The sequence below is a fragment of the Nuphar pumila genome, chromosome 7 (assembly GCF_984573655.1).
Source record: "Nuphar pumila chromosome 7, dmNupPumi1.hap1.1, whole genome shotgun sequence".
Lineage (NCBI taxonomy): Eukaryota > Viridiplantae > Streptophyta > Magnoliopsida > Nymphaeales > Nymphaeaceae > Nuphar > Nuphar pumila.
The window spans coordinates 76,892,083-77,036,261 of NC_143255.1; the positions used below are offsets into that span (position 1 = coordinate 76,892,083).

Consider the following 144,179-nt stretch of genomic DNA (forward strand, 5'->3'; position numbering starts at 1 on the left):
ACTTGTATTTACAAAAGAATTCTCGTAGGTAACTTTATTGCTCCTACGAGGGGTCTTAGGATTTTCCCTTATCCTGAATGGGAAAAAGAATTTAAATAAAGAGAAATTGATATATATTTAGAAAATCAATGAAGGTTTACGAAATTTATATTTACAAAAGAATCCTCATAGGTAGCGTTATTGCTCCTACGAGGTGTTTCAGGATTTTCCCTTATCCTGAATGGGAAAAAGAATAGAATTTAAGAAGGTGAAGAGAAATTGATATAAATTTAGAAAATCAATAAAGGTTGACAAAACTTGTATTTACAAAAAGAATTCTCGTAGGTAGCATTATTGCTCCTACGAGGGGTTTCAGGATTATCCCTTATCCTGAATGGGAAAAAGAATAGAATTTAAAGAGATTTAATGAAGGGAGATTGATATAAATATAGAAAAATCAATAAAGATTGGCAAAACTTATATTTACAAAAGAATCCTCATAGGTAGCGTTATTGCTCCTACGAGGGGTTTCAGGATTATCCCTTATCTTGAATGTGAAAAAGAAATAGAATTTAAGGAAAACAAATGAAGAGAAATAAATTTAGAACATCAATAAAGGTTGACGAAACTTGTATTTACAACAGAGTCCTCATAGGTAGCGTTATTGCTCCTACAAGGGGTCTCCGGATTTTCCCTTATCCTGAATGGGAACACCTCGGACAACGAGGGTCAGATTTATCCCTTAACCTGAGGGGGAACACCTCGGACAACGAGGGTCAGGTTTATCCCTTAACCTGAAAGGGCACACCTCGGACAACGAGGGTCAGGTTTTTTCCTTAACCTGAAAGGGTACAAAGAATATTTAGAAAATACCTCATGGGAAAGAGGCATCAGGTTTATCCCTTAACCTGAAAGGGAAATAGAATTGATAAAATTTAATGGAATTGAGGAAATATTGATAAACTTGATAAAAACTTGATAAAATTGATATAAACTTGAATAAAATGAATGAAACTGATAAAAATATCAAATTTAACTGAAAATTTATAAGATTTAAGAGAAAAAGGAGTTTTTCTGATCCTGCCTACATATGGGATCCTGCCTAAGATTTAGAAATCAGATCTATTGTTGATCTTCTTCTTCAAAATTAGGTATTCAAAACCATTGCCTTCGAAAATTAACCCTCATGATGATCTCTCATGTTTGGTTTAAAGGATCAGATCTCACGTTGATCATTCTTCTTGTGGTGGATTTTCTTCCCCCAAAAAGATTTCTCATTTATCTTTTGAATAAACATTTTCCTTTCAAGATCCCATATGTAGGCAGGATCAGAAAAACTCTTTTTTCTCTTAAATCTTATAAATTTTCAGTTAAATTTGATATTTTTATCAGTTTCATTCATTTTATTCAAGTTTATATCAATTTTATCAAGTTTATCAATACTTCCTCAATTCCATTAAATTTTATCAATTCTATTTCCCTTTCAGGTTAAGGGATAAACCTGATGCCTCTTTCCCATGAAGTATTTTCTAAATATTCTTTGTACCCTTTCAGGTTAAGGGAAAAACATGACCCTCGTTGTCCGAGGTGTGCCCTTTCAGGTTAAGGGATAAACCTAACCCTCGTTGTCCGAGGTGTTCCCCCTCAAGTTAAGGGATAAACCTGACCCTCGTTGTCCGAGGTGTTCCCATTCAGGATAAGGTAAAATCCTGAGACCCCTTATAGGAGCAATAACGCTACCTATGAGGACTCTGTTGTAAATACAAGTTTCGTCAACCTTTATTGATTTTTTAAATTTATTTCTCTTCATTTGTTTTCCTTAAATTCTATTTTTTTTCCATTCAGGATAAGGGATAATCCTGAAACCCCTCGTAGGAGCAATAACGCTACCTATGAGGATTCTTTTGTAAATATAAGTTTTGCCAATCTTTATTGATTTTTCTATATTTATATCAATCTCCCTTCATTAAATCTTTTTAAATTCTATTCTTTTTCCCATTCAGGATAAGGGATAATCCTGAAACCCCTCGTAGGAGCAATAATGCTACCTACGAGAATTCCTTTTGTAAATACAAGTTTTATCAACCTTTATTGATTTTCTAAATTTATATCAATTTTTCTTCACCTTCTTAAATTCTATTCTTTTTCCCATTCAGGATAAGTGAAAATCCTGAAACCCCTCGTAGGAGCAATAACGCTACCTATGAGGATTCTTTTGTAAATAGAAATTTCGTAAACCTTCATTGATTTTCTAAATATATATCAATTTCTCTTTATTTAAATTCCTTAAATTCTTTTTCCCATTCAGGATAAGGGAAAATCCTGAGACCCCTCGTAGGAGCAATAAAGTTACCTACGAGAATTCTTTTGTAAATACAAGTTTTCGTCAACCTTTATTGATTTTCTAAAATTTATATCAATTTCTCTTCACTTTCTTAAATTCTATCCTGTTCCCATTCAGGATAAAGGATAATCCTGAAACCTCTCGTGGGGGGCAACTATGCTACCTATGAGAATTCTTTTTGCTAATACAAGTTTTATCGATCTTTATTGATTTCTAAATTTTTCTTTAAATTCTATTCCTTTTCTCATTTAGGATAAGGGATAATCCTAAGATCACTCATAGGTGCAACCATGCTACCTGTGAGAATTCTTTTTACAAAAATAAATCAATTTCCTCAAATGTTCTACATTTTTTTCAAAGTTCTATATCCTTTTGTCTTCTCAAAGTTTATTCTTTTTATATTCCCCGTCACATATCTGGTCCATCTAAATCATAGATCATAAATTCTAAATCTTGTCATATCCCTTCTAAATTCAAGTTTCAAGTTATCTCGTCACAAAATCTTCCATTTCCCCTTCAGGATAAGGGATAATCTTGAAACCCCTACCATTCCTCTTGCTTCGATCTCTAAATATCTTAAATAGGCCGATCTCCTTCCCGACTCTCAGTTGGAAAACCTAGTGTTCGCGCTAGCTATTTTTCTAAATCTTCAAAAATCTAAAGATCAAGTTCAGTCTCCGTACTGGTTGTCTTTCAAAAGTTAAATCAGGTCATCAAATGAAATGTCCCAACTACTTCGCTGGTCATTAAATAATTAAATGAAATGTCCCAGCTACTTCGCTGGTCGTTAAATAATTAAATGAAATGTCCCAGCTACTTCGCTCGTCGTTGAATGACTAAATGAAATGTCCCAGCTACTTCGTTGGTCGTTAAATGATTAAATGAAATGCCCCAGCAACTTCGCTGGTCGTTAGATGATTAAATGAAATGTCCCAGCTACTTCGCTGGTCGTTAAATGATTAAATGAAATGTCCCAGCTACTTCGCTGGTCGTTAAATGATTAAATGAAATGTCCCAGCTACTTTGTTGGTCGTTAAATGATTAAATGAAATGTCCCAGCTACTTCGCTGGTCGTTAAATGATTAAATGAAATGTTCCAGCTACTTCGCTGGTCGCTAAATGAAATGTTCCAGCTACTTCGCTGGTCATTAAATGAAATGTCCCAGCTACTTCGCTGGTCGCTAAATGAAATGTCCCAGCTACTTCGCTGGTCGCTAAATGAAATGTCCCAGCTACTTCGCTGGTCGCTAAATGATATGTCCCACTACTTCACTGGTCGCTAAATGAAATGTCCCAGCTACTTTGCTGGTCGCTAAATGAAATGTCCCAGCTACTTCGCTGGTCACTAAATGAAATGTCCCAGCTACTTCGCTGGTCGTTAAATGAAATGTTCCAACTCCTTCGTTGGTCGTTAAATGAAATGTCTCAGTTTTTACTAGTCATTAAATAAAAGGTTCCAGCTCCTTCGCTGGTCGTTAAATGAAAGATTCCAGTTTTACTGATCAGAATGTCCAAAATCATAAATTGCAACTAAAGGTCGCATCAAAATCTATATTGAGTAAATATTTCACATAGAAGTCATGAAAACTTTGCCAATTTGCTAAAAATATTTGTTGATTCCAAATAAATCTTACTGCACAAAAGAATTACCTCGGATTACTTCTAGTTTTTTTCTCCATAAAAGGTGAAACTCTTTGCGAAAAGAGGTAAAATTCAAATCTTTTTCCTGTTGATCAACCAAAAGGATGAAAGAAATATCCTCAGTATGATTAGCGAAATAAATATTCGATGACATTGAAAAGCCGGAAGCGAATTGATATTGATCATAGCTATGATGCATGTTTAAAGAAGAGTTCCTGGCAATTAGACAGTGAAAATATCCTGAGCCATAAAAGAATCCACTTAATCCATATCACCTTATCCAGTTTAAAGCTGCAATCAAATATCTGCAAAAGGGATCTCTCAATTGTTGTCAAGATGAAGGCGAATTAAGCGAGTAGTCCCCCGGGGCCAAAGAAGATTTGGATCATCTACCAAGATGAAGGAGTTTGTAAAAGATCCTTCCAGGGAAAGTTCAGATCACCGTCGAGATGAAGGCGAGTGTGATGAACCTACCGACAAACCCTAAATGATATTTGATTTCTGCTATCACCTAAAGACCTTTTGAGCCACCATCATATATAATCTCTGAGATAAAAGAAGGATCGAAACATCTCCAAGATGAAGGAGTTTGTGACGTACCCTTCCCTGAAAAAGAGAGAAAAGTCAGGACATCTCCAAAATGAAGGATGATGTAAAGAGCCCGAAAAAAACCCAATGACTCAAAAAGAGTGCAAGAAGATCGTCATGAGAAAACACTCAGATATCAAGCTACCTAAATTGCCAGAAATCATCTTTTCTTAGGCAAAATATCTTTTATCAATGTCTTTTCACTACTTGCTTTTATGAAATTGAGAATATTTCTTCTCTTCTTATATCAGAGAAATGGGTAGCTTCCTTGAAAAAAATCATCAGCGCTAAAATTTTGAATTTGACTCTTAAAACCGAGGAGTTAATCTCGTTGGAGGAAATACTCTAGGTAAAAGAGGGGATATCTTTGCACACATGTACACATTTTTAAAGCGTTGAAGTCAACTATAAATTTATCCTATTGGCAAAATTTTCTAGATATTCTAAAGAATGAAATAAATATTCGATATACATTTTTGGTGCAACCTAGCGTTGTTTATATCTTCCAGAAGAGTTACCCCATTCAGTTGAAGTATCTCTCCTGTCCCATCACAGTTTTGAGAAATCCGTATGGTTGTTCCCACTCAAGTTAAGGGTCAAAACCTGTACTTCCTGCGAGGGGTCATTAAGTTCAAAAGTTGGTTTCAGTCTCAGCAATGAGACGCCCAAGTTCATCCCTTTTCTAAGCTTTAGGGAACTCCATTTCCTTCCTCCTTTCGCAAACCCCTGTCAGATTTTTTCGTCCAAACTCCGAAGGTCCCATCATGGTCTCTTCACTCGAGATACCATATGGTCGTCCCCTTCAGGTTGTGGTTAAACCTGAATCTCGTTCCAACGAGTTTCCCTCGTTTCGACGAGGTGTTTTCCTTCAGTCCCATCATGGTTCTTCCCATCGAGGAATCCATGCTTTGTATATCCATTCGGAATAAAGTCCTACTTGAACTTCATCTCACAAGACATTCTCTCATAAATGTCCCATCAAAGGCCTCATATATTCCTTTTCCCAAATTATCTCGATATATCTTTGTCCCATCCAGGTTAAGGGCTAAACCCGAGTCATTCAGAGGCTGATCTCGCCTCATTCATGAGACTTGATCAAACTTCTTATCTTTCATCATTTTCGGGATCTTCGCCCAAAATCCCACCCCGATTTCTTCATCTCTATCATTCAGTCATATCATTTTCGAGGATTTCGTCTTCCCAAAGTCATTCAAGGATAAAGTTTTAAATCTGAGAAACATGTCTTTTAAATCAAATTCTTCCACACCCAGTTCAGATCTGCTGACTGGGGCATTTTTTTCAAAATTTGGAGTGTTTTCTTTGCCACTAAGCTCGGCTTTCAACCGGCTTAGTAGCAAAGAGGGGCATCTGTGAACACCCCAAATTTTTCAAATTCTTTTAAATATTCCTTTCTTGCCCCGAAATCCATCTTTGAGCAAATGAGTCATTTCAAATCTAAATTCCAGTTCATTTATCAAATTTTACTAAATCTAAATTCATTTCGTATGTTTAAATTGATTTTGGATCTGGATCCATTGTCCAGATCCAAATCTAAGTCTCCTTGTTCAAATTTTAAATTAAAAATTATAAAAAATACCAAAAATAGCCTTTCAATAGCTCGGATAGTCCATTCAACATCCGTTTGGATCCATCATGTTGTATTTCTCAATTCAAGTTCCAAAACTCGAACATTTTCTCAAAAACTTGGATCCAAACCCACTTTCGGAAGAAATTTCTCCAAAATGGTCTCAAAATTCTCAGAGAAACACTCTTTTTGTAAATATTTCTCAGGAAAAAAAAAATTTAGTGTTTGAAACTTAATCTTAGTTTTCTATTACAAAACTACGAAAAATGGAAAATGATGCAAAAATCGAAAAAATTGGAAAAAGCAAAAGGTTTTAAAAATTGAATTTTTGCCAAAAACCTCTCTTAAAACCTCTTTTTGAAAATCATAAACCACTTTTTTAGAAAAATCTTAAAAGGGACCCCCTCTTTGGAAATTGAGGAAACTCACAACGATCGCTGCTTCACCTCCCCATTTCTTCTTCACGACCTGTGATCACCCCTCCACCTTCTTCTCCTTCACGGATCCGTCTCCTGCCTCTCCATTTTCGTCTGTCTCCTACCTCTCCTGGCTGAGGCATCCACCATTCGCCCCTCCTTTTCCAATATCCGTCTTCCTCTCGATCTCTTCCTTTTCAGAAGCGTTAAAGAATCTCCCGAGCAGAACAAAGAGAAGGCTCTTCTATTCTTCAGAACTTCAATAACATCCGGCTGAAGCCCTATTCTATCGTCTTCCAGATCTAGAGTTACAGCCAAATCACAGAAGAAGCCTTTTTCCTCTGTCTTCAGGATCTCTGCGAACCGGTAGATAAATTCAATGACAAAGCAAGGGAGGATTCTCTCAATCCACGGTAAGCCGTCCTTTGAATCCTTGGATCATGCCTCTGTATTATTATTTTTGTTCTCTGCAATTTTACATTTCCCATTTACATTGTAATCCCCCAATTATATTTTCTTAACGCTCTTTAAATTTTCCTGCATTTCCATTAAAAAGCATCCCTGTAACGTCAGTTTGTTCATGATAAAACTGATCTACAGATGTGCAATATCCAACGGAACAAGAAGTTCCAACATTCGATTCCTTGCTTTAATTGCATTTGATGTCTCTTTTGATTTCGTTTTGTATATTATGTTTGCTGTATTTCATGCATCTTAACTGCATTTTGTATCATCATTTGCTCATGACAGGCATTTCTTCATATTCACGATACATTCTCATTACATTTTTTTTTTCTTTTCTTCCTATCTTAAATTTCATTCCACTGATCTTTCCTTCTCACGTCAAATACCCTAAAGCAAGATCATATTGGAAATTCATCGTATGATTTGAATCTACCATAAAAGGGAATCCCATATCAATCTGGCTTCCCCTTGGATTCCCCCAATCCACGATCTGATCCGCTATATACCAGGGAAGAGACATTCTCTATGCAGCTGAATGATGGAAGTCGATTTACATTGCTGTGTATCACTGAATTGGATGCCTATGGCATCGTGCGCCTATTCCACTGTGTAAACCAATAGAGAGAGAGAGGAATCAACAGGGAGCTTTTTTGTTCTGTGAAAATTCTGAAAAGAATTATTGCATATGCTTGGTTTTAGTAAGGTATATCAGGCTGTCAAAAGTAACCCAAATCAGAACCCTTTGGCATGGGAATAATTTATTTGATGAAAAGTAACGGTACAATCCCTTGGTTGAGCTCACGGAAATTGTCAGGGAAAGTTTCCATCCCTTTGATGTTGAAATCAATAGAAAAATTTTATACTTCTACAAGAACAATATAAGGAACTGTTGTATTTCACAACACAAAGGTCAGTTCGAGTGGAATTCACCAAGCTCTTAAAAGCTAACTCAAACCAGTCTCATGTTTATTTTTCTCTGTTAAACAATCTTAGGCTTTGTTTTTTTTTCTAAAATGGACGAAAACTGTGGTAGAATGGGATTTGAGATTATCCAACATTTTCTTAACTTCTACAGAACAACCCATTATATCCAACCTTTTGGGGAAAATTATATCCATAATAAAAACTTTCATCCCTTGGGCATGACTAGTTCACGATGGCAAATGTCTCTTTATGAGATAAATTTAAAAAAAACAAAAAAAAAAAGAATCTGCAACCTACCCATTTTTGAGATAAATTCCTCTTGAGAAAAATTATCCTCCAGAAACTAAATAGCCCCAATAGGAGTATTTCGTACAGAAATGGCTTCAGCGTGGAAATTTTTGTACAAAAATGGTTTGGTAGGGATATAGTATGCTTCTTGCTTTTTATATTGAATCAGCTCTTGGTGCTCTGGCACCGAAAAACTTCTCAATCCTTCTTTATCTCCAGTTAGATGCTGATATCTGTCTGAAGCTAGTGTTTTGTTATTTCCTACACTGAAGCAACATACTGTTGGTGGCCATTTAAGCTATTTTTAATACAGCTTAAGTCTAAGATGTTGGGCGGATTGCTTCCTCAAGGAGGGTTACAACAATAAGGATTTGAAATTGTGTGGAATGACATGTTTGAGTTTCTAGCAGAGTAAAAACAGTTGGTCATCCTTATGGAGAGTTGTATGAAAATTTATTGTTGGACTTGTTCAAAGTCTCTGAAAATCCATCAGAAGACAGTGGCGGACGGCCATAATCCACAGTGGGAGACGTTATTCCTGTGTCAGGTGAGAGGATAGTCAATCATTTCTTTGAAACAGCCATGGAAAAACTTTCAAAGGTAATTCAAAAAGCTGGTAAGACTCCCCATGTCATTACCATTCTCCAGCATATACTTCTGGATGTCACATGCCTGCGGTATTTACAACAGCCTCTTCATTTCTCATAGTACCACTCCACTCACGTTCTTCATTATTACAAATTTCATCTCACTTACACAACAGCGCACCATACTGCTCCTCATTTCATGGTCACACTTTTTGCACTTTTCCTACACATATTCACCTTCTTATTATGTCCTCACAGCTATCTATCTACACATCTGCTGTCATCACTATCATAACACTGTAGATTTGTTGTAACATGCATGAACACTACACCTGCGTTGCACATTGATATTTCTCACCATCACCCCAACAACACATTTGTTGTCTATATCTCATCTTGTACAGACTTTCTGCAACACATGTTATTCACCATACATAGTCTTCAGCTTCACCCCATTCCAGCAGTCACAAATTTCCATTTCCAGTTGCCCATCTTATGCCATCATATGCCCAGCCAGCAAAAACCTTAAAATTGTCTCAACTTCAGCAAACCAGGCTAACTTTGATGCAGACATTACAATTACCTGTTTTTGAAATTCAGCAAATGAGTCATTTACTAATTGAGACGGATCAAGCAGGTCCTGATTCTTTCTTTTTCTTTTCTTTTAGGTTCAGAAAGTAAATGTTGGTTCATCTCAGCTGCAATAAACGAGTTCTATTGTGTCACTGAACTTGTTCATTAAGCACCGCCCTCTTCACTGTGTTATCTTTTGCACTATGCACGAAAATTTTTGCAGTTTCATGCATTCATTAAGCACAGCATACCCTCATTTCCATGGGAATTTAGATCTAGATTCGGTTAAGTTCTTTGGTTGAGTTCCATACCAGCTCCAGCAACTTCCCACCTTACCTACTGTATTTCTCCCTACCTTCAGCCTGTTATATATCCACGTTCATTCTCATTGTCCAGCCTACCCTTTTAGCATCTTATGTACCTGCTGTCAACACATTCCAGCTCCCCAACTCTTGTTTTCACTAACCTCCACTATCATTCTAGCATCACTTACGCACACTGCTGCATCAACATTTTGTGCAAACACTTCTTTCCACACTCATCAATACCCCTACCCGGCTGCATTCTCACATAGGAACAACATCTGGCATGTCTTCTGTCACCACTTTCACAGCACATACACAGCTCCCCGCAGCTGTGTGCTACCACTAATATCCACCAGCATCAATCACCCTTCTCCATCATTCTGCTGTATTTTTCATCATACCCCTTTAGCATAGCCTTCACATAGTTGCTGCATGTCCCATTCACTTACCCCAATTCATATACTCTACATTCATACCACGTATATATATATATATATGTAAACATAATAATGGCTATCTTTCCCTAGCTTAGGTTGTCAATATTGTTTTCATCTAGTATTAAGCATAAAGTAGGTAATATGAATATCTCATTACTTACATTTCTGAAATCCATGTGATATGTGCAAATTCTCTTACTATTTTTCTTACTAACCAAGTGTTTTTGCAGGAAATGGATGGAAAATATCATTATTTAGAATTGTATATTTGATTTCATGTATTGTAATAGCTAGATATAATGAGAATTTACATTTTCGGCTTTAGATAGAATAAATGAGCATTGTAAAATACTATGAATTACTTGTTTTCATGCTTTTGCCTTTATTTCTCAAAATCTCACATGGGTGAAACACGAATGGCACGTGCACCATTTCGTAAGAGGTAAAATTAATCCTAAGTTGATGATCCACACCAATGGCCATAGTCAGGGTGTGGACAAAATTTAGTATTTTTATCTTTTACGAAATAACACTGGATCCACATTTGGATCCGTTTTCAAAATTCATCATATTTACTCAAATATTTTCTTCTTTTATCAGAATTCAACTTAAAATTAATTCAAAATATATACCAATGGCCATAGTCAGGGTATATTGAGAATTAATTTCATTTTAAATTCTATAAAAGCACCAAATGTGTTTCATTCCTTACCTGAATTTAAATATAGATTATTATATAATACATTCAATGACCATAGTCAAGAATGTATTATATCTTCAATCTTATTTTGATTCATTTAAAGAATAGAATAGCTTTTCAAAACCCAATTTCAAAAATTATTCAAATTCATTCATCATTTAGGATAGAACTGCATCATATTTTCCAAAATTCCTTCTATAAAACACCAAGTAATGTAAATATCTTCCTCAATCTATCTTCAATCCTTCTCAAATCCAATTCATCCTTTCATTTTTCGAAATTCTATTTTAATCTCAAAGTTCAATCCAACTTTGAGATTTCAAGTTCATTTTTATATATTCAAATTCAAATCAGATTTCAAAGTTCAAATTGACTTTAAAATTTCAAATTCATTTTCAAAAGCTCTAATCAAACTCAAAGTTCAAATTAACTTTGAGATTCTTGATTCATTTTTCTAAATTTCAAATTCAAAACTTCAAATTCAAGGTCCAAATTGACTTTGGGATTCATCTGTATATTCAAAATTCATTTTCCAAGTTCAAATCTAACTTGGAAGTTTTTGACTCATCTTCTGAATATAAACTCCAAATCCATTTTAGGATCCAATATTCAACACAGTATTCAACCTTCACATTGGATTTTAGACTTCAGATCCAATTTCGTTATAGGATCCAGAATCCAACTCTACATTGGATCTCAGACTTCAGATCCAAATCCATCTTAGGATCCAGAGTCCAACTCTACATTTGGATCTCAGACTTCAGATCCATTCCATTTCAGGATCCAGAATCCAAAGTCCATCTCGGATTCCAAATCTCGGATCCCATTCTGTTTAGGATCCGGAATCCAATTCCGATTCTAGATTGCAAATTCTATTGTCGGATCTAATCTAAATCCATTTTCTATACCATTTGATTTTCTCAAATCCATTCTAAAGATTCGGATTCAATATTACTTCAAAACTTCATCTTCTTCTCCTAAATCCATTTCAAAGTCCATTTCTGACTTTGAAACTTCATCTCCTTTCATTTCAAAACTTTAGATCATTCTTTCTCCAAGTCAAATATTTATTTCTTCCAACCCTAATTTTCTTCAAAAAGCTTAGAATTTCTCTGATCTATCTCAAGTTCTAAGTTAAATTCAATCATTTCTTCCTTCCTTTACCAAGTTCATCTCAGAATACTTGGAGATTTTTGAAACATCTTTCAAAAGGAGCATACATTCTTGCATTGCACAAGCATGATTCATTGTGCATTTAGAGTTAGAATAAATTCTTAGATTATATTTAGGCAAAGCAAAAGGCATATATTCGATCCTTGGTTCGATTACCCCTGGTAAAGGCGTCAGGAACGGTCGAACCTCGTACCGACGAGCAAATCCCGTCTCTCCATTTTTCCCGCAAGTTTTCAAAATGAAGGCGAGTAATTTTCTAAATATTTTTCAAATAAAGGTCAAGTGAGACCGCGCAAGATAGTTCCTCTTCTCTCTTTCTTCCTTTCTTTTCTCTTCTCTTTCTCTTTTCTTTCTTTTATTTCTTCTTCCTTCAAAAAGGAGGAAAATAGAGGTTAGAAAAGGGAAAGAGAATGAAGAGAGAGAAACCAACGAGAGAGGAAAATTTTTGCGATGATCACACCAACCCATGGCCGACACCTCAAACCGAAGTGGAGTATTACCTCCATGCCACCGCCCAGACCTGGTCAGCCCTTGACCAGCTGGTCCTCATGGCCACAACCGTCCCTAAAAGAAATCCCAAGTGGTCGACCATGGGCTTGGTCGACCCTTGACCAACAAAAAAAAAACACATCTTATAGATCTCTTTTATTAAATGAATTTTTTAATTGTTCTACATTATGTATACTGTTTTTATTTTATATTTTTAATGTAATTAGCTTTTCAAATCCTAATCAAGAGAAAGATCTCCTCTTTATACAAAATGGCTATCGTTTGGGCCCTCGCTAAATCACTAAGTGATCTCTTATAAATCACATGCACTGACAAGGTTTTTCCGTCGTTTGGGCATCAAATTTGGGAACAACCTAAATATACGTATTATAAACTTGCCCTAAAAATTTTAGAGGTTAATTCTTCACAGATCTCCCTCAATTGCTATTTATTATAAACTTACCCGATTTTCGATTCGTATCATCACAAAGGTATAAATATGAAAGATTGTAAATTAAACAAGAATTTTCCAATCACAACACAATTCGCGTAATATTACCTCAAAATTTATCGTGGACCTTACATGGCATGTGCACCATTCTAATAATAAGTAATTAATCCTAAGTAAATGATTCACATTTATGGCCATAGTCAAAATGTGAACAATACTTAGGATTTTTATCTTTTATGGAATAACAACCTCCACTTTAGGTCACTTTTGAAAATCATCATATTTCTTTTTTTAAATATTTCTTTCCTCCTTTATCAGAATTTAAAATATAAATTAATTTAAGATATATTTGTGACCATAGTCATGAATATATCAAAAGTTAATTTTATTTTAAATCTTATAAAGGCACAAAAATTTGTTTCATTCTCTATTAGAATTCAAATGAAGATTAGATTATAATATGTTTGTGACCATAGTCATGAATGTATTATGATTTAATCTTATTTCAATTCTATTAAAGAATGATTTTTTTTTTTTTAAATTCCAATCTTCAAACAATTTCTCTTAAAAGCATTCATCATTTAAGATGGAATTGCAACATGATTTATCATCCTTTTCAAATTATTTTCAAGTTATTTTCAAAATTCCAAGTGATATTTGAAATAAACTTTCAAAAATACAGTTTTCATTTCTAAATTCAAAACCATTTTCAACTTCCATTTATAAATTCAGATTTATCATTTTATTTTCAATTTCATTCAATCTTAAATTTTATTTCTAATTCCAAATTTCAAATTCTTAACTTTATATTCTTGGATTTCCCATTTTAACTTTAAATTTTTTATTTCCATTTCAAAATTTTGAATTCTATTATAAATTCAATTTTTGAGTTTTAATTTTCAATTCAATTCTAAGTCAAAGTTTTGAAAGTTCACTTTGAAATTCTAAATCAAAATTTTGAGATTTACTTTGAATTTCTAATCCAATTTTCAAATTCAATTCTGATTTCAAATACCAAGTCAAATTTCAAAATCAATTCAAGATTCCATTCAATTTTTAAATTCAACCCAAATTTTCCACCTTCGCTCACAAACCCTTCTTCTTGCCACTGAAACCCGCTCTCTAAATCCTTCAGGGAACCAGTTCGTCGACATCTGAGCCAGGGCTATTCAGAGCCTGAATTTTGCCCCAAATTCAAATATTTCAAAATTCAATCTCCATTTTGGCTCAATTTCAGTTATCAATTTTCATCCTTGAACAGGAATGTTCAGTTCTTTGTCTCTGCCAATGTCCATGACTTCAAATCCCTCATCCAGGGTTTGCATTTTATATCTCATTTCGTGTCATTTCATGACACTGCATGTCATTGCGTATCATTTTGAGATCTAGCACCTCTGTTTTTCAAAATCTTTAATTCAGATTCGAGTTTTAAAATTTGTCTTTCGAAATCAATTTCAAATACGTAGGTTTTAGATCAATATTTTGCCATTTGTCAACCCTTGGGATCTTATATTTCCTCATTTCAAATTATTTTCTTCAAAAAAATAATCTGGATTCATTTTAAACTTAATTTTAACTAATTGCATTTCTCGAATGAGACCCATCTAGGTGGTGTCACGTCTGGATCCCTTCTTTCATCCAAAATTTTCAAATTTCAGAGTTTTAGTTGATGTAGGACTCTGTCTTTTAAACTTTTTGAACATTTTCAAAATTTTATCTTGATTTTAAATCAGAGGTAGCCTTATCCCTTGTCCATTTCCTTCATTTTGGCAAAAATCACAGAGTTTCAGTTGGACTAGAACTCTACCACAAAGTTTCAATCAGATTAGGACTGCTTTTCACCTCTATTTTTACCTGTTTTTATGAAAACGTGTCAAAATCTGTCAAAAGAAACCAAAATCTTAGAGTTTCAGCCAGACTAGGACTCTATCAAAGAGTTTCAGTCAGATTAGGACTCTATCTTTCATCTCTATTTTTACCCATTTTAAAGAAAATCTTTCAAAATTTTTTGAAAGAAGTCAAAATTTTAGAGTTTTAGTTGAATCAGGACTCTATTCTAGAGTTTCAGTTGGATTAGGACTCTAACCCTAACTTCATTTCTGAGAAAATCTTTCAAAAATTCTTCTTTTATCCTTCAAAAAATTGAATTTCAAAACTTCAGGACTTTATTGTAGAGTTTCAAAATTTTAGGTTTTCTGCCCCAGAGTTTAAGTCGGTCCAGAACTCTACTCTGATTTCCTCTTTTTACTTTTATTTTACTTTTTCTTTTTTAAATAGATTAAATTCTAAGAGTTTCAAAATTTTAGGACTCTATTCTAGAGTCCCAGTTGATTAGGACTCTAACCCTGGTTTCATCTTTTTGTTCATTTTTACTAATCTTTGAGAAGATCTTTCAAAATCTCTTTGTTTGTCTTTCAAAAACCAAAATTTAAGAGTTTCAAAATTTTAGGACTCTAGTCAGGAATTTCAGTTGGTTTAGGACTCTAAATTTCTCAATTTTATCCTTTGCCTTTATTTTCATCTGTCTTAAAAACTCTTTTTAACCTTTATTTTAATCATTTTCAAAACCCTAATGTGGGGGCAATTCAAAACTTTCTATTTCAAACTCATCTTTCATTTTAAAACTTCTATTGAAAACCTTTATTTCTAAAATCATTTTTTGAAAAAACAAAGGGGGCCCACAGTAAGACATTTGAAAATGTTTTTAGGTTAGTTCAAGTTTGATTAGTGTCCTAATTGAATTAGAATTTCAAAAAGATCCAAATTGATTTTAAAACATAACCTTTATTTTCACTCTTTAAAACCTTGTTTTTAAAACTTGTAATTAGGACTTTTAAAAACCAAATGTGGGCTGACAGTAGGTGGTGCCACATTTGGATTTGTTTTATGCTGATTAGGACTTAATTAGGGTTGACTAATTAGAATTTTAGTTAGGTTGGAACTCTACCAAAATCATCCTCCCTTAATTAAGCTAATTAGGAAGAGTTTTGAGAAAGCAAAATTCTCAAAACTCTGCCCTAATTAATGCTTATAAAAGGGGATCAAGGGGTTCGACCCCCATATGTTTTCTCACCCTCTCTCTCTCTCAAAACCATGACCCTCTCTCTCCTCCATTGTTGCAGCCCTCAAGGGACATTTGAGACTGTATATTTTTTATTTTTCTTTTCTTTATTTCAATTTATTATTGATATAAATTGTAAGATATTGGAATAAGAATTTAATTTTCGGTTTAGAATAAGGTTGCATTGCATATAGTATATTTTTCAATAATGATAATGTATGATCGATGATGATTCATGCATATTCAAACCCACCGTGGTCTACACGAACGGCACATGCACTAGATTCTAAGGAGTTAATAAACTCGATTGAGTTCGTATTTGTGGTCATAGTCAGAATATGAACAATATTCAGATTTATCATCTTCTTTTAAGCCACAAATGGCATACACTCTTAGGCATTTTCAGAAATTATTGCATATTTTCAAAACTTTTCTAAATATTTTCTCCTTTTAGAATCAAATGAGATATATATACTTAATGCACATTCGTGGCCATAGTCAAGGATATGTGCTGAGTTTATTTCATCTAAATTTTATAAGTCACAAAAATCTTTTTTTCAAATGATTTTCTTCAAAATTCTTCAGAAAATATTTTTTCAAATTGCATTCATGCATCACTTAGGTTCAAATGACATCATAAAAGGATTTCACAGGGCCACACACCCACTCTTCTGAACAATTCAAAGATCCTATCTCAGAAAAATTAATTCTTCTTAAAGTCATTTGAGTTTTTCTTAAAATCGATTTTCTTAAAACATTTAGCTTTTCTTCAAAAATCGATTTTCCTTTTCTTCAAAAGTATTTTCTAAATTCTTATTCATGATTTTCAAAGTGTCATTTTTCCAAGTATTTTTCAATATTCGAAGCATATATCATGTTTTCAGTCAAAAAATTATAAGTCATAGCACATGCCTGATTCTTTGTGCATTTAGGAATAGAACATCGATTTAGACAGTTGAGCAAAGCAAAGCATAAGATTGATCATTGGTTCGATTACCTCTGGTTATGGCGCCAGAAACGATTGAACCTCATACCGACAGGCGAGTCCCATTCCTCGAAATTTTCTTGTATTTTAAAACGGAGGCGAGTTATTTTCAAAATCTTTTTCAAAGGTTAGTTTGACTTGTAAAAGTAAAATTTTGCAATGATAACAGGGTGTCACCCCTTATGGGGCTTATTTTAAGAAATAGAAAGTTGACTTTTTCCAACCTCTATTTTGTAATTTGGAAACTTTGAGTTTAAACTTAATTTCAAGTTTGTTTTTGGTTTTTAACATTTTAAAACTTTAAATTTACGTTGCCACATAGGATGAGGGTCCCACATTTGGACTTATACCATTTTATAAATTGTAATTAATTTTTGAAATCCATTTCATGAAATTCAAGCTAAATTTATTCCAAATTAGACTAAAATATTTTATAAATTCATTTAAATTTCAAATAAAATTCTAATGAATATAATTTTAAACATTCATGCCTAATTAAATTCTATTAATATATTTTCTATATTTCGAGCATATTAACTATCTATTTTAATTCATTCCTCTAGAGTTAGAATCCAAATTTTATCGAATTATGCCTTAAATTTTTTAGAATTCAAGGCATGTAGGGTTAAATACATTGTTAATTATTATTTTTCATTCTTAAAATTTCTTAACTACTTCACAAACACCTTTAGTACATTTTTATCTAAAATCTTTGAATTTAAAACTTTATCGCAAATATAAAAAATCAAAAATTCCATTTTTTTTTTTGAAAAATCACTGATGTTACATCTATCATCTCCATGGTCAATACAATATCAACATTTTCATTATACATGGATGATATATGTATATTAGCATGCATTTATGGATCAAATGCATCTCAGAACTATGCACACACACCAAGTTATAATGCACCTACCTTGAAAGTTGAAAGTTGAAACCGTAGAGACTAATGAACATTATTCTTTGATGACCACCTTGATACCGCCACACCACCTAATAGAGGTACACTGCTACACCATCTCCTTCAAACACCTCCAAGGGAGCCATGTGATAGGGAGGAAGAAGAGAGAAGGGAGAGAGAATTATAGAGAGAGAGAGAGCTTGAAAGTTTTGTGGGGGTGTGGGGGGTCCTTTATGTAAGCCTTTGACTAAGCCATAGGAAAATAGATAATTTAAGGAGTTATCTATTTCAACTAACATTTGTTCAGACACCTTCTAAGAGTGTCTCTCCAAAAATGTGTGGGAGGAGAGAAAGTCTTAAGTCTTCCACACTTTCCAAATGGGACTCTTGTTTCTTTTAGAAAAGTCCATACCAAGTTGGTTTACTACACAATAAGGAAACTAGATTTATTAGTTTGACTTTAAACTAATTAATTAAAATTTAGAAGGTAGATGGGGACGTCCCACTCCCTTAGGTCTTTTCTTTAGGTAGAGTCCATCCCATGATGAACTCCCACAAGCTAAGAGGGCCCCACATAGGAGGGTGTCCCACCCTATGGAATCTCATTTCCTTAATTAATTTAAATTAATTGCAATTTTCATAATTTAATCCAATTGAATTCTAAATCAATTTTCATTCAAATTAAATTTCCTAATTAAATTCAAATTGAATTCTAAATTGAATTCCAATCTAAATTCAACTTTAAATTAAATTTAATAAAATTCCAAATAAAATTTAAATCAAATTAAGATCCAAATTAACTTGAAATTTACATTCAAATTTAAATTCCAATTCAAATAGAAGTTTAAATTAAATTCAACCCATAATTGAGACATAAAATTTATTTTTATTCATTAAATAATTATGAAAAAATTCGCAAACATTATAATTTAGTTAAAGGAGGTTTGTAGGTTTTCTTCATGAATGTCATACTGTATTTGTGAAGGTCATACTGTATTTGTGAAGGTCGTATAAGAGTGCGAAAGATGAAGACATTCACAACAGGTATTTGTGAATGTCAACAGACATTTGCAAACCTTCTCAAGCAGTATTTAGTTAAAGGAGGTTTGCAGGTTTTCTTCGTGAAGGTTGTACTATATTTGTGAAGGTCGTATTGTATTTTCGAAAGTTGAATTAGAGTTCGAAGACATTCGCAATAGGTATTTATGAATGACACACATTTGTGAAGCGCTTTGAGGAGATTTGCAAGTTATATTCATGAATGTCATATTGTACTTAAAATCTTCTTTTTTATTGAAAGGTTGTGAACTTTCTGCAATGTAGCTATATATCATGCTAACCTCATCACCGATCATTTTCCAAAATTAATTTATGTTTACTCCCAAGTCGGCTATCTTGAGGATGTGAATGGGGTTATGTATGAGACTTCTAGTCTCTTTAATGCTCCCATATGAGTAAGTAATAATAGTTACTATAAGACCCTTGGCGCATGTGGCCTAGGAAACTGAGGGCTATCTTGAAAGGCTAAGGGACATCTAGAAAATTGAACAGGTGTCATGAAATGAGTGAGATCTCCTCAAAATCTTTCAATCCTATAATTCAAGTCTATAAATACATGTGTATCTTGTACTTGTCAAAACATTGTGATGGAATGAAAATATCTAGTGAAAGAACTTACATAGGGTGCCTACTTTGAGTGTCTTCAAATTTTCATTTAGGTCTTTATAACCACAAATTTTCTTTATAAGTTCGTTCTTCTTATATCTTAGTAAAAATTCTATTACTTAACCAACGGGGGGCTCCGTGTGGTTGGTAGGAGCTGTCAGTGCACGTCTCTTTGTGGTGGGACGTTGCAGGTTCAAACCCCAGTGGTACCTTGACTAATAACTGGTGAGGGTCTGCCTAACCCCAAATAACGCATCTTATCAAAATAGTTTAACGAATAAAAATTAGCCAACTCGATTTCACCGTTTCAGATCAACTCTATCTTTTGAATGTGGATATTGACTCAAGGTCCAAATGGTCCACTTAGAAATTCAATAAACAGGGAATTCCTTCCCAATGATGGAAGGAGAATCAACATACGAGGGAGAGAGATATCTACTGACCTACCTTGCTGACTTATCCATTTCGTTCTGGATCCCTCCAAGTTGTAAAGCTGAAGTCAATCCTATATCAGTCCCGGATCAACCAAAGATTCTACCAGATTTGAAGGAGAATTTGAGTTTTGAAGGATGAAATTGCCGCAAAAATTCCATTATAATATACAAGTTGTATTCATTTATTCCAATTGGTTTTCATTCTTTCTAAGTGAATACTCACAATAGTGCATTGTTTTCTTTTGGGTTTTATGTCGGCCACTATTACACGCAATGCTAGGGAATAAGATTATGGATCCAAAATTCAACACTTGGTAGACCCCAAATCAGTTACAAGGATTTATGCATTTGAGCTCTATGTCATCCTTGCAGGGAGATGACCCAAATCTAAAGTATCAAGTCCCATGATCTTTTTGTGAAAAAAGATGTGCATTTTCTATTTAAATAGGCTTTTTGCAAAGAACCAATTGTATCAAAAGGTGATTATTAAAATTTTATCTCATTTATTGCTGATTGTTATAGAAAAGATGAGGTATAATGGCGGTAAATTTTTATTATCCTGAGTTTAAAATGTTTTACTAGAGCAATGGAATCAAACATCAGTTTACAACACAAAAAGTGTGCAATCACATTTCCCCAGATCCTCCCTCAAAGGTGTTAGGATGCATCCCAAAGATGGTGGGTGGCAATCCCATTGCACCTGATCCTCCCTCTGTAAGAGCCCCAAATGTCGTCTGGAGTACTCCTGCTTGTTGGACCCTATGGAAAAGTAAATTGGATCTCTCTCTCATGCACACGTTTCACTCTCTATGTTTTGTTGAGCGATGGAATCTCACACCAATCTTGCTTTCACTGTCTGGGATGGAACAAGGTGCACTGAATCTTTTCTGTTAGCATCATCGACGCCCACTCTGAACATGACACAGGGTAGGTATTTCTTGTACCAGAAAAACGGTGGTCCGTCATCCTTTAAAGATGATAGCCGATCGAGGCGGGCGGAAGGCGTTATATAACCAACAAAGCCACATTGTCGTCATCAAGTAACAAACAAGAAAAGAACCACCATGAGATCATTTGCAAGCTGTTTTGTGGTTGTCATGCTGTTGGCGACGACCCTGTACACTACAGCAACAACTCGTATCGATTTGACGAGCAAAGATCCTTTGACCGGTGAAATTCATGCATGTTCTCTGAGGGGAACATAGCTTTGCACTCAAGCGGGACGGTCTATGGTTTTCTGGGAACTTAAGGGCCAGAAAATGGTGAAAGCAACGGGAAGAAGCTCATGTGCCCTAAGGAATGGTGAAAAGTTGAGGTGCAATACGATTGCACAGATATTTGTGCATTAAGCACCTGATCACCCTCCATCTTGGGGACAGGGCCTGTCAGGTGTGGGACCCAAGACATGATAGAGGGTGATGGGAATGCACAATTTTTTGTGCAATCATATTACACCCGATTCGGACTCCAAGGAACATGGCAAGCACTCCCATGGGATTGGCATAAATCACATGAAGGCTAGGGGCGTCTTCAATTGCAAGAAGTGTGAAGCTCATTGTTAACTTAGCGGTTTTTCGTGCCCCACGTGGTTAAGCGGGTTTTCTCGCTCTTATCATTTTTTTTTCTCTTGACATGTTAGAAAGAATGCGGGAGGGTGGTGTATGTTCTCCCCCGATGATTCACTGAATCCCACGTCTGTGTTCGGGGTTTTGAATGAGCACCACGTATACAAGCACATGGGGCTCGTATTCCCGTGTATGTTGACATCACTAAGCATTGGAGTCTGGTGTGGTTGCAAAGACTTCAATACCCTTTCTTACTATTCTTCTCATAAAGTGATGGTTTGAGAAAATGACAAAAATGCCCTTCATTCAAAAAAGAAAAAACAAACAATTTAAAAAAAGGACAAAGAACAAACATATGTCTTTCTCACCACGACACCCTGTGCATTTTAACTAAAAACCAGACCCTTATTATTTTGTGTTATTTGAGTTGCACAACACCATTCTCGCTTGGCATCCACATCTTGATTCTGACATGCTCCTTGTTGGATTTTCCATTGATTTCTTCCAACCTTGCTTGGAACAAACATTTGTCTTTCTCACCACGACACCCTGTGCATTTTTTGACCACGACACCCGGGACCCGTGCCGGAATGGAGCCCCCGGACCCCCCTCTTGTAAGGGCAAAGACTCTAAATCAGGCTCCACAACGAATCAAGTTGAACGATGCTACCCACGTTGGGAGGAGCCCCTAAACCCTTCTCCTGTAAGGGCAAAAACTTTGAATCAGGCTCCACAACAAATCAAGTTGAACGATGCTACCCACGCTGGGAGGAACCCCTAAACCCTTCTCCTGTAAGGGCAAAAACTCTGAATCAGGCTCCACAACGAATCAAGTTGAACGATGTTATCCACGTTGGGAGGAGCCCTCAGACTTCCCTTTCTGTAAGGGTAAAAACTCTGAATCAGACTCCTCAACTCTTCAAGTTGAATGATGCTACCCACGCTGGGAGGAGCCCCCAGACCCCTCTCCTGTAAGGGTAAAAACTCTGAATCAGGATCTACAACTCATTTAGTTGAATGATGCTACCCACGCTGGGATGAGCCCCCAAACCCTCATCCTGTAAGGGTAAAAACTCTAAATCAGGCTCCACAACAGTCAATGTGCAGGTCAGTCGGTGTTTGATGGAGCAATGTAGGATCTTCTGCTGGATGTGCATTAAAGCAGAAATAGTAGGGAGAGAGAGAGTGAGAGGGTTGATGTTCATGGCCTCCTCCAGGGGATATTTCTTTCTCGGATAATCCTGCAGTGCAGAGACTGGGTCTTAAATAATCATCTTCGGGGCACTTAAGTCTTTACAACCACTCCTTTTCAAGAATCGTCATTTTTTTTTGCACCAATGGAGGAGAGGGTACTTAAGTCTTTGCAATCGCATCAAACTCCAATGCTAATTAATGCTAACAAACCTGGGGATACGAGACGCACATGCTTACATACGTGGTGCTCTTTGGGACCCCCGAACATGAGATGTAGCTAACTCCCCTGTTCGGGGGGGGGGGGGGGGGAACATATAACCTGCTTCGGAAGAATGCCCTCTTTGGAATTCCTTTTCTTTTTGTCCCAATGATGTTATTAGCAATAGGAAAATATAATTGGTTTCTCTCTGTAGGCCCTACCAGGACCTAGCACATGGCAATTCTAAAGGTGTAACTGTGGTTGTCATGCCAACACATGTTAATTAGTCTTAAAGCTAGTCATCCTTCCATGTAGGACAGAGAAACCAACTTCGAGATCAAAGATCTAGTCGCGTTGGCTAAACCTGTCATACTTATGATCACTTTTTTTATGGTTTAACACACCCTTTGCCCCAAGAGATCAATAGCTTGGCTTCAGTTGAGCACTTGCCTTCGTTAATATAAAGGGTTTGATACTCATGAGAATGAAACCCTGGTCGCCCATCTAGTGGCCCAGACCCCCTTGCACTGCACCAAACCCATTGGAGCAGCTTATTTAGGATTTGCAACTTAAAAGTCAAAGGAAAGGTAAAAGGATCCCTCAAGAATTATGATCAACAACTTAGCAAATGCCTACCAAGAGGGGCTCCACGTGGTTGGAAGGAGCTGTCAATGCATGTCTCCTTGTGGTGGGACATTGCAAGTTCAAAACCCAGTGGTACAGTTGAATAACTTGTGAGAGTATGTCTAATCCCAGCTTGCTTTTCAAAAAAAAACTTACCAAATGTTTGTTGCGTAACATTGTTAACAGTTATTAACACCTCTAAAAAGTAAGGATGTAATTATAAGCGAATCTAAAAGTTAATCAAGCATATAAGACGGGGCTGCCATGTGTATAAAGTATGGTATTTGTAGAATTGATTAATTTCCAAATATCACTGGTAAGTTTCTCACTCATTTTCCTTTTTATGAAGTACACTGACTGTCCCAGATTGAGCCTTCGGAATGGGGCATGTGCATTGTGGAGCTCTACTGAGTGAAAAATGCATCGAGTGTAGAAACATACGGTATGTGTTGGCTTAATCGATGAAGTGTAGTGATAGCTCGACACGTGATAGGCAACAATGTCATCGTTAGTGCATGGTTGTGTAGTGGCATAGACGTGGAACATTGTTTGGTTAAGCAGTGCCAACAGATTAGAGGATGTTGCCTTTAGAGATTTGGTTAAGGGCCTCTCGACTTGGAAGAGTTTTCCATGAGTAGCGTTTGGATGCACGGGAGTGCGTGTGGGTTAGGGCTAATTTTCCCAAGGATCACCTTAGGTGATTTTAATAGAGTATGGTGACTCGAGGCTAGGCGGGTGAATGTCTAGGCACCAACAAATGAGTCTGGATAGTGCTCTTCGCTATGTTGTTCAATGATCAACTGGTTTTCAAAATAGGAGCCACAAGGTCATGTTCATTTAATGGCGAGGTTTTATTATAGTGTGCGCATGGAGTCATAATAAGTTATATGGCATATAAGGCTAAGGCAAGTTTGTTCCATTTTCGAAAGTTATAGCTAGTATAAAACAACTATGCACAAAGTGATAGACTAGATAGAATACGCATTTTGAGATGCGATTGAACAGCTTCCATGCAGGGCTAATAAAATGATTCAACACATAAAAAAATATCGGTGTGCGGCCTTTGGTCGTTAGGCTGGCCAGACTTTGCAGTCAGGCGCATTGCGAGTTTGCAAAAAATTCTATATTCATAACAAATTGGGATCAGAGCAGAAAGATTCATGGAGACCTTGTTGTTCATTGAATGCGACACTGAAGAGGACAGTGATGGTTTATCTTGGTTACACAAATTTGCATAGCTGAAGTGTTGTTGACTAAGCACAGAAGCAAGACGTTGGCAGAGTGGTATGAGTCATCTTGTTGATGGTAAGCAAAAGTATAAGGTTGTTATTCAGTTGGCTAAGGAAACATGGATAAGCCAAAGATTCCTACTAGTTGTGTGTTAAGCTCACAGGTAGAGCATGGCGTTTGCCTTGTGTATGCAGATAATGCACGTTGGATTTGATTGGATTTATTTGTACCTTTGGGTATGAGAGACTCAATTGAACTTTTATATTCTCTCTCAAAATTGTGGGTTAGCAGAGTGTCTATCTTGAGCAAAATGCTCATTATTTTGGTCTATTGAGTTGGCAGTTCCTCTATAGATTGTGTGTGTAGAAAAAGTTGTTATTCGTGACTCATCGATTTGGTTCTTGAAAGAACGTTTTGCTGGCTTATAACGGCCCAACATATTTCAACCCAAAAATACCAAGATTTTTTTTTTCAAGTTTATAAAATGTTAATTATATATATATATATATATATATATATATATATATATATATATATATATATATATATATAATGCAATGGTCTCATCAACAGACTCGTTTCCACCGTATCAATTACTAGACAGCCTGTCTTAAGTGTGAGCGTGTCTTAGCCTCCTAGTACGAGATCCAACATGGAACCACCCTCAACGAATCTTATTGAACTATTTCATAAAAGAAATTATTAAACCAAGTCTTTCATAATTGGCATTGCCTTAATTGAAATAAGCTCTAGGGAGTCAGCTTGTGCATACATTGATGTTTAATAGCTCTGTAGAACAAAATTCGAGAGTAAAGCATCCAAATGACAAAATTCTTAAGTTATTTCTTATGTGAGCAAACACAATAGAAAAGTATTGATTTTAGAAATCAATTGTATAATCTGATTTCTTGGTTAAATCTCTCAGACTCATTATATTTTAATTTTTTTTAATTCATATCAATAAGAGAAATCAAATGAACATGAAATAGTCTCATTTAAGTATTGAACCATTAAAGCAGTTGTTTAATTAAATAGTCATTCAAATAATTATTAATTATTAAATTTAAAAGAAATTAGGAGCCCTTAGGATCATAAAAAACATCAGCATGCATAACCCCCTCCAGCATCCTGCACTCGCTCCAACCAACATATACCACCTGAAAATTATTTTATTTTGAAAGCATGAGACCTTGAAAAGTCCTAGTAAAATTCACAAAGCTAATACAAAATACAATACATAAAGCCTGCATGATATAAATAATTAAGAACTACATCAACTATCAGAAAGCAGATATAAGATTTTCACAAGGTATTCATGCATCCATAATTCATATACAAGTAAGAAATAATGATCTCAAGCATTTATATCATCAATTCCAAATGAGATCAAGATATGTATCAATGAGCATGAATCCACAAAATTTAAGGAATAAGAATAAAATACAGTAAAGTAAAGTGAGCAAGTAATTTATGTTCCACTTGATTACCATGGCCTACCTAGGTATGATGTAGGAACAACCTGAAATAGACTAGACTACTCGAGTGTTTATTATGCTATTGTAAACACCCTAATTTTTTAAGGTCCATTACGGACACCCCTCTTTCATAGATGCCAATCTTGTAGTATAGTGTAGGAGTCCAACCTCTAGGTCCGTTCCAGTTTAGGCATCATTTCACCCCTTTTGTCAATAAAATTATCATTTTACCCCTAGGTCATCCTAAACCCTTATCAGTTAGACCCAACCAAACTTATTTTAACCTCAGAAGAGTTAGAATGTTAGTCAGTTCTACCTCCCTTGAGCTCATGATGAGTAATGTTAGTTCATTTTAGCTGAATTGCTTCATTTCTGGCTTGAATTCCAAGCCAATTGTCTTAGAGTCAGTCAATTTCAGTTAGTCTTGTACTCTGAGTCTAACTTGAGCTCACCAAGAGTTCAAGTAGTCTGATTCCAGTTCAAATTTGTTTTCCACAATTTTGGAGTCTGTTTCAGCTCATTTCAGCTAAAATTGAGCTAACCCAAGTTTGTCTAGCTAGTGTATAAGCTCCATATTTAGTTCATCTCAGTATGACGGACCTTCATTTCAGCTCACACTCAGTACACCCTCGTCATTCACTTCACTCTACAGAGCATTTCTCATCATTTCACTGAGAATTGCATCATTTTTCAATCATCTAATTTAAGACTTTAGTTGAATTAGTGTCCTTTTAGTTCATCTGAGTTTAGAAACCCTAGAACCTAGTTCAATTCAGTTTAAACCAGTTCAAACCTTATTTTTTAGTGTCACTCTTCACCTTGCAGGGCCAAAATCATTTCTCGGTCATTTTTATCAAGAACACCAATTCTGCCAATCTCCAAGCTGGGATAACTCTCAATCTGGACTCAAATCAATTCCTTTATCTCATATTTTGTTTATATTTGAGATCCAATTCATATTTCAATTCAGAGATTGAATCCAATACCGGATCTGATATCCATTCTCTATCTTGAACCTGGATCCTTTTATTCAATCTACTCCATCATCTATATCCAGAGTTTAATTTATTTTCTGAAACTGGATTATCTCATCAGATATCCAGAATCCAATCATTTTCCATCTCGGATCCGTTCTTTGATCCAAGATCCATTTTTTACCTTATTTCTGATCCAGGATCCACATTTTAAATCTAGCTCTGATTCGAGAGACATTTTATCTATTTTGTCAAGATCCAGGTTTCATTTTCCAATCTTATCTTTGATCCAGGATTCTTTCATCATTGGATCAGACTCATGGTCCAAGACCAAGATCCATTGATCATTTTAAAGCTTCAAATCCATATCTGAATTCAAACTTTCTTCTGATTTCAAACTTGGGTCCAAAACGGATCTTTTAAAATCCAAAACCCAGTGCTTTACATTTGATGTTTTGAAATGCATTTCAGAAAAATATCTTTTTCAATGTGTCAGATTTGGATCCAGTTCGGATTTTATTAAACCCAAATTTCAAAAATGGATCTTAGAGGGACCCACCTAAGTGGAATCACCTATGGATTCATTTTTTCATTTTGTCTTTCTTTATTATTTCAGAATCTTAGTTGGTTTAGGACTCTATTTTGTTTTTATCCTTTACTTTTATTTTCATTTGTTTTTAAAACTTTTTTTTTAAATCTTTTATTCGCTTTAAAAACCAAATGTGGGGCCCACTTAGGTGGCACCACATTTGAAGTGTTTGATTAGAGTCAATTAGGAAAATTCAAAAAATCAGAATTAAAATTTAATTAAAACTCTAAAGAGGAGGTCACCCCCCCCCCCTCTCCCTTATCTTCTTTAATTAAGAAGAGTTCAAACTAGTTCCAACTAGGTTGGAACTCTTCACCTTAAGCCTAAAAAAAACTTTATAAATAGGGCTATGGGCTGGACGTTCATCCCATGCTTTTCAGATCCTCTCCAGCCCTCTGAACTCTCTCTCTCCCTTGCAGCCTCTTAGCCTCTCCTCCAACCTAAGGTAAATCCCACTCCTTCTCTTTTTTTTATTGGTTATTTAATTTTTTTATGGTGTCGCTCTGTGTTATTTCCTATCTTCTTCTTTAAATCCATTTTTTATGTGGTAGCATCAATGGCTGATCCAGCCACAGATAAACCCTCATCTTTTTGCTCTTTTTTCTCTTTGATGTTCTTTTTATTGATTATATCTCAGCCAACAAGAAAGAAGGTGATTCGATCTTCTATAGATCGAATCCCTCTTTTAAACTGCTACATCAAAGCAAATCTCATGCTATTTTTGTTTTTTGTATTTTTATTTATTTTATAAATATATTAGATGTAGATTTACATTATTTCATTTAGAAAAAAGCAAAAAATATTGCATCTATGCTCTTTTTACGTTTTATGCATGTTAGATTAAGTTCTTGAATTTTCTTTAATAGCCTTGCAAAAATCTTGATTCTGGCCATGCATTAACAACGTTATTTTATGTATGCTTTTTCGATATTTCAATCTGAAATTTTTTTTAGAGTTAAATACATATATTGGCATGAATCTGGTAGAATTACACGATTTTTAAAGATATGATGAGCCATACATAAATTCAAGATCGGGAACCTATTTTTTGTACAGTCAAAACACTGTATATAATCAAGAGCAACTTGCTGGAGTCATATTTTCCTAACCGAAGGTCATATTTCATATCCGTAAAAAATGTCATCTTAGTCTCTGTTTTAATGATTTTTTTGTATGATTTTTATGATTTTTGATGATTGTTTACTATTTTATTTTCACCCGACAACAGAGACTATTTTTCTTAAACCGTCAGGAATGGTTCAAATCCAGGTTCATCTTGCCAGAGTGATATCTCCCTAACCAGAGATCGTATTTTTGATCCATAAAAAATGAACAATTTATCAATATATTTAGTTTTTGTGGTGTGATTTTTTTGCTTTTTTATCATCGTTTGCTATTTTCTTGAAACCCAAAACTAAAATCTTCTTTTCTTGAACCACGAGACATTGCACAAATCCAGGACCATCTTGCTGGAGTGATTTCTCCCTAATCAGAGATGATCTCTCCGATCCATAAAAAGTGATATCTTCATCTACATGTCTAGTTTTATTTGTGTGATTTTGGCAATTTTTGCAGGTTATTTTTAAATTTATTTTAACCCAAAACCAGAGTTTAGCTTTCTTGAATCATTAGTCATTGGTCAGAATCAAGTGCATTCTGCTAGAATCATATCTCCCTAACCGGAGATCACTTTTCTAATTTGTAAGAAAGAGTCTCTCTATCGTCATGTTTGGTTTATCTCTGTCAAATTTTATAAATTTTCATTGTTGTTTGATATATCGTTCTGATCTTACATCATGATAGGTATAAAATAACATGTTTAATAGCTTATTTTCTTCTTTTTTATTTAATATTTGTTTATTAAATAATCATAAAAAAACAATTTTTTATTGTATGCTATTTTTAGGGTTGTTAAAAGTGTATGTGTTGATTTTCATGATTTTTAGAGATCATTTGATATGTTATTTAGTTGTTTCTCAAAAACTAGATGCTCTTAGAGTCCTGTTTTGCTGAAACATGGGAAAATTTAATCTTTTTTATTTATTTTATTATTTTCATGAATTGTTTTCTTAATTTTTTATTTTGATCATGTAAGAGTGATCTCCACCCAATTTGGCATCATTTTGAATCAGTTTGATCCCTGGATTAAGCGTAGTTCAAAGATCTTTTCTGAAAAACCCTTATTTTTAACCCTGTTTTGCAATTAATATCAAATTTTAAGGGTATTTTGGTTATTTTGCCCTTAATTCTGAATTTCTAATTTTATAATTAGTTTAGTTTCATATTTTATTAAATCATGCATCCATCATTTAGTTTATTTAGAATTTTTATTTTATGAGTGCATGGAAAAAAGACTTATTTCATGATAAAATCCCTCAATTTCTAGATATTATTGGATAAATTTGGAAAAGCCTACATTTTTCTACTAACTTGTTTGCTAATTTTGCAGGAAAGCAAAAGATTTTAGTTTCTTTATTTTTTCTTTTTCTTTTCTTTATTTTATCATTCAATTATTCAATGTAAATTATAATCAAAAGCCCAAATTAGTGAAATTTTCATTTTCTGCATAGATTAGGGTTGCATTTGCATATAATTTATTTTCGATATTAATTGCTATGGTTGATGATTTATATGCATATTTTAAATTCCACAATGATCAACATGAATGGCATGTGCAACTTCTTCTAAGAAGTTAATAAACTTAGTGAAATTCATATTTGTGGCCATAGTTAGAATACGAATGAAACTCAGATTTATCATCTTTTAAGTTACAATCGACCTACACTCTTAGGCTATCTTAAAAAATCATTGCATATTTCCAACACTTTTATTTTAAAACCCTCATTTTAGGATTTAATGGGATATATTCAAAGCATATTCGTGACCATAGTCAGGAATATGTAGCAAATTTATTTCGTTCAAATTCTATAAGGCACAAAAACCCTTTTATACAAAATAAATTCTTGAAACAAAGGGGGATTTCTCAATGATTTTTCTCAAATCTTTTTCAAAAAAAGAGTTTTGATAAAATAGCATTTATGCACCATTTAGAATATGGTTGCATCATTTAGACTAAGGCCACACGCTCAGTCCATCTTAAAAAAAAATGATTTTCTCAAAATATACCATTTTCAAAAATATTTTCCAACAATTTCAAGCATGCATCATGTTTTTAATCAATATTTTTCAAAAATCATAGCAAATGTATGATTCTTTGTGCATTCTAGGACTTAAAATAAATTTTCAGACAATTAAGCAAGCAAGTTACAATATTCGATCCTTGGTTCGATTACTTCTGGTTATGGCGCCAGGAACGGTTGAACCTCATACCAACAGGTGAGTCTCATTCTCTCTCAATTTTCCCAAATTTTTAAAACGTAGGCAAGTTTTTAAAATTTTTTCAAAAGGTCAGTTTGAAAGCAAAAGTAAAATTTTGTATGATAACAGGTTTGGCGATCGAGATGGGACCTGTCATCGTCTGATCAACCTTGTGCTTTGCCTAGTTTGACTGTCTGAGTTATTATTCTACAATGTTAGCTTTTTTTTACTTATGAACCTAGGCGCCTAGAATCTAACCCAGTTGACATGATGCATATAGACTTCGACATGGTTTGATAGAACCGATTGAGGAGGTCTATTCATGTTCACTTAGAACTAGGTCAAATACAACCTTCCTCAATGTAGGCTTGAATGAAAAACCTTGTATGCAAGTGTATGCTTCTTATGCTTTTCAAAATTCTATCTCTTTAGGTCTTAGAGCCCTCTGATTTCTTACATGCTGAATCATTTTTATAAAACATCCCCTACCTATGTTGTCCTGGCCACCACGTTGCTGGGTTTTCTCCTTGAACCATAGTTCAGGACAAAGCCTCATAACTGGGCCACTTATTTGGGCTAATAACCCCTCTGCCTCGTACCGAGGGCCATACTCTAAAGTATATCTGCAGGCGCTCAAGGATGTTGAAAAACCATAACCTTAGAACTGGAGATATACTTTATGCCATGTATATTGAGACTTGACTCAAGTATATAGGCATAGCATGATTGGACACAAATGATCAGAACCTTAGAGTCAGGATAGTGTCCTATGAGCCTTTTCAAATGTTTGTATGATAGAGTCAACCTTTAGAGAGTGTTGTATGTGCATCCTTGTTTGTGCAGCTTTGTTGTGAATGTGAATGTGATTCCGCAATCCTTGTTTATTTTCTTACATTTTTCCAGAATAATTTTCTCAAAACCCTGGAAGTCTTTTAAAAAATTCCTTTATTTTTCAAAAATCTAGGCATCCCTTTTTCCTTCCCCTGGATCTCGAATTCTTCAATCCAATCCGGTCCTACCTGCTATTGTCTTAAAAAATTGTGTGTCTTCCTCAAATTCTGTTAATAATCTAAACCTCTCTATTTTCCAATTTATCCCGATGGCATCCAACCACATCGATATTGTCTTTCCTGAGGGCCATATCTCATACAAGATGAGGCAAGGTCTCCTTGAACATTCGATCCTGAACACCGGTCTTTTCCTTTCCTGGTGATATTATTCTTGGCTGACCAACTTCTCATATATATTTTTGGACCATCTGAACGACTGCAGATTGGAATTGGCATCAGCAATGAGAAAGCATATCATCAATGATAATCTTATTCAAGCCCTGACAGAGTGGTGGAATCTGCACACCTACACCTTTTGGTTTTCGTGGGGAGAGATGACACTACTCCTGGACGAATTTTTAGACATCATGGGTCTACCTGAGCCAGGCGGACAACCAGATGATCCTTTAGAGCAATAATTTTTTTATCAATGTCAAAGGACTTGATCCTCGAGATGCTCTGGCATGGATGACGGGACGCGGATCTTGGCCATTGATCGAAGCATATGGAAACCAACACATCGATTTGTTTGAGATATACCATTAGTATGGGGCATATGAAGAAGTCAATGCTCTATCCAAATCAGCTAGAGAGCGAATCCAACACGCCATGATCCTATACAATGTAGGGCTAGCCTTCTTCCAGGACAGAAAAAACTACATGAACATAAGAACTATTCAGCTTTTGTGAAGGTGGGAAAGTCAGCAGACCAACCGCCTCTCTATCGCCATGGCCGCCCTAGCCTTTTTGTATCGTGGTTTGACCCACTTCACACTTAGAGATGTAGTCTTAGTCGAAGGGTGCACGTACGCTTTGCAGTTGTGGTTTCTCTAGCTTGTGCGGACAAGAGACAACTTCTTTAGATATAATGGCAAAGAGCCAGAGCCTACTCCTCAGTATCAAGCCTTGATCGAGAGCCTTCATGAAGAGGAAATAATTTTGGACTACTTCGACCGGCAGTAGTCACCTCCTTGCTACACCTACGCGCATGGCATGCGCTACAAACTACTCTGACCATTCTTTTGTGTCAACTACCAGCCAGAGTGGTGTGTCAGACAGTTCTCGTAGAGGCAGAAGCATGTTGATGCTCGACTGTTATCAGGCATTGTGCCAGAATTTGATCTAAAGTCTGCCTAGTGGTCCGAAGCATACCATGCTACCAAATATAGTTGGGGATCCTTCATCGTTCTTTCTATTTTTTGGGGGCCTAAACTGTCCTTTGACTATCTGGAGTGGTGAAAGATTGTCCGCCCTCCCTCTTTCTGTCCATTATCTTATTAATAAAATTATTTTCTTTCGACATCTTTAATTTGTTCCATGGTTGACGACCCCGCCTGGGTAACAAGGCCCATTTTAGTTATTTACTTTCTTTATGTGAGTAATAACGCAATTGTCATAATTTTTGTGACAACCCAATACCTGGTAATGGGATATTTCTTTTCAAATTGTCAACCTGATTCTCACTTTTGTCCTCCCTATCAAAATTCTTTTTCAAAAGTTTCTATCAGTCTAATCACCCCCTTTGTTCTGCAGAGAGCGTCGACATTGCCATATGGTTCAAACAAGGTCAGGAAAGAAGACTGCAACCCCTCAATACCTCGACTTTAACAACGAAGAAAAGATGAGTTCCCTAAGTTTGGCCAGAGGAAAAGGTCAATAAGGTGGTGATGACTTCGATCCCGCCATGTATACCTTATTCTAGAAGATGATGACCAAGATGTTGTCAGAGCAAGCTATGGCTAGCTTAGAGAAAGTGCCCTCCAAGAAGAACGTCAAGGGCAAACCAGTGAAGAAGCATATCAAGATAGCCAAGAAGAGAATCCAACATGATAGTGATTCAGAAGGGGTGATTTAGCGAAAGAGGTCTCTGAAGAAGAGTAGGAGGTGTTTAAAAAGTTCATCCAAGATCCTGAATCTATTAACCAATTGAAGATTCAGATCCCAACAGTTGAAGATCAGATCCAATTGCAACTCAAGAAGATGACCCGCATGGTCAAAGATTTGCAGACCTGGGATAAAGGCAATGAAGTCTACACCAATGAGGATTTCTTTGATAGCCTCAAAAGGGACGATAGTCTGGAAGATCTTTCCCAAAAATTCATCAAATTCGATGGCACTGGCGATCCCAAGGCTCATTTGGCCATGTTCTTCATGGAGTGCAACTGATTTAGAAAGGACAACATGGCCCTTTTCAGATGTTTTTCCTGTAGCTTGGAAGGTACTGCGGCTAAATGGTATGCAAAGCATATCAACCCAATTGAACTATGTGAATTCGATAAAGTATTCTAACTTGTTTGTTGAGAGTTTTATTTTCAATACTGAAGCCTTACTGACATTGAAGCATCACTGCAACCTCAGGCAGAAAGAAAATGAGAAAGCCAAAGACATTATCTGCATGTGGAGATCGACTTGCAACAAAATTAGAAGCCCAATTTCAAAGGAGCACGCGTTATCTATTATTTTAAATAATTTTGCTCAACTTCTAAGAAGTTTTATTTCTACTTCCCCATCAAGATCCTTCATCAAACTAACAGAGCAAGCATAATGACTCAAAATGGGGATGGAAAATGGTGTGTATGAGGGCATCACGCTCTCGAAGAATAGTCAAGACACCAAGAAAAAGGCGCATCTCACCTTTTTGGTTAACACCACCAGGGGGAATAACGATAGCAATAATAAAGGTGGTAAGAACACTCATAACAATAGCTCGAAAGGTTCTAATCCCGACAAAATGTTCATGAAGGTCAAAAGGACAAAATTTTCAAGCAGAACGATAGGCCCTTCCAATCGAGCTCTCAGCATAAGACAAATACTCAAGAAAGGCCAAAGCATGATGGGTGGGGTTATGACCAAAAATTTACTTCTTTAGCTCAGCCTCTCAAAAAGGTTCTTGAATACATGTTGTCTAAATATATGATCTGACTTCCAAAGATTATTGATCCTTCTGTCATCATGGGAAAAAAGAAGGATTGATTTTATAAGTTCCACTGGACAATAGGACACGATACAGAGAACTGCTTCATTTTTAAAAACATTGTCCAAGATTGCATTGACAAAAACCTTCTTGTGGAAGATGAGGAGAGTCAATCGGGTGTCTTCATTAACCGTTTCCTTGAGCATTCAGTGGCAGTCACTATAGAGAAATTCTTTCAGCCACAGGATCATATCAAACTGTGCTCTAATGAAGACATTCTTATTCAGCATCAGGTCATGGTCCTACATCAAGCCCAGTCTACTACAAAGAAGATAAATACTATCTCAGCATTGGGCAAGATAAGTTCATCAGTTGAGCCTGCCAAAGCATCAGCTGAAGATGCCACAAAGATTCTAGGATTCCCAAAGAAATTCATCAAAGAGGTCTAGCCAAAGAAGGTAGAAACCTCTGAAGCGGCAGAGAAAAATGCCAATCTTATTCAGAAGTCAATTACTACACTCTCTAATGTATCTATCCTCGAATTAACCCACAGTTCTGCGAAACATCAAAAAGTCCTGGACGAGTTGCTAAGGAAAATCAAAGTCAAGCGGGGCACAACTCCAGAAGACATGGCGCAAATTGTAAATCAGACAATGACCAATGCGCCTATAACCTTTTTTTATAATGATCTATCGAAGCCTCATGCTTTTCATATTAATGCCATGTATATTGTGGTGAGGACGAGGAGAATGACAGTCCCTCATGTATTGGTTGATGAAGGCAATAACCTCAATATTTGCCCCGAAATGACTGCAAAGGCTTTGGGCATAAAAGAAGAAGAATACATGCCAGATCTGATCACTATTTATGGTTTTGACAATCATGGGAAGACAACAAAAGAAAATATTTTCCTAGAAATTTTTATCAATTATTCTATCCATACAGTCATCTTCCACATCATCAACATGCCACCAACGTACAATCTTTTGTTGGGATGAACATGGATTCATAACACCAATGCAGTACCATCTACTCTTCACCAATGCATCAAGTGGTCAAAAGGAGGTATCATCATTATTGTCTTAGGCGAGGATGCTGAAGAAAGATTGTCGTAGCCAATGATTCACCACCCAACTTTCATGGTTGATATCCCTAGAATCAGGGAAGGTGATGAAATTAATCTCGATGAAAGTCTATAAATGTTGAAGTTGGAAGAGTTAGCGAAGAATACTACAACGATGGTTTAGTGGCAAGGACCGCACCTTTTCAAGCTTGGATGGCACATTGACTATAACACCTTCAAGGATCATCCTTTATTCCCTAAATTTTCTAAAGTCAAGAAAGGGTTTGATCTCTTGTTGAAGCATGGCTATCAACCTTTCAAAGGCCTGGGAAAGAACGAAGATGGTAGCTAGAACCTGTCATCCCTGTTCATCATCCAGTGAAAGCAGGATTAGGATTCACAAGTAGAGAGTCTCACAAAGGAACCATTTTCGTCAAAGAAGCAAATTAGGGGCGACAATGTTAATGTTTTCTCATTTTCTTCTTTTGTTGCTTTGTAGGGACAATGTGGTCCCAATTTCTTTTTCCTCAGTTTGTCATTTCAGTCTCCAATCATTTGTTAACATTCATTCTTATTCATCAATAAAGTACCAATTTTCTCTACATTTTGGGTGTTTATCTCCTTTATCTTTATATGGTTTATTGTTGTTCTTCATGGCTTCTGCAATTTGTATTCTTTCCTAAAGTCTATCTTTTACTTTCAAGGTCTTTCATAATGCCCCCTAAATCAATAAGGAAGCTCGTCATCAATCTTAATATTTCTCAAAATACGCCTATTGTCTTAAAATCGGCAAGAATCCACCTGGTAAAGGCAAAGATAGAAGTCAGCAAAACAACGAAGCAGTCAGAAGAGCCTGCAGAGTTTGACTCAGCTATCCAAGAGTTGCCATAATTCACTCAGATTCAAGAGCAAGATGAACCATCTTCTTTGGTCAAGGATCCAACAGAAAATGTCAATATTGGTTCAAAAGACAATCTAGGAATCCTCAAAATCGGTGCTAGCCAGAACACATATGAGATGGAGAGGCTCATCCATTTCCTCAAGGAACATCAAGAGATGTTCGCCTGGACTTATGAAGATATGTCAGGTTTGGATCCCAAGTTGGTCAAGCATCGTCTTATTCAGAAGACAAACTTCAAGTCGGTCAAACAAAAACTAAGGAAAATGGATCCCCGGGTTGAGCCGCAAGTTAAAGAAGGACTTGAGAATTTGCTAAAGGCAGGATTCATTAGAGCCATTGATTATCCTAACTGGTTGGCCAATATTGTTGCAGTCCTCAAGAAAAATGGCAAAGTTCAAATTTTCATCGACTTTAGAGATCTCAATAAGGCTACTCCAAAAGACGAGTATCTGCTCCCCAATATTAATCTTTTGATCGACAGCATGGCAGGTCATGCCATGTTTTCTTTTATGGATGAATATTCTAGTTACAATCAGATCAAATTAGTTGTTCGTGATCAATCGAAAACTTCTTTTACTATGCCTTGGTGAACCTTTTGCTACACAGTCATGCCATTTGGACTTAAGAATATTGAGGCAACTTATCAAAGGGTGATGGCAGCCATATTTCATGACTAGATGCACAAGATCATGAATGCTTATGTTGATGACATCTTGGTTAAATCCAAAGAAAAAGAAGACCATATCGATGCTCTTGGTCAAGTCTTCGAGAGACTCATTCTTTACAAGTTAAGACTCAACCCTCAGAAATGTGTTTTCAGAGTAGAGTCAGGTAAACTGCTCGGTTTTATGGTCAGCAAAAAGAGAATAGAGGTGGATCCTGTCAAAGAAAAAACCATTATCGATATGCCACCTCCGACCAACCTTAAGGAATTGCGTAGCCTCCAGGGGTGAATTTAGTCTATTTGTCGATTTATCTCCAACTTGGCAACGAAATATGAACTTTTCAATCATTTATTAAGAAAAGGAGTAAAATTCGAATAGGGGCCAAAGTGTCAACAGTCATTTGAGCGCATCAAGCAATAACTTCTTAATCTGCCTATTTTGAAGCCACCAGAATTGGGAAAGCCATTATTACTATATATCTTTGTTAACCAAACTACTTGTGGTGGGGTTTGTCTTAATATGAAGAAGGTAGTCGAATAGAGCATGCCATATACTATATGAGCAAAACTTTTGTCGACTATGAAAAGAGATATTCTCAGATAGAGAAGACATGTCTAGCTCTGGTATAAATGTGCCAAAAATTGAGACATTATTTGTTGGCATCCGAAGTCAAGGTTTTATCAAAGCTCAATCCTCTCAAACATATCTTGGAACAACCATTTCTCAACAGACGGATCACCAAATGGCAGGTTCTTTTAATGCAATATGACTTGGAGTATGTTTCTCAAAAGTCAATCAAAGGCCAAGTAATTGCAGATCAACTGACAAATTTTCCCCTGGCAGAAGATGTAAAAGCAAAAGATGATTTCCCTTATGAGCGCATCCACAATATACAACAAACTCCAATTCGGAACATGTTTTTCGATGGCTCCAAGAATATGGCAAGCATAGGGATCAAGATACTATTAATCACACTCAAGAAGGAAATGATCCCTACTCGATTTTCAGTGTACTCACAATATGGTCGAGTATGAAGCTCTGATACAAGGCCTAAGAGTTCTACAAAATTTTAATGTAAAAATGGTACATGCCTTCGGCGATTCACTACTCGTCATCAATCAGGTCAAAGCCGAATGACAAGTGAAAGATCAAAAGCTAATTCCTTATCAAAAGATCATCTTAGCTCTCATTAGTAGCTTTGAGGAATTCTAGCTTTATCACATCAAGAGAGATTTTAACCAAATAGCTGACGATCTGGCTAGTTTAGGCTCCATTATGTCTTTTAAAGATAGAAAATCATGTCGATCTTTTAAAATAGGAAGACTTGATCAACCTGCCTTCATCCCAGCCATGCAAATAAACCAGGAAGAGCAGGAAAAAAAGCCTTGGTATCAAGACATCAAGCATTATATTGAAACTGGTGAGTTTTCACCTGTTATCATTGCAAAATTTTACTTTTGCAAGTCAAACTGACCTTTGAAAAAGATTTTGAAAATAACTCGCCTCCATTTTAAAATGCAGAAAAATTCTGAGGAATGGGACTCGCTTGTAAGTACGAGGTTCAACTGTTCCTGGCGCCATAACCAGGGGTAATCAAACCAAGGATCAATCATGTGCTTTGCTTTACTCAACTGTCTAAATGGATGTTCTATTCCTAAATGCACAAAGAATCAGGCATGTGCTACGAACTTTGGAAAATGCATATTGAAAACATGATGTATGCTTCAAATATTGGAAAATACTTAGAAATGGGACACCCTGAAAATCGTGAATTGCATTGGGAAAGTATTTTGAAGAAAAGAAAAATTGATTTTTGAAAAAAAGGAGATCTTTTTGAGAAAGTTGAATTCTGGAGAAAGACTTAGAGAAAATCATTTTTTGTTGAGATTGAATTAGAAAACATCAAAAGGTATGGGCATGTGGCCCTGTGAAAGTCTTTTCATGATGCACTCTAACTTAGATGAATGAATGAATGCAATTTGCAAAAGTATTTTCTGAAGAAGTTGAGGAAAATCATTAAGAAAAGGATTTTGTGCCTTATAGAATTTAGATAAAATAGACTTAGCACATATTCCTGACTATGGCCACATATGCATTAAATATATCTCATTTGATTCTAAAAGGGAAAAATACTTAGAAAACTTTTAAAAATATGCTATGATTTCTGAAAATGCCTAAGAGTGTAGGTTGTCTGTGGCTTAAAAAAAGATGATAAATCTGGGTTTTGTTTGTATTTTGACTATAACCATAAATACAAAACCCATCAAGTTTATCAACTCCTTAGAAGTGAGTGCATGTGTCATTTGTGCAGACCATGGTGGATTTGAATATGCATGAATCATCATCCATCACACATTAACATTATTGAAAAATAAAAAAAAACTATATGCAATGCAGCCCTATTCTAAGCAGGAAATTAAAATCCTATTCCAAATTTTTTTATAATTTACATCAATAATAAATTGAAATAAAAAAAAAAAGAAAATATAGTCTTGAATGTCCCTACAAAACTAGCAAACTTGTTAGTGAAGATATGTTGGCTTTTCTGGATTTATCCAAGAATATTGAAAATTAAAAGATTTATCCAGATATAAGCCTTTTTTCATGCTTTCCTGAGATAAACATAATAAAAGATGATGCAAATTTGAATAACTAATAAAAATAAACAACTTTAAAATTTGAAATATTGAGAAAAATGACCAAAGTGTCCCTAAAAACAAGACTATGGCCTTGAAATCAGGGTTTTCAGAAAAGATTTTTGTAAAACTTTTAATTCAGGGATAAAAAGAATTCAAATCAACACCAAATTAGGTGTGGATCACCCTAGCATGATTATGAACATTATCAAACCCTAAAAATATAAAACTTTTTATAAAAAATTTAGAATATCATAAAAATATCAATTTTTGCTCGTGTTTCAGTTGAATTGGGACTCCGCAGGCACCCTATTTTCACGATTTAACCAAATATTACATCAAATAAATTATAAAATTCACAAAAATTGACATGAACACTTTTAACAGCCCTAAAATTAAAGTGCAATAAAAAAAATAGATTTTTGGTTTTATTTTGATATGAAAATTAAATAAAAAACCTAAAAATATACGATTTTGCCCGAGGGCACGTACCTATCACAATGTCAGACCAGAAGCAGGTATCAAATGATAATTAAAAATAGTAAAATTTCACATGGATAAACTAAACATCTGAACAAAAATCTTTCCATTTATAAATCAGAAAAATCATCTTCGGTTAGGGAGATATCATTCCGACAATATACGCTTGATTCTGACAAATACATAATGGCTCCAGAAAAGACAATTCTAATTTTGGTTCAAATTAAAATATCATATAGAGTTCAAAAATTACAGAAATCACACTGATAAAACTAGACATGCTGGTGAATCGTGACTTTTTACGGATCATCGATTGAATCTCCGGTTAGGGAGATATGATCTATGCAAGTTGAACTAGGGATTAAATGATGCATAATGGTCACTGTGAAACAGATTATGATTTTTGATAAAGGAAAAATAGCAAACGATCATAGAAAAATCTAAACATTTCACAGAATATACTAGACATTCTGACGAACCCACTTCCATTTACGGATCATCAATTGGATCTTTGATGAGGGCGATATCGCTTTAGCAAACCATACATGTTTATGTACAATGTTTTCATGGTATAGGAACCAGGTTTCAGTTTTTGATTTTTTTAGTAGGGTTACAAAACTCAAAATAATCCAGTTTTTTTTATTAAAAGTCACTGACATATGAATGGTTTAACCTAAAAAAAAACAGATTTTATTGAAAGAAAAAATGCACATGAAATAACGATGTTCTCGCATGCACAGAATCAAGAGCGCATATTATCACTAAAGCACATGAATAAACCTAATTTAAGCATATAAAAATTATAAAAAAAATACAAATGATGTAAAAAATCATGATTTGATGCTTGAACACATAAAATAAACATTAGCATGATGAAATAAACAAAAAAAAACAGGAAAAACAAGGTTGAAATTTGATTTAGCAATTAAAAGAGGATTTGACCCATCGAACGGTCAGATCTTGATCTTTTTCAGGCGTTTAATAAAATAAACAAAAAATAAATGATATTAATAGATAAAAATGTGTAAGGGACCATCAAACATCAGTCGATCATCATCTTGATGCCCTCACATATTTTTTTTGAAATAAAATTAAAGGAAAAGCATGCTAAAAGAGGCGACAATGGTGATTTTAATGAAAAATAAACAAAAATTAAGAAAAGGGAAGAAGACCTTACCTTGGAGCTTCAATGGAGGAGGCTGGAGCTTGGAGGAGAGAGAGTCATGAATTTGAGAGAGGGAGAGGGGGAGAGAGCATGTGGGGGTCGACCAAGAGGTCCCATATTTATAATTTTTCAAAATCATTAATTAGGAAAAGTTTTGATTGATTCAAAACTCTTTTAATTAAAAAAGATAATTAGAAAATGAGAGGGGCAATTTCTAAGAGAGTCCTAACCTAACTAGACTCTAATTACTAACCCTAATTAACTCCTAATTAGACTCTAAGATATCTCAAATGTGGTGCCACCTAATGTGGCCCACATTTGGTTTTTAAACCCTAAAAAAGAAGGATAAAAACCTAAGTTATATACTAAAGTGAAAATAAAGAGTTCTAAAATCAATTTTGCTTTTTTTAAATTTCTAATCCAATTAGAACACTAACTAAACCCTAAACTAACCAAAACTTCTTCAAATGTGGTGCCACCTACTGTGGGCCCCATTTGATTTATGAAAATGATCCTCACAAAGTGAGGTTGTAAAAGGTGAGAAAATAAAATTTCCTAAAGCTTGGAAAAGGAAAATTGATGAAGGAGAGATCTCATGATTGAGAGAAAATAAGTTTTTGTAGAAATTCAGGTTTAGCCCTTAACCTGGATGGGACTCAAGATACCTCATGAAATGAGTCTCAAGTTTGACCCTTACCTCAATGGGAACGAAAAATACATCTTGTCAGAATGAGGCTCAGGTTTAACCCTTACCTAAACAGGGATGAAAAATAATGCGGAATCCTCGAATGAAGGAACCATGATGGGACTTTCAGATTTTGCACGAAGAATCCGAAAGGGGTTGCGAAAGGAAAGGAAAATGACATAGCAAGAGCCAACTTGGAAGATGAATAGGGAATTCTTTTGAAGAAGTATAAGAAAAAAAAAATTATCAGTGTGAAAGATGAATAAGGCAACTCTCTTAAAAAGGAGCAAGGCGATTCTTTTGATAATGCGAAGGATGAACAAGGCGATCCTTTTGAAGAGGAGTTTGGTGATTCTTTCAACAATGCGAAAGACGAATAAGACAATTCTTTTAGAGTGGAGCAGAGTGATGCTTTTGACAATACAAAAAATAAATAAGGCGATCCTTTCGGAGAGGAGCATGGCGATTCTTTCGATCAAAGCGAAAGACAAATAAGGCGATCCTTTTAGAGAGGAGCATGGTGACTCTTTTGGTCAAAGAAAAAGATAAATAGGGCGATCCTTTCAGAGAGAAGCATGGTGACTCTTTTGGTCAAAGCGAAAGACGAATAGGGTGATCCTTTCAGAGAGGAGCATGGCGACTCTTTTAGTCAAAGCGAAAGATGAATAGGGCGATCCTTTAAGAGAGGAGCATGGCGACTCTTTCAGTCAAAGCAAAAGATGAATAAGATGATCCTTTCAAAGAGAAGCATGGTGATTCTTTCGGCAACACGAAAGCTGAATAAGGCAATCCTTTCGAAGAGAAGCAGTGTGATTCTTTCGGGGACTCGAAAGACGAATAAGGTGATCCTTTTGAAGAGGAGTAGGGCGATTCTTTCAACAATGCGAAAGACAAATTAGGCAATCCTTTTAGAGAGGAGCAGGATGATTCTTTACTCAATGCAAAAGACAAATTAGGAAATCCTTTCAGAGAGGAGCATGGTGATTCTTTCGACAACGCGAAAGATGAAATAGGTGATCCTTTCAGAGAGGAGCATGGCGATTCTTTCGGCAACACGAAAGATGAATAAGGCAATCCTTTCAAAGAGAAGCAGGGTGATTCTTTTGGCAACACGAAAGACGAATAAGGCAATCCTTTCAAATTAGAGTAGAGTGATTCTTTCAACAATGCAAAAAACAAATTAGGCAATCCTTTCAGAGAAGAGTAAGGCGATTCTTTCGACAACGCGAAAGACAAAATAGGCGATCCTTTCAGAGAGAAGTAGGGCGATTCTTTCGACAATGTGAAAGACGAACAAGGTGACTCTATGAAAGAGAGAAAGACAACTCTTTCAACTATGCGAAAGAAGGAAAAGAAAACACCAGGATGTATCAAAAGGAAATCAAGTTTTCATTTCATATCAGGAAAGCTAGGAAATATTGCCAATAAAATAAAATTGTATTTGATTCAAAGATGTTAGAAACATGCACATATATGCAAAAGATATTCCCTCTTTTACCTAGAGTATTATCTCCAATTGGGTTAACTTCATGGAATCAAGAATCAAATTCAAGCTTTGTTGTTGTTGAGTTTTCTTCAAGGAAGCTATCTATTTTTCTTGATATGAAAAAGAGATGAATTATTCTCAGTTTCATAAAACCAAGTCGATGAAAAGACATTATTGAAAGAATTTTGCATAAGTAAAGATGATTTCTGGCAATTTTGGCAGTTTGATATTTAGGGTTTACCCATAATGATCTTTTTGCACTCCTTTTGAGACATAGAAAATGAGCTCTCTTGGGGTTTGACGAGAACTTCATCACATCATCCTTCATCTCAGAGATGTTTTGATTCTCTCTAGAAGGGTACGTCACACGTTCCTTCAACTTGGAGATGATCTATGTCTTCTTTGTCCCCGAGAATTAGATTGATGATATTGTCTCTTTGATTGAAAATTTTTTGATGATAATATAAATCAAATATCTTTTAGGCGGGAGGTTTATTGCATCAGCCGCCAACTTGGCTATGGTCTGAACTTTCTCTGAAAGGATATGTCACATGCTCTTTCAACTTGGAGATGATCTGAAACTTCTTTGTCCCCAGGGGTCTAACTCGCCTATCAACCTTCAACTTGGTGATGATTGAGAGATCCCTTTTGCAGATGCTTGATTATGTTTGCGAAATTTGAGAAAATTGAGTGGATTCTTTATTGCTTAGGATATTTCCACTGCCTTATTGCCAGAAAACATGCACCATAGCTATGATCAATATCAATTCATTTCTGGTTTTCAAAATCATTAAATTTTTCCTTTACCAATCATATCAAGGATTTTTCTTCATCCTTTTGGTTGACCAACAAAAAAAGCTTTGGATTTTGATCTTTTTCGTAGAAAGTTTTACCTTTTTGGAAAAGAATACTGGAGGTAATTTGAGATAAAAATTTTGTGTAATAAATTTTTTAAGATCAACAACTATTTTGATCGCAAATTGGTGAATGTTCTTGAAATCCTTGGTGAAAGAGATTACTTGACATCGATTCAGGAGGAAAGACTAATATGACGCTCAATTTCGAAGGTAGATCTAATACGAAGTTGGAATTCTAAAGATAAGTCCTGGCACAATGCTTGATTTTCAAGGTAAGCCCAACTCAGAAGTTGGTTTTAAAAGAACGCATGAGTCGGAACTCGGATCTTGCAAGAAAAACTAGAGAGTTTGAGTCAGAACTCAAAGCTTTAAAGGAAAATTAGAAAGTTCGAGTCGAGGCTCAAATCTATAAAGGAAACTAGAAAATCCGAATTTGAAGAAAAGAAAATTCGAGTCAAAACTCAATTTTTCAAAGAAAAACTAAACCAATTTTGGTTTTGAAGGAAAGAAAATTTGAGTCAGAACTCAAATTTTTAAAGAAAACTAGAAAAGTTTGAGTCAAAAATCGAATCTTCGAAGGAAAATTAGAAAGTTTGAGTCGGAACTTGAATCTTTGAAGGAAAATTAGAAAGTTTGAGTCGAAACTCGAATCTTCGAAGGAAAATTAGAAAGTTCGAGTCAGAACTCGAATCTCAACGGAAAACTAAACCAACTTGGAAGTTGGGTTTTTGAAAGAAAATCCCGCATAAGGCTGAAATCAGAAGGAAAGTTTGGCTCAGAGTTGGAATTGGGAGAAAATTCCAGCACAAAAAGGAGATTTTGGGTCCTGGAATTAAGTTAAAAAAAGGAAAGTTTGAAAATAGAATTTTGAGCAGGAACCGATGAAAATTAGATTTTGAAAAGGAGATCAACCTAGGAGCTGTTTTTGGAAAAGACAGGTAAAAAAATAAATTTTGAAAAGGAGATCGACCCAGGGGCTATTTTTGGAAAAGACCGGTAAAAAATTTAATTTTGAAAAGGAGATCAACCTAGGGGTTGATTTTGAAAAAGATTAATTTGAAACTTGTTTTGGTAAATAGGAGATCAACACGAGGGTTGATTTGAAAAAGACAAATTCGAAACCAGTTTTTGTAAAAGGAGATCAACCCCAAGGTTGATTTTTAAGAAGACTAGTTCAAACCCAGTTTTGTAAATGGAGATCAACACGAGGGTTGATTTTGAAAAGATCAGTTTGAAACCAGTTTTTTTGTAAAAGGAGATCAACACGAGGGTTGATTTTGAAAAGGCCTGTTTGAAACTAGTTTTTGTAAAAAGGAGATTAACACGAGGGTTGATTTTGAAAAGAACGGTTTGAAACCAGTTTTTGTAAAAGGAGATCAACACAAGGGTTGATTTTGAAAGACCATTGCTTTGAAAGCTCTGAGTGATCATGATAAAATTTTTAAAAGGTTCACAATTTTCGACAGATCTCTAAAGATAGCCCTATGGCTCTTATGAAAATGATCCCAGGATTATCCCTTATCCTGAATGGGAAGAAGAAGGAAATTGATGAAAAATTGAGAATTGATGAAAGTTGATGATAAAAGATTTTGCTTGGTCCTGCTTGTAAACAAGATGTTTGAAATAAAGACAAGTTTTTAAAAGATGCCTCAGTGTAACAGGGGAAAAGGATATTGAAGAATGTCTTCTGATTGATTCGGGAAGTATTCTGAAAAGAGGTCACCCCTCACAAAAAGACATTTTGTAAAAAGAAAAAGAAGCAAAGAAGATGGCACCAAGCTATGAGGAAAATTAAAAATTTTACTGATGCATTAAAGAAAGATTGACAAATCAAGAAAATAAACGAGATTACATCGTCACAAAAGCAAAATGAGAAGGCACTAGTATTGTCAGTTTCTTGAATGATCGGGGAAAGGCTCGGACAGGACAACTGGCTGATCCTCTTCTTCATCTTTAACAAGGAGATTCTTGTCAATGCAGTCTTGAACGAGATTTTTAAAGACAAAGCAGTGGTCGGTGTCATGTCCTACTGCCCGATAGAATTCGCAGAACTAATTCATGAATCTTCCTATGATCGTGGGAGGGTCTGAGGATCTTGAGAGTTTTACTAATCCCTTGGTCAGCATGTATTCAAGGACTTCTTTGAGTGACTGCTCTAAGGGAGTAAACTTGCGATCGCTACCCCAACTATCATGCTTTATCTTTTCTTTTTGTTGAAAGTTGTACTGAACCAACTTGTTTTTTTGCTTCAAAGACTTCCCTCCCTGAGTTGCATGGTTGTTCTTGCCACTTTTGTTGTCATTGCTGTCGGGATTGGCGGAGAAGGTGAAATTTGTCTTCTTTGAATCAAAATTACTTTTGACAAGAGTAATACCCTCGTAGACACCATTCTTCATTCCCATTTCGAGCCATTTGGCTCGCTCTATTAATTTGATGATGGATTTGGATTGAGAGGTGGAGATAAGGCTTCTTAGAGGCTGAGAGAAGTTGTTGAGAATAATCTGGACAGCATGCTCTTCTGAAATGAGAGTCCTCATCTTGTTGCAGGTGCTCCTCCATTTGCGAATAAACTCTCGAGCCTTTTCATTGTTCTTCTGCTTCATATTGCAAAGATGATTGAGAGTGGACAGAGCCTCAGTATTGAACAAGAAATGTTGAATAAATAGATTGACCATTTTATCTAACTCTTTCAGCTTGATGGTGTTGATGTGCTCGGCGTACTATTTCACCGTCGTACCTTCTAGACTACGCGGAAAGCATACGAATAAGGCCTTGTTGTTTCTATTGAACTGACTGCACTCTGAAAAGAACATGGCCAAATGGGCTTTGGGATTGCCAGTCCCATCAAATTTGATGAATTTTCGGGGAAGGTCCTCTAGGTTGTCACCCCCTTCTAGGCCGTCATAGAAATCTTTGCTGGTGTAGACTCTCTTGCCTTTGTCCCGAGGCTGAAGATCTTTGACCATGCGGGTCATCTCCTTGAGCTGTATTTGAATTGGATCCTCAGTTGCAGGAGTCTGGCCCTTCAACTGTTTAACCGATTCTGGATCTGGCATTTGACTGACCCTTTTAAACGGCGGAGGAGTTTATAAAGATATTTCCTGTTCCTCTTGAGATATTTCCTCCATTGAATCCTCTCCTTCTAAAGAGCTATCATGCGGGACTCTTTTCTTGACAATCTTGACGTGTTTCTTTACAAGGTTGCCCTTAACTTTCTTTTTAGAGGGCACTTTTTCTAAGCTTGCCCCAGCCTGTTCAGATAACATCTTGGTCATCATCTTCTAAAACAATTTGTACATGGTCGGGTCAATATCATCATTATTTTTCTAATCTTGTCCTCTGGCTGACCTTGGAGAATCCATTTCGTCAATGTTGCTTTTGTTGTAGCGAGATGGGACAGTCCTTTTCCCTGATCTAGTTTGAACCATTCGACAAATGCCAATGTTTTCTGCAGAAACCAAAGGGATGGTTAGACTGACAGGATTTTTTTTTAGAGAGAAAAGGTTTTGATGAGAAAGATGGTGAAGGAGACATTGATAATCAGGTTGACAATTTTCCACTGCATTTCCACTCAGGAATCTCAATCCTCTTCAAGGTACCACCGGGACGCTGATGTTCCGCTTTGACTTGCTGACAAGTCAAACACCTTGCCACGTAAGCCGCTATCTCTCACTTCATGCCATGCCACCAATACTTCCGTTGTAAGTCCTTGAACATCTTCGTTCCTCCCGGATGAATCGTGTACTTCGACATATGAGCTTCGTCAAGAATTTCTCTCTTCAGCTCTGGGTTGTTCGGAACCCAAAGGCGATCTCTCATACGAACGCTGCCATCTTCGGTCACTCTGAAAGAGGAATCTACTTGCTCAGCCAAGGCTAGAAACTTGCCATACTTGTCGTCAAGCTTCTGAGCCACTACGATCTTCGGCAAAAACTTGGATCGAATGGTAAGACCAGACAATCTGATCGAACCATCACTAACAGAAAAAGGTTTCCAGGCTACGAACACTTCAATAAGCTTCTGGTTCCACACCAGACTAGCCAAAACACCACTTGCTTTGCGATTAAGCGCATCCGCCACAACGTTCGCCTTACCAGAATGATAAGACAACGTGAAATCATAGTCCTTGATAAACTCAAGCCATCGTCGTTGCCTCATATTCAGCTCCTTCTGAGAGAACAAATACTTGAGGCTCTTGTGGTCCGGAAAGACCTCAAACAATTCCCCATAAAGGTAATGTCACCACGATTTCAAAGCAAACACGACTGCTGCCAGCTCTAAATCGTGCGTCGAATAATTTCGCTCGTGAGTCTTCAACTGTCTGGAGGCATAAGCAATTGATCATGCATATAATTCAGGGTTTATTAACATTAAAATATGCATGATTTTATAAAATAATGTTTCAAAAACCCAATTTTATGATAGTTTTCGAGTAAATGTGTTAAAATGATTTAAAAATAGAAAATGCAGGAAAAATAGTTTTATTTTACATTTTTATGCCTATTTTAGTTTTTGTAATTTGGTTTTAGTTTTCAATTAAAAATAAAAATAAAAAAATAAAAAATGGAGAAAAATAGTTTTATATTCATTTTAAGTGTTTGTTTTTTTTAGAAAAGAAAAAATATATATATATATAGTTAGATTAGTTTTTGAGTTTCTTTATAAATAAAGAGTTTTGTTTTTTTTAACTTTTGAAAAATTTTATAATAAACCGATTTATAGGGTTTTCTTTACTTTTAAAAATGAAAAAAAAAATAATAAAATAATAATAAAAACAAACCATTACATGGTTTGTAATTTTTGAAAATTAAAAAAATAATAATAATAAAACTGAAAAAATAACACAAACCGGCTTGAACCGGTTTGCATTTCTGAAAACTAAATAAGGAAACCGGTTCCAGCCGGTTTGGATTTTGTTAAAACAAACAGCAAACCGGTTCAAAACCGGTTTGCTTGTTTTTAAAACCCAGAAAAAACGGAGAGGGGGGTGTCTTCACCCTGTGCGCCAAACCCAATCCTCTTTCCCCTCTGTTCCCTCTCTTTTCCCCCTTCTCCATCATCGGATTCTCTTTTCCCATCTTTTCCCTCTCTTCTTTCCTCCTTCTTCTCCTTTTCCCTATTATCTTCCTCAATTCGGTGGTGGATCTTCAGTTCGGCGGCGGCGGCGTGAATGGTGGAGGCCACCTCTTCCCCGATTTCTTCCATTTCATGGTAAGCATTTAATCTTCTTCTTCTTCTTCTTCTTCTTCTTTTTCTGTTTCTTTAGTCTAATTTCTTGTAATTCGTAGGTGTAATGCTTTATTTTGATTTCATTGTGCATTTTGAATTCGTTATATTAGCATCTGGATTTTTTTATTGTCTTTTCAGCAGCCGTGAATTCTGTATCGGATTGGATTTGAGTTGAAATCCAGTGAACATTTTAGGATAACTCGGGCATCTGAGCCAGAGTAATGGCGTTCTGATCATTGGATTAGTTTTTTTGTTTGATAAGAGGATCTTCGTGATCATTCTATTGGAACTGATCAGAGATCGATTATCAAATTAAAATGCAATCTTTGTTTTCCGACAAGTATTGTGATTTCTGATTTCCGGTGAGAGAGATATATCGTGTTTTAGCAATGATCTGAATCATCTAGACCATCTGAATATGCTGTAATCATTTTTTGATCTTGATATTTACTCACCGGAATCCATTTCACAGAAGCTGGAATCATTTACTGATTTTTATATTTACTCGCCGGAAAATGTTTTTACAATGAAAATCTGTGTCACGGTGGAACACGATCTGATTGATCTTTTGATTGATTTTCTAAGTGTTGTTTGGCTTGATTGATCACCGATTTACTGAATTTCTAGTTTGATCAATGGTTATCTACTGATATCTCTAGAAACCTCATTATCCGGCAGCCTAAATCCACCTGAACTTCAATTCTGTTCTATCGACATTATGCATTGGATTTATTGACTTTCGGCAAGGGCTGTGTTAATCGATTGACCGCCAGTATTTGATTTCTGTTTGATCAATTGCCTGATATCATGAATCCATATTTTTGATTTCATAGGATTGACAATGTAATTTCTGGATTAATAAATGAATTGTTCAGTTGATCAGATATTTTAAACAAATTCAGTCTATCAAAAATTATCCCTGTGTTATGTGTTATTCCGGCAAGAGTGATGTGGTACTGGACCAGTTAATTGGATATCCGGATCCGATTTGAGATACCGAATTATCGGATGATAATACTTTGCTGATTTTTTTAGATAGATATTACTTAGATTACTTAGTGTGTTGATATTAGATTACTTCATTAATTGATTAACTCATTGTTAGATTACTTAGTTGCTAATCATTTTGCTATTAAAAATAGTTTAGTTAAGAAAGATCATTAGTATTTTTAGGAAGATTTAATAAAAGAAAAAAATATATCATTTGCATTTAAAATTGTCATTTAGATTTCTTTAATGATTTCTTTCGTATTCTTAGCATTTAGTTAGTATATTTTGCTTAGGATATTCTATTTCTTCTTTCTCTGGTACTGCTTGTGTTCATTTGATTTGTGCAGGATCGCACAGAAGTAGAGCGGAAGTGATTACACGATACACGAAGTGCAAGAATAGAAGAATTTGTACTTGTTAGTTTAGAATTAGGAATTTAATTGGGTTTGTAAATATTGCACTTTACGCCCTCTGCGAAGGGTATTCATTGGTTGTAATAGTTAGTTGTTTTTAATTTTCTCAGTACATTTTACATTTCAAATAATTCGGCAATAAAGATTAGTTTAGATTTGTGTACTTGAATACGATATATTCCCGTTCCCTGAGTTCGACCCGGTCTCATCCACTAGTGAGAACCGATTTTTATTATTTGATGTCTGGTTTTCACATGTTTTACATTTAAAAATCTTTTAAAAATTACAACGATTTAAAAGAAGACATCAACAATCACTCTGCCATGCTGCATAAGCACACAGCCTAAACCGGTACCAGAGGCGTCTGTGTATACCACAAAACCACCTCTACCAGAAGGTAGCGCTAACACTGGCGAGGTTGTCAACTTCGTCTTCAGGATCTGGAAGCTGTCCTCACAGGCACTGTTCCACACAAACTTAACACCCTTACGTAACAGCTTCGTCAAAGGTAAAGTGATCCTCGAAAAGTCTTGGATAAAACGTCAATAGTAACCGGCCAACCCAAGAAAACTACGAATCTCAGACACATTCTGAGGCTGCTTCTAGCCAAGAACTGCTTCGACTTTCGCTGGATCGACAGATACTCCGTCCTTCGATATCACATGGCCAAGAAACATGACCTGCTCGAGCCAAAACTCGCACTTAGAGAATTTGGCGAACAATTGATGCTCACGAAGAGTACTCAAAACAATCCGCAGATGCTCTCGATGTTGCTCCAGACTTTCCGAATAGACCAAAATATCGTCGATGAATACTATCACGAACGAGTCCACAATTGGACGAAAGATCCGGTTCATCAAATCCATGAACGCTGCTCGAGCATTCGTGAGGCCAAAAGGCATCACCATGAACTCATACAACCCGTATCTCATTCTGAAAGTTGTCTTCGCAATATCATCCTCTCGGATACGAAGCTGATGGTAGCTCGATCTGAGATCAATCTTCGAGAAAACCTTTGATATCTGTAATTGATCGAAAAGATCTTTGATGCTAGGTAAATGATACTTGTTCTTAATGGTTGCTTGGTTGAGCATCCGATAATCGATGCACAACCTCAGGGATCCATCCTTCTTCCGTACAAACATCACTGGTGCTCCCCACGGTGAAACACTAGGTGGAATAAAACCCTAATCAAGAAGTTCTTCCAATTGACGCTTCAACTCCTCAAGTTATGCTGGAGCCATACGGTATGGTGCCTTGGAAATCAGTGTCGTTCCAGGCAGCAACTCGATACCAAATTCGATCTCTCGCCTCGGAGGTAAACCAGGTAGCTCCTCAGGAAACACATCGACAAAATCTCGGACCACGTCCAAGTCATCGATCAAAACCATCTCGGGTTCAACTGGGGCAATACTGACTAAGAAGGCAGTACCCCCATTTCGCAGATACTTTTGAGCCTTGAAGGAAGATATCATGCGACTATCGCGCAAAGGTCGAGGAAGCTTGATTTCTAAAACAGGATAATCAGGCCGAAAAAGAACGATCTTGCCTTACCGACAAAAGACTTGAGCATGGTACTCGAAAAGCCAATCCATGCCCAAAATCACATTGTACTCGGTCATATCTAGCAGGATAACGTCAGCTGACAGGTTCTGTTCTGCCACTGGCACCGCAATGTTTGGGATATACGAGTCACAAAAAGACTGCTTTCCAGTTGGAGTGCGAACCTCCAACGGAAAATTCAAGAACTCGACTGCCAAAGGTAAGGTACGAGCAAATCTAGCTGCTATGAACGAATGAGTAGCACTACAATCAAACAAAATAAATGCTTCATGTCGGGCTATAGAAATCGTACCTTGGACCAACTCTGCCTTGGTCACTTGCTCAACTGTTGCCGCGTATGCTCGACCTGCAATGACCTTCTAGTTCGCTGGCTTTGGAGGATATGACTGTGGCTGCTGCTGCTGCTGTGTCGAAGGTTGTCGCTGCTGTACTGGCTGGGAAGTACTCGGCGTATTCTTGCGCTGATCATCCGCCTGTTTCTTTCTGCAATCCCAGATATAATGACCCATCTTCCCACAATATAAGCATCCACCTGTGTCCCGTGGGCAAGGTCGCCCTGGATGATCTGTGGTACATTTCGGACAACTGGCTGTGGTAAGCTGCTTCTGTTGTGGCTGCTGGCATTGCTGGTACTGGGGTCTACGGTTCTAATGCTGAATCTGGCAGGTGTTGCTGCTGTTATTGTTGTCTCGCTGCTTCTTTGACTGAGGATGGAACTTCCTTCCACCCTGGTTCCTTTGGAATTGTCTCTTCCTTGGCCAACTCCTTTGGCTAGGATTATGCTGCTGCTGACGTGGTGCGAGAGTCTTCTGCGATTCGGTCCAATCATACTCGAGCAAGGAGGCCGTCTCTAAAGCCTCATCGACCGACATAGGTGCACGGGTGTACACCTTCGTCCGTAGTACTAGCTTCAACCCTCGAGCAAATTTAAGAGCTCACTCCTTCTCCGTCGTGTATAAGTGTGCATTAAACCTCTCCAAACTGCGAAAATGCGTGACATATTCAGAGAGAGAAGAACTACCCTGTTGGAGGTCGAGAAACACCTGCATTTTTCGGCTTCTCTCGTGAGCTAGAAAATAGGCTGCGTAGAATGCCTCTATAAACTGCTCCCAATCAATTGGCTGGTTATCAAATTTGATCTCCTAGGTGCTCGCCCACCACCTCTCTGCATTGTTCCTGAGACGATATGTCCCAAAATCAACTTTTTGATCATCGCCAACTTGTAACACACGAAAAATACGCTCTATCTCTCTGATCGAGTCTTTGGCTGCTTCCGACGATGACTTCCCATCAAACGAGGGAGGGTTCAAGCTCATAAATTGCTTATATGAGACTGCTGTAACAAGAACTTGGGAAGGTGCTCCCTGTCCCTGGGCGGCCTGTTGGAGGTGCTCGCCCATGTTCTTCATAGTCTCTGCTTGTCGACCCACAACCTCGGTAAGGTTATTCAGAGTCTCCATAAGGTCATCACACCTGGTGCGCCACGCCATCTAAATACACACAAGTCTATACGTAAGCAACCAACAATTGCACAAAGATAGGAAAATTTCCATTTTATTAATAGGGAAAACTGAACATTACAGAAGTACCATTCATCAAGGTAGGGTTAAACAAGCACTGCCAATAACTAAAGCACGACAAAAGTAAGAACAAAACACTGACTCAGTGTTTCTAACACCAAAGCAACACATTACAAATTCATGACTTGCTGGTATAGAAGTCCCTGTAGTCCTTCCGACTACCACAGTGCCTCGGCCTAACACGTGGAGGAGAAACAACATTCCTCAGTGGTGTGTCAGAGATCTCTAGGACTTCCCTCAGAATCGGTGACACATACGCGAAGGAACAACATAGGGGTAGGATTCAGGAGAGTATTGGAAGAATCGATCGCTCCATGCCTTTCTCTGTCCTGACTATCCACTTCCATAACCAATGGTCCAGAGACCGAAGATATATCCTCGACGTCTTCCGCGTTGGTCTTCCAGAGCTGATCCCTCTGTTTCGTCTGGCATTCCTCTACGACATCCCCACAAAGACTACAGTAGGGGCACTCAGCCAACTCACGGGGACAGATCTGCCCCGCGTGATCTTCCAAACACCTGACACATGGAGGTGCTAACATATGCACATTACGTGCCAAATGTCACACATCTCCGCTCAGGGCCTCTTCGCCTCGAGTCAGGTTTTGGAGAGCCTCCAAAATCTTGCCATAAGTCGGGTTTGTCCACATCTATCACATGCACAGATCCACAAACACAAACTATCTAAAAAGCAGGAAATAAAGGAAATAAAGAAACTTAACTCATACTTACAGTGAGATGGATGATGCACGATGAAGCTTTGACCACACACTTAAACTCTGCTTTGATACCAAAACACTATGACGCCCCAAACCCCAACCTTGGAAAACTTGCAATTTTTCAGGAGAATTTTTTTTTTGAAAGGTTTAAGTAGAAAACCAGCGGAAAGCAAGCGTGGGAAAACAACAAAAAAAAAGAAAACAAGGCTAAGGCCAATCCCTATGCGCATGCACCGACTAATCGGGTGGCGCCAACTCCATCTTGGAGCGAAAAGAGGGGTTGGGTCCACTGGGCCAGACCGAGCCACTCTTGCCGCGTGAACCAGAGCCCCAGGGCTCGGTTCTCAGCAACTAAGAGTGTATGCTGGGCACGCCTAAAGCCGGCCCAGCTAGCTCCAGTCCGGGTTATAAAAAGGGAAAACCGAAAACAAAAAGAGAAAAAAGAGAGAACATCATAGTTAAAAGAAACCCCAGAGGTTAACACCTCAACCATCATCAGCCTGACCTTCGCACGTCTTCAAGAAAGTGGTCACATAGTGACCCACGCCCAAGGCTAGGCTGCAACCCCATACCCATTGTGCTGAGACTGGGTTTAGCCGAAACCCAAAAGAAAGAATGCACAAGAAAAGAAACGAGAAAAAGGAAATGCAAGGGGGCTGTCAGGTTGGGTGTAAGCTGGACGAGCCCAGCTCGGTCCAGCACACCCCTATGTTGAGGATGCCATGAAATAAATCAGCAAACAAAGGAAAACAATGGCATAACAGCATTATCATGGAAAATGAACAACTAATCATTTTTAGGAAAAGCAAATGAACAAGACCAAAACGTCAATGTAGGAATAAAAAAGAAGAAATCTATTTCAAGAACATGCAATACAAAAGCTTATGAAACAATGAGGATTCAATATTCAAAACTGTATTTTTTTTTACTAATCCGCCACTTGGGCTTGCATGCATCGATGCAAGGCACCAATGGCTTCATGTAGATCTGTAAGTCGACAAGGAAGGTGAGTCTTCACCTTAGCTAGCTGGAGATGAGGTAGGTGCTGCAGCTATACACACCAAGCTTGGAGCTCCCACCGATGGAGGATGAAGGCAAGTGAGAGGGAAAGAGAGGGAGTTAGGGAGAGAGAGAGAGAATGAGAGAAAGTGAAGAGGAAGAATCGCCCAAAGAAAAAAGGGGAACCCGTTTTTTTTTTGTAATAGTTTTATAGGTATTGGGAAAAAAATTGGACGAATGGGATTTGATCCCTCTAAGATGGAGGGTTGGGGAGCTCCACGCCCCCTAACAACCAATGCATGTTGGTCTTTTAAAAAAGATTTTGCAGAATTTCAAAAACGCCATCCATTAAAAGCCTTAAAAGTTTGAGATTTTACAATGGGGCGCCCTTGGCTGCCACCCTACTCATCCAATCGGTTTTGAGTATTTGAAAATGTTCAAAATAGTTTCAAAATTGCCATGGGGCACCAGCCCCATGCTCTCCTTTTGGAAAAGACGCCCCTCATGATGGCCTTTGGGCTCTATCATGAGGTTTTGGAAATGATCACTAGCCAATGAGGCCTATGCTTAAAATCCATGAAAGATCTTTTCGAAATTGCCATCCAGCTGGTCAAGCATTGACCAGCTGGTCAACCATGGCCATGGACGTCCACTAGAGGGGTCGTCCATGGGTTTTGGATCCACTAGGAACTCCGGATCCGAAAACCAGAACTCGCATAATATGTATATCATAAGAAAACGCTTATTTAATGAACTGAAATAATAATTTAATCCCAAAAAATTATTTTATTCTCTTTATAACCTTAATTAACGTAGAATGGTTGATTTGTCTTGAGGAAATCACCTCTTGTTCGTTAAAATTAAGCGTTCTAAGATTCGGCTCCAAAATTAGGTCAAAACTCGTAATTCACATGCACTGACGAGGTTCTTTCGTCGTTCGGATCTCAAATTCGGGGTGTATCACTATAACCCTATTCCAAACTTACTCTAAAAATTTCAGAGGTTGATTCAGTCTGGATTTCCCGAAATCGCTCTATTTACATAAAAACACGCGATTTAACCCAGTTCTCAAAATAAGCAAATCTTCAAGAAATTGCCAAAACATAAAAAGTTATCGAATTACATATAATTACACAATATACATGAAAATGAAAATCATGGATCTTATATTCTGAGCCTGGAACCTGCAAAAGCCCAAATTTGATCTGCAACTCTCAAAATTTCTCTATTTTAGCTCAGATGTTCAAAATTCTACTCCTAACAGAAGACGGGTATCTCGAAAGCCTAGTTCAAGATTATATTTCATAAGACATGTCATTGCATATCATTGCATGAGCATTTCATATCACTACACTGCACAGCATGTCATTTCGAGGTCTAGAATTCTCAATTTCAAAATTTTCAATCCAGATTCGAATTTTAACTCTTTTCAAAATCAATTTCAAAACCCTAGGTCTTCAAAATTGTCTAGTATTCCCATTTTACCCCCAGGACTTTGAATTTCAAAAGAATTTCTCAGGAAAATGATCTGGATAGTTTTCAATATGAATTTTAGCCATTTTATCTCAGATTCTGCCCTTTTGTCAACAATTTCAAATATCATTCTTTTGCAAAATCACCCTACAGGGGCCACCTCTTTTCAAAATCTTTGTAATCAGGCCAAGTATTTCGTATTTACTAATTAGTCTAGGTTTTTATGAAAATTCTAAAAAGCGGTTTTACTATCTTACTGGTCCACCCTGAAGTGGTGTCACGCGGCCTTTCCTTTTGAAAAACTTCAATTTTGAAAACCCCAAAAATATAGGAGCCTTGTCCCTGGATTGGCACAACTGGACCATTTTCTCTCTCCTCCCATTCCCCTGCCACATGTCACCTTCTTTCTCCTTCCATTCCTTGACATGTGTCAGTGTGGAGCCGCTTTAAGATGGCGCCACATGTCCTTAGCCACACTCTTTATCCTATGCCACGTGTCAATGTCCACCACCTTCACCCCTTGGCCATATGTCATTTTGATGTCGCTCTGAGAACGCCATGTGTCATGTGCTGCCCTGTCCAGAAAAAGTAGAGCTTGTCTCCCCTGAGGTGGTGCCATTTGAAGTATGTCTTCTGCAAGTGACACATGTCACTCTCTCCCTTCTTCAGAAAAAACAGACTAACACATGTCTTTCCCTACTTTTCTTAGAAAAGTAAATGACACATGTCACTCTTAGCTTTTCTCAGAAAAAGCAAAGGACACGTGTCACTCTTTGCCTTGTTCAGAAAAAGCAACAATTCAAAAGTTTAAACCCAGGCTTAGGTGGCGCAAATTCTGATTTTTTATCCATAAATTCATTTTTTTTTTAAATGAGGTGGCGCCACATGGCCTCTGTCCTCCTTCTCTACCCTTCCGCCATGTGTCACTGCATGATCTCCCTGAGGTGACGCTACATGGCCAACCTCATTTGAATTTCAAATTCTCCCCTGAGGTGGTGCCATTTGAAGAGACTCCTTCAGCTAGCTGACACTTGTCAGAGGCAGAACCATCCTGAACTGCCACATGTCCAAATCTCCCTGCATCAGAAAAAGTGGAAGCAACCCTCCTTTGAGGTGGCGTATTTTGCTTCCTCTATTCTTATCCTCTTGCCACATGGTAGTGTGGAGCCACCCTGAGGTGGCGCCACATGTCAACCCCTGCTCTCTCTAGAAAAAGCAGAAATTTAAATATTCAAATTCCTCAGAGGTGGCACCACCTGAGCCCACTGCTCTGTCCTTCTGACACATGTCAGTATGGAACCACTCTGAGGTGGCGCCACATGACATTCTCCCATTTCTTCCAGCTTTGAATTTCAAACCTTTGTTGAGGTGGCGCCATTCTAGAGCTTCCATTTGTCTTCATTTTTTATTTTATTTTATTATGTTCTAAATAAAAGTAGCCCACCATGAGGTGGTGCCATATGAGGACCCCCTGCAAAAAGCAAAGTTTGAATTTCAAACTCCCAGGTAGCACCCTCTAAGGTGGTTCCATAGGGGGAATTCCTGCAGAGAAAATCAAACAAAGTCTTTGAAAATTTTCTAACTCCCCTGCTAAGGTGTCTCACCCACAAAATTCATATTTTATTTATTCCAAAAATCCAAATGGCATGCCTTGAGATGGCACCACATGGAAGGCTCAGATTAACCCTGTTTGAATTTCAAAAATCTCTAGAACCTCTACAAATGCCATAGCCCACGCCCAACTTAGGGGGGATTTTTTGGACTTCTGAACTTTGATCAAAATTCCCTCTAGAAGTCGACCTTGGCTTTTCTGAATTCACGCCCCCCTGGGCTCATTTGAGAGAGTGCATTAAAGCACTAACCTTGCTCACATCACTTCAAGTTTGACCTAGGAACGTTGGTCGATTTTCATGAATCTTCAGAAACCCGGGTCGAAGGACGAGAGAAGCCGTTTGTAGCCACTCATTTTGGGAATTCCAAAATTGCAGGAGAATGCAAGGTGCACTTCTATTCTAATCAATTTTATCGTAACAATACCATTTCCTTGATTTGTATTGTCGTTTTGAGAAAAGAGCTCATCCGAAGGATGGATCGAGCTATTCTCATAAAATGACGTATATCAATAGAATTTTCTTACACTTCCTTGATTCAATTTTTCGCATTCCATCATGTTCATGCATTAAAATAAGGTAGATTTATATTTTGTTTCATTAAAATAGCATTGTTCTAGGAATTTATTTGATGTTTCATGCATTCTGCTTTATTTCTGTAATTCCCTATTTTTGTCAGTCAGTCCACTCATTATTTTATGTATTTATTTTTCGTTAAAAATGCTAAAAAAATCACAGTATGCGCCCTTAGGTGTCCTTAACAATCTGCCAAAAAATCGAAATGATTTGAATTCATTTACTGTGTTTAAAGTTCGAAATGCTCAGTCGGGTTTTGTTACTCGGGAAACATTTTAAAGATTTATTTCCGACTTGTAAAATCGAGATCTCCCTCATATGAGATTTGATTTTTGATCCAAAACATGTTCTGAACTCTGAATGATGTCTAGTATTTAATCTGATTTTCTTAGAGGTTTCTTAATTTTTCTGAGGTCTGTCACAAATCTAAGAGTTTGGGACACGTGTCAGAGCTTGATTTGAGTCTCTAAGACTCTGGATCAACTTAAGTCAATGGGTTCTCTTTGGATATAGCTCCAAATCCAAATTTGTAAAAAGTGAATGTCATGTTCCGAATGTCATCTATTTGACTTTGAAAGTTTATGATTTTTGGGACAGTCTTATTATCAGTTTTGAATTTTTCTTGTCAGTCTTCTGTTTTGGCATGTTTATCTGTTCTTCTGATTTTTGCATATGATGTCTCATTTTTATCCCTATTTCCGTTGACCAAATGCCAAAGCCATAAAAATGCAAGTTGTTTCTGCATGTGTCGTTAGTTCTCCATTTAAATATCAGGAATTTTTATGGTCGGCTACTACTTTTCATTATATTTTACATTAGAACAGGCTGATTTTACCCCCGTCAGAACCAAATTCCTATTACCGAACTCACCATTGTTCAAATCCTGGGGCTGTAAAATCCAAATTTGTTCATTTTCATGTCATTTAGCAGTCTAAAAAATATCAGATGTTTCTATGGTGAAATTTTTGTATTATCGCATTAAATGCTATATTTGGTTCGGGTCCGTATGCGAAATTCGCCCATTTTAGGATTTTCCTTAAATTTTCGCATCTAAACCATATTATTTCATGAATTTTAGCATTCTAGGCTGTTTATAAGGGTTAAGGGATGTCTCATACTGAATTTGACATTATTTGAAGATCGTTTGATGCTCGGTTTAGCCGTATCATCAAAACAGGGCCCCGCGGAACCCTGATCCAAGCAAAAAACAAGCGAAATTCGTTATTTCAGATGAGTTGCAAAATGTCAAATTCTGATTTTACAGTCTTAATGTGTTTAGCAGTATGTCATCATGCCTCATATTGCATTTCATCATCATTTGGTCCAATTTAAATTTCAAAATCTCGAATTTTACCAAAAATTCCTTCAAAAACCCTGATTATAAAGTTGTAACTTCAATATTAACGGTATTTTGGTCATTTTGACCACCATTTCAAATTTTAAACTATTTATCATTGGATTTTCTTGCATTTACATCATTTCAAATATCAAGGAAGTGTAAAACAGGGTTTATATCCAACTAAGTCCAATAATCTTAGGATATTATTGGAAAATTTTGGAAAACCCTACATATTTGAGCTAACCCCCATTTCCAGTTTGGCAAGGACATTCAAAAGAAGGAGCTGAAGTCTGCAATTTCTTCTTATTTCAATTAATTAGTGATGTAATAATGTAAATTTTGGAATAAGAGATTTAGTTTTCTCCTTAGACTAAGATGCATATCATATAGTTTAAATTTCTGCTATATCATGATTATGTGGCTCATTCATTCTATTTAGAAAATCACTATGTATGAACACGAATGGCACATGCACCTACTCTTAGGGAGTTGATGAACTCGGTGGAGTCCACATTTACGGCCCTAGTCGGAATATGGACGAGACCCAGATTCAACATCTTTCTATTAGTCACACTGAGCCTACACTCTTAGGCTATCTTCTAAAATTTCACTGCACGCCTTCAATTTTACAAAATATTTTAGAATTAACTAAATAAATTATAAACATATTTACGGCCATAGTCAGAATATGGGATGATTCTGCTTAGTTTAATCCTAAAATTGCATATTTTCTCGAAAAGATGTTTTCTTGAAAAGGCATTCATCCATTTAAGTCATTTGCATCATGAAAAATCATCTGTATTTCCTCAAGAAAATTTCATCCCCTAGAAATCGATTTCTCAAGAAACTTTGAAAAATTTTGAAGGTTGATTTTCCAAATCAAGTTCCCTGATTTTTCTAGGAAACATTTCTTATCTTAGAATGCACTTCCAAATTTTCAAAGGAAATTTTCCATCCTTTTCCAGAGTCAAAATCAATTCCCAATTTCTCAAAGCTAAGATTTTCTGAACTCCAAGTTCCTGAAATTTGATTTCTTTTCTAAACAGGGTTTTCCAATGAACTTCGGCCATTTTCCTGAGAAACTTTCCAAGCTAGAGTTTTCCTGACAAACATTTTCTTGTTCATCTTTTCACAAAGAATTACTTCTACTTTCTCAAGATTTTTCAACCATTCATGATTTTCCCAAATCTTTACAAACTTTCTTGAGATTTCCAATCCTTTTATCAAAGTTTCTTGAGAAATTGATTTCCAATTTTCCTTAGAAACATTTTCCAACTCCAAAAGCATTTTCCACGCATACATCATGTCTTCCAACTTGCATTTTACAAAATTTCATAGCACATGCCTAAATTCTCTGTGCATCTAGGATAGAACACGATTTTGATGATTTAGCTAAGTCAAGCACACTTTTGGTCCCTGGTTTGATTACCCCTGTTAAAGGCGACAGGAACGATCGAACCTCGTACCGACATGTCGAGCCCCATCCCATGGATTTTTCCGCTATTTTAAAAAATGGAGGCGAGTATTTCAAAACAATTTTCAAAAACTTTGGTCAAGTTTGACTCACGAAAGTTGTTTTCCTCTCTCTCTCTCGCAAGGAAGGGAATAAGGAAAATTTTCGTGACGATAACACCTCTTTAGGGACCTCTGCTACTGCAGTAGTACGGATTGCAATCATTTGCCCCTGCGAAAGGTTTCTCCTAGTCGCGTGCTGCCCGCACGTGGTTTTGACTCGGTTTGTAGCATCCTCGGTTATCATATTAGAAATTGAATAACAGACGTCGGGTGCATGTCTCACAGAATATGAGGTTTCCTTTGCATGCCTGAAGGAGTAATCAGAAGAACATAAGTACTAACCAAACAGACTGACATACAGTAGTTGGTTACTTGTTTTACTCTAGCACTGCTTGTACTCCTGTTTAGTTGCTACACTTTGTTGGTTAGTTCCTGCTCTGTTTCAGTTGTTGCACTGTTACTTACTTCGTAGTTTTACAGTCTTGTAGCACGTGCACCTACTTGACACGCACTTATACCTTTATTTAAATGTTTCTAACTGTTCCATCATGCTAGTTGTAGCCTGGTACTTAGCATATCTATAGCAAGTTGTTTACCTTCTGCTTTTTCATAAAAATGATAATGTATGGATGGTTTGTCTCACCAACTCGCAAGAGTACTGACCCCGTTTTATGGGGATACAAGTGATGAGTAGATGCAGCGCGATGTGACGACGCACAGTAGGAGCCTTGAGACCCACACTTCACAGTAGATCCTGGCTCTTTTTGGTTTTGGGGTTCGAGGGGTTTTTCCTCTTTTTTTGGAGAGACTGTTCCTTTTTGTACTCAGTCTCCTTTTGTAAAATTGTAAACATTATGGTCATGAAATGTATTGTTTTTTGACTTATGGTTTGACTTTCTCACTATGGCTCGCTCAGACTTGTAGCCTTTGTTTTACCCCTTTTTTGTTTTCTGTACTTCCCTTGGTTGAATTTAGAAACCACTTATCTTTAAAAAAAAAAAATTTGCTCAAAAACCAAAGGTTCTTACAAGGTTAGGGTTTGGGGCATCACAGAGATTGGTATCAGAGCTACAATTATAAGTGTGGTCCAAGACTTCTACATGCATCATCTATCGCACTGTAAGTATGTTCTGAGTAGTTACTTTCGTTGTTTACTAATGCTTTCTGTTGTATGTAGCTTTGCATGCTTAATTAGTTACATAACTTGTTCAATGCCTGCTGATTCGAGAAATGAGCGAATGCTCGGATCTCTGATCGACTTGATTCGAGGCACAGAGGTCCTCGACCAAGCGGTTCAGCAGATTGTGAGGAGTGCTCGGATACTTGCACATCGAGCACCTCCTTGTGGGAGATATGACCAGTATCACGTGAGACAGGTTTGTCCTCATGCCTTGAGCGTATGCCCCTACTGTGGTCTTAGGGAACTTATCGATATTGAGTGTTAGTTTAAGTTGGGCGATGAACTCACGATGGGTAATGCTGAGATCGAAGAGAATGAGGCTTCTGGGTTCGGTCAGGCACAGCCAGCGGTTGACCCGGTGGGAGACGCACAGGTTGCACCAGGTTCTCTCGAGTACACGCTAGCTTCCTACTCACGCTCAGTTTCTCCCGAGTACACGCCAGCTTCATCTCCGTGGTCTTAGGCAGTGAGTCCTTCTAAGTACACACCTTCTTCTCCTCCTCATTCTATGCAGAGACGATGTGGAAACCAAAACACCTACCTCAACTACTACACTCGTAGGCAGCGGTGGTTGTGTATGTTCAGATGTGAACAGTGTGTGGTTGGAACACTGAATCAGTGTTCATTTTATAGACTTGCTTTGTGTTTGCTTTTGTTGCAGAGGTATATGTGTTGTCACCCTGTTGTAGAAGGGTAATTTTGGCTTGTACGGGATATATGTATGCATTACTTGTTTCATGCAATGTAATTATGTTTTGACTGTCTCTTTGCTTATGCGAGTCTTCCTTTTTGTTTAATTAGTGCGAACGTTGCAATCACATCATGGACACCCTAAACAATCTGATAGAGGTTGTTGGCAGGTAGGCTGAGGCCATGCGTGCCATGGGCGAGAATCTGCAAGCCTCTAAGGGATGAGAGACTCCTATTCCTACTCTCTCTCAAGTTCCAGCAACAACCATACCCTACAAGCAGTTCATGGGTATGAACCCTCCGTCCTTCGACGGGAAGTCTATGCCTGAGGCAGCCGAAGACTGAATACAAGAGATCAAGCAGATTTTTTGTGTGCTGCAAGTCGGTGATAATCGGAAGGTAGACTTTGGCACATATCGGCTCCGGAAGGATGCCGAAAGGTGGTGGGCGACCACCTTGGATGTCAAGTTTGTAGATGGTGCAGTTACGTGGGAGCAGTTCGTAGAGGTCTTCTACGCAGCCTACTTCCTGACCCACGAGCGCAGCCGAAAGATGCAGGAGTTCCTTTACCTTCAGCAGGGGAACTCTACTTTGACGGACTATATCATGAAGTTTAAAAGCCTGGAGCACTTATGTTCGCATGTATACGTGACTGAGAAGGAAAGAGCGATGAAGTTCGCTTGCGGTTTGAAGTTAGCTCTGCGTTTAAGAGTAATTACGCGTGCCCCCTCGACACTCGAGGAAGCCCTGGAGACGGCCACACTTCTGAAACAGGAATGGACAGAATCCCAGAAGACTCCGCAGTCTAAAGGAAACCAGCAGCAGCAAGGCCAAAGGAGTTGGCCTAAGAAGAGATCGTATCAGCAAAACTCAGGTGGAAAGAAGTTCGCCCTGCCAGCAAAGAGAAACCGTCAGAACAACAATCGTCGATAGCAAAATCGTCAACCCCAGCAGTAGAGACAGGTAGTGGCGATATCAGGATGCCCAAAGTGTCGTAGGGATCATCCTGTCCGATCGTGTCCTCGGGACCTCGGAGGATGTATCTATTGTGACAAGATGGGCCACTACATCAGGGATTGTCGGAAGAAGCAGTCCGATGATCTAAGGAGGAACACACCAGGAACGTCGCAACCAGCACCTCAGCGACCTCCTCAGCATCAGTAGCAATCCTACCTGCTGCAACAATCTTTCCAGCAGAAGATGGGTAACCAGAGGACAGTGGCAGGGCGTGCCTACGCAGCCACTGTGGAGCAGGTGACCAAAGGAGAGTTGGTCCAAAGTACTATTCCAGCCGCTGAACATGCAACTTTCACTTTGTTTGATTGTGGTGCTTCGCATTCTTTTATTGCTTCTAGATTTGCTAGTTCTTTGACTATGTCTGCTATATCGTTGAATTATCCGCTGGAAGTTCGTACACCGACTAGTGACTAGTCTTTGTATACCTTGTACATTCCGGGAATAGAGGTGTCGGTGGAAAGTCAGAACCTTGTTATCATCGCAAAATTTTTGACTTTTGCAAATCAAACTGACCTTTGAAAAAGTTTTTGAAAATAACTTGCCTCCGTTTTTAAAATGCGGGAAAATTCCGTAGAATGGGACTCGCCTGTCGGTACGAGGTTCAACCGTTCCTACCACCTTTAACAGGGGTAATTGAACCAAGGATCAATCTTATGCTCTACTCTATTCAACTTGTCTAAATCATATTCTAATTTCTAAATGCACAAAGAATCAGGCATGTGCTATGAATTTTCAGAAAATGCACATTTGAAAACATGATGTTTGCTTTGAACGATTGTAAATCTTGGAAAATCGTGAATTGGGATTTCAAATATACTTCTGAGAGAAATAAAAATCGATTTTAAGGAATCTTTGACATTTGGTGAAAATCGATTCTGAGAGACTTGGTTTCTCTGAATTCAAACTTGGAAATTGAAATTCTAACTTAGAAAATTTGAATTTGGAACTTGGGAAATACTTGAAATATCATTGGCAAATCCATAGTCTTCTGAATAAGACTTAGAAAAATTCTAACTTCAAACTTTGAAATTGACTGCATAACTTTGGAAAATTGAGTTTATGAACTTGAGAAACACTTGAAATATTCTTTGAAATTCAATGCTTTTGGGAAAATCGATTTTGCTATAAGACTTGGGAGATTTTGAGAAAATGAACTTCTTTGAAATGAGATTGGAATTGGCAAATGCATGAAATGAATGAATATGGATTTGAGGAATTGAGAAATACTTTTTGTATTTTTGAGAAATGCAGTGCATTTTGAAGTTAGCCTAAGAGTGTAGGCTGAATGTGGCTAATGTGAAGATCATAAATCTAAGTATCATTCGTATTCTGACTATGGCCATAAATACAAATTCCACCAAATTTATAAACTTCATAGAAGCTAGTGCACGTGCCATTCGTGTAGACCATGGTGAATTTGTAAAAATATGCATGAATCATCATCCATCACACATTAAAATTATAAAAATAAGCTATATGCAATGCAACCTAAGCTAAGCAAGAAATGTAAATTCTTATTCCAAAGTTTAATCACAAATTACATCACTATTGAAATTTAAATACATGAAAAATAAAGTCTTCAATGTACCTGCAAAACTAGAAGGCTTGGTTAATGAAAATATGTTGGCTTTTCTAGATTTATCCAACAATATCAGGAAATTGTGGGATTTTGCTAGATATAAGCCTTTTTACCATGATTCCCTTAAATCAAAATGATAAATTATGAAATAAAATTGAATAAATAAGGAGGAGAAGATATGAAATTTTGAAATTGGTGTCAAAATAACCAAAATACCCCTAATAACAAGACTATGGCCTTGAAATTAGGGTTTTTAGAAATATATTTTGATAAAATGCAAGTTTTGAAATTTGAATGGAATAAACTAAGCTAAATATGATGTGACATGCTTAAAAATATGAAAATTAGGGTTAGGGATTTCGAAATTTAGGTCAAATGACCAAATTGCCCCCGATAGCAAGACTATGGCCTTGAAATCAGGGTTTTCTGAAATAGATTTTGGTAAAAACTTAGGTTTTTTGCACTAAATGAAATCAAATGAGCACAAAATTAAACCTAAAGCATCCTAATATGATTATGAACATGATTAAACCCTAAAAATATATGCTTATGCACAAAAATCCAATAATATCACAAATTTTGTGATTTTTGCAGTGTTTTGGAATTCTTCGGGTGCCCTGTTTTGAAATTATATTAATTCAGACATCAAATGGATTCCAAAATCCATCAAATTCGGTACTTGCACTTGTTATAACCCTAATATCAAATTAGAATTATAAAAATATTTTTTTTGACATTAAATTAATCCGAAAATTGCACTAAACCCTAAAAATATGCTATTTTTGACCTAGTTCACCAACCAGTCTCAGTCCAAGACCCAAACTAGGGATCAAATCTCCATGGAAATTTATGAAATTTTACAGAGACTAACTAGGAAGGAAAACCGAGATTTCCCAATTTACAGATCGGAAAAAGCATCTTCGGTTAGGGAGAAACCCTTCCGGCAATCTGAGCTAAAATATATCACTTTTAACAGGGATTAAAACGGCTACTTCAGATTGAAAATACATGCATAAATAGCAATACTAAACAAAAATCTCTGAAATTTTAGTGGTGAATAGTAGACAGAAAGATAACAATACTCACTTTTTACATATCTAAAATTGGATCTGTGGTTTGGGATTTATGACTAACACAAGTCTGATTAGGGTTTTGGTAAACCCTAACGAGTTTTAAAATTAAAAACAGATTCTCTGAAAGGGGAAAAATACTAAACAGTAGTCCAAAAATCCGAAAATTTCACAGAAGACATATCTACTCAATGTGAATCCATAGCACTTTACAGATCTAAAATCGGATATAAGATGAGAGAAATATCATAACAGAAAGTTACCTTCTTGATTTTAACCACGATTTTAAAGCTTTAAAAATCCGATTTGATGTCTGATTTTTTTGACAGGGTTTCCGAGATCCAAAACCTTTGATTTTTCTACAGTAACTCAATAACTCATGCATGCATCACATATAAAAAAATCAGAAATAAACAATAAGTACTTCAATCCGAAATAACATTATCTTTACTGTTCTAAACCTAAAACACACAGAAATTTAAGAAACTTGGAAAACCATGCATTAACTAATGTAAATCAATAAAATAAACCATAAAACAGCAAATAAAAATTATTTTCATGCTATAGAACGTAAAAAAAACATGAATAAACCATAAAAATAAAATAAAAACAGGGAATCAATGGCTGGAATTTGATATCACCTTTAAAACATAGATTTAACCCATTAAAAGGGGTAAATCATATATTTTATTGGTTAATAATGTAAAGAATCATACTAAAATCAATTCTAATGGATTAAAATCCCTGTGAGTCATCCAAAACAGGGTTAGATCACCTTCTTGGATCGTTCTTGCTGATTCTTTATGGTTCTTGAGGTTGAATCCATGGTTTAGTCCATGAAGATGATGGTGCCAATGGCTAAATCATGCTTAAAACAATGAAAAATATTAAATAAAAACTAAAAATTAAAGAAAATAATTACCTTGAGGTTGCTGCAATGGAGGAAGGGCTGAAGAGGAGAGAGATGCTCTAAGAATCCAATAGGAGAGAGATGGGAAAATCGACCCCCCTTATGGCATCTATTTATAGAAATTTTTTTAGGTTTAAAAATTGACAATTTTGAAAATTTTGGACTCTAAAGGGGGGGCGATTTTTGGGTGGAGTTACCTATATGCCCTTGACCTAAATTATCCTAATTAATCCCTAATTAACCCCTAGCTAAACCTAAGAATCCCCCTAATGTGGCGCCACTTGGCGTTTTTCCACATTGGGTTTTTAAAACACCTTTAGAAACCTTTAAAAACACTAGTTTTAAAAACTAACTTTCAAAAATGAGTTTTTCAAAAATGGTTTTGATTCTTCTAAACCTCTAACACTAACCAAGACATCAACTAACCCTAGTCTAGCCCTGACTGACTCGAATATGGCACCACCCCGAGTGGGCCCTACTTGAGTTTTTTTACAAAAAGATGATTTTAAAACTTGAGATTGAAGGAGTTTTCAAAAGGATTTTCAAAAGCAATTTTAAAATTAGAATTTTTGAAATGGAATAGGGTTCTAACCGAGTCAGAACTCCTCTGGATATGGTGCCAACTGAGTGGGCCCACATCGAGTTTTGAAGAATTTTGAAATAAACACTGAAAATGGCTTTAGAAAGGGGTTAAAATTAGTATTTGAAATTCAAGATCTTTGAAAATAGGGTCTCAAGCGAACTGGAACTCCGAATTAGAGTCCTGAACTCTTAGGATTCTGAGATTTTAGATTTTAGAATTCAAATGGAAGAATTTTTGAAATATTTTATCAAAAAAAATGATGAAATAAGTCGGAAAACACAGTCAGGGTTAGACTCTTAACTCGACCGAACTCTAAAATAGAGTTTTGAACTAACTGGACTCTGTAAAATGACCTAGATTTCGAAAGCAAACGGAAAAGATTGAAAATGGAAGTAAAACTGACTTCAAAACAGACTCCTGACCGGATCAGGACTCTAAGACAGAGTCCTGATCGGACTGAAACTTTCAAAATTTTGAGAAATTTGATGAATAGAGGAATTCAGAAGCGACACCACCTCAATGGGTCTCATCTGTGAATTGAAATCGATTAAAATTTGAATTTGAAATGAATCCAGATTGTTTCCTTGAGAAAATATTTCGAAATATAAAGTCCTGGGGTTGGAAAATGATAGAGTGTTGAATAAAAACCCAGGTTTTGAAATTGATTTTGAAATAAAAGCTTTAAAATTCAAATCTGGATTGAATGTTTTGAAATAGGAGTGCTGGATCTCGAAAATGAAATGTAATGACATGCAATGCGATGGAATGATATGCAGAATACATGCAATGATATGCAATGACACATGAAATGGACAAACACTGGATGAGGGTGAAAATTTGGGGTGTTTACAGATGCCCCTCTTTGCTGCTAAGCCAGTTTGAAGCCGAGCTTAGTGGCAAAGAAAACATACCAAATTTGAACCAAAAAAAAAAAATGCCCCAGTTAGATGAATCTGACTGGGTATGAAAGAATTAGTTCAAGTGATGATGGTAGATATTAAATGGAGAATAAGGAGACAATTTAACTTCAAAAAGAAATGAGATTTAGGTTTTGCCCTTAACCTGGATGGGACAGGAAATACCTCGTGCAGAAACGAAGCTCAAATTTGACCCTTAACCTGATCGGGAAATGAAAATGGAATACCTCATCAAAGGAGGCCCAGATTTATACCCTTATCCTGATCGGGCAGAAAATGGAATACCTCATCAAAGGAGGCCCAGGTTTATACCCTTAACCTGATTAGGCAGAAAATGGAATACCTCATCAAATGAGGCTCAGGTTTATACCCTTAACCTGATTGGGCAGAAAATGGAATACCTCATCAAATGAGGCTCAGGTTTATACCCTTAACCTGATTGGGTAGAAATATGAAATACCTCTTTGAATGAGGCTCAGGTTTGTACCCTTATCCTGATTGGGCAGAAAATGAAATACCTCATCAAAGGAGGCCCAGGTTTATACCCTTAACCTGATTGGGCAGAAAATGGAATACCTCATCAAATGAGGCTCAGGTTTATACCCTTAACCTGATTGGGCAGAAAATGGAATACCTCATCAAATGAGGCTCAGGTTTGTACCCTTAACCTGATCGGGTAGAGAATGGAATACCTCATCAAAGGTGGCTCAAGTTTGTACCCTTAACCTGATCGGGTAGAGAATGGACGGAATCCTCGAAAGAAGAGACCGTGATGGAACCTTCGGATTTCCGCACAATGAATCCGATAGGGGTTTTGCAAAAGGAAGGAAATTGGGGTCCCTAAAGTTTGAAAAGGGATTGATTTTGGGCGCCTCATTGCTGAGACTAAATAACTTTTGAAATTACCTTTTGCTGAAATTGGTGGCTTAACCTCGAGCCGAAATTGGACTGTCTATGGTGGGACAGTGGGGACACAGGGAAGTGTGAGAATCTGAGAGCCCGTGCGCTCAGATTATACCAAAGAAGGGAAGGAATCTTGAAAACTCCCGTAATCAAGTCCTAAAAGGGATAACAACTGATGTCATAATGCGCCAAAGATGAACCTCAAGCTCTCGCTTCACGCCAGGATAGCTAGAAAATATTGTCAAAATGTTGAAAATTATTGTTGATTCAAAATAATTGAAAATGATGCACTTTGTCTTGAAAGTATTCTCTCTTTTCTACCTGAAGTATTACCTCCGACTGGGCTTAACTCCGTAGAATCAAGATTCGAATTCAAATTGCTTGCGATTGGCTTTCTTTCAAGGAAGCTATCAATTTCTTTGATATAGACGGAAAAGAAAGTATTCTTGATATTGCGAGGGCTATTGGTGAAAGAATATTGATAAAAGAATTTCACAAAATTAAAGAAGATTCTTGATAGATTCGGCAGTCTGATATCCTGGGATTCTTTTCTCATGATGATCTTTCTGCACTCTTTTTTTTTTTAGCAGATTGGAGCTCTCTTGGATTTTTTGGGAATTACATCATCCTTCATTTTGGAGATGTCCTGACTTTTCTCTCTCTTTTTTTCTTGGGAAGGGTACGTCACAAACTCCTTCATCTCAGAGATGTTCCGATCCTTCTTTTCTCTCAGGGATTATCTTGATAGTTATTGACTCATTGGTTGGGAATCTCTTGATGATAGCAGAAATTAAATATCTTTTAGGGTTTGTCGGTAGGCTCATCACACTCGCCTTCATCTCGACGGTGATCTGAACTTTCCCTGGAAGGATCCGTCACAAACTCCGTCATCTTGGAGATGATCCAAATCTTCTTTGGCCCCGGGAGTCGACTCGCTTAATTCGCCTTCATCTTGACGACAATTGAGAGATCCCTTTTGCAGATATTTAATTGCAGCTTAGGTGATTGAGGAGATATGAAAATTGAGTGGATTTTTCTGTATCACCCAGGATATTTCGACTGCTTTATTTTTCAAGAATGGTCTTTAAAAATGTGCCATTGACTGCGATCAATATCAATCACTCATGGCTTTGCAACAACATTGAATTCTCTTTGCTGGCCATATCGCGGATTTATTCTTCATCCTTTTGGTTGGCCAATAAAAAGATTTTGAACTTTGAATCCTTTTTCGTGAAAGCATTGCCCTTTCAGAAGTAATAGTGGAGGTATTCTGAAGTAATAATTTTGTGCAATAAAGATTTTTGAAATCAACAAATATTTAATGACAAATTGGCAAAATTTTTCTTGAAATCCTTTGTGAAAGCGAGCATTTGAAGCACAACGCAACACATCCATGACAGAAATTCTCTTCTCCTTTCCCCAAAGGAGAAGATTCAGAAATTAGAATTGGGAATTACTCCTCTCTTCCCTGAAGAGGAGGTGTTTGCAAAATGAACTTTCGAAGAGAAATTAAGCTTTCGTCAAAACTTCCTAACATTAGGCTTCTCTTATGGAAAGGGGGCCGAAATTGGTGAGGTTGGTAAATTGGTCATGAAAGAACGAGTTCATCACACTCTCCCTGAAAAGCGGGTCCTTCATGATGAAATGGCCTAGTCTGAAATTATGGGGCCACAAGGAAAGCAAGTCTCCGTCGAGTCTCTCCCTATAAAAAGGGTTTCTTGTGTGAAATTTGGAATTTTGTTTTGCAAACGGTTCACAAAGACACGAGTCCCTTCAAACTCTCCCTGAAAAGGGGCTAAGTGAACGAATTGGATAGCATGCGAAAAGAGCGAGCTCTCTCGAACTCTCCCTATAAAAAGGATCTCTCGCAAAAAAAAAAAAAAAATTGGAATTGGGTATTGGGTGACCAAAAGGTCGAAATTTGGAAATTGAAATTTTGAAATTTGATATTTGAAATTGGAAATTGGAAATTTGGAAATTGATAATTGGAAATTGGAAATTGGAAATTGATATTTGGAAATTGGAAATTGATTGACCCGAAGGTCGAAATTGTGAATTGGTTTACTGAGAATGACATGGGTTCTATAGGGATTCATCCTAAGAATGACATTGGTTCTTTTGAGAACGGCATTGGTTCACTAGGAACGACATGGGTTCGATAGGTATTCAGCCTACGAACGACATTGGTTCACTGGGAACAACATGAGTTCAATTAAGAACAACATTGGTTCACTGGGAACAACATGGGTTCAATTAAGAACAACATTGGTTCACTGGGAACAACATGGGTTCAATAGGAATTCAGCCTATGAACGACATTGGTTCAATTGAGAACAACATTGGCTCACTGGGAACGACATGGGTTCAATAGGGATTCAGCCTAAGAATGACATTGGTTCAATTGAGAACGACATTGGTTCACTAGGAACGACATGGGTTCAATAGGGATTCAGCCTACGAACGACATTGGTTCCGCAGTGATTCGACCTACGAACTATCAATTCCATAGGAATTCAACCTAAGGATCATAGCTTAAGAAGGAATGATTCCAACTTGTGAGCTTTGAATGGACTAGGTGCTAAACTGGTTTTTGAGGGCAGATTCGAATCAAAATTCAACTCTTCAAGGAAAACTAGATGAATTGGATTTTGAAAGAAAATTTGGGTCGGAACTCGGATCTTCTAGACCAACTTGCAGGGTAGTTTGAGTAGAAGTTCAAACTTGTAGCGGAAAGCTAAGCGAATTGGATTTGAAAGAAAATTCAAGTCGGAACTTGGATTTTCTAGACCAACTCTGAAGGAAAAGAAAACTCGAGTCGGAACCCGAATCTTCGAAGGAAAACCAAGTCCATTATGGAAGGAAAAGAAACCCGAGTCGGAACTCGAATCCTGAAGGAAAGGTAGATTAATTTGAAGGAAAGGAAATTCGAGTCGGAACTTGAATCTCAAAGGAAAACTAAACCAGTTAGAAAGAAAAGAAATTCGAGTCGGAACTCGAATTCCTGAAGGAAAATTAGATCAAATAGAAGGAAAGGAAATTCGAGTCGGAACTCGAATCCCAAAGGAAAACTAAACCGGTTAGAAGGAAAAGAAATTCGAGTCGGAACTCGAATTCCTGAAGGAAAATTGGGTTAACCAAAAGGAAAAGAAATTCGAGTCGGAACTCGAATCCCAGAGGAAAACTAAACTGGTTGGAAGGAAAAGAAGTTTGAGTCGAAACTCGAATTCCTAAAGGAAAACTGGGTTAACCAAAAGGAAAAGAAATTCGAGTCAGAACTCGAATCCCAAAGGAAAACTAAACCGGTTGGAAGAAAAAGAAATTCGAGTCAGAACTCAAATTCCTAAAGGAAAACTAAATCAGTGGACACTGAATTTTAAAGTGTACCAGTGTAAACACCGGATTTTGAAAATATGCCACTACAAGCATTATGTTTTGAAAAATTACCAGTATGAATACCGGGTTTTGAAAGATTACCAGTACGAGCGCTGGATTTTGGAAAATTACCAGTACAAGCACTGGATTTTGAAAGATTACCAGTACGAGCACTGGATTTTAAATGGTTACCAGTACGAGCACTGGGTTTTAAATGGTTACCAGTACGAGCACTGGGTTTTGAAAGTTTACCAGCACGAACACTGGATTTTTAAAAAAAATTACCAGCACGAGCACTGGATTTTGAAGAATTACTAATTAATTTTGATGGAAGATTTTCAGTCTTCACCCTCACGACGACTTGGACAACTGTCGGGGTCTTAGGATTTATCCCTTATCCTGAATGGGGAGTTCGATGCAAATGAAAATTGATGCAAATGAATGCATGCAAATGCAAATGAATGTAAATGGGTGCACATGTGTGCAAAATGAGAGATTTGTTTGATCCTGCCTGCATATAGGATGTTTTGAAGACAATTTTCAAAATAATGCCCCAGTGTAATGGGGGAGTAAGATATTGGATGAAAGGATAAATAATTGATATTTGATGAGAATTCTCTGAGGATAACGAGGTAAAAACTGACAATGAGCTTCTTGGTTGATCAGAGAGGCACTTTGAAAAAGGTTACCCCTTATAAGAAGACATTTAAACATTTGCAAATGAGGAATATAAAAGATGACGCTAGGCCATAAGAAAGATTGACAAATTTATTAATGCATTGAAGAAGGAAATAACAAATTGATAGAAGAACTGGGACTACATTGTCCCTTCAAAATGACAAAATGATGAAAGTGACATAGTCTCGACATTGTCAATTTTTTAGAAAACTTGCTCAGGATGGTCGACTGGTATCTTCCTCATCTTCAATAAGGATATTCTTGTCGATGCAATCTTGAATGATATTTTTCAGGACGAAACAATTCCCAGTGTCATGCCCTACTGCCCGATGAAATTTGCAAAATCTTTCTTTGAATCTGCCCATGATTGTTGTGGGATCAGCTACTTTAGGTAAACAGATCATATCTTTTGCAAGCATGTATTCCAGAACACTCTCTAGTGTTTGGTCCAGAGGGGTGAATTTTCGATCCGTACTCCAATCCTTGCGCTTTGGCTTTTCTTGATCTTTCTCTTTATGCTGAGGACTAGATTGAAGAGGCCTATCATTGTTGGAGAACTTTCCTTTTTGGCCCTTGGATCCCTCTGAATAGTGATCATGATTTTTCTTGTTGCTTTTGCTATCCTTGGCAGAAAGAGTGAAGTGAGCCTTCTTCTTCTTATCACTCTGATTGTTACCTTGTGTAAAGATGAAGCCTTCATAAACTCCATTTTCCATGCTTAGCTCGAGCCACTCGGCTCATTCTGTCAGTTCGATGAAGGTTTTTTATGGTGCCGTGGAAATGAGACCTTTCAAGGGTTGTGAAAAATTATTCAAGATTAGTGACAATGCATGCCCTTCTGATATCGGGTGTCTCATCTTATTGCAAGCTGACCTCCATCGGTGGATAAAATCTCGGGCCTTCTCGTTTTCTTTCTGTTTCAGGCCACAGAGATGACTGAGGGTCGGGAGCGCCTCGGCATTAAAGAGGAATCGCTCGATGAACATATTCACCACCTTATCAAATTCTTTCAGTTCTATGGGATTAATGTGCTCCGAGTACCATTTAGCTGCCGTTCCCTCCAGACTGCGAGGGAAGCAAAGGAAGAGTGCCCGATTGTCACGCTTGAATCGTGAACATTCAGCGAAAAACATGGCGAGATGAGCCTTAGGGTCGCCAGAACCATCAAACTTGATAAATTTTCTAGGGAGATTATCCAGATTGTCGTCCCCATCTAAACCATCATAGAAGTCTTCGCTGGTGAAGACTTTCTTGCCCTTGTCGCGGGCCTGCAGATCTTTGACCATTTTCATCATGTCTTTTAGCTGTGACTGAGTAGGGTCATTAACAGACTGATTTTTGGATTTGTAAGCCGACCCCTGACCCTGAGTCGACCTTTTGAATTCATATTTATTTTCATATTCATTGTCAGCATCGTCAGCTGATTCTGATTCATCAGATATTTCCTCGTGACGACTCTGCTTTTTGCGGATCTTCACATTCTTGACGGCATGACCCTTATCTTTCTGTTTGGTCTGAATTTGCTCAGTACTGGCCTCAGCTTGCTCTGCCAGCATCTTGGTCATCATTTTTTTGAACATGACGTACATTTGGGGATCGATGCCATCATCCGCCTGCTGACCCTGACTCTGGATGGATCGGGGTGAGTCCATCTCTTCTTCTGAAGCTACTGAGTACGCGACGCCTTCAACTGATGTGGTTTTCTTTCTGGATCTTGTATGAACCATCGGGTATCACAAATGTTCTCTTGGATGTTGCTGATGCTCTCTGCAGGGCAGAACTGATGGTTAGGCTTCTGAAGGAAATTTGGTTTGGAGGAAAATATTTATTGAGAATTTTGGTAGACAATTGAAATAATATCCCATTACTAGGGATTGAGTCGTCGCTGGGATTACGACAATTGTGTTGCTATTCTTTGCAAGATAAACAACTGAAAATATGCCTTGTTACCTAGGCGAGGTCGTCAAACCAAAGTGAAATGTAAAATAAAGGAATTTTATTGAGGGGAAAAACATGATTTTATCAATAATACACTTGACAGAGGGGAGCGGGACAGACAATTTTCCACCACTCCGGATAATCAGAAGATACACGAGGACCAGGAAAAATAGTGAGAGTAACAAAGGAATCCCAGCCATGTCTGGCAGAATGGTATGCTCTGGACCACTGATCTGATGCGAGATCGAATTCTGGCAGAACCCCGGCTAGTGGACGAATCTCTACGCGCTTCTGCCTCTGAGAGAACTGCCTGACACACCGCTCTGGATGATAGTATGCGCAGAAGAATGGGCCAAGTAGCCTGAATCGCTTGCCATATGCATAAGTATATCTGGGAGGTGATTCCTGACGGTCAAAGTAGTCCCATACGACTTCTTCCTCCTGAAGGTTGTCGATCAAGAACCGGTATCGTGCAACTGGAAGAAGCTTTTCACCATTGTATCTGAAGGAACTGGCTCGGACTGGAACATGTCGGAGGAACCAAGACTGCAAGGCATAGGTGCACCCTTCGACTAGGATCGACTCTCCGAGTGCGAAACGAGTCAACCCTCGGTATAGAAAAGCGAGTGCGGCCATGGCTATTGAGAGGCGGCTGGTCTGTCGACTTCCCCATCTCCTTAGAAGCTGAACTATTCTGATATCCATGTAATTCCGTCCATTGGGAAAGAAAGCTAATCCCACCGTGCACAGAACCATCGCGTGCTGAATTCTCTCTCGAGCTGTTCTGGACAGCGAGCTGACTTCCACAAATGTCCCATACTGTCGGTAGATTTCGAGCAGATCCACATATTCGTTTCCATCCTCCTCTATCAATGGCCAAGACTTGCGTCCCGTCATGCGAGCTAAAGCATCTTTTGGGTCCAGACCCTTGACATTAATCAAAAACTGTTTCTCCAATGGATCTCCAGGCTGACCGGCTGGCTCGGGCAATCCCATAATCTCTGAAAATTCATCCATCAGTATTGTCATCTCGCCCCACGGAAACCAGAAGGTAGAAGTGATCGGATTCCACCGCTCTGCTAGTGCATGGATCAAGTTGCCATTGACTGTCTGCTTTCCCACTGCAGATGCCAGTTCCAATCCACACTCGTCCAGATGGTCCGGAAACATACGAGAGAAGTTCTTGAACCATGAATAATACCACCGGGGAAAGAACGATCCGGTGCTGAGGACTCGATGTTCAGGAAGACTTTGTCGCACCTCGTAGGAGATGTGACCCTCAGGGAAGACTGAATCAAGCTGACTAGATGCCATCGGACTGGAAAACATGAAAAATTGGAATAAGACTTTGAAAATACATGAATTTTGAGGAAAATGCAGGGAGGATAAAAATAAAGCAGGAAATTCAAGATCCAGAAGACAGGAAAGATGGGAAATCACCTGGAGTTTTGAAGGAAATTAAGGGAAATTTGGAAAATCGTCCAAGGTTTAAAACATGGACAGTATATGGACATAGATTGGGAAATTTTGAGAAAATCGTCCAGTATTTTAGAAAATTGGGAAAAATATGGAAAATAAAAAGGAAATAACATATTTAATCAAATTCTGCATAAACAAGTATGCACAAACAACATTCCCTAAAAGCTGACTCTAGATGCACAAATTTTGAAATGGCTTGTGGGACCTTAATCCTAACTCTAAGGTTCAGATCATTTGTGTCCAATCCAGTTATGCCTATATACTCAAGCCAAGGCTCGATGTACGTGGCATAAAGTCAATTTCTCCGATTCTAGGTTCAAGTTTTCCAACATCTTTGAGCACCTGCCGATATACGTTGGACTATGGCCCTTGGTACGTGGCAGGGGGGTTTTCACCCAAATAGGCGGCCCAGTTGTGAGGCTCTGTCCCGAACTATGGTTCTGGAAGAGAGCCCAGCAACGTGAAGACCGGGACAATATAGGTGGGGTGCTTTTTGAAAAACATGAGCACATGCAATCAAACAGAAGGCTCTAAGTCCTAAAGAGATAGAATTTTGAAATATTTGAAGAAGCAAACATTGTTTTCATACAATTCCTAAATTGAGGAGTGTTGTATTAGACCTAAGTCTATGTGAGCATGAATAATTCTCCTCAATATGGTCCTACCAAACCATACCTAGTCTATATGCATTCCATGTCAGTTGGGTTCAAGTCTAGGCTCCTAGGTTCACATGATATCATAAAGCAAAGCTGACATTCCATGGAAATCGATTTTGACAATTTGAACTAAGTAGAGCATTAGATTGATCAGGCGAAGACAGGTCCCATCTCGGTCGCCAAACCTGTTATCATCGCAAAATTTTTGACTTTTGCAAATCAAACTGACCTTTGAAAAAGTTTTTGAAAATAACTCGCCTCTGTTTTTAAAATGCGGGAAAATTCCGTAGAATGGGACTCGCCTGTCGGTACGAGGTTCAACCGTTCCTGCCACCTTTAACAGGGGTAATTGAACCAAGGATTAATCTTATGCTCTACTCTATTCAACTTGTCTAAATCATATTCTAATTTCTAAATGCACAAAGAATCAGGCATGTGCTATGAATTTTCAGAAAATGCACATTTGAAAACATGATGTTTGCTTTGAACGATTGTAAATCTTGGAAAATCGTGAATTGGGATTTCAAATATACTTCTGAGAGAAATAAAAATCGATTTTGAGGAATCCTTGACATTTGGTGAAAATCGATTCTGAGAGACTTGGTTTCTCTGAATTCAAACTTGGAAATTGAAATTCTAACTTAGAAAATTTGAATTTGGAACTTGGGAAATACTTGAAATATCATTGGCAAATCCATATTCTTCTGAATAAGACTTAGAAAAATTCTAACTTCAAACTTTGAAATTGACTGCATAACTTTGGAAAATTGAGTTTATGAACTTGAGAAACACTTGAAATATTCTTTGAAATTCAATGCTTTTGGGAAAATCGATTTTGCTATAAGACTTGGGAGATTTTGAGAAAATGAACTTCTTTGAATTGAGATTGGAATTGGCAAATGCATGAAATGAATGAATATGGATTTGAGGAATTGAGAAATACTTTTTGTATTTTTGAGAAATGCAGTGCATTTTGAAGTTAGCCTAAGAGTGTAGGCTGAATGTGGCTAATGTGAAGATCATAAATCTAAGTATCATTCGTATTCTAACTATGGCCATAAATACAAATTTCACCAAGTTTATAAACTTCATAGAAGCTAGTGCACGTGCCATTCGTGTAGACCATGGTAAATTTGTAAAAATATGCATGAATCATCATCCATCACACATTAAAATTATAAAAATAAACTATATGCAATGCAACCTAAGCTAAGCAGGAAATGTAAATTCTTATTCCAAAGTTTAATTACAAATTACATCACTATTGAAATTTAAATACATGGAAAATAAAGTCTTCAATGTACCTGCAAAACTAGAAGGCTTCATTAATGAAAATATGTTGGCTTTTCTAGATTTATCCAACAATATCAGGAAATTATGGGATTTTGCTAGATATAAGCCTTTTTACCATGATTCCCTTAAATCAAAATGATAAAGTATGAAATAAAATTGAATAAATAAGGAGGAGAAGATATGAAATTTCGAAATTGGTGTCAAAATGACCAAAATACCCCTAATAACAAGACTATGGCCTTGAAATTAGGGTTTTTAGAAAGATATTTTGATAAAATGCAAGTTTTGAAATTTGAATGGAATAAACTAAGCTAAATATGATGTGACATGCTTAAAAATATGAAAATTAGGGTTAGGGATTTCGAAATTTAGGTCAAATGACCAAATTGCCCCCGATAGCAAGACTATGGCCTTGAAATCAGGGTTTTCTGAAATAGATTTTGGTAAAAACTTAGGTTTTTTGCACTAAATGAAATCAAATGAGCACAAAATTAAACCTAAAGCATCCTAATATGATTATTAACATGATTTAACCCTAAAAATATATGCTTATGCACGAAAATCCAATAATATCACAAATTTTGTGATTTTTGCAGTGTTTTGGAATTCTTCGGGTGCCCTGTTTTGCAATTATATTAATTCAGACATCAAATGGATTCCAAAATTCATCAAATTATGTACCTGCACTTGTTATAACCCTAATATCAAATTAGAATTATAAAAATATTTTTTTTGACATTAAATTAATCCAAAAATTGCACTAAACCCTAAAAATATGCTATTTTTGACCTAGTTCACCAACCAGTCTCAGTCCAAGACCCAAACTAGGGATCAAATCTCCATGGAAATTTATGAAATTTTACAGAGACTGACTAGGAAGGAAAACAGAGATTTCCCAATTTACAGATCGGAAAAAGCATCTTCGGTTAGGGAGAAACCCTTCCGGCAATCTGAGCTAAAATATATCACTTTTAACAGGGATTAAAACGGCTACTTCAGATTGAAAATACATGCATAAATAGCAATACTAAACAAAAATCTCTGAAATTTTAGTGGTGAACAGTAGACAGAAAGATAACAATACTCACTTTTTACATATCTAAAATTGGATCTGTGGTTTGGGATTTATGACTAACACAAGTCTGATTAGGGTTTTGGTAAACCCTAACGAGTTTTAAAATTAAAAACAGATTCTCTGAAAGGGGAAAAATACTAAACAGTAGTCCAAAAATCCGAAAATTTCACAGAAGACATATCTACTCAATGTGAATCCATAGCACTTTACAGATCTAAAATCGGATATAAGATGAGAGAAATATCATAACAGAAAGTTACCTTCTTGATTTTAACCACGATTTTAAAGCTTTAAAAATCCGATTTGATGTCTGATTTTTTTGACAGGGTTCCCGAGATCCAAAACCTTTGATTTTTCTACAGTAACTCAATAACTCATGCATGCATCACATATAAAAAAATCAGAAATAAACAATAAGTACTTCAATCCGAAATAACATTATCTTTACTGTTCTAAACCTAAAACACACAGAAATTTAAGAAACTTGGAAAACCATGCATTAACTAATGTAAATCAATAAAATAAACCATAAAACAGCAAATAAAAATTATTTTCATGCTATAGAACGTAAAAAAAACATGAATAAACCATGAAAATAAAATAAAAACAGGGAATCAATGGCTGGAATTTGATATCACCTTTAAAACATAGATTTAACCCATTAAAAGGGGTAAATCATATATTTTATTGGTTAATAATGTAAAGAATCATACTAAAATCAATTCTAATGGATTAAAATCCCTGTGAGTCATCCAAAACAGGGTTAGATCACCTTCTTGGATCGTTCTTGCTGATTCTTGATGGTTCTTGAGGTTGAATCCATGAAGATGATGGTGCCAATGGCTAAATCATGCTTAAAACAATGAAAAATATTAAATAAAAACTAAAAATTAAAGAAAATAATTACCTTGAGGTTGCTGAAATGGAGGAAGGGCTGAAGAGGAGAGAGAAGCTCCAAGAATCCAATAGGAGAGATGGGAAAATCGACCCCCCTTATGGCATCTATTTATAGAAAATTTTTTAGGTTTAAAAATTGATAATTTTGAAAATTTTGGACTCTAAAGGGGGGGCGATTTGTGGGTGGAGTTACCTATATGCCCTTGACCTAAATTATCCTAATTAATCCCTAATTAACCCCTAGCTAAACCTAAGAATCCCCCAAATGTGGCGCTACTTGGCGTTTTTCCACATTGGGTTTTTAAAACACCTTTAGAAACCTTTAAAAACACTAGTTTTAAAAACTAACTTTCAAAAATGAGTTTTTCAAAAATGGTTTTGATTCTTCTAAACCTCTAACACTAACCAAGACATCAACTAACCCTAGTCTAGCCCTGACTGACTCGAATATGGCACCACCCCGAGTGGGCCCTACTTGAGTTTTTTACAAAAAGATGATTTTAAAACTTGAGATTGAAGGAGTTTTCAAAAGGATTTTCAAAAGCAATTTTAAAATTAGAATTTTTGAAATGGAATAGGGTTCTAACCGAGTCAGAACTCCTCTGGATATGGTGCCAACTGAGTGGGCCCACATCGAGTTTTGAAGAATTTTGAAATAAACACTGAAAATGGCTTTAGAAAGGGGTTAAAATTAGTATTTGAAATTCAAGATCTTTGAAAATAGGGTCTCAAGCGAACTGGAACTCCGAATTAGAGTCCTGAACTCTTAGGATTCTGAGATTTTAGATTTAGAATTCAAATGGAAGAATTTTTGAAATATTTTATCAAAAAAATGATGAAATAAGTCAGAAAACACAGTCAGGGTTAGACTCTTAACTCGACCGAACTCTAAAATAGAGTTTTGAACTAACTGGACTCTGTAAAATGACCTAAATTTCAAAAGCAAACGGAAAAGATTGAAAATGGAAGTAAAACTGACTTCAAAACAGACTCCTGACCGGATCAGGACTCTGAGACAGAGTCCTGATCGGACTGAAACTTTCAAAATTTTGAGAAATTTGATGAATAGAGAAATTCAGAAGTGACACCACCTCAATGGGTCTCATCTGTGAATTGAAATCGATTAAAATTTGAATTTGAAATGAATCCAGATTGTTTCCTTGAGAAAATATTTCAAAATATAAAGTCCTGGGGTTGGAAAATGACAGAGTGTTGAATAAAAACTCAGGTTTTGAAATTGATTTTGAAATAAAAGCTTTAAAATTCAAATCTGGATTGAATGTTTTGAAATAGGAGTGCTGGATCTCGAAAATGAAATGCAATGACATGCAATGACATGCAATGCTATGCAATGCGATGGAATGATATGCAGAATACATGCAATGATATGGAATGACACATGAAATGGACAAACACTGGATGAGGGTGAAAATTTGGGGTGTTTACAAACCTGCCAGCTGACTTGATCCTGCTAGACATGACAGAGTTTGATGTCATTCTAGGCATGGATTGGTTGTTTGAGTATCACACTCAAGTCTTGTGCAGAGAAGGCAAGGTGGTTTTGTACCATTCTGATCGTCCAATCTTGGAGATCAGCCTTGCTCGACCTATTCGAGATAGTCGCTTGATTTCGTCTTTTAAGGTTTAGAAATATCTGCGGAATGGGGGTACTGCATTCTTGGTCAGTATCGTCCTAGTTGAACCAGTGTTAACCCCTATCAAAGATCTTGATGTAGTTTGGGAGTTCCCCGATGTGTTTCCTGAGGAACTGCCTGGATTACCTCCAAAGCGTGAGATCGAGTTTTGTATTGAGTTGTTACTTGGAACAACTCCAATCTCAAAGGCACCGTATCGTATGACTCCGGCAGAACTACAAGAACTGAAGCGTTAGTTGGAAGAGTTGATGGAACAAGGGTTTATCAGAAATAGTGCATCGCCGTGGGGTGCACCTATTTTGTTCGTAAAAAAGAAAGACGGATCCCTTAGGTTGTGCATTGACTACAGAATGCTCAACCAAGCGATGATTAAGAACAAGTATCCGTTGCCGATAATAGAAGATCTCTTTGATTAGTTGCAAAGAGAAAAGATATTTTCGAAGATCGACCTCAGATCGGGTTATCATCAACTTCAGATCAGAGAGAAAGATGTCTCAAAGACAGCTTTTCAAACTAGATACCGGTTGTATGAGTTTGTTGTGATGCCATTTGGGCTCACGAATGCACCAGCAGCATTTATGGATTTGATGAATCGTATCTTTCGTCCGTTCGTGGATACGTTTGTGATCGTATTCATTTATGACATCTTGATCTACTCAGAGACTCCTGAGCAACACCGAGAGCATCTATGTATTGTTTTAGGAGTACTTTGGGAGCACAGATTGTTCACCAAGTTCTCCAAATACGAGTTTTGGCTCCACGAGTCATGTTTTTGGGTCACGTGATATCCAGTGATGGAGTGTCAGTTGATCCTACGAAAGTTGAAGCAGTGTTGGGCTGGAAGCAGCATCAATCTGTTACAAATATCTACAGTTTTCTCGGGTTAGCTGGTTACTACCGACGTTTTATTCAGGATTTCTCCAGGATTGCACTTCCTTTGACGAAGCTTCGCCTTATTCATCTTTCGCTTTGATCGAAAGATTTGCCTTCTCCTTTCCAAAAAAGGATTGCCTTATTCATCTTTCGCTTTGATCAAAAGATATGCCTTCTCCTTGCTAAAAGGATCACCCTACTCATATTTTGCTTTGTCGAAAGATCACCTTGCTTCTATTGAAAGGATCGCCTTATTCATCTTTCACACCATCGAAGGATTTGCCTCCTGTTACCTTATTCATCGTTCATCTCATCGAAAGAATTGCCTCACATCTCCTTACTTTTCATATCTCACATTCCCAAAAGAATTGCCGCATTCAGGAGATGTATCTCTTCCTGTCCCATCACAGTTTCTTCATTCAAGAATGTCGTATGGTCGTACCCACTCAGGTTAAGGGTCAAACCTGTACTTTCTGCGAGAGGTCATCGATTTCAAAAGCTGATTTAGTCTCAGAAATGAGACGCCCAAGATCATCCCTTTTCCACACTTTAGGGAACCCCATCTTCCTCCTTTTGCAAACCCCTTCTGGATTTGTTCGTCCAAATTTCGAAGGTCCCATCATGGTTCTTTCACCCAAGGATTTCGTATGGTCGCCCTTTCAGGTTAAGGGTTAAGCCTGAACCTCGCCTCACGAGGTATATTTCCATTCAGATTAGGGTGGAACCTGAGTCTCGTTTTGACTAGATATCCTTTCTAGTCCCACCACAGTTTCTTCATTTGAGGAGTTCGTGCCCCCCCCCCCCCCCCACACACACACACTTAGGTCAAGGGTTAAATCTGAATCTCGCTTTGACGATGCATCTCGTTGTCCCATCACGGCTTCCTCGCTCAAGGATTCTGTATGGTCGTCCCCTTCAGGTTAAGGGTTAAGCCTGAACCTCGCCCCTCAAGGTATCATTCTTTCTAAGGTTTCGGTTAAACCTGAACCTCATCCCGACGAGGTTCCTCGTTTTTGATGAGGTATTTTCTTCCAGTCCCATCATGGTTCTTCCCATCGAGGAATCCATGCTTTGTACATCCATCCAGGATAGGATTTTACTTAAGTTTCATCTCATGAGGCATTTCCCTAAAAAATGTCCCATCGAGGTCCACTTATATTCCTTTCCTCATTCAATTCGTCTTGATATACCTTCGTCCCATCTAGGTTAAGGGCTAAACCTGAGTCATTTCAAAAGACTGATCTTGTCTCACCCATGAGACTTGATCAAAATTCTTATCTTTCATCATTTCGGGATCTTCGCCCTAAGTCCCATCACGATTTCCTCATCTCTGTTATTCAGTCATATCATTTTTCGAGGATTTTGTCTCCCCAAAAGCCATTTAGGATAAGGTATTAAGCCTGAAATCATGTTTTCAAAATAATTCTTCCACACCTAGTTCAGGTTTGCTAAACTGGGGCATTTTTCAAAATTTGGAGTGTTTTCTTTGCCACTAAGCTCGGCTTTCAACCAGCTTAGTAGCAAAGAGGGGCATCTGTGAACACCCCAAAATTTTCAAAATATTATAAATATTCCCTTTTTGCCCTTTGACCCCATTTTCTGAGCAATCAAGTGAGTTTTAAATTTAAATTCCAATTATTTCTCAAGTTTTACCGAAATTAAATCCATTTTATATATCTGACTCAATTTCGGATCCGGATCCATTGTAAAAATCCAAATCTGAGCTTTGTCATTCGATTTATAAACCAAATTCTCAAAATTATCAAAATAACCTTTTGAAAGGCTCAGACAGTTCGTCCGGTATCCGTTTGGATCCATCATGTTATATTCCTCGATTCGAGGTTTAGAACTCGAATATTTTCTCAAAACTTGGGTCCAAACCCATTTTCTGAATAAATTTTCCCAAAATAGCCTTGAATTCTCAAGAAAACCCTCTATTATAAATATTTCTCAAAAAATACAAAACAATTAGTTTTAAATCTTTGTTTTAGGGTTTTATTCTAAAAATATCAAATATATATATATATATATATATAGAAAATGAAGAAAAGAACAAAAAAATAAAAATATAGAAAAGCAAAAAATAGTTTTTTGAAAACCCCTTTTTTGAAAACATCTTCTAAAACCATTTTTTTGAAAGAACTTTTAAAAAGAACAACTTTTTTGAAAAAACCTTTAAAAACAAAATTTCATCCTTTTTATAAAAAAGCTTTAACGAAAAACTTAGGGTTTCAAGAACCCTCTCTTTGGCCTTCTACCTCTCTCGCCTGAACCCTCCATGGCCACCCCCCCCCCCCCATGTGTGACCTCCTCTCCATCGCCCTCCGATCCTCTTCCTCTCCATCTACCGTTGATCCCTAACCTCCATCATTCTGGACTCTTCTCCATCTTCTTTAAGAACGGAAAAGGGAAAACCCTTTCTCCCATTCAGCTCCACCCCCGCACCCCTCTCTTCCTTTCAATGAAATCCTCCATCATCTTCGCCCCTCCATCTTACACTTTCCTCTAGGATTCCTCTCATCCCCTCTGTCATTTTCCCCTCTCCCTCCGATGCTCTTCAGTCAGCAGAAAGGTCGGCCATCCTCGCAAGGCCTCGGTGAGTAATCCTCCCCTTTCACCTTAGATTTTCTGTAAATATTCTTCTTCTCTTATAACCTTGTTCTATTACGATTAGATTTCTCTTCATTTTTTTTATGCACACACGGTGAGATCGATCTACATATAGCAAGACCGATCTACCAAGTGCTACAGCAACAGAATCCTCGATTCCAACATCTTATTTTTCTCTTTCATCCTTTATTCACGGTTTGTTCTAATTTTGATATACGTTAATAATCTGGTTTTCTGTATTTTCACTCTCATCGCCTATTCCTGCATGATTCCTTATTCATGAGCTAATTTTTTTTATTTTATGTCCCTTTCATATTTCAAGATTTATATTGGACCCTCGATTTTTTTTTTCTTTCCTTCTTTTCCTTTTTTTTTTCTTTCTTTTGGTTTTATTTTTTTGTGTTGGCGTTGTGATTCCAGGCATTTGATTACATGTTTTGTTCATAGCAGTATTATTTGTTTGATCAAACAATAGATCTAGGAGAGTTATAGCCTCAGATCTTTGTTAAAATCCCATTCCATGGTGTTAATATCTTGAGTTTCCTGCATCTCTGATAGATAACATGTACTTCATGATATGCTTTTCTTCTATTTTACAATTCATTTGTTCGAATTTCATCGGTGTGAGAAAGTTGTAGATGGCTGTCTCGAGGCTTCTCTTAATGATTTAGCATCGGCCTTACCCCTTTCAGTGTTCATTGTAAATTGTTCCTTTCATCGAGGGACTTACATAATCATCGCCTGAATCATTTCTGATGATGCATGAAATGCACATCATGTAAACAAGTTTTTCATACATTTTGTATCAAGTTTAAGGTTTTAAACTCATGTTTAGATGTGTTTTGATAGTAAGGGGCTATGGTTCGAATTTCAGAAAAATCGAAGTTAAAATGAGAGAGTTATGACTATTTCAGTGTTTGGGCATGGATTTCGAGGTGGATCGGATCCATATCCGACCCAATTAGGTCAATTGGACCTTGGATCAACTATTAGAAAGCCCAAAACCCAACCCACATGCCTATCCATATCCATTTCAAAAAGTTTTTCTGAAAACCCCCCAGAAAGAGGCGCCTAGAAAATATATTTTTTATAACAGTGTTTTTGCAAATTCCAAAAAGTATAAATATACTTTTTAGAGAAGCCCTAGGCGTCTTTGGCTGTGTTTGGACGTCCCTTGCAATGAATTTACTCCAGCAACTCCTTCCTCTCCATCTCCCCCACGTGTTGGCCATTGAAGATCGATCTATGCTTGATTTTCAAGCATATTTTCGAGCTTTCTTTTGTTTCTTTTCATTTCTTTCTTGTTCCTTGCTGTCTTTTCACCACTTTTCTGTATTTTTGCAGGTGTAGCAGAGGTGGAGACCATTAACCTTGGGCGGGAGTGCGCAACACACCACCAAGGTGAGCCGGCCCTACCTCCATCCGGCTTTTTACACCCTCCGATCAAGAATCGACTCACATTCCATCGTCGGTGGATCTCCAACGTGTAGCAGCTGCAAAGGTGCCGTTTTTTGGTGAAGTACAGCATTCTCGAACTGCGTAGGACATCCATCTCCAGCCACGGTCCGCTCTTCTTCATCCCCCTGGTCGTCGAATCTTCCAAGAGGTAGGTCTTCTTCTTCCTTCTCTTCTAGATAAAACCGAATTGGGTGTTGGTTTTCTTTTTATTTTATTTTCTGTGTGTTTCTTATTTTTCTTTTTGTTTCAACCTTAGATTAGATTTCGTGCATAGGCCAGCACGTTAGATTAGGTTTATGTGTTTGATTGATTCATTGAAATCGATTTTTTTTTAGATTTTTCATTCTTTTCATTAAAATCGGCTAGATCTTCATCTAGCCGATTCTTCAAATTTCTCATAGGGGTTCTTGGGTCTGTTCTACTGAAAATCCATTTAGAAAATAATTCATTTTGATTCATCTTAGTCGGTTTTGTGTGGGTTGCATTTGATTTTGATTGAAAAGCAAAATCCAAAAATCGGCTAGATTTATTCTAGCCGATTCTTGATTTTCACAAAAAAAATAATTTTTTTTTGTTTTGATATTTTTGTTTCGTCCAGCATGTGTATTGATTTGTTTTGCTGAAAATCCAACTATAAAAGTTCATTTTAATTCATTTTATTCGTGGGTTGTGCTTGTGTCTTGTTTTGATTTTATTTTTGAAAAAGAAAAAAAAATCGGCTAGAGATATTCTAGCCGATCCTTGCATTTTTGTTAAAAGGGTGTTTAGAGTGGTAAGTCGTGTTGTTTACTGTGTGTTTAGTATATTAACAGTAGTATAAATTGGTGTTAGTCATTTCATTGTTTTAGGATTGATTTAATTAATTGTTTTAATCATTTTTTCGTTTTTGTGTTTTGAGTCTATTGATGAAAATTACAAAAATCAAGTTTTCTTTTCTTCATGTTTTTAATTCCAGCATAGTGCTGTTCTTGTTAGCATTTGTGTAATTAGAAGTCCTTTTCATTATATTTTAATTTAGTTTTATCAAAATATTGGTTCCTTAGTAAGTCGTTTTTTTTGTTGTTTAAGTTTTTATTCTTTTTATTTTTTTTTAGTCTTCTTCTTCCCCAAGGAGGGGCGGCAGCCATTAGAGCTCCCCTTGAGCTCTTGGCTGAATTTTTTTTAGCAAGTCTTAATTGTCATTAATTGAGTTAGGAAGGTGTCTAGGTTCAATGTATTAGGGTTTTCTTTCCTAGCCGTTTTTAGGGGTTAATTAAGTAGGTTTTGGGAATTAGGTTAGCATTAACTCCTAGGAAATCGTTTTTTTTATTTAATTCCTTTTATTCCCTAGGTAGATTCAATTCTTTTAGTTAGAAAGTAGAGCCAATTTAGAGTTGGCGATTTTTAAGAAGAGAGGCAATTAATGCATTAAAATGTGGAAAGTTTTTGGAAAAAGTTAAGTTTCAAAAATCGTGTGGGGTATTTAAAGAAGGATTTAATTCTTGATTGCCTATTAATAGGGAGTTACAAATTGAGATTTGAAAAACCAATTTGAAAATCAATTAAATTTTCAAAGTAGGTGTTTATGAGTTCAAGAAAGAAATAATTGCAATTAAATTCTTGGTTGGAAAGCCAAAATCGTGTGACTATCTAGGTTGGACGGTTTGGCTTCTCAAAAAAGAATCAATTGCAATTAAAGGTTTTCCCTTATCTTGGTTTTGGAAATTGCATTGATCTATGTTTCCCAATTGGATTTAAAAGCTCATTAAGATTGTAACTCCCCATTAGAAGGACGATTTTGGGACTTCTCCATTTCCAAAATTGTCTTTGACTTTTTATTGGGTGCCTATTCTTCTAACTGACCTCAGTTGACCAAGACCAACCCTAGCCAAGTCTAGTCAAAGTCAAAACCTAACTTTAGTTTGAGTCAATCGAGCCCACCCAAACCTAAGCCTAGACCCCACCTAGGTCGAGTCAACATTAGTCCACCTATTGAAACCTACCCTAACCGAGTTAACCTAGTTGACTTAGTTAGGTGTGCCTTGTGTCCAAGTCAACTTGAACCCTAGCCCAAGTCAAACATAACTCGAGCCTAGTCATAGACCTAGTCCTAACTCGAGTCAAACCTTAGTCTAAACCTAGTGAGTCAACCGAGCTTACGTTATCCCATTCGAGTCTAGTCAAACCTAAATTGGGTCCAACTTAGTTGAGTCTAAGTCAACCCAAACCTAGTTGACTAAGTCCACCCTAGACCGAGTCTTAGACCTAGACCTAGCCCTAGTCAAACTCGAGTCAAACCCTAACCAAGCCTATCCTAAGGTAAGTCAAGACCAACCCGAGGTCGAGTCAACCTTATTCAAGTCAACCCAACCTTAGCTAAACCTAGTCAAGTCCACCTAAGTCAACCGAACCTAGTTGACTAAGTTAACTCAAAACCAAACCCAATCCTAAGTCAACTGAACCCAACTATTTAAGCTAAACCTAAACCAAGTCCATACTAGCCCGAGTCGAGTCAAACATAGCTCGAGCCTACCTAATCCAAGTTCTCCCAAACCAACCCGAACCTACCTAAGTCAAAACCGAGTCTAGTTGAGTTAACCGAGCGAACCCTAACCCTAGCCTTTGTTCTTTATTGAATTAATTTCATTTAGTATTATTTATTTTGATTTTTATACTAATTAGTCTATTTATCTAATTTAGTTTTAGTGTAGAAGTATGTGTGTGTATATCGTATTTGTTTCGTATGTGTGAAATGTGTTTATGATGGTTTGAATGATAGTTAGATATTAGTTAACTTAGTAGTTAGATTGCATTTTATTGTTTAGCATAGTTGCATTTACATTGTTAGTTAACGTAGTTATAGTCATAATTTGCTTATCGTGCTTTGTTCGCCGTGCATTTAGCGTATTCGTAATAGTCATCTGCATATACACTGTTATACAGTGTCATTTAGATTGCATTAGGTGTAAATTGCATTTGATAGTGTTCAAATAGACTAATAAAGTGAATAGTGCACTCAAATAAAAACCTGATTTTTGCCCTGTCGCACCAGCGTTATTTTCTGTGCAAAAATTCTGTGTTTTCCAAAAAAATTTATTCTATTCACTTTATTGACGTGTTATTTGATTGCAGACCAAATTTCAGCTCATTCGGAGTTGATTTGGTCTGATTTTTAAGCGTTTTGCGAAAACCGTTTTTTCTGGATTTCAAATTACAGGACTGTCGATATCCTGATTTTCCCCAGATTTGAAACGCTTATATCTGGAGTTCCAGATACTGTTTTACAATTCTGTAAAAACTGTCAGTTTTTTTAATCTGTCAGTTGCAGAACAAAAAAAAATTCGGGAAAATCGGACCTCGTTTGCCTTGTCAAACAGTGGTTTTCCGATAACCTGTCAGAATGCTATTTTACACTAGTTAGGGGCAGTTTCGTAATTTTCTTAGTTTCGGCATTTTAGACTTGTTTTCAGTAGTTTCTGCATTTTAGGAGTTGCATAATCATCATACAGCATTAGTATAATTAATTTGGTTAACTTTAGAATTAATTTAGTATTTTATTTAATTTTTGCTTGATAAATAGCATTTGTTTTATTATTTTTGTAAAATTAGAACTAGTTTTAGTTATTGTTTGCATTGTAAGAATAAAATACTAATTTTGTATTTTTCTATATTTTTAGGTTGAAAAGCATATTTAGTTTCCAGGGTTATTGTCCAAGTGAGAAGATTCTCTAATTGGCGAAAAGACGGAAATACCCTTGGTGTGGAGCAGAAGATTGAGTGCTTGTTTAATTTTTTTTTTTGTGATTATTTGTAGTTTTATTAACTTTATAATTATAGATTGACATTTTTCATTAATAAATTAAATTTTTTAGAAATATTGTGATTAATTCCTGTTCCCTGAGGATTCGACCCGTACTTACCACTTTGTGGAAAGTCTGTTTTTATATTTTTGGTTGACGATTTTCCAAAGTTTTATTGAAAATAATTGTGTTTAAAAACCAAATTTTGGCACCGTTGCCGGGGAACGGAGCATTAATTACTTTATTTCTTAGAGTTTGATTTATTAATTGGTTTTAGTTAATTAGTTGTTTTATTTTTAGTTAGTAGGATTAGTAAGTGAATATAGGATTAACATAGTTAGTAAATATAGGATTCACGTTCTGTTATTTCTAGGATTCACTTGAAATTCATTCTGCAAGGAGCGATTAGACAGGTGGGTTTTACAAAAACTTAGTTTGTGATTTCCTGTATTTATCTTTTCAGTACTTTAGAGTAGTTTAATTTGTAATTTCATTTACTTAGTTAGATCATTCTCACATAATTAGTTTAGCATATTTGTTTAGTAGTTGTTTATTTTGTGTTATTTACATTTTAGTACCTGTGTTAGTTAATTTTTTTTAGATTTAGGTCGTTTGCTTACATCTGGTCTTAGTACCAGTGTATGCAGGGGCGACGAGGTCTAGGAACCCCATTACACCCATTTGTTGACAACCTAGAGAGAATTTTACATTCTCATCGAAGTTCGGCAACAATGGCTGACATGGATCCTCCACCTCCACCCCTAGTTCTTTCACGCCCTCTGCGGGAATACTTCATTCCCACAGACTATGTTCAGGCATCCTGCATTCGGAGACCCGATGTAGGAGCACCGCATTATGAGATTAAGTTCAGCATTATTCAAATGCTTCCATCCTTTTATGGCCTTAGTCATGAGGATCCCTACCGACATTTAGATGAATTCCTCGAAATCTGTTCTACTGTTAAGATACAGAAATTCGATGATGATACTTTAAGGTTGACTCTATTCCCCTTTTCATTGAAGGACAAAGCCAAGTATTGGCTAAAGTCTTTAGATTCTGTAGAAATAGAGTCATGGGATCAATTGCAACAGGAGTTTCTTCGGAAATATTTTCCCATTGGTTGTACGAACCAATATCGTAGACCCATCACTAGCTTTTCAGAGCTAGATGGTGAGCACTTTCATGAGACCTGGGAGAGAATGAAGGATCTCCTCAGGAAATGTCCCTATCATCAGGTGCCGAAATGGCAACTGGTGCAGAGCTTCTATGATAGATTGTCTGACAAGAATCGTCAGATGATCGACTCTTCATGTGAAGGGACATTCATGCTGAAGAGCGAGGATGAAGCATGGAGGCTATTTGATACATTGGCCGAGAATTCACTCCACCATGCTTCGAGCTCTCAATCTGATAGAGCCACACCCAGCATTCAGAAGAAAGCTGGTGTTCTTGAAGTTGGTCCATCTACTGCACTACAGTGCAAGGTAGACATGATTGCTCAGAAGCTGGACCAGCTTCTCTCAGGACCATCCACTACACAGCAGGTGTGTACTCTTTGTGCCAGTCCGGCACACGAGATCACTGAGTGCCCTTCGGCAGCTCAGTACCCTAAATTTGTTCAAGAACAAGTTCAGGCAGCTAAGGATTACGTCAGACCGCCGAATAACCCATTTTCATCGACATATAATCCGGGTTGGCGTAACCATCCCAATTTTTCATGGAAGAATCCACAGTCTTCCATGCAGATGCCTACTTCCTCTCAGCCAGTTCGGCAGCCATCTTTTACTCAGTCATTTCAAAGACCGAACTATTCTCAGTCTTCTTCTTCTTCTGTCACTCCCCCGATTCAGCCGGAGTCTACCCCGCAGACATCTTTTGAGGAGAGACTTCTCCAGGCATTCCAAGAGGTGAAAACCTCTAATCAGAACGCCTTCGAGAAGTGTAGCCAGATTTTGAGCTCGCATACGCAGTCCATTGCGAAGTTAGAGTCACAAATGGGACAGTTAGCTGAGGCTATTAGTAGGAGACCCGAGGGTACATTGCCGAGTCAGGCTGTCATGAACCCGAAGGGTAAGGACCAGATGACTGGAGGCCTATTTCATACTGAGACACAGCAGCAGGCCAAATCGGTTATGGCCCTGAGGAGTGAACGTGAGTATCACGTCGAGAGCAGAGAGCGAGAGAGTAGAGAGAGGATAGAGGAGCCAGAGAACATTGTTTCACCTAAGTCAGCTCAGCCATCATCCCCATCCCCATCATCGACTTCATCATCATCATTATCTTCAACCTCAGAGGAGAAGAAGGATAGAAGTGAGCCTTCTCACAAAGAGGAGGAGCCAGCAGAGTAGATTCCCCCACCACTCTATCCCAAAGCATTAGAGTCTCCTGGATATAGAGGAAAGCAAGGTGCGAAGATCCAGGACATGCTTGACATCTTCAAGCATGTGCAGATTAACCTACCTTTGCTTGATGCGATTCAGCAGGTGCCGGCATATGCCAAATTCCTGAAGGAACTATGTACACAAAAGCGTAAATCTAGAGAGCGACTTCCTAACAGGGTCCATCTGACTGAGCAGGTGAGTTCAGTACTTCAGCATCAGACACCACCAAAGCTCAAGGACCCTGGAGCCCCTATCATTGCGTGTACTATAGGGAACATCCGCATAGAACGTGCATTGCTCGATCTTGGAGCAAGCGTGAACATTCTGCCCGGATATTTCTTTGATTCTTTCGGGCTAGGAGAGATGAGATCGACTCCGATTACACTGCAGCTGGCAGATCGTTCCGTCAAGGTAGCGAGAGGTGTCTTGGAGGACGTGCTAGTTAAGGTGGATGACTTTTATTTTCCATTCGATTTCATTATTCTTGATATGGAAGGAGTGGATAGCCAGCACCAGACTCCGATTATTTTAGGCAGACCATTCTTGGCAACTGCCAATGCGTGTATCAACTGCAGAACCGGAGCCATGGATCTCTCATTCGGCAATCGAAAGGTCAAGCTGAATATTTCCAATGCCGCGATGGGACCAGCAGGAGACATGGACTGCTTTCATGTAGATATTGCACATGAGTTAGTGGAGGAGCAGCCCGAGTTGTACATTACTGAGGATTCTTTAGATTTGTACCATATAGAGAAGAATAGCGATGTAGATGTGTCTAGAGTGTCATCATAGAGACCACCTTGGGGAGCGGTCAGGGAGCCTCTTCCACCACTTGCTGAGACCCCCGCCAAATCTTCGATTGAGTCACCTCCGAAACTTGAGTTGAAACCATTACCGGATTCACTCAAGTATGCATACCTCAGAGATGATGAGACTCTGCCTGTGATCATCTCGTCCTTGCCCACTGAGGAGCAGGAACAAAGATTTTTGACTATTCTTCGAGAGCACAAGGCAGCGATTGGCTGGGGAGTTGTTGATCTGAAGGGGATTGATCCTTCATTCTGCATGCATAGGATCCATTGTGATGAGGAAGTCAAGCCATTTAGGGATATGCAGAGAAGGCTAAATCCCAACATGAAGGAAGTGGTGAAGAAAGAGGTGGTGAAATGGTTGGATGCCGGAATCATTTACCCTATTTCTGATAGCCAGTGGGTCAGTCTGATTCAGGTTGTGTCGAAGAAGTCAGGACTCACTGTGGTTGAGAATGAGAAGGGTGAGAGAATTCCGATGAGGACCACTACAGGATGGCGAGTCTGCATCGATTATAGGAAGCTGAATGTGGCAACTAAGAAAGATCATTTCCCATTGCCATTCATTGATCAGATCTTAGAGAGACTCGCAGGACAGAGCTACTACTGCTTTCTAGATGGATATTCAGGATACAATCAGGTAGCTGTTCATCCTGACGACCAGGAGAAGACCATGTTTACATGTCCTTATGGCACCTTCGCATTTAGACGTATGCCGTTTGGGCTCTGTAATGCCCCGGCTACTTTTCAGAGGTGCATGCTTGCTGTCTTCTCGGACATGATTGATGATGTGATGGAAGTTTTTATGGACGACTTTTCAGTGTATGGCTCTTCTTTTGAAGATTGCCTCCAAAAACTTGCTCGAGTACTGAGTAGGTGTGTGGAGACCAATCTCGTCCTGAGTTGGGAAAAGAGTCATTTTATGGTCCATGAGGGGATTGTGCTAGGACACATTGTGTCGAAGCGTGGTATTGAGGTTGACAGAGCGAAGGTGGAATCCATTTCCCGTTTGACTCCACCCACCTCTGTGAGGCAGATTCGATCATTTTTAGGGCATGCGGGATTTTACAGGCGGTTCATAAAAGATTTCAGCAAAATCTCTCGACCGCTTTGCACGTTATTGGAGAAAGACCAGCCCTTTGTTTTCGGTGAGGATTGTATGAAGGCCTTTGAGATTCTTAAAGAGGCCTTGTTTACTGCACCTATTTTGAGACCTCCAGATTGGACTCTTCCATTTGAGATTATGTGCGATGCATCTGATTACGCTATGGGGGCCATTTTAGGACAACGCATTGATAGGAAACCCTATGTGATCTACTATGCGAGTAGAACTCTGTCTGATGCCTAGATGAATTATACGACGACAGAGAAGGAGCTACTTGCGGTAGTTTTTGCATTGGATAAATTCAGGTCCTATTTACTCGGTTCGAAGGTGGTTGTCTATTCTGACCATTCTGCATTGAAATATTTGTTGAATAAGAAAGACACCAAACCGAGATTGATTCGTTGGGTTCTTCTACTATAGGAGTTTGATCTCGAGATTCGAGATAAGAAGGGAAGCAAGAACGTAGTAGCAGACCATCTTTCCAGACTGATTGTGGAGACCACGCAGGATCAGAGGCCGATCAGTGATTCTTTTCCCGACGAGCAAATCATGTCAGTCAGTACACTGTAGTTACCCTGGTTTGCAGATATTGTGAACTATCTGGTTTCGAGGCAGATACCTGAACATTGGAACATGAATGAGCGTGAGAGATTCCTATCTCAGGTGAGACACTATTATTGGGATGAATTGGAGTTGTTCAAATACTGTGCAGACCAGATCATTAGGAGATGTGTTCCGGAGGAGGAGTACCAGTCCATTCTGAATTTTTCCCATTCTTTAGCTCGTGGAGGGCATTTTAGTAGTAGGAAGACGCCTGCAAAGGTTTTGCAGTCAGGATTTTATTGGCCCACACTCCACAGGGATGCTCATGAGTTATGTAGGCGATGCCAGCAGATTGGGAACATGTCCAAGAGAGACATGATGCCCTTGCTTCTGATTTTGATAGTCGAGATTTTTGATGTTTGGGGCCTTGATTACATGGGACCATTTCCGCCTTCATTCGGAAATTTATATATTCTGGTGGCGGTTGATTATGTGTCCAAATGGGTCGAGGTTGTGGCAACCAAGACCAATGATCATAGAGTAGTGCTTAAGTTCATTAAGCACAACATTTTCAGTCGTTTTGGTGTGCCACGTGCGATGATTAATGATGGTGGCAAGCATTTTGGGAATGTAGAGATAGCTTTTCTGCTGAGAAGATATTCTGTCAATCATAGATTCACCACTCCATATCATCCGCAGACTAGTGGACAGGTTGAAGTGTCCAATAGGGAGATTAAGCGAATTTTAGAAAAGACAGTTCGTCCAGACCGCAAGGATTGGTCCCAGCGATTAGATGATGCACTTTGGGCATATAGAACTACATTTAAGACACCCATTGGCATGTCCCCGTATCGCCTTGTATTCGGGAAAGCATGCCATCTTCCTGTCGAGCTAGAGCATAGAGCGTACTGGGCTATCAAGAAATTGAATTTTGACCTCACCCAGGCTGGCAAAGAGAGAGCACTGCAGCTCTCAGAATTAGAGGAACTCAGGAATGCTGCATATGAGAATGCCAAATTATACAAAGCTCGCACAAAAGCATTTCATGATAAGCATATTGTCAGAAAAGTGTTTGAGCCAGATCAGATAGTGTGGCTATACAATTCTCGTTTACATTTATTCCCAGGGAAGTTAAGATCGAGATGGACAGGTCCGTACATTGTGAAAGAAGTATTTCCCCATGGAGCAGTGACATTATTCGATCCTATGACCTAAGGTACATTCAAAGTAAATGGGCAAAGGCTGAAGCCATTCTTTTCAGATGCCTTGCAGGATGGTGAGTGTGAGATAGTGCATCTCACGAAGGCATGAGGATTCGACCAGAGGGATGTATCATATGTACATTATTTATTTTTCATTTCAGAGTTTTTATTTATTTAGTATTTCATTTCACATGTGCTAAATTGTGTTTTGATGTATGCAGGATGAACTTAACATTTAGTGTATCAATTACCAGGTACAGAAAAGAGCTTTCAAAGAATTCAAGGATCAGATGAAAATCAACTTCAGAAGCTCAGAGCAAATAAGGTTGTATCTATCCTTTCTCCCATATTTTTGTTAGTGTCTTTTAGTGTGCATTTGCATTACATTTTTATTCATTTTATATGCCACTAGGGACAGTGTCATTCAAGCATGGGGGGGTGGTTTAGATGCATGCACACAAAAATGTCAAAATTTTTTGTATGACTGCTAATCAAAGTAGGCATTTGAGAACAAAGTGTAGCATATATGATTGTTTTTGGCATAATCTAACAGTTTATAAATTTTTAATCCCCATAAAAATTTTATTTTCTGAACTGAGTCAAATAGAGTAGTTATTCATGAGAAAATTCAAAGAAAAGATAGTATTTGATTGTTAGAAAATTTTGAATCACTTTAGTATAAGTATGCACAGTATGTGTTCTGAAAGAAATAAGCAATGGAAAGATGTGTTTCAAAAAATGAGTTTAAAAGAATAGAGCTATGTTTAGTTGTTGATGTCTTCGTGAATCCTAGTAGTGGAACTCAGACACAAGATGAAGTGTTTGAGTATCTTAACGAAAAGGATAACGAAGGAGATCATCTTCTTGTCTAAGTCGATATATGTGGCCTTTGTAGTTCGAGTAAGTAGAATCTGAAGGGTGTTTTACACCTGGTGCCCCAAAGCCAGCTGATTTGGGAGCCACCGGTTCGAAAGCTTGTTACATGGACTGCATAGAAAGCCTAAGAGATAGAGACATTGCACATGACGAGAAGAAGACTATACGTAAACTATTAGAATAGAAAGTCTAGTGACTCGGGCAATTAAGTCCGAGGGATACTTTGTATCTAGTACCCTAAGGCCGGCCGGCTTGGGAGTCACTGACCCAAAGCTCGCTACACGGGTCACGAAAACTGACCATTCGAAATAGTGCTCATATGAGAAGAATGCGCAAGAGATCAAAAGTTGAAGAAAGAGTGAAAATGAAAGAAAAAGAATGTGCAAAATGAGAAAATTTTCATTGCTTAAGCATATATGTGTATTACTGTGCAGAAAATATACAAGTGAGAACAAATGAGTAAAACATGAGAATACTTGAATTTCAGAGAAAAATAATGAACTAGCTACAATATTAGAAAAGTGAAGGAAAAGAATTTTTACTGTGGCGGCATGAGATTTTTAAACTTGTTTTGAGAATGTCAATTACATGAAATATTTGTTCTAACTGCATTCTTAAGAGCCTAATATTTTTTAAAAATCACCCTCGCACTTCATTGATGTTTGTGGGTAGCATCTCTGCAAACCCTCACGAGACCTTACTCGTCCACTAGTGTAAGCTAGGGGTTTAAAGGGCTTGTTGCATACGCTAAATGCAACCGTGATTCCTATGAAAGTGAGTTAGTATTATGCATTCATGCTTAGCATTTCTTGTCTTCAGTGCATATCATGATTAGGGTTTGTTAAGGGACTAACAAACATTCAAGCATGGGGGTATTTGATGATGCATGAAATGCACATCATGTAAACAAGTTTTTCATACATTTTGTATCAAGTTTAAGGTTTTAAACCCATGTTTAGATGTGTTTTGATAGTAAAGGCCTATGGTTCGAATTTCAAAAAAATCAGAGTTAAAATGAGAGAGTTATGGCTATTTCAGTGTTTGGGCACGGATTTCGAGGTGGATCAGAACCATATCCGACCCAATTAGGTCAATTGGACCTTAGATCAACTCTTAGAAAGCCCAAAACCCAACCCACACTCCTATCCATATCCATTTCAAAAAGTTTTTCTGAAAACCCCCCAGAAAGAGGCGCCTAGAAAATATATTTTTTATAACAGTGTTTTTGCAAATTCCAAAAAGTATAAATATACTTTTTAGAGAAGCCGTAGGCGTCTTTGGCTGTGTTTGTACGTCCCTTGCAGTGAATCTACTCCAGCAACTCCTTCCTCTCCATCTCCCCCACGTGTTGGCCATTGAAGATCGATCTATGCTTGATTTTCAAGCATATTTTCGAGCTTTCTTTTGTTTCTTTTCATTTCTTTCTTGTTCCTTGCTGTCTTTTCACCACTTTTCTGTATTTTTGCAGGTGAAGCAGAGATGGAGACCATTAACCTTGGGTGGGAGTGCGCAACACACCACCAAGGTGAGCCGGCCCTACCTCCATCCGGCTTTCTACACCCTCCGATCAAGAATCGGCTCACATTCCATCGTCGGTGGATCTCCAACGTGTAGCAGCTGCAAAGGTGCCATTTTTTGGTGAAGTACAGTATTCTCGAACTGCGTAGGACGTCCATCTCCAGCCACGGTCCGCTCTTCTTCATCCCCCCGGTCGTCGGATCTTCCAAGAGGTAGGTCTTCTTCTTCCTTCTCTTCTAGATAAAACCGAATTGGGTGTTGGTTTTCTTTTTCTTTTATTTTCTATGTGTTTCTTATTTTTCTTTTTGTTTCAACCTTAGATTAGATTTCGTGCATAGGCCAGCACGTTAGATTAGGTTTATGTGTTTGATTGATTCATTGAAATCGATTTTTTTTTAGATTTTTCATTCTTTTCATTAAAATCGGCTAGATCTTCATCTAGCCGATTCTTCAAATTTATCATAGGGGTTCTTGGGTTTGTTCTACTGAAAATCCATTTAGAAAATAATTCATTTTGATTCATCTTAGTCGGTTTTGTGTGGGTTGCATTTGATTTTGATTGAAAAGCAAAATCCAAAAATCGGCTAGATTTATTCTAGCCGATTCTTGATTTTCACAAAAAATTATTTTTTTTTTGTTTTGATATTTTTGTTTCGTCCAGCATGTGTATTGATTTGTTTTGCTGAAAATCCAACTATAAAAGTTCATTTTAATTCATTTTATTCGTGGGTTGTGCTTGTGTCTTGTTTTGATTTTATTTTTGAAAAAGAAAAAAAAATCGGCTAGAGATATTCTAGCCGATCCTTGCATTTTTGTTAAAAGGGTGTTTAGAGTGGTAAGTCGTGTTGTTTACTGTGTGTTTAGTATATTAACAGTAGTATAAATTGGTGTTAGTCATTTCATTGTTTTAGGATTGATTTAATTAATTGTTTTAATCATTTTTTTGTTTTTGTGTTTTGAGTATATTGATGAAAATTACAAAAATCAAGTTTTCTTTTCTTTATGTTTTTTATTCCAGCATAGTGCTGTTCTTGTTAGCATTTGTGTAATTAGGAGTCCTTTTCATTATATTTTAATTTAGTTTTATCAAAATATTGGTTCCTTAGTAAGTCGTTTTTTTTGTTGTTTAAGTTTTTATTCTTTTTATTTATTTTTTAGTCTTCTTCTTCCCCAAGGAGGGGCAGCAGCCATTAGAGCTCCCCTTGAGCTCTTGGCCGAATTTTTTTTAGCAAGTCTTAATTGTCATTAATTGAGTTAGGAAGGTGTCTAGGTTCAATGTATTAGGGTTTTCTTTCCTAGCCGTTTTTAGGGGTTAATTAAGTAGGTTTTGGGAATTAGGTTAGCATTAACTCCTAGGAAATCATTTTTTTTTATTTAATTCCTTTTATTCCCTAGGTAGATTCATTTCTTTTAGTTAGAAAGTAGAGCCAATTTAGAGTTGGCGATTTTTGAGAAGAGAGGCAATTAATGCATTGAAATGTGGAAAGTTTTTGGAAAAAGTTAAGTTTCAAAAATCGTGTGGGGTATTTAAAGAAGGATTTAATTCTTGATTGCCTATTAATAGGGAGTTACAAATTGAGATTTGAAAAGCCAATTTGAAAATCAATTAAATTTCCAAAGTAGGTGTTTATGAGTTCAAGAAATAAATAATTGCAATTAAATTCTTGGTTGGAAAGCCAAAATCATGTGACTATCTAGGTTGGACGGTTTGGCTTCTCAAAAAGGAATCAATTGCAATTAAAGGTTTTCCCTCATCTTGGTTTTGGAAATTGCATTGATCCATGTTTCCCAATTGGATTTAAAAGCTCATTAAGATTGTAACTCCCCATTAGAAGGACGATTTCGGGACTTCTCCATTTCCAAAATTATCTTTGACTTTTTATTGGGTGCCTATCCTTCTAACTGACCTCAGTTGACCAAGACCAACCCTTGCCAAGTCTAGTCAAAGTCAAAACCTAACTTTAGTTCGAGTCAATCGAGCCCACCTAAACCTAAGCCTAGACCCCACCTAGGTCGAGTCAACATTAGTCCACCTATTGAAACCTACCCTAACTGAGTTAACCTAGTTGACTTAGTTAGGTGTGCCTTGTGTCCAAGTCAACTTGAACCCTAGCCCAAGTCAAACATAACTCGAGCCTAGTCAAAGACCTAGTCCTAACTCGAGTCAAACCTTAGTCTAAACCTAGTGAGTCAACCGAGCTTACCTTATCCCATTCGAGTCTAGTCAAACCTAAATTGGGTCCAACTTAGTTAAGTCTAAGTCAACTCGAACCTAGTTGACTAAGTCCACCCTAGACCGAGTCTTAGACCTAGACCTAGCCCTAGTCGAACTCGAGTCAAACCCTAACCAAGCCTATCCTAAGGTAAGTCAAGACCAACCCGAGGTCGAGTCAACCTTATCCAAGTCAACCCAACCTTAGCTAAACCTAGTCAAGTCCACCTAAGTCAACCGAACCTAGTTGACTAAGTTAACTCAAAACCAAACCCAATCCTAAGTCAACCGAACCCAACTATTTAAGCTAAACCTAAACCAAGTCCATACTAGCCCGAGTCGAGTCAAACATAGCTCGAGCCTACCTAATCCAAGTTCTCCCAAACCAACCCGAACCTACCTAAGTCAAAACCGAGTCTAGTTGAGTTAACCGAGCAAACCCTAACCCTAGCCTTTGTTCTTTATTGAATTAATTTTATTTAGTATTATTTATTTTGATTTTTATACTAATTAGTCTATTTATCTAATTTAGTTTTAGTGTAGAAGTATGTGTGTGTATATCGTATTTGTTTCGTATGTGTGAAATGTGTTTATGATGGTTTGAATGATAGTTAGATATTAGTTAACTTAGTAGTTAGATTGCATTTTATTGTTTAGCATAGTTGCATTTACATTGTTAGTTAACGTAGTTATAGTCATAATTTGCTTATCGTGCTTTGTTCGCCGTGCATTTAGCGTATTCGTAATAGTCATCTGCATATACACTGTTATATAGTGTCATTTAGATTGCATTAGGTGTAAATTGCATTTGATAGTGTTCAAATAGACTAATAAAGTGAATAGTGCACTCAAATAAAAACCTGATTTTTGCCCTATTGCACCAGCGTTATTTTCTGTGCAAAAATTCTGTGTTTTCCAAAACAAATTATTCTATTCACTTGATTGACGTGTTATTTGACTGCAGACCAAATTTCAGCTCATTCGGAGTTGATTTGGTCTGATTTTTAAGCGTTTTGCGAAAACCGTTTTTTCTGGATTTCAAATTACAGGACTGTCGATATCCTGATTTTTCCCAGATTTGAAACGCTTATATCTGGAGTTACAGATACTTTTTTCCAATTCTGTAAAAACTGTCAGTTTTTTTAATCTGTCAGTTGCAGAACAGAACAAATTTTGGGAAAATCGGACCTCGTTTGCCCTGTTAAACAGTAGTTTTCCGATAACCTGTCAGAATGCTATTTTGCACTAGTTAGGGGCAGTTTCGTAATTTTCTTAGTTTCTGCATTTTAGACTTGTTTTCATTAGTTTCTGCATTTTAGGAGTTGCATAATCATCATACAGCATTAGTAGAATTAATTTGGTTAACTTTAGAATTAATTTAGTATTTTATTTAATTTTTGCTTGATAAATAGCATTTGTTTTATTATTTTTGTAAAATTAGAACTAGTTTTAGTTATTGTTTGCATTGTTAGAATAAAATACTAACTTTGTATTTTTCTGTATTTTTAGGTTGAAAAGCATATTTAGTTTCCAGGGTTATTGTCCAAGTGAGAAGATTCTCTAGTTGGCGAAAAGACGGAAATACCCTTGGTGTGGAGCAGAAGATTGAGTGCTTGTTTAATTTTTTTTTGTGATTATTTGTAGTTTTATTAACTTTATAATTGTAGATTGACATTTGTCTTTAATAAATTAAATTTTTTAGAAATATTGTGATTAATTCCTGTTCCCTGAGGATTCGACCCGTACTTACCACTTTGTGGAAAGTCGGTTTTTATATTTTTGGTTGACGATTTTCCAAAGTTTTATTGAAAATAATTGTGTTTAAAAAGATCATTTCAAAATATCAACCAAATTTTGGCGCCGTTATATGGGAACGGCGCATTAATTACTTTATTTCTTAGAGTTTGATTTATTAATTGGTTTTAGTTAATTAGTTGTTTTATTTTTAGTTAGTAGGATTAGTAAGTGAATATAGGATTAACATAGTTAGTAAATATAGGATTCACGTTCTGTTCTTTCTAGGATTCACTTGAAATTCATTCTGCAAGGAGCGATTAGATAGGTGGGTTTTAGAAAAACTTAGTTTGTGATTTCCTGTATTTATCTTTTCAGTACTTTAGAGTAGTTTAATTTGTTATTTCATTTACTTAGTTAGATCATTCTGACATAATTAGTTTAGCATATTTGTTTAGTAGTTGTTTATTTTGTGTTATTTACATTTTAGTACCTGTGTTAGTTAATTTTTTTTAGATTTAGGTCGTTTGCTTACATCTGGTCTTAGTACCAGTGTATGCAGGGGCGACGAGGTCTAGGAACCCCATTACACCCATTTGTTGACAACCCAGAGAGAATTTTACATTCTCATCGAAATTCGGCAACAATGGCTGACATGGATCCTCCACCTCCACCCCCAGTTCTTTCACGCCCTCTGCGGGAATACTTCATTCCCACAGACTAAGTTCAGGCATCCTGCATTCGGAGACCCGATGTAGGAGCACCGCATTATGAGATTAAGGCCAGCATTATTCAAATGCTTCCATCCTTTTATGGCCTTAGTCATGAGGATCCCTACCGACATTTAGATGAATTCCTTGAAATCTGTTCTACTGTTAAGATACAGAATTTCGATGATCATGCTTTAAGGTTGACTCTATTCCCCTTTTCATTGAAGGACAAAGCCAAGTATTGGCTAAAGTCTTTAGATTCTGTAGAAATAGAGTCATGGGATCAATTGCAATAGGAGTTTCTTCGGAAATATTTTCCCATTGGTCGTACGAACCAATATTGTAGAGCCATCACCAGCTTTTCAGAGCTAGATGGTGAGCGCTTTCATGAGACCTGGGAGAGAATGAAGGATCTCCTCATGAAATGTCCCCATCATCAGGTGCCGAAATGGCAACTGGTGCAGAGCTTCTATGATGGATTGTCTGACAAGAATCGTCAGATGATCGACTCTTGATGTGGAGGGACATTCATGCTGAAGAGCGAGGACGAAGCATGGAGGCTATTTGATACATTGGCCGAGAATTCACTCCACCATGCTTCGAGCTCTCAATCTGATAGAGCCACACCCAGCATTCAGAAGAAAGCTGGTGTTCTTGAAGTTGGTCCATCTACTGCACTACAGTGCAAGGTAGACATGATTGCTCAGAAGCTGAACCAACTTCTCTCAGGACCATCCACTACACAGCAGGTGTGTACTCTTTGTGCCAGTCCGGCACACGAGATCACTGAGTGCCCTTCAGCAGCTCAGTACCCTAAATTTGTTCAAGAACAAGTTCAGACAGCTCAGGGTTACGTCAGACCGCCGAATAACCCATTTTCATCGACATATAATCCGGGTTGGCGTAACCATCCCAATTTTTCATGGAAGAATCCACAGTCTTCCATGCAGATGCCTACTTCCTCTCAGCCAGTTCGGCAGCCATCTTTTACTCAGTCATTTCAAAGACCGAACTATTCTCAGTCTTCTTCTTCTTCTGTCACTCCCCCGATTCAGCAGGAGTCTGCCCCGCAGACATCTTTTGAGGAGAGACTTCTCCAGGCATTCCAAGAGGTGAAAACCTCTAATCAGAGCACCTTCGAGAAGTGTAGCCAGATTTTGAGCTCGCATACGCAGTCCATTGCGAAGTTAGAGTCACAAATGGGACAGTTAGCTGAGGCTATTAGTAGGAGACCCGAGGGTACATTGCCGAGTCAGGCTGTCATGAACCCGAAGGGTAAGGACCAGATGACTGGAGGCCTATTTCATACTGAGACACAGCAGCAGGCCAAATCGGTTATGTCCCTGAGGAATTAACGTGAGTATCATGTCGAGAGCAGAGAGCGAGAGAGTAGAGAGAGGATAGAGGAGCAAGAGACCATTGTTTTACCTAAGTCAGCTCAGCCATCATCCCCATCCCCATCCCCATCATCATCTTCATCATCATCATTATCTTCATCCTCAGAGGAGAAGAAGGATAGGAGTGAGCCTTTTCACAAAGAGGAGGAGCCAGCAGAGTATATTCCCCCACCACCCTATCCCAAAGCATTAGAGTCTCCTGGATATAGAGGAAAGCAAGGTGCGAAGATCCAGGACATGCTTGACATCTTTAAGCATGTGCAGATCAACCTACCTTTGCTTGATGCGATTCAGCAGGTGCCAGCATATGCCAAATTCCTGAAGGAACTATGTACACAAAAGCGTAAATCTAGAGAGCGAGTTCCTAACAGGGTCCATCTGACTGAGCAGGTGAGTTCAGTACTTCAGCATCAGACACCACCAAAGCTCAAGGACCCTGGAGCCCCTATCATTGCGTGTACTATAGGGAACATCTAGATAGAACGCGCATTGCTCGATCTTGGAGCAAGCGTGAACATTCTGCCCGGATATTTCTTTGATTCTTTCGGGCTAGGAGAGATGAGATCGACTCCGATTACACTGCAGCTGACAGATCGTTCCGTCAAGGTACCGAGAGGTGTCTTGGAGGACGTGCTAGTTAAGGTGGATGACTTTTATTTTCCAGTCGATTTCATTATTCTTGATATGGAAGGAGTGGATAGCCAGCACCAGACTCCGATTATTTTAGGCAGACCATTCTTGGCAACTGCCAATGCGTGTATCAACTGCAGAACCGGAGCCATGGATCTCTTATTCGGCAATCGAAAGGTCAAGCTGAATATTTCCAATGCCGCGATGGGACCAGCAGGAGACATGGACTGCTTTCATGTAGATATTGCACATGAGTTAGTGGAGGAGCAGCTCGAGTTGTACATTACTGATGATTCTTTAGATTTGTACCATATAGAGAAGAATAGTGGTGTAGATGTGTCTAGAGTGTCGTCAGAGAGACCACCTTGGGGAGCGGTCAGGAGCCTCTTCCACCACTTGCTGAGACCCCCGCCAAATCTTCGATTGAGTCACCTCCGAAACTTGAGTTGAAACCATTACCGGATTCACTCAAGTATGCATACCTCGGAGATGATGAGACTCTGCCTGTGATCATCTCATCCTTGCTCACTAAGGAGCAGGAACAGAGATTGTTGACTATTCTTCGAGAGCACAAGGCAGCGATTGGCTGGGGAGTTGCTGATCTGAAGGGGATTGATCCTTCATTCTGCATGCATAGGATCCATTGTGATGAGGAAGTCAAGCCATTTAGGGATATGTAGAGAAGGCTAAATCCCAACATGAAGGAAGTGGTGAAGAAAGAGGTGGTGAAATGGTTGGATGCCGGAATCATTTACCCTATTTTTGATAGCCAGTGGGTCAGCCCGATTCAGGTTGTGACGAAGAAGTCAGGACTCACTGTGGTTGAGAATGAGAAGGGTGAGAGAATTCCGATGAGGACCACTACAGGATGGCGAGTCTGCATCGATTATAGAAAGCTGAATGTGGCAACTAAGAAAGATCATTTCCCATTGCCATTCATTGATCAGATCTTAGAGAGACTCGCAGGACAGAGCTACTACTGCTTTCTAGATGGATATTCAGGATACAATCAGGTAGCTGTTCATCCTGACGACCAGGAGAAGACCACGTTTACATGTCCTTATGGCACCTTCGCATTTAGACGTATGCTGTTTGGGCTCTGTAATGCCCCGGCTACTTTTCAGAGGTGCATGCTTGCTGTCTTCTCGGACATGATTGATGATGTGATGGAAGTTTTTATGGACGACTTTTCAGTGTATGGCTCTTCTTTTGAAGATTGCCTCCAAAAACTTGCTCGAGTACTGAGTAGGTGTGTGGAGACCAATCTCGTCCTGAGTTGGGAAAAGAGTCATTTTATGGTCCATGAGGGGATTGTGCTAGGACACATTGTGTCGAAGCGTGGTATTGAGGTTGACAGAGCGAAGGTGGAATCCATTTCCCGTTTGACTCCACCCACCTCTGTAAGGCAGATTCGATCATTTTTAGGGCATGCGGGATTTTACAGGCGATTCATAAAAGATTTCAACAAAATCTCTCGACCGCTTTGCACGTTATTGGAGAAAGACCAGCCCTTTGTTTTCGGTGAGGATTGTATGAAGGCCTTTGAGATTCTCAAAGAGGCCTTGTTTACTGCACCTATTTTGAGACCTTCAGATTGGACTCTTCCATTTGAGATTATGTGCGATGCATCTGATTACGCTATGGAGGCCATTTTAGGACAACGCATTGATAGGAAACCCTATGTGATCTACTATGCGAGTAGAACTCTGTCTGATGCCCAGATGAATTATACGACGACAGAGAATGAGCTACTTGCGGTAGTTTTTGCATTGGATAAATTCAGGTCCTATTTACTCGGTTTGAAGGTGGTTGTCTATTCTGACCATTCTGCATTGAAATATTTGTTGAATAAGAAAGACATCAAACCGAGATTGATTCGTTGGGTTCTTCTACTATAGGAGTTTGATCTCGAGATTCGAGATAAGAAGGGAAGCGAGAACGTAGTAGCAGACCATCTTTCCAGACTGATCGTGGAGACCACGCAGGATCAGAGGCCGATCAGTGATTCTTTCCCCGACGAGCAGATCATGTCAGTCAGTACACCGCAGTTACCCTGATTTGCAGATATTGTGAATTATCTGGTTTCGAGGCAGATACCTGAACATTGGAACAAGAATGAGCGTGAGAGATTCCTATCTCATGTGAGGCACTATTATTGGGATGAACCGTAGTTGTTCAAATACTGTGCAGACTAGATCATTAGGAGATGTGTTCCGGAGGAGGAGTACCAGTCCATTCTGAATTTTTCCCATTCTTTAGCTTGTGGAGGGCATTTTAGTAGTAGGAAGACGGCTGCAAAGGTTTTGCAGTCAGGATTTTATTGGCCCACACTCCACAGGGATGCTCATGAGTTGTGTAGGCGATGCCTGCGATGCCAGCAGATTGGGAACATGTCCAAGAGAGACATGATGCCCTTGCTTCCGATTTTGATAGTCAAGATTTTTGATGTTTGGGGCATTGATTTCATGGGACCATTTCCGCCTTCATTCGGAAATTTATACATTCTGGTGGTGGTTGATTATGTGTCCAAATGGGTCGAGGCTGTGGCAACCAAGACCAATGATCATAAAGTAGTGCTTAAGTTCATTAAGCACAACATTTTCAGTCGTTTTGGTGTGCCACGTGCGATGATTAGCGATGGTGGCAAGCATTTTAGGAATGTACAGATAGCTTCTCTGCTGAGAAGATATTCTGTCAATCATAGATTCACCACTCCATATCATCTGCAGACTAGTGGACAGGTTGAAGTGTCCAATAGGGAGATTAAGCGAATTTTAGAAAAGACAGTTCATCCAGACCGCAAGGATTGGTCCCAGCGATTAGATGATGCACTTTGGGCATATAGAACTGCATTTAAGACTCTCATTGGAATGTCCCTGTATCGCCTTGTATTCGGGAAAGCATGCCATCTTCCTGTCGAGCTAGAGCATAGAGTGTACTGGGCTATCAAGAAATTGAATTTTGACCTCACCCAGGCTGGCAAAGAGAGAGCACTGCAGCTCTCAGAATTAGAGGAACTCAGGAATGATGCATATGAGAATGCCAAATTATACAAAGCTCGCACAAAAGCATTTCATGATAAGCATATTGTCAGAAAAGTGTTTGAGCCAGATCAGAAAGTGTGGCTATACAATTCTCGTTTACATTTATTCTCAGGGAAGTTAAGATCGAGATGGACAGGTCCGTACATTGTGAAAGAAGTATTTCCCCATGGAGCAGTGACATTATTTGATCTTATGACCCAAGGTACATTCAAAGTAAATGGGCAAAGACTGAAGCCATTCATTTAAGATGCCTTGCAGGATGGTGAGTGTGAGATAGTGCATCTCACGAAGGCATAAGGATTCGACCAGAGGGATGTATCATATGTACATTATTTATTTTTCATTTCAGAGTTTTTATTTATTTAGTATTTCATTTCACATGTGCTAAATTGTGTTTTGATGTATGCAGGATAAACTTAACATTTAGTGTATCAATTACCAGGTACAGAAAAGCGCTTTCAAAGAATTCAAGGATCAGATGAAAATCAACTTCAGAAGCTCAGAGCAAATCAGGTTGTATCTATCCTTTCTCCCATATTTTTGTTAGTGTCTTTTAGTGTGCATTTGCATTACATTTTTATTCATTTTGTATGCCACTAGGGACAGTGTCATTCAAGCATGGGGGGGTGGTTTAGATGCATGCACACAAAAATGTCAAAATTTTTTGTATGACTGGTAATCAAAGTAGGCATTTGAGAACAAAGTGTAGCATATATGATTGTTTTTGGCATAATCTAACAGTTTATAAATTTTTAAGCCCGATAAAAATTTTATTTTCTGAACTGAGTCAAATAGAGTAGTTATTCATGAGAAAATTCAAAGAAAAGATAGTATTTGATTGTTAGAAAATTTTGAATCACTTTAGTATAAGTATGCACAGTATGTGTTCTGAAAGAAATAAGCAATGGAAAGATGTGTTTGAAAAAATGAGTTTAAAAGAATAGAGCTACGTTTAGTTGTTGATGTCTTCGTGAATCCTAGTAGTGGAACTCAAACACAAGATGAAGTGTTTGAGTATCTTAACGAAAAGGATAACGAAGGAGATCATCTTCTTGTCTAAGTCGATATCTGTGGCCTTTGTAGTTTGAGTAAGTAGAATCTGAAGGGTGTTTTACACCTGGTGCCCCAAAGCCAGCTGGTTTGGGAGCCACCGGTTCGAAAGCTTGTTACATGGACTGCATAGAAAGCCTAAAAGATAGAGACATTGCACATGACGAGAGGAAGACTATACGTAAACTATTAGAATAGAAAGTCTAGTGACTCGAGCAATTAAGTCCGAGGGATACTTTGAATCTAGTGCCCTAAGGCCGGCCGGCTTGGGAGTCACTAACCCAAAGCTCGCTACACGGGTCACGAAAACTGACCATTCGAAATAGTGCTCATATGAGAAGAATGCGCAAGAGATCAAAAGTTGAAGAAAGAGTGAAAATGAAAGAAAAAGAATGTGCAAAATGAGAAAATTTTCATTGCTTAAGCATATATGTGTATTACTGTGCAGAAAATATACAAGTGAGAACAAATGAGTAAAACATGAGAATACTTGACTTTCAGAGAAAAATCATGAACTAGCTACAATATTAGAAAAGTGAAGGAAAAGAATTTTTACTGTGGCGGCATGAGATTTTTAAACTTGTTTTGAGAATGTCAATTACATGAAATATTTGTTCTAACTGCATTCTTAAGAGCCTAATATTTTTGAAAAATCTTCCTCGCACTTCATTGATGTTTGTGGGTAGCATCTCTGCAAACCCTCACGAGACCTTACTCGTCCACTAGTGTAAGCTAGGGGTTTAAAGGGCTTGTTGCATACGCTAAATGCAATCGTGATTCCTATGAAAGTGAGTTAATATTATGCATTAATGCTTAGCATTTCTTGTCTTCAGTGCATATCATGATTAGGGTTTGTTAAGGGACTAACAAACATTCAAGCATGGGGGTATTTGATGATGCAAGAAATGCACATCATGTAAACAAGTTTTTCATACATTTTGTATCAATTTTAAGGTTTTAAACCCATGTTTAGATGTGTTTTGATAGTAAGGGGCTATGGTTCGAATTTCAAAAAAATCGGAGTTAAAATGAGAGAGTTATTGCTATTTCAGTGTTTGGGCACGGATTTCAAGGTGGATCGGATCCATATCCGACCCAATTAGGTCAATTGGACCTTGGATCAACTCTTAGAAAGCCCAAAACCCAACCCACACGCCTATCCATATCCATTTGAAAAAGTTTTTCTGAAAACCCCCCAGAAAGAGGCGCCTAGAAAATATATTTTTTATAACAGTGCTTTTGAAAATTCCAAAAAGTATAAATATACTTTTTAGAGAAGCCCTAGGCGTCTTTGTCTGTGTTTGGACGTCCCTTGCAGTGAATCTACTCCAGCAACTCCTTCCTCTCCATCTCCCCCACGTGTTGGCCATTGAAGATCGATCTATGCTTGATTTTCAAGCATATTTTCGAGCTTTCTTTTGTTTCTTTTCATTTCTTTCTTGTTCCTTGCTGTCTTTTCACCACTTTTCTGTATTTTTGCAGGTGTAGCAGATGTGGAGACCATTAACCTTGGGCGGGAGTGCGCAACACACCACCAAGGTGAGCCGGCCCTACCTCCATCCGGCTTTCTACACCCTCCGATCAAGAATCGGATCACATTCCATCGTCGGTGGACCTCCAACGTGTAGCAGCTGCAAAGGTGCCGTTTTTTGGTGAAGTACAGCATTCTCGAACTGCGTATGATGTCCATCTCCAGCCACGGTCCGCTCTTCTTCATCCCCCCGGTCGTCGGATCTTCCAAGAGGTAGGTCTTCTTCTTCCTTCTCTTCTAGATAAAACCGAATTGGGTGTTGGTTTTCTTTTTATTTTATTTTCTGTGTGTTTCTTATTTTTCTTTTTGTTTCAACCTTAGATTAGAGTTCGTGCATAGGCCAGCACGTTAGATTAGGTTTATGTGTTTGATTGATTCTTTGAAATCGATTTTTTTTAGATTTTTCATTCTTTTCATTAAAATCGGCTAGATCTTCATCTAGCCGATTCTTCAAATTTCTCATAGGGGTTCTTGGGTCTGTTCTACTGAAAATCCATTTAGAAAATAATTCATTTTGATTCAACTTAGTCAGTTTTGTGTGGGTTGCATTTGATTTTGATTGAAAAGCAAAATCCAAAAATCGGCTAGATTTATTCTATCCGATTCTTGATTTTCACAAAAAATTATTTTTTTTTTGTTTTGATATTTTTGTTTCGCCCAGCATGTGTATTGATTTGTTTTGCTGAAAATCCAACTATAAAAGTTCATTTTAATTCATTTTATTCGTTGGTTGTGCTTGTGTCTTGTTTTGATTTTATTTTTGAAAAAGAAAAAGAAATCGGCTAGAGATATTCTAGCCGATCCTTGCATTTTTGTTAAAAGGGTGTTTAGAGTGGTAAGTCGTGTTGTTTACTGTGTGTTTAGTATATTAACAGTAGTATAAATTGGTGTTAGTCATTTCATTGTTTTAGGATTGATTTAATTAATTGTTTTAATCATTTTTTCGTTTTTGTGTTTTGAGTCTATTGATGAAAATTACAAAAATCAAGTTTTCTTTTCTTCATGTTTTTAATTCCAGCATAGTGCTGTTCTTGTTAGCATTTGTGTAATTAGCAGTCCTTTTCATTATATTTTAATTTAGTTTTATCAAAATATTGGTTCCTTAGTAAGTCGTTTTTTTTGTTGTTTAAGTTTTTATTCTTTTTATTTTTTTTTTAGTCTTCATCTTCCCCAAGGAGGGGCGGCAGCCATTAGAGCTCCCCTTGAGCTCTTGGCCGAATTTTTTTTAGCAAGTATTAATTGTCATTAATTGAGTTAGGAAGGTGTCTAGGTTCAATGTATTAGGGTTTTCTTTCCTAGCCGTTTTTAGGGGTTAATTAAGTAGGTTTTGGGAATTAGGTTAGCATTAACTCCTAGGAAATCGTTTTTTTTTATTTAATTCCTTTTATTCCCTAGGTAGATTCATTTCTTTTAGTTAGAAAGTAGAGCCAATTTAGAGTTGGTGATTTTGAGAAGAGAGGCAATTAATGCATTGAAATGTGGAAAGTTTTTGGAAAAAGTTAAGTTTCAAAAATCGTGTGGGGTATTTAAAGAAGGATTTAATTCTTGATTGCCTATTAATAGGGAGTTACAAATTGAGATTTGAAACCCCAATTTGAAAATCAATTAAATTTCCAAAGTAGGTGTTTATGAGTTCAAGAAAGAAATAATTGCAATTAAATTCTTGGTTGGAAAGCCAAAATCGTGTGACTATCTAGGTTGGACGGTTTGGCTTCTCAAAAAGGAATCAATTGCAATTAAAGGTTTTCCCTCATCTTGGTTTTGGAAATTGCATTGATCCATGTTTCCCAGTTGGATTTAAAAGCTCATTAAGATTGTAACTCCCCATTAAAAGGACGATTTTGGGACTTCTCCATTTCCAAAATTATCTTTGACTTTTTATTGGGTGCCTATCCTTCTAACTGACCTCAGTTGACCAAGACCAACCCTAGCCAAGTCTAGTCAAAGTCAAAACCTAACTTTAGTTCGAGTCAATCGAGCCCACCTAAACCTAAGCCTAGACCCCACCTAGGTCGAGTCAACATTAGTCCACATATTGAAACCTACCCTAACCGAGTTAACCTAGTTGACTTAGTTAGGTGTGCCTTGTGTCCAAGTCAACTTGAACCCTAGCCCAAGTCAAACATAACTCGATCCTAGTCAAAGACCTAGTCCTAACTCGAGTCAAACCTTAGTCTAAACCTAGTGAGTCAACCGAGCTTACCTTATCCCATTCGAGTCTAGTCAAACCTAAATTGGGTCCAACTTAGTTGAGTCTAAGTCAACCCAAACCTAGTTGAGTAAGTCCACCCTAGACCGAGTCTTAGACCTAGACCTAGCCCTAGTCGAACTTGAGTCAAACCCTAACCAAGCCTATCCTAAGGTAAGTCAAGACCAACCCGAGGTCGAGTCAACCTTATCCAAGTCAACCCAACCTTAGCTAAACCTAGTCAAGTCCACCTAAGTCAACCGAACCTAGTTGACTAAGTTAACTCAAAACCAAACCCAATCTTAAGTCAACCGAACCCAACTATTTAAGCTAAACCTAAACCAAGTCCATACTAGCACGAGTCGAGTCAAACATAGCTCGAGCCTACCTAATCCAAGTTCTCCCAAACCAACCCGAACCTACCTAAGTCAAAACCGAGTCTAGTTGAGTTAACCGAGCGAACCCTAACCCTAGCCTTTGTTCTTTATTGAATTAATTTCATTTAGTATTATTTATTTTGATTTTTATACTAATTAGTCTATTTATCTAATTTAGTTTTAGTGTAGAAGTATGTGTGTGTATATCGTATTTGTTTCGTATGTGTGAAATGTGTTTATGATGGTTTGAATGATAGTTATATATTAGTTAACTTAGTAGTTAGATTGCATTTTATTGTTTAGCATAATTGCATTTACATTGTTAGTTAACGTAGTTATAGTCATAATTTGCTTATCGTGCTTTGTTCGCCGTGCATTTAGCGTATTCGTAATAGTCATCTGCATATACACTGTTATACAGTTTCATTTAGATTGCATTAGGTGTAAATTGCATTTGATAGTGTTCAAATAGACTAATAAAGTGAATAGTGCACTCAAATAAAAACCTGATTTTTGCCCTGTCGCACCAGCGTTATTTTCTGTGCAAAAATTCTGTGTTTTCCAAAAAAAATTATTCTATTCACTTAATTGACGTGTTATTTGACTGCAGACCAAATTTCAGCTCATTCGGAGTTGATTTGGTCTGATTTTTAAGCGTTTTGCGAAAACCGTTTTTTCTGGATTTCAAATTACAGGACTGTCGATATCCTGATTTTTCCCAGATTTGAAACGCTTATATATGGAGTTCCAAATACTGTTTTCAAATTCTGTAAAAACTGTCAGTTTGTTTAATCTGTCAGTTGCAGAACAGAATAAATTTCGGGAAAATCGGACCTTGTTTGCCCTGTCAAACAGTGGTTTTCCGATAACCTGTCAGAATGCTATTTTACACTAGTTAGGGGCAATTTCGTAATTTTCTTAGTTTCGGCATTTTAGACTTGTTTTCAGTAGTTTCTGCATTTTAGTAGTTGCATAATCATCATACAGCATTAGTAGAATTAATTTGTTTAACTTTAGAATTAGTTTAGTATTTTATTTAATTTTTGCTTGATAAATAGCATTTGTTTTATTATTTTTGTAAAATTAGAACTAGTTTTAGTTATTGTTTGCATTGTTAGAATAAAATACTAACTTTGTATTTTTCTGTATTTTTAGGTTGAAAAGCATATTTAGTTTCCAGGGTTATTGTCCAAGTGAGAAGATTCTCTAATTGGCGAAAAGATGGAAATACCCTTGGTGTGGAGCAGAAGATTGAGTGCTTGTTTAATTTTTATTTTTTGTGATTATTTGTAGTTTTATTAACTTTATAATTGTAGATTGACATTTGTCATTAATAAATTAAATTTTTTAGAAATATTGTGATTAATTCCTGTTCCCTGAGGATTCTACCCGTACTTACCAATTTGTGGAAAGTCGGTTTTTTATATTTTTGGTTGACGATTTTCCAAAGTTTTATTGAAAATAATTGTGTTTAAAAATATCATTTCAAAATATCAACCAATTTCCATCTGTAACTGGCACAACCAGCGTCTTCACATTCATCGACAAGCTGCTACGAAATGGACAGAGATTTTTCACTTGTAATAGCGGGTCCGATCTGTTGCGAAACTCCATTAAGTTTCCTATGGAACTCAGTAGACACTGCATGATCAGCATATTTGTGCATTGTGTCTGCTCCATCTGATGTGCAATATGTTTATTATCCTCATGCTCACCATTCTTATGCATGATAGTTGTAGCATAACAGATAAACATCCAGCTTCCCATGCACAGTAGAAGACATGGATATCTGGAGCTGTAACCAAACGCCTTGATCACTGTGATGGTCATATCAGGGATGCTCCAGAATTTGTTGCAAGATTCTTGTAGTTGTCTCTAATATTTGTGAAGTTTTGATCATTCGACTTTTTCCAGTATGTCGACGCAGGTACCTCTGGGACAAAAGATACTGTAAGAGGATATTAAGGGTTTGTTTGTGTTCAAAACAAAGGGTACCATAGCATCTGTTGTCCGGTGGTATGTACATGGTCTGAATGCCATGGCCAAGCCACATAGAACTCCAGTCTCTGAGATCGATTTACTGTAAATCAGCTTATTACTAAGAGTGATTCATTGATCTACCTTATGGTGATGAACTAATTGCAGAACTCAAGTTATTGGGTAAGTTTCACCTGTGTGAGGTTCAGCTCATGAGTAGAGGTTTGTGTTGCTTGATGTATTTGTGAAAATCACTATATTTATATTATTATAGAAATTGCAAGTGTGTATGCACCTAAGCATCATACTTATATGGAACAATGTACCTACATCAAATAATAAGTATACAGGACGGGCCCTATATCAATGAGGAATACTCATGGAGTTACTTGAATGTAGTGTGCTCATGGAAAAAGAATGTATATACATAATATAGAATGCTTCACGTATACCATGTTAGGAGGATGCATATGACAGCATGTGTATGATGAGCAAGAAATAAAACCACTGCAGTGAATAGCAATATATAGACAATATGCAATGTGTAGGTTATAAGACTACAGTGAGCACACATGGCATAAGGATGACATTAGAATGGTGCCATACAGCAGAAAACATAAAAAAATGTACACAACAGTATGCAAGTGATGAAGAAAGTGTTGTGAAAATGTTGTGAAAAAACGCAGTAAGTGAGATGTTAATGAAATGATGGGTGTTGGTGTAGATGAACCTAGCTGAAATGGAGATTTATGCAGTGAGAGTACCCATGATACACATACAATGAATCAGCTACCTCAATTAGGATGATAAAATTACCACAGCAGGAGGGTACTCTAATGGCAAATTGGAGCAGGGAGCACTGCTGCAAGTGTTGCAACAATAGTATGAAAATGAAGCAGTGTCTTATGCTGGAATGGCATACCATATACAAAAATAGCATGATTGGCACTCCATGACAAGGGCTAAGGTGAATGTAGCAGCAACAGGGGTTGTTGTAGGGCAAAAATGGTGGAGCTGAAACTGGTTGTAGGTAATGGGTAGCAGTTGATGCTACTGAGATGACTGTGTGCACATGGCTGAAAGTAAGTGACAACCATGGGTGCCATGGCTGTGATGGACATGTATAACAAACGGCTGTGAAGGGCATGACAGGGGTAATTGTGCAGGAAGGGGGTGTTATGTGCATTGTTGTGTAATAGTGGAGAGGTGATGGCAATGTGTTGTGCTGTAGCAGCGGGCAGCATGTTTGTGCCTAGGTGTATAAGGAAAATGATACAATGTGCTATGAAGAAATGGGTAATATGATAAGTGGTTGTTGGTGGGACAGGATCATTTCTCACTACGTATAAAACTAAGGAAACCCCAAAGAGCCCATTCATCAGCACCAACATCAGGTAATATAACTTTTAGTTTCAATCATATCCAGAAAGGAACCACTCGCCACTACCAAGGTCCAAGCAATGCAGTTTCTATATTAGAGTTTAAAACACCTCCAGAACCAGCCGCCACTTGGTTGTAGCTAGCAATTTAATGGTTGCAGTAACCGAGCTAACACGACACAATAAAAAGTTTCATATTATGTCTCTAGGTTTGTCTCATCTTATTCACTAATCAAATCCTTCTTTTTAAGCAACTCCATCTTGCCTTTGCAAACCACAGAACAATTCATGGTTTTAAAACTAAATGGGAGCATGCTCTCACAAAGTATAAGCCTACGACAAATGGAAGATCACTCTGTAGTATATATAGTGCTGGATACATAAGCCTGTAATAACCTCAAAATGCAAGATTATGCTTGTTTCAAGGTAAGCATTATACATTAAATTTTATATGAACTTACAAGTGCATTAGCAGATGTTTTATACATGAATGGTAGTCCAAATAGACAAGAAAAGGGAAACTATTACACTAAAAGAGACAAGGAAACGATGTTCAATAATAAAATCTTGGAATATAGGAACACTTACCTAATAACTGACAGACATTTTCTTTCAATTTCATCACTTTACACACAAACGCAGGTATGAACACACATACATCTGCAGACACTAACTTTATTCTTTAAAAAGATATTTTAAGATGCAATATTTTCAAAATAAACCATCAATATTAGTGGCCACGTTTGAAATATGGGAATTAAAGGTAAAAACAAAAGTCGTTTGCCTGAAGAACAATTATCATTAGATCTACTTCCTCCAAGATGACTGATATTTGAGCTCTGAGGCAATTATAGAAAAATATGAGCTTAAACAGGGCCGTCACCAGCAAGATTCATTTATAACCTCACACGATACGCACCAGGTTTTCTATGAAAGAAAAAAAAAAGGAATAAGAAAAGAATATGACAACTGTTCTTAAGATTAGATTTCACAAGGTCTGAAACATGATTCATGCCAATATCCAGCAATGTAACAAAATTATATGTGCCCAACCAAAATAGGTAGCCAAACCTGAAGTGCATATACAAGAAGAATAATTTAGAAAAACGTGAACCTCTATGAAGCCGTAACTCCCCAGCAGTTTGTGTAAGACCCACAATTTTTCAGATAACTCTGAATAAATTCCTGAGGCATTCTTCAGTGAAAAATAGCATTTTTACCGTAAAGCGAATCGAACCGATTCCTGCGACCCAGATATACTTAAGATATTCGTATCTTCACGAATATATGCTCAAACGCTCTGGCGGTCATAACTTCCTATCTGAACAAAATCAAAGGATTCCTGCGAGCCAACTTTCTTAGTGGCATCAATACGAAGATAATGGCGTACTTAGAATTTTTCGGAAAAAAATCGCCGAAAACCCGAAATTCTTGCGGGACCCACGAAAATATTGGTGGGACCCACTGAAATATTTCTCAGAAAATATTCTAGAATATTCTAGAATGTTCCAGCACCTTCCAGCATCTTCCAGAGCCTTCCAGCATGTTCCAGCACCTTCCATGGAAGGGATTCTCAGAAAGCCCAAGGGCAAAATGGAAATTCTGAAACTTGGGGCTCAAGTTTCAGAATCTATAAATAGAGGAGCCCCTCTCCTTTGAAAAATCGTCTAGCCCTCTCTCTCTCCTCCTTTTCCAAACCTCCCCTACCTAGCCTAGCCCACCTGAGCCCACCTGACCTGGTCTGAGCCTGCCTGACTTAGCCTGAGCCTGCCTGACCTGGTCCTAACCCACCTGACCTAGGTCTGAACCCACCTGACCTAGCTCAAACCCAATTGACTTGACTTGAACCTAGTTGGGTTTGAAGTCAAAGTCAAAGTCCTTTTTGGTCCAGTTTTTTGTTTGGATTTCTGAACCCAGACTTAGCCTACTTGAGCTGAGTTCGAACCTGCCGAACCCAGTTGACTTGGATCGAACCCTGTTTGGTTCAAACCACTTAGGTTGAGTAGCTTGACCTGCTCTACCTCTTTCTCAACTAAGTCAGCTTCATCTGACTTAGTCTGACCTCTCGAAGGAAGGCTCGAAGCCAAAGAAGCAACCCGGAGCCGTTTCTTCCACGATTTGAAGTAAGTTCGCTTCATTAAACCATCTCTCTCAAGTATTTGATTGTTTGTATATAGCATATACTTTCTGAAGTAGTATCTTGCTTTAGTTCTTGGTTGAGCCCTCTAGGACACTTCGGTGTTCACGCGCTCGCCTCGTAACTATCGTCGGATATATATGTTCGAATACGCAGTATATGCGTTCTTCAAAATAGTATCTCACCCTAGTTCTTGGTTGAGCCCTCTAGGACACTTCGGTGTTCACTCGCTCGCCTCGTAACTATCGTTGGATACAGATCTAGGTGTATATCTGCTGATACTGCCGACGCGTCTTATATCGCACAGGCCATGTAATTTACCTTTGCCGTCGCGTCGTATGATGCCAAGGCTCCCTGCTTTCTTTACTTCCGATTACTGCACTTCCGATTATGCATTTACTTACGCCGTCGCGTCGAACGATGCCAAGGCTCCTGCTTTCTGCAATGTATTTACTTACGCCGTCGCGTCGAACGATGCCAAGGCTTCTGCTTTGTTATATATGTAGAATATTTCGTTCAGTTACACACCCTGAACAATAGTATATGCATTTTCTTTACGCCGCTGCTGTATAAAGCACAGGCTTCTGCTTATATTACATATATGGCGCGTAAGTGAGCGTTCAAACGGAGATCAACTCCAGAATCGCCCATGCGATTCCCTTACCGCTCCTCGTACAAGATTCTGCTTGACGAATGAAGCCCCTATTCGAAAGGCTTCGCCTTTTGGCAAAATGCTCTTTACGTAAAGACTAAATCAATTACGTATGGCCTAGCTATGGCCCAAGGTTCCTGCAACCTTGATGGATGCAAAGTACGCACAACGGTGTGCATCCATTTCCCGAGTTAAGCGTAGCGATTTCCCACCAAAGAGGGGAGATGCCGCTGAAATGGATAAAAGAAACGCACGCTTTCTCCGTAAAAGAGAGGAAGTGCTGCTGAAATTCCTGAAAGAGCTAAGAATGGCTCAGAAAGAACGTAGCAGAAGTGCTACCCAGTTATAGAACACCTTCTACAATGTAGAAAGGTTCGTCGCACCACTGCCGGTAGAGCAGAGAAGGTGTTGACAGAATGGTTGGCAGAAGAGCTGCCAAAACCAGTTAAGTGGCACAATGATGTCCTTTGTTGGAACGATGTCAGAATGACTCGTCTCTCTGACACCTGCAAGGGCATCATACTTGTAAGAGCCGTTGCGCCAAAGTAGTGGTAGCGCCTTGACGAGGTCCTGAGCTCGTTGCGTAAAAATACGCCGAGTAGCCGATCCGTAGAGATCGAGTCATGTGCATGCTCATTGAGAATTATCAGACAACCAGACTCGTAAGGGCCGCTGAGCCGGAGTGTGTTGTTTCCACCGAAAGAGGTGAAGTGCTCGTCAAGGCCGAAGTGCCGAGAGCAGAGTTAAGCATGCATATGAATAAAACCTTTGTTCCACGGTGAAAACCGTGTGGTTGATTGGGGTCGGGTACATACTTCTCAAAGGCTGCCCTATAGGCATGCAATGTTCGTCAAGTAATTGTAAGACCGGCAGGCCCCTTTCAGAATTTCTCACCGAGGAAGACGGTGATGGCGCAGCCTTGAGTGACATATATTTCACCCGAACCTGATAGAGTTCATTGATGGCCTTCGTCACTCAGAGGTATGGAGGTCGTGGTTATCCTTAAATATCTAAGGATTGAACCCAACTACTGCAGTAGCAGAATGCATTCGGATACCTAGTAAGGATCTCTTCCGGTATGTTGTACCGTCCTACTAGGGGGATGGGGTCAACAGGCCTCTGGGGTATCTAAAATACATAGAATAATCAACCCCCAGATCGTCGCGTTGTCGCCCAGATATGAGTCCCCTAAGCCCAGGGGGAGGTGCAATTATCGAAACAAAGCATTAGCTTAGGTACAGTGCTACTTTGAATGTATGAGTGGATGACGTTGTTGAGTCAGTCCTGCATAACCTTTGTGAAGGTGTCATGGTCGGTATACTACTGGACCGATTGGGAAAGAACCCCATTGATATCCGTACGAATAAGTGAAGCTCGGAGAGCTGTCCTTAGATTCGTAGGATACGGATGTGCCAAGGATAAAGGCTTGAGCTAGACATCCATTCGTGACTCTGAGGTAGTCAAGGCTAAGTCGTAGAGACTTGAGAGGTTATTCTAACTCACAGCCCTGAAGAGGCTTATGCGAAGTCATGACGACTTGCGTGGATGTTCAACTCATAGCCCTAATGAGGCTTGTGCGATATACGCTAAGTCATGGAGGCTTGAGCGTCGTATTACGAACTGCGACCCTGAGTGGTCTATGCATTTACTTGAGTTGAATAGATAGGTATTTGCCTACTTACCAGACCATCAGTGGTTCTGACCCCGTTTAATGGGGATTTTAGGTGTTGAACCTGCGTGGCGATATGCGGAGCAAGGCGGCATCAAGTTCCAGGGTTTCTCTAGACAGAGTTGTACTGCTTCCTTTTTATTGAACCTTCACTGCTTTTCTAAGCAGTAGTGTTGTAATAAACATGTGCTTTCGATAAAATGGAACACTTTGGTGGTCAATGAGTTGCTTGGCCACATACCTGCAACGTGCTCGGAGTTTTCTAAAACCGACGACTCATTATCGTCTTATTCCGCTGCTAAAAGCTTTTCTAAGTTCCGCTGCAAAGAAAAAAAAAAAGAAATCCATGAAAATTTTAACTTAGCTTTATTTTGGAAATCCGGGGCGTTACAGAATTGGTATCAGAGCATGAGTCTGAGAAACCTGGTTCGAGATCCGTCGTGTTTGCGGTATCGCACTGTAAGTATAAATTTTATACTTTCTCTGATTTGGGTGTATTTGTGTGAATAGATAAAATGGCTCCTAGGACGAGGAGAACCATGCCGAGTGAGGAGTCCCATACATAGGGCTTCCTGCTGGAAACACTCAACAGGCTTGTGTCTGCCATTCATGAATCAAGGCAAGCACCAGCCCCACCTCGCAATGAGAATCTGGGAGGAGTGACTTATGAAAAGTTCCTCAAACTCGACTCACCTGTTTTCGTTGGTAGTGCCGATCCAGAGCTCGCAGAAAGCTGGATCGAGAAGACGGAGCGTGCATTCCTGGTGCTGGGAGTACCAGAAGAAAAGAAGACCAACTTTGGCACGTACAGGCTGAAAGATAATGCACGAAAGTGGTGGGATACCACTAAGATAATCCAGTTCTCTCAGCTTGAAGTCATCCCTTGGGATGATTTTCGGAGAACTTTCTTGGATAATTACTTTCCGATACACTCCAGAACTAAGAAGAAGATGGAGTTTCTGGAATTGGAGCAAGGTGTTATGAGTCTGATGGACTATACCACTAAATTTCAAAACCTTGAACGATATTGCTCCACGTTATTCGATACTGACCAAGAAAGGGCCGATAAATATATAAATGGATTGCAAGAAGGGTTGCGATCTCGTGTGATAACAAGTATGCCCTCGACTTTTCAAGCTGCTGTGGCAGCATCTTCAAAGATTAGCGAGGATTGGGCGCGATCTAAGGTGATTATAGCAAAGAGGCCCATAGTTGATGGTCGGAACAATAAGAGTACGTTTCCCGATGGCCAGGAATCACGACCAGCTTTTTATAAGAGGGATTTTCGAGAGAACAACTTTACTCCACCGACCGAGCAGCCATTACAGATGGTAGAAGCCAATTAGCTCTACCAACAGTCTAATTTTCGATGCCCAAGGTGTAGCTCAGATCATCCTGGAGGGGTTTGTCCTCGCGATACGGGAGGTTGCCTGTATTGCGGCAAACCAGGGCATCGTGTAAGCGAATGCCGCAAGAAGGCCTCAGATCTTCAACGAAGAAATATGGGATCTGGAGGACCCTCTCAACAAATACAACAACAACGACTGCCACTATCCAGAATAGAGCAGAAACCTGTGGCAGGTCGTGTCTATGCGGTGACAGCCGAACAACTCACGAATGATGACCATATCAAGGAATCTGGATACCTTGATAGATAGAGTTGTAATGGGTAAAAAGCGATTGAAAGACAAGATCCAATGAATGCTTGAGACAAGTGGCTTATGACCTTGTGTACGGTCATCTGGATCGATATGTATCCTTGCTCTCTAAAGAAATTTTGGATTTGTCAAAATAAAATCTTAAGTGCTTATGCCCAAAGGTTGATGGCTATAGACCCCATGATTGAGAAATTAAGTTTGCGTAATTAGAACGATAAAAGTCACTTAATAAAATAAACCATCGAGGAATTGTTCCCAAGAAGAGAGTCCTGTGAGGTTTTACATATTCAAGATCAGATCGTCTAGCCAGAGCGAGCCTGTGAGGGTATACAGCTCCGTGTGAGTGTATATGTTCCAAAACCAGTAGCTTGGTTAGTATGATTCTGTGAGGGTGTACTGATCCAATATCAGGTAAGTCTGAAGAGGGCGAACCTGTGAGGAGGTACGTTTCCAATACCAGGTAGTCTGACAGGGGACTTATTCCAATATGGTTAATCTCTAGAAGAATGATCTGTGTGTATGAAATAGTTACACAAGATGGCTATGTTAAATAGCCGGTTGGAAGAACATTGATTCAACAAATTATCGTGGTTGTAGCATAATTTGAACTCAGATATGAGAAACATACCTCATTGATCAGGAATCATGATATGAGGTAATGATTGTAATAAATACGACGTTGAACTAAGTGAACAACATTATGAATCTAACATATGGGAGAAATATCCCGAGTTACGCACTTAGTACTCTTAACTGAATTTCGCGGACGAAATTCCTTTAAGAGGGTAATGATGTAAGACCCGCAATTTTTCAGATAACTCTGAATAAATTCCTGAGGCATTCTTCAGTGAAAAATAGCATTTTTACCGTAAAGCGAATCGAACCGATTCCTGCGACCCAGATATACTTAAGATATTCGTATCTTCACGAATATATGCTCAAACGCTCTGGAGGTCATAACTTCCTATCTGAACAAAATCAAAGGATTCCTGCGAGCCAACTTTCTTAGTGGCATCAATACGAAGATAATGGCGTACTTAGAATTTTTCGGAAAAAAATCGCCGAAAACCCGAAATTCTTGCGGGACCCACGAAAATATTGGTGGGACCCACTGAAATATTTCTCAGAAAATATTCTAGAATATTCTAGAATGTTCCAGCACCTTCCAGCATCTTCCAGAGCCTTCCAGCATGTTCCAGCACCTTCCATGGAAGGGATTCTCAGAAAGCCCAAGGGCAAAATGGAAATTCTGAAACTTGGGGCTCAAGTTTCAGAATCTATAAATAGAGGAGCCCCTCTCCTTTGAAAAATCGTCTAGCCCTCTCTCTCTCCTCCTTTTCCAAACCTCCCCTACCTAGCCTAGCCCACCTGAGCCCACCTGACCTGGTCTGAGCCTGCCTGACTTAGCCTGAGCCTGCCTGACCTGGTCCTAACCCACCTGACCTAGGTCTGAACCCACCTGACCTAGCTCAAACCCAATTGACTTGACTTGAACCTAGTTGGGTTTGAAGTCAAAGTCAAAGTCCTTTTTGGTCCAGTTTTTTGTTTGGATTTCTGAACCCAGACTTAGCCTACTTGAGCTGAGTTCGAACCTGCCGAACCCAGTTGACTTGGATCGAACCCTGTTTGGTTCAAACCACTTAGGTTGAGTAGCTTGACCTGCTCTACCTCTTTCTCAACTAAGTCAGCTTCATCTGACTTAGTCTGACCTCTCGAAGGAAGGCTCGAAGCCAAAGAAGCAACCCGGAGCCGTTTCTTCCACGATTTGAAGTAAGTTCGCTTCATTAAACCATCTCTCTCAAGTATTTGATTGTTTGTATATAGCATATACTTTCTGAAGTAGTATCTTGCTTTAGTTCTTGGTTGAGCCCTCTAGGACACTTCGGTGTTCACGCGCTCGCCTCGTAACTATCGTCGGATATATATGTTCGAATACGCAGTATATGCGTTCTTCAAAATAGTATCTCACCCTAGTTCTTGGTTGAGCCCTCTAGGACACTTCGGTGTTCACTCGCTCGCCTCGTAACTATCGTTGGATACAGATCTAGGTGTATATCTGCTGATACTGCCGACGCGTCTTATATCGCACAGGCCATGTAATTTATCTTTGTCGTCGCGTCGTATGATGCCAAGGCTCCCTGCTTTCTGTACTTCCGATTACTGCACTTCCGATTATGCATTTACTTACGCCGTCGCGTCGAACGATGCCAAGGCTCCTGCTTTCTGCAATGTATTTACTTACGCCGTCGCGTCGAACGATGCCAAGGCTTCTGCTTTGTTATATATGTAGAATATTTCGTTCAGTTACACACCCTGAACAATAGTATATGCATTTCCTTTACGCCGCCGCTGTATAAAGCACAGGCTTCTGCTTATATTACATATATGGCGCGTAAGTGAGCGTTCAAACGGAGATCAACTCCAGAATCGCCCATGCGATTCCCTTACCGCTCCTCGTACAAGATTCTGCTTGACGAATGAAGCCCCTATTCGAAAGGCTTCGCCTTTTGGCAAAATGCTCTTTACGTAAAGACTAAATCAATTACGTATGGCCTAGCTATGGCCCAAGGTTCCTGCAACCTTGATGGATGCAAAGTACGCACAACGGTGCGCATCCATTTCCCGAGTTAAGCGTAGCGATTTCCCACCAAAGAGGGGAGATGCCGCTGAAATGGATAAAAGAAACGCACGCTTTCTCCGTAAAAGAGAGGAAGTGCTGCTGAAATTCCTGAAAGAGCTAAGAATGGCTCAGAAAGAACGTAGCAGAAGTGCTACCCAGTTATAGAACGCCTTCTACAATGTAGAAAGGTTCGTCGCACCACTGCCGGTAGAGCAGAGAAGGTGTTGACAGAATGGTTGGCAGAAGAGCTGCCAAAACCAGTTAAGTGGTACAATGATGTCCTTTGTTGGAACGATGTCAGAATGACTCGTCTCCCTGACACCTGCAAGGGCATCATACTTGTAAGAGCCGTTACGCCAAAGTAGTGGTAGCGCCTTGACGAGGTCCTGAGCTCGTTGCGTAAAAATACGCCGAGTAGCCGATCCGTAGAGATCGAGTCATGTGCATGCTCATTGAGAATTATCAGACAACCAGACTCGTAAGGGCCGCTGAGCCGGAGTGTGTTGTTTCCACCGAAAGAGGTGAAGTGCTCGTCAAGGCCGAAGTGCCGAGAGCAGAGTTAAGCATGCATATGAATAAAACCTTTGTTCCACGGTGAAAACCGTGTGGTTGATTGGGGTCGGGTACATACTTCTCAAAGGCTGCCCTATAGGCATGCAATGTTCGTCAAGTAATTGTAAGACCGGCAGGCCCCTTTCAGAATTTCTCACCGAGGAAGACGGTGATGGCGCAGCCTTGAGTGACATATATTTCACCCGAACCTGATAGAGTTCATTGATGGCCTTCGTCACTCAGAGGTATGGAGGTCGTGGTTATCCTTAAATATCTAAGGATTGAACCCAACTACTGCAGTAGCAAAATGCATTCGGATACTTAGTAAGGATCTCTTCCGGTATGTTGTACCGTCCTACTAGGGGGATGGGGTCAACAGGCCTCTGGGGTATCTAAAATACATAGAATAATCAACCCCCAGATCGTCGCGTTGTCGCCCAGATATGAGTCCCCTAAGCCCAGGGGGAGGTGCAATTATCGAAACAAAGCATTAGCTTAGGTACAGTGCTACTTTGAATGTATGAGTGGATGACGTTGTTGAGTCAGTCCTGCATAACCTTTGTGAAGGTGTCATGGTCGGTATACTACTTGACTGATTGGGAAAGAACCCCATTGATATCCGTACGACTAAGTGAAGCTCGGAGAGCTGTCCTTAGATTCGTAGGATACGGATGTGCCAAGCATAAAGGCTTGAGCTAGACATCCATTCGTGACTCTGAGGTAGTCAAGGCTAAGTCGTAGAGACTTGAGAGGTTATTCTAACTCACAGCCCTGAAGAGGCTTATGCGAAGTCATGACGACTTGCGTGGATGTTCAACTCATAGCCCTAATGAGGCTTGTGCGATATACGCTAAGTCATGGAGGCTTGAGCGTCGTATTACGAACTGCGACCCTGAGTGGTCTATGCATTTACTTGAGTTGAATAGATAGGTATTTGCCTACTTACCAGACCATCAGTGGTTCTGACCCCGTTTAATGGGGATTTCAGGTGTTGAACCTGCGTGGCGATATACGGAGCAAGGCGGCATCAAGTTCCAGGGTTTCTCTAGACAGAGTTGTACTGCTTCCTTTTTATTGAACCTTCACTGCTTTTCTAAGCAGTAGTGTTGTAATAAACATGTGCTTTCGATAAAATGGAACACTTTGGTGGTCAATGAGTTGCTTGGCCACATACCTGCAACGTGCTCGAAGTTTTCTAAAACCAACGACTCATTATCGTCTTATTCCGCTGCTAAAAGCTTTTCTAAGTTCCGCTGCATAGAAAAAAAAAAAAGAAATCCATGAAAATTTTAACTTAGCTTTATTTTGGAAATCCGGGGCGTTACAGTTTGCTTCTTGATCAACCTTCCATTAGCATTCTTAGCAGCTTCTCTCTGCTTCTCCTTTACTTTAAAAAGTTTAATCCATCTTACCTATTAATGCTACTTTTGCACCGTAAACACCAAGTCACCGTGCTATTTCCAAGCCTAAAACAACTCAACATGGTCAGTATGCAATATCATGGCCATACTCCATCCCTCTGGTGCAGAATGTTCTGTTATGCACCATCATTATGTGGATTATACGTGATTTAACAATAAAATCAACAGGATCTCATGCTCTTATTTACTATCTCGGTGATACCATTTTGGTGGTTTTGTTGCCTGATTTAGTGTTTACATATCCAATTTGCCAAGGCCTGAAAACAAAAACAAACAAACCTAGATTAAACATAAATTTCATATACATTCAAGTTGTTGATTTCAGCCTAACATATAACTAGAGGCATAACATGCAAATTGACCATGTAACCAAACCATGCCACTACAAACAACTGTAATAGGATCTTCCATGTGAAATAAAAGAGATAACCAATAAATAAACTCCTTTAAACTACAAAATGTGAAAGGTTTCTCAACCAATATACTATTCATTCATAGGATCATCATATTGATAACACAAAAGATAAAGACCATCATGTTGCTGCAACAAGATAATGAATCAAATAGTCTCTTACAATCCCCTGTTCCACAAATGTACTTTCAAGAGAGAATAAAAAGATCAAACCAGCAACACAAACCTCTACTCATGAGTTGAACCTCACACAGGTGAAACTTACCCAATAACTTGAGTTCTGCAATTAGTTCATCACCATAAGGTAGATCAATGAATCACTCTTAGTAATAAGCTGATTTACAGTAAATTGATCTCAGAGACTGGAGTTCTACGTGGCTTGGCCATGGCATTCAGACCATGTACATACCACCGGACAACAGATGCTATGGTACCCTTTGTTTTGAACACAAACAAACCCTTAATATCCTCTTACAGTATCTTTTGTCCCAGAGGTACCTGCGTCGACATACCGGAAAAAGTCGAATGATCAAAACTTCACAAATATTAGAGACAACTACAAGAATCTTGCAACAAATTCTAGAGCATCCCTGATATGACCATCACAGTGATCAAGGCGTTTGGTTACAGCTCCAGATATCCACGTCTTCTACTGTGCATGGGAAGATGGATGTTTATCTGTTATGCTACAACTATCATGCATAAGAATGGTTAGCATGAGGATAATAAACATATTGCACATCAGATGGAGCAGACACAATGCACAGATATGTTGATCATGCAGTGTCTACTGAGTTCCATAGGGAACTTAATGGAGTTTTGCAATAGATCGGACGCGCTATTACAAGTGAAAAATCTATGTCCATTTCGTAGCAGCTTGTCGATGAATGTGAAGACGCTGGTTGTGCCAGTTACAGATGGAAATGATTCAGACGATGATTATATAAGTCCCTCGATAAAAGGAACAATTTACAATGAACACTGAAAGGGGTAAGGCCGATGCTAAACCATTAAGAGAAGCCTCGAGACAGCCATCTGCAGCTTTCTCACACCGATGAAATTCGAACAAATGAATTGTAAAACAGAAGAAAAGCAGATCATGAAGTACATGTTATCTATCAGAGATGCAGGAAACTCAAGATATTAACACCATGGAATGGGATTTTAACAAAGATTTGAGGCTAGAACACTCCCAGATCTATTGTTTGATCAAACAAATAATACTGATATGAACAAAACATGTAATCAAATGCCTGGAATCACAACGCCAACACGAAAAAATAAAACCAAAAGAAAGAAAAAAAAAGGAAAAGAAGAAAAGAAGAAGAAAAAAATCGAGGGTCCAATATAAATCTTGAAATATGAAAGGGACATAAAATAAAAAAAAATTAGCTCATGAATAAGGAATCATGCAGGAATAGGCGATGAGAGTGAAAATACAGAAAACCAGATTATCAACGTATATCAAAATCAGAACAAACTGTGAATAAAGGATGAAAGAGAGAAATAAGAGGTTGGAATCGGGGATTCCGTTGCTGTAGCACTTGGTAGATCGGTCTTGCTATATGCAGACCGATCTCACCGTGTATGCATAAAAAAAAAAACGAAGAGAAATCTAATCGTAATAGAACAAGGTGATAAGAGAAGAATATTTACAGAAATCTAAGGTGAAAGGGGAGGATTACTCACCGAGGCCTTGCGGGGATGGCCGACCTTTCTACTGACTGGAGAGCATCGGAGGGAGAGGGGAAAATGAAAGAGGAGATGAGAGGAATCCTAGAGGAAAGCGGAAGATGGAGGGGCGAAGATGATGGAGGATTTCATTGAAAGGAAGAGAGGGGTGCGGGGGTGGAGCTGAATGGGAGAAAGGGTTTTCCCTTTGCCATTCTTAAAGAAGATGGAGAAGAGTCCAGAATGATGGAGGTTCGGGATCAACGGTGGATAGAGAGGAAGAGGATCGGAGGGCGATGGAGAGGAGGTCACACATGGGGGGGGGGGGGTTGGCCATGGAGGGTTCGGGCGAGAAAGAGAGAAGGACAGAGAGAGGTTTCTTAAAACCCTAAGTTTTTCGTTAAAGCTTTTTTATAAAAAGGACAAAATTTTATTTTTAAAGGTTTTTTCAAAAGAGTTGTCCTTTTTAAAAGTTCTTTCAAAAAAATGGTTTTAGAAAATGTTTTCAAAAAAGAGATTTTCAAAACACTATTTTTTGCTTTTCTATATTTTTATTTTTTTGTTCTTTTCTTCATTTTCTATATATATATATATATATATATATTTGATATTTTTAGAATAAAACCCTAAAACAAAGATTTAAAACTAATTTTTTTGTATTTTTTGAGAAATATTTACAAAAGAGGGTTTTTCTGAGAATTCAAGGCTATTTTGGGAAAATTTCTTTAGAAAATGGGTTTGGACCCAAGTTTTGAGAAGATATTTGAGTTCTAAACCTCGAATCGAGGAATATAACATGATGGATCCAAATGGATACCGGACGAACTGTCTGAGCCTTTCAAAAGGTTATTTTGGTAATTTTGAGAATTTGGTTTATAAATCGGATGACAAAGCTCAGATTTGGATTTTGACAATAGATCCGGATCCGAAATTGAGTCAGATATATAAAATGGATTTAATTTCGGTAAAACTTGAGAAATAACTGGAATTTAAATTTAAAATTGACTTGATTGCTCAGAAAATGGGGTCAATGGGCAAAAATGAAATATTTATAATATTTTGAAAAAATTGAAGTGTTCACACAACTGAAGCAGAATATATAGCGGCTAGTTTAGCATGTTCGCAAGTACTATGGATGAAACAAACCTTAAAAGATTTTGGTTTGAACTACTCCACAACAACTATTTATTGTGATAACACTAGTGCTATAAATCTTTCGAAAAATCATGTTCAACACTCAAGAACTAAGCATATTGAAGTGAGACATCATTTCTTACGGGATCATGCGTTAAAAGGAGACATTTCATTAAATTTTATACCCACTAATGCACAACATGCCAATATCTTCACTAAACCACTTAAAAATGAAAATTTTATGAGAATTAGGAGAGAAGTAGGCATTTGCTCATTATTAGATTTATAAATTTATTTTTTAAAACATTTTATTTTTTGAAAAATCTCAAAATCGGATTTTTTAGTCGACCAATGAAATTCTAGTCGACTGATGGTTATTTTTTAAATTTTTAAATTTTTAAATTGAAGGGACCCGATACCCCTTGGTTTTGTTTAAAAGGGGCAATCATTTGTTTTATGCACGTGTGTTTTCCCCTCTTCAGAAGCAAAACACTCCCTCTCCTCTATCTCTTCCAAAAACCTAGGAATGCCAAATGAACTCCTCCTCGCTGGAATCCTCTTGCCGTGACAGGGTGCTTCTTCAGTAGTCGATGCTTGCGACAACATCTTCTCACCTGCCATCATCCACAGCGTCTCCTCTTGTTTTTGTTGTCGTCGAACCCTTTGTCGCCTCTTCCCTCTTGCCTAAAACCTGTGGAAACTCGACATCCCTCATCCAGTGGACTGCTCCCGTCGATTGATTTGGCCACTAACAGGGACTTAGATCTTGGATGGCCTACTGTCCATCATATCCTTCCTGGTGATCAATGGAGCATCGTCCGCATTGCACGAAGGCTCCTCCAGATTTTCTTCGATAGATAGCTACCGTCCTCCACAAACCCTAGGAGATTTCAATCTCTTGTCAGAACCTTCTTGCCACGAAAAAGTGATTATGTAGCATTGGTTATCCTCCACGATGCTGGACGACATATTACTCCCACCGGACATCATTCTTAAAGCATTGGAAAGCCGACTTCAACAGCGTCTCCACTCGTTCCTCTCAAAGACCTTGTTGATCAGCCACTCCCTGCGACAACGATTCTCTTTGACAGGTGAACCTGTTTCATTCTTGACGACCATGCCTCGTCAGAAAACAGCCTCTGCACAAGGTTCCCCTCCATCTACACCACAAGCACGTCATGGATTTTCTCTTAGACTACTCAGAAATCCTTTTTTATACAATACTTTTGGATCGATTTCTGCACTTCCTATTTTACCAGGTCGAAATGTTTTGTTTTATCTATTTTTTTGCTACAATATTAGAGAATTCTTCATAGGTATTTCACATCTTTTTGACGTCGGTGCAGACCTACTTCATTATCCTTTATTGATCCATTTGTTTTACACTAATTTACAAATTGATCATGAAACTGGATTTCTTTCCTCTTTTGTTTGAGATGTTGAAATTGAGTTTGATTCTAAACTTCTTAAACAAATCCTAGATATTTCACCCTCAGAAACTCTTTTCAATACTATTAAACTTAATGATGAAAGAATTTTTTAACAAATTCTTCTTCCCAGTGCACCTCATTGTCCTCTTTTCAAGAATACCAATCTTCAAACTCGCGCTCGCATTGCTGGATGAATTCTTGCCCACAATGTTCTAGCTAAAACTGGATCTTTTGATTACTATTCCACAGATCTTTCTATGGCTCTTTACGTCTTATTTAGAAATATTTTTGTAAATTTAGCCAACGTGTATTTTACTACGTTGTGGAAACAAAAACCCTTTCTTCCGTATGGATGTCTTCTTACCCGTATTTTCAAATATTTCAAAGTAACTCTAACCAATGAAAAATCTATTGAACAAAAGGAATTCTTTGATCAAACTATTTTTAAACGAATGAAACTCACCTATCTACCTCCTATAACATTTGGATCTTCTGAATCCTCTGAACCATCACCATCTCCTATGACACCCCCATCTCGAGTAAAACGAAAGAAAGTCTTTGTTGGTCAAGACAATGATGAAATTTTGCAACGAATAGAAGCTTTGGAGCATGAGATAGTTCTGATCGAAGACTTAGACGTGGTTCAAGAGTTTCCCGATGTGTTCCTAGAGGAATGGCTTGGCTTACCTCCGAAGCGAGAGATTGAATTTTGTATCGATTTGTTGCTTGGAACTACTTCGATTTCGAAGGCACCTTATCGTATGGCTTCGACAAAGCTTAAAGAATTGAAGCGGCAGTTGGAAGAGCTTTTGGAACAAGGTTTTATCTGACCCAGTGCATCCCCTTGGGGTGCACCAGTGTTGTTCGTAAAGAAGAAAGACGGGTCTTTGAGATTGTGCATTGACTACTGGATGCTCAACCAAGTGACGATTAAGAACAAATACATGTTACCTCGGATCGAAGACCTCTTCGTTCAGTTGCAGAAAGCAAAGATTTTCTCCAAGATTGACCTCAGATCGGGTTATCATCAGCTTTGTATTAGAGAGGAAGATATTGCGAAGACAGCTTTTCGAACGAGATATGGTTTGTACGAGCTCGTGGTGATGCCTTTTGGCCTCACAAATGCACCAACTGCATTCATGGATTTGATGAACCGAATTTTTTGTCCATTTGTGGATACGTTTGTGATCGTGTTTATTGATGACATCTTGATCTACTCAGAGAGTCCTAAGCAACATCGAGAACATTTGCGTATCATCCTGAGTATACTTCGCGAGCATCGTTTGTTTGCCAAGTTCTCCAAGTGTGAGTTTTGGCTTGAGCAAGTTATGTTTATAGGTCACGTGATATCCAAGGATGGAGTGTCAATTGATCCAGCGAAGGTCGAAGCAGTGCTAGGCTGGAAGCAACCTCAAAATGTTTCAGAGATTCATAGTTTTCTCGGGTTAGCAGGATATTACCGATGATTCATCCAAGACTTTTTGAGGATTTCTCTACTGTTGAAGAAGCTTTTGCGTAAGGGCATCAAGTTCGAGTGGAATAGCGCTTGTGAAGACAGTTTCCCGATCTTGAAATCAAAGCTGACAACCTCGCCGGTGTTAGCTTTGCCCTCAAGCAGAGGTGGTTTTATGGTGTACACAGATGCCTCTAGTAGAGGATTAGGTTGCGTGCTAATGCAGCACGGCAGGGTGATTGCTTATGCTTCAAGGCAGTTAAAGATTCATGAGAGAAATTACCTGACACACGATTTGGAATTAGCAGCAGTTGTGTTCGCCTTGAAATCTTGGAGACACTATTTGTATGGAGAATCATTCGAGGTCTTTTCAGATCACAAGAGTCTCAAGTATTTGTTCTCTCAGAGTTGAACATGAGACAACAATGTTGGCTCGAGTTTATCAAGGATTACGATTTTACGTTGTCTTACCATCCTAGTAAGGCAAACGTAGTGGCAAATGCGCTTAGTCGCAAGTCGAGTAATGTTCTGGCTAGTCTCGTGTGGAGCCAGAAACTGATTGAAGATTTCGTAGCTTGGAAGCCTTTTTCGGTTGGTAGTGGATCAATCAGATTGTCTGGTCTACTCATTCGATCAGAGTTTTTGCCTAGATTTGTAGAGGCTCAAAAGCTTGATGACCAGTATGGTAAGTTTTTAGCCTTGGCAAGGCAAGAAGATACATTCTTTAGTGTGTCAGATGATGGCAGTATTTGTAGTAGAGATAGACTTTGGGTTCCGAACAACCCTGAACTGAAGAAAAAGATCTTTGATAAAGCTCACATGTCGAGATATACGATTTATTCAGGTGGAACAAAAATGTTTAAGGATTTGCAATGAAAATATTGGTGGAACGATATGAAGCATGAGATAGCAGCGTATGTTGCGAGATGCTTGACTTGTCAGCAGATCAAGGTGGAGCACCAACATACTGGTGGTTCCATGCAGAGGATTGAGATTCCTTAGTGGAAATGGGAAGATGTTACGATGGACTTCGTGGTAGGTTTACTATGAACAAGACGCAAGCATGACGCAATTTGGGTAGTTGTGGACAGACTCACCAAGTCTACTCATTTTTTACCTATCAGGATCTGTCAATCCCTTGAAAGCTTAGCTGGCCTGTATGTCAGAGAGATCGTACGATTGCATGGTGTGCCAAGATTGATTATTTCTAATCATGATCCCAGGTTCACATCGCGACTATGGGGTCAGTTGCAGTCTGCTTTGGGTACGAAGTTGAAGTTCAGTATAACTTTTCACCCTCAGACTGATGGTCAATTAGAACGGACTATTCAGATGTTAGAGGACATGTTGCTAGCTTGCATGCTCGATTGGAAAGGCGAATGGGATTCGCACCTGTGTTTGGTTGAATTTGCATATAATAACAGTTATTACACTAGTATCGGGATGACTCCGTACGAAGCGTTGTACGGGAGACGTTGCTGATCACCGTCTTATTGGGATGACATCAGTGATAGATCCAGAGAATCGTCGATTGTTCTTCTGCACTATACTCAGCAAGTGCAGAAAATCCGAGAACGTTTGAAAGCAGCGCAAGATAGACAAAAAAGTTATGCTGATAAGAGGCGACGTGAGTTATCGTTCGAAGTTGGTGACATGGTTTTTGTTAGAGTTTCACAAACCAAGAGTGTATTCTGTTTCGGTAAAAAAGGGAAGTTGAGTCCTAGATATGTGGTACCATTCAAGATTTTGGCAAGGATCGGTGAAGTGGCATATCGTGTTGAGCTACCTCAACAGTATGCCCATATTCATAATGTTTTTCATGTGTCGATGTTAAGGAAGTACATTCCTGACCCATCACACATTATTCATTATGAAGACGTAGGAGTTCAAGAAGATCTGACTATGGCAGAGCGTCTGATTGAGATTGTTGATCGACGAGAGCAAGTTTTACATACTAAGACTATTTCGTTAGTTAAAGTATGTTGGCAACACCATGGCATCAAAGAATGAACATGGGAACCAGAAGCGAGTATGAGAGAGAAATATTCAGATCTTTTTGTGACCTAATTTGGGGTGATTTCATGGACGAAATCCTTTTCAAGGAGGGAAGGAAGTAAGGTTCACGATAATTTTGAGGTAATATTATGCGAAGTGTTGCTAAGAATGGAAATTTCTTGTATGGTTCACGAACTTTTCATTTTGTACCTTTGTAAATATACGAAGTTGGAAATCGCGTAAGTTTAATGTAAATAGCAATTGAGGAAAATTCGAGATGAATTAACCTCCAAAATTTTAAGTGTAAGTTTATTATACGAATATTTGGGTTGTCCTCAAATTTGAGTCCTAAACGACAAAAAAAACCCATCAGTGCATGTGATTTACGAGAGATCGCCTAGCTATTTAACGAGGGCCTATATGAGAGCCATTTTGTAAGAAGAGGAAATTTTCCTCTTGGGTAGGCTTTGTAAAGATAATTGTATTGAAAATTTAAAATAAAAATAATGTATATGACAAACTTCATTTTAATCTTACTTGATAAAATGAATTATAAAATGTTCTTCTTTCTTTTTTTTGAGATAATTGGTCAAGGGTTGACCAAGCCCTTGGTCGACCACTCAAGACTACAATGGGACGATTGTGGCCATGAGACCAGCTGGTCAAGTTGACCAGCTGGGGTAATGGCAGTTTGGATATTGTGTGGGCCGAATCCTTGAGGGAGGGCCACGGTTGGCCCAGCCCACCATCAGCATGACCTCACAATGAGGCATGAGGACTCATTATGAGGGTTGGGCACCCTCCAAGGCAATTTTTTAGGGTGGCGTCCCAAGGGATTTTGAAAATCTTTCTCTCATTTTCTTCAAGAAGGTCATAATGAGGGTGGTAACCCCTCATTGGATGCATGGGGCGGCAGCCCTATGGCATCCTTGCAATTTGCGTTATTCCTTTTCAAATCTCAGGATTTGATTGAAGGAGTTGTGCAGCTGTAGGAAGTCGTGACCCATTCCCAACCCTTCATCCTAATGAAACAATCCCAACCGTTCATTCAACCCACCTACCTACTTAAGCCCCTTTGGAAAAACGGGAAGCCCAAAAGGGCGATTTTTTTTTTAGACTCTCTTTCTTTCTCTCTCTCTCTCTCTCTCTCCCATCCTCACACTTCTTCTCCCTTAGCCATGAGATGTGTGGCTCTACCACCATTGGGATAGAGCCCTTGCAACCAACATCTTCTTCTTCCGGATTTGCAAGGTGAAGTTTCATATTTCTTCTTTTTTTTTGTTGTTTACATATTCATTCTCGCTGGAATGTATGTATTTTCGTATGGAGTTGGAACATGAAGCTAAGAGGTTGATGGCATCCATGCATGCACGCCTCTTGGTGGAGTTAGATGTTTTCTTTTTTTTCTTCCCTTTTTTTTGGCACTATGGCACCCTACGTGTAATCTGCCACTTTCGGGTAGCCCAGTTTCTAGGCATAGGCTTGTTTTGGGTGACCGGTCTGAACCACGGGTTCAGGACCAGTGCCCGTGTCGGACCATGTGGTCTGGATCAGAGCACCAGACCGTAGGTCTACCCCAGTTTCTTTTGGCCTTGTCACCTTCGTAACCGTCGGCCACTAACTGCACCCGTTTTGCTAGCGGGCCTGGGCTCACTGCCCTGAACCACTGTTGCGGCTTTGCCCGGTCTGAACCTTTGGGGTTCAGACCAGGGAGGGGATTAGACCAAGTGGTCTGGCCTAGATGACCAGACCCATGTCCAAGCCCAGCCATTCAGCCTTAGCGCATAACGACCCATCGACTGCTATGCGCACTCAAACCACCCTGTTCCAGGACCACTGTCCCTTTCTTTTTGGGTTGTCTTGCATCACTGAACTGAACCCTAGGTTCAGTCCAGAGCCTTCTTCGGACATGCATGGTCTGGTCCAGAGGACCAGACTGGTCTCACCCTGTTTGGCCCTGGCGCCACGGTAGCCGCCAAGTGTTGGCCGCTCCAGGTTAGTCCGGTGGATCCTCTGTTGTACCGCCTTGGGACCGGTCTGAACCGTGGGTTCAGACCTTACTTCCCAAAAGATCTGGGTGGTCTGGTCCAAAGGACCAGACCCACCAGTTCTGAAATACCACTAGAGGGGGGTGAATAGTGATATATGATAATGATCGATAGAATAAAAAATTAAGCAGTAAGGCACAACAAATAAAACACAGAATTTATACTGGTTCGGTCAGTATCCAGACCTACATCCAGTCCCCAAGCAAACCACTTGAGCTTTCCACTATAACATCCGAGTTACCGGATAAATAGTACAACACCCTCTTCCTCAGAGGTCTTCTTCTCTCAACAGAGAAGGGGCACACCCTCTTCCCAAGAGGTCTTCTTCTCTCAACAGAGAAGGGCAACACCCTCTTTCACAGAGGTCTACTTTTTTCAATAAAGAAGGAAAAACAGTGAATAACAGAGTTACAATACTTCCTATAGAACCTTCAGAATGATATGAATGCACGAATGAAGGATTCTCAGAATGATCTGTTTGTCACTCAGAGGATACTCTTTGTCAAAGAGCTAGACTTGACTTTTTCTCTTTTCTTTCTTTTTCTTTTTGTCTTTCTTTTTCAAGGCTCTCTTTTCAAATAATGAATAGAACTTTTTCTCGTTGTAAGCTCACACATCTATTTTAATCTCCTCTTTGAATAGTTTATTTGAGTGTGTTTATATAGCTTTTAAAAAGTAGTCGTTACATTTTGGAATTATAACTTTTTGAAATGTGAAATGTTATGTCATTTCTAAAACATCTTTTAGAGAAGTTCGAGAATAACTTTTTTCATAAAAGTGAAATAGAGGGTACACTAGTCGTTGTAATATTTTAGGTAATACATACTTTATGTAAAAAGTCTATTTGTTACAATAGTACATTGAACGTTGGGTTGTAGTTTTGTCTTTATCCTAATTAATGATTTGAGGTACATTAGTACTTCTTTGCTTTAAATGAGTGTAAGTACTATGAATGCTTTGAGATATTTATTTGTACATAGTCATGTCAGGTGTTTTCTTTATGTTGTGTTTTTCAAAGTCTTCAGAGAGAATAAGGACCAAAAGAAGGTCGACATTCTTTGAGAAGGATATTAACAAGGATTTGTTACAGGAGGCATTTAATGCATTGTAAAGAGAATGATGACTTCAAGTAAGTCGACATTCTATGGTTATGAAAAAGGTAACTAGAGTCCTTTCAAAAACATATTTTATTTGTTTTTCTTTTGTGTAGCCGATTTATGTTTTTGTCTTCTTCTAAAAAAAAACATTTCTTTAAAGAAGGTAACTAAAGTCTTTTCAAAAACATATTTTATTTGTTTTTCTTTTGTAGTCGATTTTATATTTTTGTCTTCTTATATTCAAAATATTTCTTTAAAGAAGGAAACTAGAGTCTTTTCAAAAATATATTATATTTGTTTTCTCCATGTAGCCGATTTTATGTTTTTGTCTTTTTCCTACATTCCTTTTTTCATGTTGTCTTGTATATAGTATAAGGTACAATTATTACATGACAAAAATGTCTTTTTCATGAAAGGTTGTAAGAAGGTACAATTATTATATGACAAAATATCTTTTTCATAAAAGGTTGTAAGAAGGTACACTTATTGTTTTTCAAAAAGGAGCTTTTTGAAACTATCGTATACTTTTATGATATAGTGTTTATGAATGAGTATGTAATATGCAATATGCAAGTTCCTGAAGGTTCTGTTACATATGACTCTAAAGAAGAAAAAAAAATCTTCATCTTGAGGTAGCCGATCTCTTCATTTGAACTTTAGGAATGCATAGCTCATCAAGCTTTTTCTTCAAGGAGTATGATTGCACCATAGTTGTACTTGAACAGGAAGTCTCCATCCTTATTGGGTGAGATATCCTTGCATCAAATACTCGTTAGATTTATGGCAAAACATATTTAGTCATAATATAACATTTTTCAAGAGGACATATTATCATATCATATAAAATCAAATGAGACAGTGTATCATATTATGTGACATCAAAACCGAATTTCTCAACATTCTCCCCCTTTTTGATGATGATAAAATATGCTCCCCCTGTCAAGAAGACATTATGTATAGAAATAATAATATGATAAAAAATTGAAAAATGTTTTAAAGAGAGTATTTCTCCAATATTGGAGACAGGTTTTCTCCCCCTTTGTCATGGACAAAAAGGAAGGGATCAGAGTACGAGAGTTATTACAGACCAAATAGTACAGTCCAAAAAGTAATGAAAAGTTATTACATATCAAGAAATTACAGACAAAGAGTTTTAGTCAGAGTCAGTGGGATTGAGCTTGCGGCGGCGGCCCATTGGCAAGGAGTCAAAGGCCTGTTGAAGAGAGGCTTGATTCCTGAGAAGTAGAGCCTGTGTATTTTGGATGTCGACGAGGGTAGAGAAGATGTCGTGGTTAGAGCTTGCTGGGGGATCGGCTTCACTGGTGCTCTCATCGTCAGAGTGGTCTCGAGGGGACCCTTCCTCAGGAAGGTATGAGTCATCGAATGCATGAACAGACCGGTGAACGATGTCTTGGTGGAAAGGTACTTGGAAGTGCGTGATTTTTAGATTTTAGCCAAATAAGGAAATCCGTGAGAAGGAAGGTAAGAGGCTTGTGAATGACAAATCAAATCAAGTATGGAGGATAGTGTATTATATTTGAGAAGAAGTCAAGGAGAACATGGTTTTGAATTTTTCTTTTATAAGATGTTTCTACTATATGGAGAGTGTTCGTGAAGAGAGTGTTTGGAATAAGACAAATAGAGATGTGTGAGTGACATAAGATGAAGTTTTTGATGAATCTTGATTGGAGAGAATGATAATAGATTATACATAGACTATGATATAGAAAAAAAATTACGTGAAATGTAGCAAAAAAAAATTTGATAGGTTTAGAGAAGTATATTGATAGGTCAAAGAAAGAGATATATTATTTGAATATGAGGAATATATTATTTTGTTGAAGATCGGCTAGTCTATCGTGAGATAGAGGATTGAAGATGATGGA

General features: G+C 38.1%; 1 non-coding gene across 1 annotated transcript; it reads right to left on the reverse strand.

The window, feature by feature from the left end:
• Positions 1-107,108: 107,108 nt before the first annotated feature.
• Positions 107,109-107,213, reverse strand: LOC149832401 (small nucleolar RNA R71). Its single transcript, XR_016433462.1, has one exon. It is a non-coding gene; the product is annotated as a small nucleolar RNA R71 (small nucleolar RNA).
• Positions 107,214-144,179: the final 36,966 nt, after the last annotated feature.